We start from the raw sequence: 144,179 nt of genomic DNA, 5'->3' as shown, positions 1-144,179 counted from the left end.
CAGAAGTGAACCAAACTTCACCCAATAGTGTATTGTGTCACATTCTAGTAGTTACATTTGGAAATTTGGTTCTAGGACATTTGGTTGGAGCGCAATCCTCAAATTGAGTTCAAAAAAGCCATTCACACCTTTTGACAGTGAGATCTATTCACTTCGGCCGAGAAATGTAATTTTGATGATAACTCCCAAACCGCTGCGCAGAAGTGAACCAAACTTCACCCAATAGTGTATTGTACCACATTCTAGTAGTTACATTGTGAAATTTGGTTCTAGGACATTTGGTTTGAGCGCAATAGTCAAACTGAGTTCAAAACAGCCATTTACACCTTTTTACAGTGAGATCTACGCAATTCGGCCGAGAAATGTAATTTTGATGATAACTCCCAAACCGCTGCGCAGAAGTGAACCAAACTTCACCCAATAGTGTATTGTATCACAATCTAGTAGTTACATTTAGAAATTTGGTTCTTGGACATTTGGTTTGAGCGTAATACTCAAACTGAGTTCAAAAAAGCCGTTCTCACCTTTTGACAGTGAGATCTATTCAATTCGGCCGAGAAATGTAATATTGATGATAACTCCCACACCGCTGCGCAGAAGTGAACCAAATTTCACCCAATCGTGTATTGTATCACAATCTAGTAGTTACATTTGGAAATTTGTTTCTAGGACATTTGGTTTGAGCACAATCCTCAAACTGAGTTCAAAAAAGCCATTCTCACCTTTTGAAAGCCTGATCTATTCACTTCGGCCGAGAAATGTATTATTGATGATAACTCCCAAACCGCTGCGCAGAAGTGAACCAAACTTCACCCAATAGTGTATTGTGTCACAATCTAGTAGTTAAATTTGAAAATTTGGTTCGAGGACATTTGGTTTGAGCGCAATCCTAAAACTGAGTTCAAAAAAGCCATTTTTACCTTTTGAAAGCCTGATCTATTCACTTCGGCCTAGAAATGTAATATTGATGATAACTCCCAAACCACTGCGCAGAAGTGGACCAAACTTCACCCAATACTATATTGTGTCACATTCTAGTAGTTACATTTGGAAATTTGGTTCTAGGACATTTGGTTGGAGCGCAATCCTCAAATTGAGTTCAAAAAAGCCATTCACACCTTTTGACAGTGAGATCTATTCACTTCGGCCGAGAAATGTAATTTTGATGATAACTCCCAAACCGCTGCGCAGAAGTGAACCAAACTTCACCCAATAGTGTATTGTACCACATTCTAGTAGTTACATTGTGAAATTTGGTTCTAGGACATTTGGTTTGAGCGCAATAGTCAAACTGAGTTCAAAACAGCCATTTACACCTTTTTACAGTGAGATCTACGCAATTCGGCCGAGAAATGTAATTTTGATGATAACTCCCAAACCGCTGCGCAGAAGTGAGCCAAACTTCACCCCATAGTGTATTGTATCACAATCTGGTAGTCACATTTGGAAATTTGGTTCTTGGACATTTGGTTTGAGCGCAATCCTTAAACTGAATTCAAAAATGCCGTTCTCACCTTTTGACAGTGAGATCTATTCACTTCGGCCGAGAAATGTAATTTTGATTATAACTCCCAAACCGCTGTGCAGAAGTGAACCAAACTTCACCCAATAGTGTCTTGTATCACAATCTAGTAGTTACATTTAGAAATTTGGTTCTAGGACTTTTGGTTTGAGCGCAATCCTCAAACTGAGTTCAAAAATGCCATTCTCACTCTTTGACAGAGAGATCTATTCACTTCGGCCGAGAAATGTACATTTGATTATAACTCCCAAACCGCTGCGCAGAAGTGAACCAAACTTCACCCAATACTGTATTGTATCACAATCTAGTAGTTACATTTGGAAATTGGGTATTAGGACATTTGGTTTGAGCGCAATCCTCATACTGAGTTCAAAAAAGCCGTTCTCACCTTTTGACAGTGAGATTTACTCACTTCGGCCGAGAAATGTAATTTTTATTTTAACTCCCAAACCGCTGCGCAGAAGTAAACCAAACTTCACCCAATAGTGTATTGTATCACAATCTAGTAGTTACATTTGGAAATTTGGTTCTAGGACACTTGGTTTGAGCGCAATCCTCAATCTGAGTTCAAAAAAGCCATTCACACCTTTTGACAGTGAGATCTATTCACTTCGGCCGAGAAATGTAATTTTGATTATAACTCCCAAACCGCTGCGCAGAAGTGAACCAAACTTCACCCAACAGTGTATTGTATCACAATCTAGTCGTTACATTTAGAAATTTGGTTCTAGGACATTTGGTTTGAGCGCAATACTCAAACTGAGTTCAAAAAAGAAATTCTCACCTTTTGACAGTGAGATCTATTCACTTCGGCCGAGAAATGTAATTTTGATGATAACTCCCAAACCGCTTCGCAGAAGTGGACCAAACTTCACCCAATAGTGTATTGTATCACAATCTAGTAGTTACATTTGGAAATGTGGTTCTAGGACACTTGGTTTGAGCGCAATCCTCAAACTTAGTTCAAAAAAGCCATTTAAATCTTTTGACAGTGAGATCTTATCATTTCGGCCGAGAAATTTAATTTCGATGATAACTCCGTAACCGCTGCGCAGAAGTGAACTAAACTTCACCCAATCGTGTATTGTATCACAATCTAGTAGTTACATTTGGAAATTTGTTTCTAGGATATTTGGTTTGAGCACAATCCTCAAACGGAGTTCAAAAAAGCCATTCTCACCTTTTGAAAGCCTGATCTATTCACTTCGGCCGAGAAATGTAATATCGATGATAACTCCCAAACCGCTACGCAGAAGTGAACCAAACTTCACCCAATAGTATATTGTGTCACATTCTAGTAGTTACATTTGGAAATTTGGTTCAAACCAATCCTCAAACTGAGTTAAAAAAACCATTCTCACCTTTTGAAAGCCTGATCTATTCACTTCGGCCGAGAAATGTAATATTGATGATAACTCCCAAACCGCTGCGCAGAAGTGAACCAAACTTCACCCAATGGTGAATTGTGTCACAATCTAGGCGTTACATTTGGAAATTTAGTTCTAAGACATTTGGTTTGAGCCCATTCCTCAAACTGAGTTCAAAAAGCCATTCTCACCTTTTGAAAGCCTGATCTATTCACTTCGGCCGAGAAATTTAATATTGATGATAACTCCCGAACCGAAGCGCAGAAGTGAACCAAACTTCACGCAATAGTGTATTGTGTCACAATCTAGTAGTTAAATTTGAAAATTTGGTTCGAGGACATTTGGTTTGAGCGCAATCCTCATACTGAGATGAAAAAAGCCATTCTCACCTTTTGAAAGCCTGATCTATTCACTTCGGCCGAGAAATGTAATATTGATGATAACTCCCAAACCGTTGCGCAGAAGTGAAACAAACTTCACCCAATAGTGTATTGTGTCACAATCTAGTAGTTAAATTTGAAAATTTGGTTCGAGGACATTTGGTTTGAGCGCAATCCTAAAACTGAGTTCAAAAAAGCCATTCTCACCTTTTGAAAGCCTGATCTATTCACTTCGGCCTAGAAATGTAATATTGATGATAACTCCAAAACCACTGCGCAGAAGTGGACCAAACTTCACCCAATAGTGTATTGTGTCACATTCTAGTAGTTACATTTTGAAATTTGGTTTTAGGACATTTGGTTTGAGCGCAATCCTCAAACTGAGATGAAAAAAGCCATTCTCACCTTTTGAAAGCCTGATCTATTCACTTCGGCCGAGAAATGTAATATTGATGATAACTCCCAAACCGCTGCGCAGAAGTGAACCAAACTTCACCCAATCGTGTATTGTATCACAATCTAGTAGTTACATTTGGAAATTTGTTTCTAGGACATTTGGTTTGAGCACAATCCTCAAACGGAGTTCAAAAAAGCCATTCTCACCTTTTGAAAGCCTGATCTATTCACTTCGGCCGAGAAATGTAATATCGATGATAACTCCCAAACCGGTACGCAGAAGTGAACCAAACTTCACCCAATAGTATATTGTGTCACATTCTAGTAGTTACATTTGGAAATTTGGTTCAAACCAATCCTCAAACTGAGTTAAAAAAAACCATTCTCACCTTTTGAAAGCCTGATCTATTCACTTCGGCCGAGAAATGTAGTAGTGATGATAACTCCCAATCCGCTGCGCAGAAATGAACCAAACGTCACCCAATGGTGTATTGTGTCACATTCTAGTCATTACATTTGGAAATTTGGGTCTCGGACATTTGGTTTGTGCGCAATCCTCAAAATGAATTCAAACGGCCAACATCACCTTTTGAGCCTGAGATCTATGTACTTCGGCCGTGAAATGTAATATTGATGATAACTCTTAAACTGCTGTGCAGAAGTGAACCAAACTTCACCCAATGGTGTATTGTGTCACATTCTAGTCATTACATTTGGAAATTTGGTTCTAGGACATTTGGTTTGAGCGCAATCCTCAAACTGAGTTCAAAAAGCAATTCTCACCTTTTGAGCGTGAGATCTATGCACTTCGGCCTTGAAATGTAATATTGATGATAACTCCCAAACCACTGCGCAGAAGTGAACCAAACTTTACCCAATGGTGTATTGTGTCACAATCTAGTAGTTAAATTTGAAAATTTGGTTCGAGGACATTTGGTTTGAGCGCAATCCTAAAACTGAGTTCAAAAAAGCCATTCTCACCTTTTGAAAGCCTGATCTATTCACTTCGGCCTAGAAATGTAATATTGATGATAACTCCCAAACCACTGCGCAGAAGTGAACCAAACTTTACCCAATCGTGTATTGTATCACAATCTAGTAGTTACATTTGGAAATTTGTTTCTACGACATTTGGTTTGAGCACAATCCTCAAACGGAGTTCAAAAAAGCCATTCTCACCTTTTGAAAGCCTGATCTATTCACTTCGGCCGAGAAATGTAATATCGATGATAACTCCCAAACCGCTACGCAGAAGTGAACCAAACTTCACCCAATAGTATATTGTGTCACATTCTAGTAGTTACATTTGGAAATTTGGTTCAAACCAATCCTCAAACTGAGTTCAAAAAGCCATTCTCACCTTTTGAAAGCCTGATCTATTCACTTCGGCCGAGAAATGTAATATTGATGATAACTCCCGAACCGAAGCGCAGAAGTGAACCAAACTTCACCCAATAGTGTATTGTGTCACAATCTAGTAGTTAAATTTGAAAATTTGGTTCAAGGACATTTGGTTTGAGCGCAATCCTAAAACTGAGTTCAAAAAAGCCATTCTCACCTTTTGAAAGCCTGATCTATTCACTTCGGCCTAGAAATGTAATATTGATGATAATTCCCAAACCACTGCGCAGAAGTGGACCAAACTTCACCCAATAGTGTATTGTGTCACTTTCTAGTAGTTACATTTGGAAATTTGGTTTTAGGACATTTGGTTTGAGCGCAATCCTCAAACTGAGATGAAAAAAGCCATTCTCACCTTTTGAAAGCCTGATCTATTCACTTCGGCCGAGAAATGTAATATTGATGATAACTCCCAAACCGTTGCGCAGAAGTGAACCAAACTTCACCCAATAGTGTATTGTGTCACAATCTAGTAGTTAAATTTGAAAATTTGGTTCGAGGACATTTGGTTTGAGCGCAATCCTAAAACTGAGTTCAAAAAAGCCATTCTCACCTTTTGAAAGCCTGATCTATCCACTTCGGCCTAGAAATGTAATATTGATGATAACTCCAAAACCACTGCGCAGAAGTGGACCAAACATCACCCAATAGTGTATTGTGTCACATTCTAGTAGTTACATTTGGAAATTTGGTTTTAGGACATTTGGTTTGAGCGCAATCCTCAAACTGAGATGAAAAAAGCCATTCTCACCTTTTGAAAGCCTGATCTATTCACTTCGGCCGAGAAATGTAGTAGTGATGATAACTCCCAATCCGCTGCGCAGAAATGAACCAAACGTCACCCAATGGTGTATTGTGTCACATTCAAGTCATTACATTTGGAAATTTGGGTCTCGGACATTTGGTTTGTGCGCAATCCTCAAACTGAGATGAAAAAAGCCATTCTCACCTTTTGGGCGGAGAAATGTAATATTAATGATAACTCCCAAACCGCTGCGCAGAAGTGAACCAAACTTCACCCAATAGTGTATTGTGTCACAATCTAGTAGTTAAATTTGAAAATTTGGTTCGAGGACATTTGGTTTGAGCGCAATCCTAAAACTGAGTTCAAAAAAGCCATTCTCACCTTTTGAAAGCCTGATCTATTCACTTCGGCCTAGAAATGTAATATTGATGATAACTCCCAAACCACTGCGCAGAAGTGGACCAAACTTCACCCAATAGTGTATTGTGTCACATTCTAGTAGTTACATTTGGAAATTTGGTTTTAGGACATTTGGTTTGAGCGCAATCCTCAAACTGAGATGAAAAAAGCCATTCTCACCTTTTGAAAGCCTGATCTATTCACTTCGGCCGAGAAATGTAATATTGATGATAACTCCCAAACCACTTCGCAGAAGTTAACCAAACTTCACCCAATGGTGTATTGTGTCACAATCTAGTAGTTACATTTGGAAATTTTGTTCTAGGACATTTGGTTTGAGCGCAATCCTCAAACTGAGTTCAAAAAACAATTCTCACCTTTTGAGCGTGAGATCTATGCACTTCGGCCTAGAAATGTAATATTGATGATAACTCCCAAACCACTGCGCAGAAGTGAACCAAACTTTACCCAATCGTGTATTGTATCACAATCTAGTAGTTACATTTGGAAATTTGTTTCTAGGACATTTGGTTTGAGCACAATCCTCAAACGGAGTTCAAAAAAGCCATTCTCACCTTTTGAAAGCCTGATCTATTCACTTCGGCCGAGAAATGTAATATCGATGATAACTCCCAAACCGCTACGCAGAAGTGAACCAAACTTCACCCAATAGTATATTGTGTCACATTCTAGTAGTTACATTTGGAAATTTGGTTCAAACCAATCCTCAAACTGAGTTCAAAAAGCCATTCTCACCTTTTGAAAGTCTGATCTATTCACTTCGGCTGAGAAATGTAATATTGATGATAACTCCTGAACCGAAGCGCAGAAGTGAACCAAACTTCACCCAATAGTGTATTGTGTCACAATCTAGTAGTTAAATTTGAAAATTTGGTTCGAGGACATTTGGTTTGAGCGCAATCCTAAAACTGAGTTCCAAAAAGCCATTCTCACCTTTTGAAAGCCTGATCTATTCACTTCGGCCTAGAAATGTAATATTGATGATAATTCCCAAACCACTGCGCAGAAGTGGACCAAACTTCACCCAATAGTTTATTGTGTCACATTCTAGTAGTTACATTTGGAAATTTGGTTTTAGGACATTTGGTTTGAGCGCAATCCTCAAACTGAGATGAAAAAAGCCATTCTCACCTTTTGAAAGCCTGATCTATTCACTTCGGCCGAGAAATGTAATATTGATGATAACTCCCAAACCGTTGCGCAGAAGTGAACCAAACTTCACCCAATAGTGTATTGTGTCACAATCTAGTAGTTAAATTTGAAAATTTGGTTCGAGGACATTTGGTTTGAGCGCAATCCTAAAACTGAGTTCAAAAAAGCCATTCTCACCTTTTGAAAGCCTGATCTATTCACTTCGGCCTAGAAATGTAATATTGATGATAACTCCAAAACCACTGCGCAGAAGTGGACCAAACTTCACCCAATAGTGTATTGTGTCACATTCTAGTAGTTACATTTGGAAATTTGGTTTTAGGACATTTGGTTTGAGCGCAATCCTCAAACTGAGATGAAAAAAGCCATTCTCACCTTTTGAAAGCCTGATCTATTCACTTCGGCCGAGAAATGTAGTAGTGATGATAACTCCCAAACCGCTGCGCAGAAGTGAACCAAACTACACCCAATGGTGTATTGTTTCACAATCTAGTGGTTACATTTGGAAATTTTGTTCTAGGACATTTGGTTTGAGCGCAATCCTCAAACTGAGTTCAAAAAGCCATTCTCACCTTTTGAAAGCCTGATCTATTCACTTCGGCCTAGAAAAGTAATATTGATGATAACTCCCAATCCGCTGCGCAGAAATGAACCAAACGTCACCCAATGGTGTATTGTGTCACATTCTAGTCATTACATTTGGAAATTTGGGTCTCGGACATTTGGTTTGTGCGCAATCCTCAAACTGAGATGAAAAAAGCCATTCTCACCTTTTGGGCGGAGAAATGTAATATTAATGATAACTCCCAAACCGCTGCGCAGAAGTGAACCAAACTTCACCCAATAGTGTATTGTGTCACAATCTAGTAGTTAAATTTGAAAATTTGGTTCGAGGACATTTGGTTTGAGCGCAATCCTAAAACTGAGTTCAAAAAAGCCATTCTCACCTTTTGAAAGCCTGATCTATTCACTTCGGCCTAGAAATGTAATATTGATGATAACTCCCAAACCACTGCGCAGAAGTGGACCAAACTTCACCCAATAGTGTATTGTGTCACATTCTAGTAGTTACATTTGGAAATTTGGTTTTAGGACATTTGGTTTGAGCGCAATCCTCAAACTGAGATGAAAAAAGCCATTCTCACCTTTTGAAAGCCTGATCTATTCACTTCGGCCGAGAAATGTAATATTGATGATAACTCCCAAACCACTTCGCAGAAGTTAACCAAACTTCACCCAATGGTGTATTGTGTCACAATCTAGTAGTTACATTTGGAAATTTTGTTCTAGGAAATTTGGTTTGAGCGCAATCCTCAAACTGAGTTCAAAAAACAATTCTCACCTTTTGAGCGTGAGATCTATGCACTTCGGCCTAGAAATGTAATATTGATGATAACTCCCAAACCACTGCGCAGAAGTGAACCAAACTTTACCCAATCGTGTATTGTATCACAATCTAGTAGTTACATTTGGAAATTTGTTTCTAGGACATTTGGTTTGAGCACAATCCTCAAACGGAGTTCAAAAAAGCCATTCTCACCTTTTGAAAGCCTGATCTATTCACTTCGGCCAAGAAATGTAATATCGATGATAACTCCCAAACCGCTACGCAGAAGTGAACCAAACTTCACCCAATAGTATATTGTGTCACATTCTAGTAGTTACATTTGGAAATTTGGTTCAAACCAATCCTCAAACTGAGTTCAAAAAGCCATTCTCACCTTTTGAAAGTCTGATCTATTCACTTCGGCTGAGAAATGTAATATTGATGATAACTCCTGAACCGAAGCGCAGAAGTGAACCAAACTTCACCCAATAGTGTATTGTGTCACAATCTAGTAGTTAAATTTGAAAATTTGGTTCGAGGACATTTGGTTTGAGCGCAATCCTAAAACTGAGTTCCAAAAAGCCATTCTCACCTTTTGAAAGCCTGATCTATTCACTTCGGCCTAGAAATGTAATATTGATGATAATTCCCAAACCACTGCGCAGAAGTGGACCAAACTTCACCCAATAGTTTATTGTGTCACATTCTAGTAGTTACATTTGGAAATTTGGTTTTAGGACATTTGGTTTGAGCGCAATCCTCAAACTGAGATGAAAAAAGCCATTCTCACCTTTTGAAAGCCTGATCTATTCACTTCGGCCGAGAAATGTAATATTGATGATAACTCCCAAACCGTTGCGCAGAAGTGAACCAAACTTCACCCAATAGTGTATTGTGTCACAATCTAGTAGTTAAATTTGAAAATTTGGTTCGAGGACATTTGGTTTGAGCGCAATCCTAAAACTGAGTTCAAAAAAGCCATTCTCACCTTTTGAAAGCCTGATCTATTCACTTCGGCCTAGAAATGTAATATTGATGATAACTCCAAAACCACTGCGCAGAAGTGGACCAAACTTCACCCAATAGTGTATTGTGTCACATTCTAGTAGTTACATTTGGAAATTTGGTTTTAGGACATTTGGTTTGAGCGCAATCCTCAAACTGAGATGAAAAAAGCCATTCTCACCTTTTGAAAGCCTGATCTATTCACTTCGGCCGAGAAATGTAGTAGTGATGATAACTCCCAAACCGCTGCGCAGAAGTGAACCAAACTACACCCAATGGTGTATTGTTTCACAATCTAGTGGTTACATTTGGAAATTTTGTTCTAGGACATTTGGTTTGAGCGCAATCCTCAAACTGAGTTCAAAAAGCCATTCTCACCTTTTGAAAGCCTGATCTATTCACTTCGGCCTAGAAAAGTAATATTGATGATAACTCCCAATCCGCTGCGCAGAAATGAACCAAACGTCACCCAATGGTGTATTGTGTCACATTCTAGTCATTACATTTGGAAATTTGGGTCTCGGACATTTGGTTTGTGCGCAATCCTCAAACTGAGATGAAAAAAGCCATTCTCACCTTTTGGGCGGAGAAATATAATATTGATGATAACTCCCAAACCGCTGCGCAGAAGTGAACCAAACTTCACCCAATAGTGTATTGTGTCACAATCTAGTAGTTAAATTTGAAAATTTGGTTCGAGGACATTTGGTTTGAGCGCAATCCTAAAACTGAGTTCAAAAAAGCCATTCTCACCTTTTGAAAGCCTGATCTATTCACTTCGGCCTAGAAATGTAATATTGATGATAACTCCCAAACCACTGCGCAGAAGTGGACCAAACTTCACCCAATAGTGTATTGTGTCACATTCTAGTAGTTACATTTGGAAATTTGGTTTTAGGACATTTGGTTTGAGCGCAATCCTCAAACTGAGATGAAAAAAGCCATTCTCACCTTTTGAAAGCCTGATCTATTCACTTCGGCCGAGAAATGTAATATTGATGATAACTCCCAAACCACTGCGCAGAAGTGAACCAAACTTCACCCAATGGTGTATTGTGTCACAATCTAGTAGTTACATTTGAAAATTTTGTTCTAGGACATTTGGTTTGAGCGCAATCCTCAAACTGAGTTCAAAAAGCCATTCTCACCTTTTGAAAGCCTGATCTATTCACTTCGGCCTAGAAAAGTAATATTGATGATAACTCCCAATCCGCTGCGCAGAAGTGAACCAAACGTCACCCAATGGTGTATTGTGTCACATTCTAGTCATTACATTTGGAAATTTGGGTCTCGGACATTTGTTTTGTGCGCAATCCTCAAAATGAATTCAAACGGCCAACATCACCTTTTGAGCCTGAGATCTATGTACTTCGGCCGTGAAATGTAATATTGATGATAACTCTTAAACTGCTGTGCAGAAGTGAACCAAACTTCCCCCAATGGTGTATTGTGTCACATTCTAGTCATTACATTTGGAAATTTGGTTCAAGGACATTTGGTTTGTGCGCAATCCTCAAAATGAGTTCAAACGGCCAACATCACCTTTTGAGCCTGAGATCTATGCACTTGGGCCGAGAAATGTAATATTGATGGTAACTCCCAAAACGCAGCGCAGAAGTGAACCAAACTTCACCCAATGGTGTATTGTGTCACATTCTAGTCATTACATTTGGAAATTTGGTTCTAGGACATTTGGTTTGTGCGCAATCCTCAAAATGAGTTCAAAAAAGCCATTCTCACCTTTTAAGCCCAAGATCTATGCACTTTGGCAGAGAAATGTCCAGTAATATTGATGATAACTCCCAAACCGCTGCGCAGTAGCGAACCAAACTTTACCCAATGGTGAATTGTGTCATATTCTACTAATTACAATCTGATATTTGGTTCTAGGACTTTTGGTTTGTGTGCAATCCTCAAAATGATTTAAAAAAAGCCATTCTCACCTTTTGAGCGCGAGATCAATGCACTTTGGCAGAGAAATGTAATATTGATGATAACTCCCAAACCGCTGCGCAGAAGTCAACCAAACTTCACTCAATGGTAAATTATGTAATATCCTAGTAATTACATTGGGAAATTTGGTTCAAAAGGAAGCGCGTCTGTCAACGCGATGGAGCTGCTGAAACAATCCACATCTCACGGTTACTTCCTCGTTGTCAACATGCTGTGGAAATGGACGTAACACAGGGACAACGCACTTGTCATCTTCCATTCAAAATACAATTAATTTTAAGGTAACTCTTAGTTTGTTCATGTGACGGGTACACGCGGGTTTGTTGTTTGCGGTGCGCGGAAATACGTATCCCATTTGATGCGTTTAAGAAGAAGCGTTGGCACTCAACCTATTTTAGTGGTCAGCGTACTTGGCTTTCGTACTTGATGCGTTGTATGTGTGGGTACAAGTCTTGGTCCGAACGTGATGAACCAATGGAATCGGTTAAATTATTAACGTTATTTTTTTGCATGTGAAATGTCGCATCAGTTCAGTTTATGTTAATTGTCCCCTAAGAAGGGGAAACTTGTCTTCCAGCAGGTAAGCATACAGATAACAGATAACACAACAACTCATACACATACAATAAAATAACACAGACTACAAATTTAAAACGCCATAGACAATTTTGCATCTAAGTGCAAGAATTGTTCAAATTTAGCAACCGAATTGCACTGGGTAGGAAGGAGTTCTTTGTCCTATTTAACTTAAAACAAGGGACTCGGAATCTCCTGCCTGAAGGGAGGACCTCAAACGAACAATGAAGGGGATGTTGTACACAATTCAGTATGCGTTTTGCCTTTGTCATGACCTGCCTCTCATAAATATCTGTTAAGGAGACCTGTGGACAGCCTATTATCTTACTAGCGACCTTAACAATATGGTTGAGGTTATTTTTCTCCTTCAGGCTCGCATTTGTACTTTCAACCTGTCATATACAAACAGTAGCCACCTCCTCAATGCTGAAGCATTATTGGGCCAAGCATGAGAATGAAGTTTCTGATAATCCCAAAATAAACACAGGTATAGAGCCATTCCTTTACTTTCCCACAGTAGTTTTTTTTTTGGTAATCTATTAGAAATCAGTAATTAAGCTATAATTTATTGTCCACTTCAATTTTTTTCTGATGGGCTATGGTACCACTTAGATGACGAAGTGGGGAGTCAAGGAGGCAATGCAACTGTAGATGAAATTGCAAAAGTGCAACGATGCATGGCTGAGGCGAACATGGCACGCCAATGCAGATTTTTTACATACTGGAGGAGCCGATGGACATCTTATCCAAACCTCTTTCAACTGGCTCAGAAATTCTTGTGCATGTTGGCGTCTTTGGTTCCATGCGAGTGTGTGTTGTCCACAGCAGGTGAAATTGCTTGTTTAAAAAATAAATAAAAAGGAACCAACTAAATTTTAAACATAAAAAAAAACTGTTTTTGAATAAAATTTTATCAGAACAAAAAGTTCATAAACATCCTCATTCACCCGTTCATTATTACTTATATTTTCACATTATAATATATGTTCACATAATTTAAAGATATGGAGTAATGCAATATGAATGCAAAGACTTAAATGATTTGATTTGACATGCTATGTCATCAATTCAGTGGGTTGCCTGTAAGGATTTTTTATGTCCAGCAGGTGTCACTATTCAATGACACAGTATCCACACTGTGTCAACACAGTGTGTCACTGTGTCGACACGCTTCATGAGGTCTCACGGACCCATCACTAGTTTCCACTGTTAGAAAATCACACAATTAGGGAGCTTAACATTATTTTTAATTCAGAAAAGAATGTTTGAAAAAAAAAAAAGATGTTTTGAGCTAACAGCAGTAATAAACAGGTTAAAAAAAAGTTTCAACTCAATTCGTTAAAATGATCCAAACCAGGATTTGATGATCATTGATAAAACATTTTGGCCAGACAGGAAGGGGGTTATCCTGCGGTGTCTCCTCACGACCCGTGGCGTCCCTTGCCGCTGCTGCAGCTCCTCATGATTGTGGCTGCGCCCTAGGGAGGAAGAACGCCCTTAGCCACGTGATCGTCACAACAATAGTATAGACCCTACTCACCAACGTCACAGAATGACGTGTCGCTGTATCCGGCAGCCATATTGTCCGTCAGTGTTTATCCGTATTCTCAGTGGTTTCAATTTGTCGTGCAATTTATAGTGCAATTCATGGAAGCCCCGGTGCTTTCAGACGCTGTAAACTCATTGGATGCGTTGCATAAAAGGCGTTATGTGGAAAAGCTTCAGTCTATCCATTCGCCAGATCCATATTTGATGACTAAATCAATATTTTTCGACCCGCTGTCTTCGCCGTCTCTGCCTGACATCTGCTACCCTGATATCTACAGATATCTTGTCCACAGAAACTCAGCCTATTCTCATGAAACTTTGAAAAACTTTAAGAGCAGCACTCTAAGCAACATTACCCCGTGTGACACTTTACTTCCAATTTTCTAAAATGGCGACAATCAATAAAAAAAAAAAAGTTGACTGCGATGGCCGACGCTTCAAGGATAGGTGGATATTGGACTATTTCTTCAATAAAATACTCAACAACTGTGTCTGCCTCATTTGCAAAGAGACAGTCGCTGTTTTCAAAGAGTTCGATGTGACGCGATTTTACCAAACAAGACAAGCTGACATGTACAAAATTACAGGGAAGATACGCAGCGAGAAATTATAGCAACTTGAAGCTAGCTTAATTTCACAGCAGCAGTATTTCGCAAGAGCCCGAGTGTCGAAAGAGAACGCCACAAAGGCGAGATTGTTGAAATTATGAATTTAAAAAATTATAATAAAGCGAATGTGACACACAGAAGGGCTTGCTAAAATTTGCTTAGATATATTGTTCTACGTAAATCAGCCAAGGTAGCCCCCCACATTTTTACCACACCAAATCTTTGCAAAAAGTTTGGACACCCCTGTTTAACTGATGATCCGGAGACGAGGCCAGCTTCTTTCATTTTGTACCAGCTAAATATTATTCAAAAAATAATGATGGCGGAAGAAATAAACATCTTGAATTTGAAACTGTATGTTGTCAGCGATTAGCCTCGCAATGATCTTAATTGTGGTTGTCAGCCCAAAACCCTCTAAATATATATTAAATGCATTTTACCAGATATAAAATGACTACTACATAATCTGTGGTGATCGTTTGGTGCCCAGTTTTCTCGTCGAATTGCAGCAGTCCATCTCGCTCTCCTCTCCGGGTCTCTCGGAATACAGTAGAACTTCAAGTCTCTCCGTCTATCTTCTCTGTTACTGCAACCAACCGCCACACACGCCTTCACCATTTTGATTATTAATGTTAACGAGCAGAAAAACACGCCATAATAGGAGGAATTTACGTAGCGGTAATGCGTAAACACGACGAGCTGACGGACAATTTGGCGCGGAGGCGTGGTTGTAACGTCATTTGAGTGGGGTCTATTGACAATGCGCTGCTGCGCTTAGCGTTGTGACGTCCCTTTACTTAGCTTGGTAGACACGTTGACCAAGTCTCTATTTGCACGTCTCTGCCACCTCCTCTTGATGGTGGCTGCGTCCTAGGGGGACGCCTTTAGCCACGCGATCGCTACGATAATGATACGATTTAGGCGCCCATGCGCTTCGCTAGATCACTATTATTTGCACGATTATTATGACAAAACAGCGAACAGGAAGGGGTTATGGGGGAACATAAGAAAAGAAACACAAGAGAAGAAAGAGAAGAAACACAAACAACAACAAGTACATTGAACGCCTAACTACACTAACTACCAATATGTTGGTGCTATCGTCAGCTAAATGTATTTCCGGTTGACACCATGTGGGGCCCTGTTGACCAGGGAAAGAGGGGGAGGAAGGTAGGGGAGTCTATAAGCTAAGTGATAGAAAGGTGTGGAGTGTACACAAATCATCTCTGTGATCTAGAACCCAGTAATCGTGTGAATCCCTCGTGAGTGTAAGCCCGTTGGCGACAGACCCTACACTGCCCCATCGCCAATCCCCCCCCCCCGCCCGAGCGCGCCCAATAACATCCAGCCGCACGCGAGCCCCGCCGGGCACGCAGCGGCCACGCAGACGAGCGGAAACGCCATGCGGACGCCGACACAGGCCCACGGCCCCCACCCGGCCCGGGGAAGGAGTGCGGGCCCGGCGGGGGGTGGGGGTTTGGGTGGCAGCGCTAGGTTCACTATAGGGCAGCAGCTTCGCATAACGATTGTTCACTTTTTGAGAAAAGCATGAAATTTCTACCATAGCTAGTACACACCATAAGATTTATTTTCAGATGTGGAGGTATTTCTGATTTGACCCCTGAGGCCCAGGAGAGGTCAAATTCAAAATGGCTGCCTGTCCAGCGTGTCTAATGTTCAAACACACATCATTTTGGAACCAAACAGAGGAGGAAGACACTTAAGGTGTCATTTCCAACAAAGCTAGGGATTTGGAGATACTTTTGAGATTGTAAGAATTCAAGAAAATGCATTCAAGGTCAGGGTCAGATTATGTTGAAATTCTGTGAGAAATCATAGCTGACTTCAGGCAGGTCTACAGCTAAAAATATAACCTGCCCAGAATAACAGAACACATTGTAGGATTCAGCAGAGTCATCTGAACATTTTAAGATATACAGATGTGTATGAACTGTTAAAATTGTAGGCAGGACGTTAGTTTAAAAACTTGTTGAAACGAGAAAATTAACTGAGCGCAGTTTGAAAGTTGCATTGGTTTGAATGTGAGGCACAGTGTTCAAACAAAATGCTACAGCACAAAAACTATAAATCACACAGAAAGTTTAAGAAGCAGCAGAATTGTGTTAACAGTTTGGTGTATATCATGTGTATGTCCTGTTAAAATTGTAAGTTTGACAGCGGGTTTTAAATTTGTGGTTGCATGGTGTTTAGTCACTGCTTGGGACCTGAAACGCTGGGAAAAAAACCTGCCATTTTTGTATATAAAGTCAGCAAAACAGATTTTCCTATATCAAGTCATATTTTTCCTTTAACAATATTAATTTGGGTGTCTTTTGGGTTTCACATTGGCTATGTTGATAACTCCAGGCAGTCATTTCTGTTCATATTAACTAACCATTTATTGCTCCATTCGCTTCCCGTACACATCCGTGGTATGATGACTCTTGCTGAAAACCCCCCAGGTGTTCTGGCAGAGTTCAAGTCTGGCAAGTTTGTGGTGCACAAAACCAGCAATAGGTTTTTCTGCTATTGCACTTGATCAGTCCCATGAGCAGAACAATGCAATGGTGAAAGGTTCTGGTGGGGCTATTGGAATGACCGGCAATCCAGGAGCACTCAAACGCTGGATGATAGAAGGACCAGAAATTTCCAGGATCACTAAAGAGTTTGAGGAACAGGCAATAAAGCAACAACCTGTAGCTACCGACACTGGACACCATCACCAGGACCAGCAACCTGGAGAGCAAAATGCATTTTTGAAGGATGTTAAGGCACTTGTGACAGTGCTGGAAGAGATGGGGAATCCATTTCTAGAACAAAGCCAAGACCTACTAGACATTGACACAAGGGACATCATGGACACCCAGGTGGCTGAAACTGTGAGAAGGATTGAGAGGCTTGGTGAAGAGCAGTACAGCAAGTTTGTGACAGAAAGGCTACAAACAGTGTACAACACCTGTCACACAAACACTTCCAAAGAACAAGTTGCCATTGTTCAGTAAGCCACCTGTCAAGATAAAATCAAAAGACAAGGCACATCTTGCTGCGCTGAAGAGTGACTGTGGTCTCTTTTCAAAGCTGTACATCTCCTGCCAAACTCGAGATGGAGACATCGACAATTTCTTCTCCCATGAAAACCAGGCAGCCCCACCATCTCAGTCAACTGGAGGAAAGATTCACATTGGGATTAAAGCAGAACTACTTCGCTGCATGGAGTCAGATATGCCTGAAAACATGAGTGTTCCTGTGGCTGATGCAGTAATTCTTGATGGTGCAGCTCTGGTTCAAATGCTAAATCCTAGCACATCAAGAACATTTCAAGAGTATGGAGAAACAGTGTTTGCACCGTACATCTCTGCTCAACTTGAGAAAAGTGACCGTGTCGATCTTGTCTGGGATGTATACCTACTTGGCGGCCTGAAAGCCTCAACCAGACAGAAGAGGGGAAAGGGCACCAGGAAAAGGGCAGCTCCTGCTACTGGGATGCCCAAGAACTGGAAGGACTTCCTTCGATGCGATGAGAACAAAACTGAGCTGTTTTCTTTCCTGTCATGTGAAGCTGTTCGTCTACCTCTCGCACAGTGAAAGGAACTGTATGCAACAGATGGAACTGGAGTACTCTGCTCTCCTGCTGAGTCAAGCTGGGCCTGCCTTGCCCCATGTTCGCAAGAGGAGGCTGACACTTGCCTGCTTCTGCATGTGGCAGATGCTGTGCAGAAGGGTTGTAAGAAGGTGACCATACGTATTGTTGATACTGATGTGGTCGTACTGGCTGTGGCTTCATTCAACAAAATAGCTCCTGATGAATTGTGGGTTTCCTTTGGTGCTAGGTCAAGCTTCCGGTACATAGCTTTTCACCAAATTGTTGCCAAAATGAATCACACACAGTGCCTAGCTCTTCCAGTCCTTCACGCTTTCATTGGGTGTGACACTGCCTCTGCATCCGCTGGCCAAGGAAAGAGGACTGCCTGGGAGACTTGGGTTAAGTCTTTCCCAGAGATCAATGATGCTTTCCTTGAACTCCTGTCTATGCCAAGTGAGGTCAGTGAAGAATCAAGGTTACTGCTCGAACGATTTGTAGTGCTGATGTACTGTATGACCGAACCAACGAGAACACAGAGGTGAATGATGCCAGGAAACGGCTATTTACACAGAAGTCCAGAACTTTAGAGAATATTCCTCCAACCCAGGAAGCCCTCAAAGAGCACATCAAGCGCACTTGCTACCACGCCAACTGTTGGAACCAGGCACTGGTCCTGGATCCAGTGATGTCAGACCCATCTGACTGAGGCTGGACAAAGGAAAGAATTGAGTGGCAGCCACTCTGGACCACTCTCCCTGAAGCATCAAAATCATGCAATGAATTGATCCGCTGTTGCTGTGTTAAAGGGTGCACTGGATGATGTAAATGTGCTAAAGCAGCACTTAAGTGCACGGATCTTTGCTTTTGTTCCGGAGACTGTTAAGCTTTCTAAGTTGTTAGTTGATAGTTTGATAGTTATTAGCTTCTCCCAGTCCCTGTGCCAGTCACTTCTCTGTGTTTCTGTGTGATGTAAAAAAAAAAAAAAAAAAAAAAAAAAACATATATCATTAAAAAAAATTAAATCAAATAAAACAAAAACAAACAAAACAAAAAAATCACCTCCCCGATGGATCAGCACCTTACCGTGGTGGGGCAGTTTCTGTGTCTCCATGACCCCTAGAGCCATATCGGTGGGAGGCTAGTACTCCTGGCACATCCTACGAAGCTGAACAGGTCAAAGGATAGAGTCCAGACAAAGAATGATCCACCTGTAGCAACTTGGGCCAATCACCCACCCTGCTGAAATTCAGCTTTCAATTTGCAGTAGTTCATTTCACCGTTTGAACACGTTTTTTTAAACTGCTGTCATGCCTACAATTTTAACAGTTCATACACATCTTTATATCTTAAAATGTTCAGATGACTCAGCTGAGTCCTACAATGTGTACTGTTAATCTGGGCAAGTTATATTTTTAGCTGTAGACCTGCCTGAAGTCAGCTACAGTGCCTTGCAAAAGTATTCGGCCCCCTTGAATCTTGCAACCTTTCGCCACATTTCAGGCTTCAAACATAAAGATATGAAATTTAATTTTTTTGTCAAGAATCAACAACAAGTGGGACACAATCGTGAAGTGGAACAACATTTATTGGATAATTTAAACTTTTTTAACAAATAAAAAACTGAAAAGTGGGGCGTGCAATATTATTCGGCCCCTTTACTTTCAGTGCAGCAAACTCACTCCAGAAGTTCAGTGAGGATCTCTGAATGATCCAATGTTGTCCTAAATGACCGATGATGATAAATAGAATCCACCTGTGTGTAATCAAGTCTCCGTATAAATGCACCTGCTCTGTGATAGTCTCAGGGTTCTGTTTAAAGTGCAGAGAGCATTATGAAAACCAAGGAACACACCAGGCAGGTCCGAGATACTGTTGTGGAGAAGTTTAAAGCCGGATTTGGATACAAAAAGATTTCCCAAGCTTTAAACATCTCAAGGAGCACTGTGCAAGCCATCATATTGAAATGGAAGGAGCATCAGACCACTGCAAATCTGTAGATTAGGGCGGCATGATAACTATTTTGTCTGTACCTTCGAAACACTTCCAGTTCATATATAATGCTGAATCAAGTTGTTTTTTGTTTGAGCAAGGCACATGTGTAGATTAGGATTGCATGATAATCACTTTGTCTGTATTTCCTAAACACTTCCAATATGTACACAATGCCGTATTAAGTAGATTTGATTTCAACAATGCACACGTACAGATCAGGGTTGCATGATAATCACTTAGTCTAGAAGAGTCACGCATGTCTCACACTACACATTTCTATACTGGCGCTCATATCTTTTCTTCTTTTTCTGGGTTATTTGTCTCACCTTTTCCACACCGCTGTTTTCAAACACACACTAAGTACACGCTTTAAAATTGTAATGTTTTGTGTTGATGCTACCCATGTATTTAATCCTCCTAACAACGTCTTAATGTTGTGTGAATTATGCCAAGAGGTTTACAAAAAATTGCATTCAGTTTTATTAGAACTTGATTTATTACATACTCGTATGGCTTCTAATGAATGTGAATGGTCGTTGACATTCAGGACCGAATATTATAACTCACATCCTGAGATCATTACTTTCCTTAAGATAGTTATAAATATGACGTATATAAATTTTGTTTCATTTAATGTGAATGGCTTCCGATCGCAGGCAAAGAGAACTAAAATTATGGAATACATCACCAAATTAAAGGCAGACCTCTTCTTTATGCATGAGTCACATCTAGCCAAATCCGAAGAGAAATATTTTAAACACTCAAATTTTAACTTGATGTATTCAGCCAGCTATAACAGCAGACAAAGAGGAGTATCAATATTAATAAATAAAAGAATCTCGTTCACATTAAATAGTGCAATTGCAGACCCGGAAGGTAGATTCATAATAGTACAAGCCACCATAAGTAATAAACTGTTCACATTAGTGAACATATATGCCCCAAACAACGAGGACACACAGTTCTTCCACAATATATTTGGTAAACTGAGTGACATGTCAGTGAACTCAACAATTATTATAGGAGGGGACTTTAACACAACACTTGATCCAAGTATAGATAGCTCCAATTTTAAACTCACTAAACAGTCACAAACTGCAAGAACCATTAGGAAATATATGGACGATTTCGGCTTAAGTGACGTCTGGAGAGCAAAACATTTAACAAAAAGGGAATATACCTTTCAATCCCTAGCCCATGGTTCGTGTTCAAGAATCGATTTTTTTCTAGCGAATAATTCCGCTATTAATAATATTTCGCCAAGAATACATCCAATAATCATCAGTGATCATGCACCAATTTCTTTAGCCCTTAAAATTGACTCCCGCACGATACCCCCTGCAACCTGGCGCTGTAATGATTCCTTATTAGATGACCCAGCATTTGATACATTCGTTAAGAAAGAATGGAAAGACTTCATGGAACTTAACGATTCCCCAAACATCTCACCATCGCTGCTTTGGGAAACAGGAAAATGCGTAATTCGAGGCAAGATTATCTCATATTCATCATATAAAAAAAAACAAGAACAGAAGGTGGAAAACGAGTTAGAAATAAAAATCAAACAACTGACAGAGGAATTCGCCAATAATCCCACGGACAATACCACAAAAGAACTTTTCAGCGCCAAAGAACAACTCAATAGTATTCTGTCTAAAAAAACTCAGTTTCTGTTACAACAACTACGATATACCAACTTTGAGCATAATAACAAATCCGGGAAATATTTAGCAAACCAACTCGAACGTAACAAAGAAAAAACATTAATTACAACAATACAAGATTCAGCCGGCATAATAACACAATCACCAGAAAAAATTAACGAAACTTTCTACAGCTACTACAAAAACTTATACTCGGTGACAAACGATCATAATGAAGACATTGACCTATTCATTAATAATCTTGACATCCCCCAAATAACTTTAGAAAGCCAACAATTGCTAGATACCCCACTTACCTTGCTGAATTATGGAATGCCGTAAAGGACATGCCAACAGGTCACGCACCGGGGCCCGACGGGTTCTCGACATCATATTTTAAACACTTTTGGAATATGCTGGCACCACTTTTCTATAGAATGGTTCAAGAAATCAGTGCCAAGGGTCAAATTAGAGACAATATGAACACTGCAGTAATCAAACTACTGCCAAAAGAAGGGAAAGACCTAACCCAACCAGCAAACTATAGACCAATATCCTTAATGAATACAGATATTAAAATTATTGCAAAGGCTTTAGCTACTAGATTAGAACAAACTCTTCCCACTATAATTCATAAAGACCAGACCGGCTTTATTAAAGGACGTAACTCTACAAACAATATAAGACGCTTGTTAAATCTTATTAATATTGCACAGAATTATAAACAGAAAGCAATTATCCTCTCTTTGGACGCAGAAAAAGCATTTGACAAAGTCAACTGGATTTTTCTCTTCAAAGTTTTGGAAAAATTTGGCTTCGGTGAGCCATTTATCCGCTGGATAAAAATATTCTACAACGCCCCAAAAGCCACTGTAAACACAAACGGGGTAATTTCACAAAGTTTCTGTCTTCAAAGGGGAACTCGACAAGGCTGTCCACTCTCACCCCTATTATTCGCTCTATTTATTGAACCATTAGCAATTGCAAGAAGACAAAACGCTAATATCAAAGGGATTTGCTCGCACACATCAGAACACAAAATTAACTTATACGCAGACGATATACTATATCTAGAAAAACCAGAATCCTCACTACATGAGACTTTTGAACTAATAAAGACATTCTCACAAATATCAGATTATGCTATAAATTGGTCAAAATCAATTATAATGCCCTTATCAACAAACTCATGGAATCCTGCAAATCAAAATTACAATATTCCAATAGGGAATATAAAGTATCTTGGAATCAACATTTCACCAAATTTACAGAATTAACTAAACTAAACCATACACCTCTCTTAGCAAAAATATGTGAAGATTTGACACACTGGAATAATCTACCCATCTCACTTTTGGGCCGGATAGCAACAATCAAAATGAAAGTATTACCACAAATAAACTATTTGTTCTCAATGATCCCCTTTAAACCCACTCAAAAATGGTTTCAAGACCTAGACTCAGCCGTTACAAAATTCTACTTTAAAAACAAGAAAAACAGAATTAGCCTTGCCAAATTGCAAAGAAATAAACCAGAGGGGGGTCTAGAGGCCCCTAATTTCCAACACTATTATATAGCAAATCAAATACAATATCTTATTAGGTGGTTATATCTTAACACTGAACAACAGTCATGTCTAGAATTAGAGCAAACAGACTGCAACCAAATACAATTGGCAAACCTCCCCTTTATTAGCTCTAGTATTAAGCACCATAGCTGCTTCAAAAACCCAATGATAGCATGTACCTTGAAAGCCTGGTGGAGAGGTATGGAAATTACGCAATCACAACAAGCCCCGTGTAAATTCTCACCAATCTGGCACAACCCAGACTTTGGAGTTAATAAAATTCCTATTTATTTCAGCGCATGGGATGATACGGGAATAAACCAGTTACAGCATTTGTTTAAAGATAGTACATTCATGTCATATGAAAAAATAATGCAAGATTTCCAGATCAAAGGGGTCAATTTCCTGCAATACAATAAAATCAGGGCAGCCATCAGAAGCAAATTTCCATCACTAATGGGTACGTTAGACCCACCACCTTTCGTAAATAAAATAATAAATATGCATCCTCAACAACAAAAAAATGCTTTCAAAAGTATATAAAGCCCTCTCATGTAACAACTCTACTTGCCTACCAATCGAAAAATGGAATAACGAACTTTCGGTAACATTAGATAATAACTATTGGTCCAACATCTGTAAAAATACATTTATAATGACAAAGAATAAGAACCTTCAGCTTATACAGTTCAAAATCCTGCACAGATGGCATATTACTCAATCTAAAATGCACAAAATGGGGTTCTCCCAATCCGATAAATGTACAAACTGCAACGAAGATACTTCAGATACATACTTTCATGCTCTTTGGCAATGTAAACCAATACAAGATTTCTGGGCACAGGTAACGAAGAAACTCTCTTTCCTATTGAACTGCAGGATTCCATTGTCTCCAACTCTTTGTCTGCTTGGCGATCTGAATACAGTGAATATCTCTATCCATCAAACCCGTCCACTACTAGCAAGTCTAACGATAGCCAAAAAAACAATATTGTTGAATTGGAAAAACAAACAAAACATTAACTGTTACGTGCCAAAGATGGCTCGCGAAAGGCGTAACATAAAACAATCCACACAAATGGACAAGTGGACACAAATTTATTTACACAATAATCAAACTCGCAATGAATATGTACAAAATGCCGAGGAAGCGTGGCTTCAGGGTAAGCCCAGGCCAAAACAACAAACAAAAGCAACTACACTTAAACCCCACCCGCTAACTAAGCCCTGATCATGTAAAAGGAACAAAGAAAAGACAGCTTCTAACCTAACTTCCTACTCTATACAAAACAGGAGAAAACGGGTGGAACAGAAATGGCGACTTACCCTTACTTGCTTCAGTGCTCTTATTTACAGTGGTGAACAAAAACGATCCAATAACGAATAAACACAAAAGACCTCACCGAAAAAGCGGGAGTGTATCAAACTAGCGATCAAAATGCAAACGAGCGTGAATGGCGAGCAAATAGCTAGCGGGGAGGAACGCGACAGAATGCTGCCAAATTGCGACCTCATAGAACGTTGACAGCGGCAGGTTTATGAAGCTTGGCGCCTTTTTCTTGGCCAATCAGCTGCGGCGACGTCGTTGGTCCGTCCTGCGTCGATCAGCTTCCGTCACAGTGGGAGGGGAAGCAGCCAGCTGGTGGAGGCGACGATCAGCTGACTGGCAGAACCTCAGAAAATTAACCATTAAACGGCCAGGGCCGTCACATTAACATTAACATTAACCAATGGCTAAATCTAATCATTGAATATATAACATTAGAGAAAATATCTGCCAAACAGACAAATAAAATGGACAAATACGAACAACAGTGGGAAACGGTCGCAAGAATGATGAACATAGAATAAGGATTCTCTCTCACCTGCGAAGGAATGCCACAAAAATAATAAAAATGTACACATAAATTGATGTATGCGGGGTGTCCAGGGAAGTTGTATGCATCCTTCTGCAGCTGGAAACAGGACATGTTTAAATCCAAACTGTTTTGTACACTCCCAACAGCATGTAATAAATACACTTTCTTCCTTCACAGTTTAGTCGGTCAATGGGCTTATTTTACAAGGATACTCATAGACAATTTGGTTTCCAGCTGCTGGGGAACATATGCAACTTTTTTTTTGGAACACCCTATATATTATCAGACTTGGAACAATTAAGGAACTATGCGTAAATAATACACTTCACCGGTCCTTGGCATACATCTAATGGTGTTTGATAAACCTCTTCTTCTGTCAGCTTTACAGGTGGAGTTTGTTGGCGTCCTGCCCTGGGCCGTCCCGTCGCCGGTCTTGGCCCCCGGGATTTTCGGCCGGGGCTTGTCTGGTTGCGTCTGGCTGTGCGGGGGTCCTGTCGGGCGCGCGCTGGTGTCGTGGGCGGGTGGGGGGGCCGCGCGGGTGCCGGTCCGGGGCCGCGGCCCTTCCCCGGCCGGCCGGGGTGGGGTGGAGTTGGGGTGGGGGCCGGGGGGTGCATGCGGCAGCCATGGTTCCCTCCCAGGTCCGCTCGGCCGGAGCCGCGTCTCCCTGTACCGGGTGCCGGGGAGGTGCCCTCTGGTGTCATGCCGCGCGCCCCTCCTGGCCCGGGGGTGGGTTGTGGGGGGCGCGCTTCCGTCCCCTTGGTCTGCTTCCGGCCCTGTCCGCCTCCCTGGGCCGCGGCGGCCGCTGCTGCCCCCCGGCCGGCGGGGTCGTTGGCGGGGCCTCTTGGGGCCCGCGGGGCCTTGGGTGAGGCTTGCTGTCCCTTGCCGGTGGGGTGGACGTCCCCTGGTCGCCGGCGCTTGGTGTGGCGCCTGCTCGGAGTGCAGGGTGGGTGCTCGGTGGGTGGGGGGGGGGCGGTCGCGGAGGCGCCGTGGGTGGTCTGGGGCGGAGACTGATCGGGGCCCTGACGCCTCTTCTGCCCTGCGGCCGGTGGTTCTGGTGGACGGGGCCACGCCCGCGGCAGCCTGCCTCTTAACTCACGCACTTCCCACTTCGGCACTGTAAATATTTTTCACCTTGGCACTTACATGCTCATACATTTCTCCGGGGAGAGTTGGGACGGGACTTTACAGTCCCGGCCCGGCTCCCCCCTGTTTTTAATGCACCACACACCAAGGTTGTGGGATGGTTGGGACCTGTTGGGGGTGGGGGTACCTCACGGCTGCCTACTCAAAACAGGCCCCACCATCTCTGCACCTTTTTTAAATGCACCACACATCATACTCCACAGGAGAGCTCTGGCAAGGGGCGGTGGGACGGGCGGCTGGGCAGAAGCTCCATGCTGCGGTCCCACTGCCCCAAGCCAAGCTCTCCTATTTTAATGCATACATTGCACTACCCTCCCCTCACACCCCCATCACGGTGCTGGGTGATGGCTGCCAGTCGGGAACCTGGCAGCCACAGTAATAGGGTGGTAGGTGGGTCCCACACTTTTTTATATGGCGTGGCTCCTGGGGTGTGGCCTCCCCTCTGCCTCGGCTGCCGGCCGCGGGAGTAGGTTGGGGGGTCAGGTCTCCGATCTTGCATCGCCCTGTGGCAGTTCCTGGGCGTTCTCCTGCCTCCGCCTTCCCCTCTCTTCTCTGGCTGGGCATCCGCCCTGCGCTCCGTCGCGGGCCGCTGACTGGGCGCCGGTGTATCAGCGGGGTGTCGCCTGCACCGGCGGGGGACCCTGCCTTGCCTGGGGCTTGGTGGGTCGCTGGGGGTCCCGTGGCGTGCCGTGCCGGTTGGGGGGCTGCGGCTGTGGCTCGTGGCCCGGGTGGGCGGGCGGGGGTGGGTGTAGGCGTGGGGTTGGTGATGCGTCCCCTCCTGCCATCCCTGAGGGCCGGTTGATGGGTGCGCGGGTGGCCCGGGGGACCACTCTGGGTCCCGGGGGGGGGGGCGATGGCTCCTTTGCTGGGCTGCGGGAGGAGGGATGGGCTGCGCATGGCCCCCCGCCCCCGCGCCCGCCCTCCCTCCCTCCCTCCCCGGGCTGGCTGGGTGGGGGCTGTGGCCCTGGGTTGGCGCCTGCGCGGCTTCTCCGCCCGTCTGCGTGGCTGTCGCGCGCCCGGTGGGGCCTGCGTGCTGCTGGATGTGGTAGGGCATTCTCGGGTCGGGGGTCCCGGGATTGGCGATGCGGCGGCGTAGGGTTGGTCGCCAACGGGCTTACTCATAAGAGATTCACACGATTACTGGGTTCTAGATCACAGAACTGATTTGTGTACACTCTACCCCTTTCAATCACTTAGCTTATAGGCTTATAGACACCCACACCCCCATTCTCCTCTTTCACTGGCCAATAGGCCCCCACATGGTGTAAACCGGAAATACATCTTGCTGACGATAGCACCAGCATATTAGTAACTAGTTTAGATGTTCAATGTATTTCTAGTTGTTGTTTGTGTATGTGTTTCTTTTCCTTCTTCTCTTGTATTTCTTTTCTTCTGTCCCCCCATAATCCCTTCCTGTTCGCTGCTTTGTCATAATAAAAAGGTATTTTGAATGATCACAATGGGAGTATGTCAGACTCTCAATGTGAAACATTAAAACTGTTCAGAATCTGGGCACTTAGACTTCCATTCTCTGTGTCAAACAGCTGAACAGGACAGGTTTAAAAAAAAAAAAAAAAGAATCCACCTGTGTGTAATCAAGTCTCCGTATAAATGCACCTGCTCTGTGATAGTCTCAGGGTTCTGTTTAAAGTGCAGAGAGCATTATGAAAACCAAGGAACACACCAGGCAGGTCCGAGATACTGTTGTGGAGAAGTTTAAAGCCGGATTTGGATACAAAAAGATTTCCCAAGCTTTAAACATCTCAAGGAGCACTGTGCAAGCCATCATATTGAAATGGAAGGAGCATCAGACCACTGCAAATCTACCAAGACCCGGCCGTCCTTCCAAACTTTCTTCTCAAACAAGGAGAAAACTGATCAGAGATGCAGCCAAGAGGCCCATGATCACTCTGGATCAACTGCAGAGATCTACAGCTGAGGTGGGAGAGTCTGTCCATAGGACAACAATCAGTCGTACCCTGCACAAATCTGGCCTTTATGGAAGAGTGGCAAGAAGAAAGCCATTTCTTAAAGATATCCATAAAAAGTCTTGTTTACAGTTTGCCACAAGCCACCTGGGAGACACACCAAACATGTGGAAGAAGGTGCTCTGGTCAGATGAAACCAAAATGGAACTTTTTGGCCACAATGCAAAACGATATGTTTGGCGTAAAAGCAACACAGCTCTTCACCCTGAACACACCATCCCCACTGTCAAACATGGTGGTGGCAGCATCATGGTTTGGGCCTGCTTTTCTTCAGCAGAGACAGGGAAGATGGTTAAAATTGACGGGAAGATGGATGCAGCCAAATACAGGAACATTCTGGAAGAAAACCTGTTGGTATCTGCACAAGACCTGAGACTGGGACGGAGATTTATCTTCCAACAGGACAATGATCCAAAACATAAAGCCAAATCTACAATGGAATGGTTCAAAAATAAACGTATCCAGGTGTTAGAATGGCCAAGTCAAAGTCCAGACCTGAATCCAATCGAGAATCTGTGGAAAGAGCTGAAGACTGCTGTTCACAAGCACTCTCCATCCAACCTCACTGAGCTCGAGCTGTTTTGCAAGGAAGAATGGGCAAGAATGTCAGTCTCTCGATGTGATAGAAACATACCCCGAGCGACTTGCAGCTGTAATTGGAGCAAAAGGTGGCGCTACAAAGTATTAACGCAAGGGGGCCGAATATTATTGCACGCCCCACTTTTCAGTTTTTTATTTGTTAAAAAAGTTTAAATTATCCAATAAATTTTGTTCCACTTCACGATTGTGTCTCACTTGTTGTTGATTCTTGACAAAAAATTAAAATTTTATATCTTTATGTTTGAAGCCTGAAATGTGGCGAAAAGTTGCAAGGTTCAAGGGGGCCGAATACTTTTGCAAGGCACTGTATGATTTCTCACAGAATTTCAACATAATCTGACCCTGACCTTGACCTAAATGCATTTTCTTGAATTCTTACAATCTCAAAAGTATCCCCCAAATGAATGGGCATCCCTAACTTTGTTGGAAATGACACCTTAAGTGTCTTCCTACTCTGTTTGGTTCCAAAATGATGTGTGTTTGAACATTAGACACGCTGGACTGGCATTCATTTTGAATTTGACCTCTCCTGGGCCTCAGGGGTCAAATCAGAAATACCTCCACATCTGAAATTAAATCTTATGGTGTGTACTAGCTATGGTAGAAATTTCATGCTTTTCTCAAAAAGTGCACAATCTCTCATAATATGAGAGCGTGGCCGCTGTACTAGGTCCGTGTGGTTCTGGGATTTTTGCTCACCGTTCTTGTTATCATTTTGATGCCACGGGGTGAGATCTTGCATGGAGCCCCAGATCAAGGGAGATTATCAGTGGTCTTATATGTCTTCCATTTTCTAATAATTGCTCCCACAGTTGATTTCTTTACACCACGCGAAGAGAGAAGAATTACAGAAAACATTTGGCCTCCGTTATTGCCAACAAAGGGTACATAACAAAGTATTGAGAGGAACTTTTGGTATTGAACAAATACTTCTTTTCCACCATGATTTGCAAATAAATTATATAAAAATCAATCAATGGGATTTTCTTTTTTTTTTTTTTTTTTCCCCCCATTCTCTCTCATGGTTGAGGTTTACCCATGTTGACAATTACAGGCCTCTCTAATATTTTCAAGTAGGAGAACTTGCACAATTGGTGGTTGACTAAATACTCCCCCACTGTATGTTCATAATATGAATACCACCAAGGACGTAGGTTTGCATAGGGACGGTAGGGACATAACACTACCAACATTTCAGGATGCTAAAATTGACCCCACAGACTTTTAAGCAACCTTATTTGTGTAGCATCCCAATTGGAAAGATGGTCTCTTGAACTGATGGTTTACAACTTTTATTCCTTCCTTGATGTAAACACACTGTAAGAGCTACGGTGCAAACAAATAAAACAACACAATTACAAACACGTAAAATTATGAACAAGGTCATTTACAATTTGCATTATATAATGAGTTCAGTTATATTGTGAATTTAGATTGTCTTCCCATATGTTGTAAGGATAAAACTGACACTACCATTATTAATTGAATTCTTTTCATTATGTTTATGTTTTATGTCTTCACTTACATCCGGTGTAGTCCCTCCATCCCTCAAAACTGCTTCCATCACACCCATTCTAAAGAAACCTAACCTGGATCCAACCAACTTCAATAACCTCCGCCCAATCTCCAACCTACCTTTCATTTCCAAAATTCTTGAAAAAACTGTTGCATCCCAACTTCATAACCACCTAATTACCAATGACATTTACGAGCACTTTCAATCGGGTTTCCGCCCCCTCCATAGCACCGAAACAGCCCTACTTAGAATTACAAACGACCTCCTCACAGCATCCGACTCCGGTTTATTATCAATTCTCGTCTTCCTCGACCTCACTGCCGCCTTCGACACAATTTCCCATACAATCCTTCTCGACCGACTCTCCTCCATTGGTATCGCCCACAAACCCCTTTCCTGGTTCACTTCCTACCTGTCCAACCGCACACAATTCGTCAAACTTGGCCCCCATCAATCCAGTTCCCTCCCTGTCTCCTCTGGCGTGCCCCAGGGCTCGGTCCTGGGGCCGCTTCTCTTCATCATCTACATTCTACCCCTCGGTTCCATTTTCCGCAAACACAAGATTCACTTTCACTGTTACGCGGATGACACCCAGCTCTACATAACCTCAAAACCAACCGCCTCCCTCCCACCTTCCTCCCTCACCCTATGCTTAGATGACATTAACTCCTGGTTCTCCTCCAACTTCCTCCTACTTAACAGCTCCAAAACAGAAGTCCTCTTGGTTGGTACCACCGCAACACTCTCTAATGTCCATAAGTTCTCTATTACAATCAACAATTTACCGATCTCTCCTTCATCTCAGGTTAAGAGTCTGGGTGTCATCCTCGACAGCACACTTTCCTTCCGGTCACATATCAACAGCATCACCAGATCAGCCTATCTCCACTTTCGCAACATTTCTCGCCTCCTCCCTTCTCTCACCCGCCATACCGCTTCCACCCTGGTCTGTAATCTAATAACCACCCGGCTCGATTATTGTAACTCACTGCTCTTCGGTCTCCCTAATAAGTCCCTCCAGAAACTGCAGCTCCTGCAGAACTCAGCAGCACGCCTCATCACACGAACCCCCGCAACACACCACATTACCCCCATCCTCCGTCAACTTCACTGGCTTCCCGTCAAACAAAGAATCAATTACAAAATCCTCATCATCACCTTAAAAATACTCCATGCCTTGGCCCCTCCCTACCTTTGCGATCTTCTCCATCCAAACAATCCAACCCGTTCACTTCGCCCTACCACTTTTCCCCCCCTCTCCGTCCCCCGTGTCCGCCTCTCCACCTTTGGTTCCAGAGCTTTTAGTCATTGCGCCCCCCAGCTCTGGAACTCCCTACCCCCTGATCTCCGCAACATATCTACTCTATCACTTTTCAAATCTCGACTGAAAACACACCTGTTCACTCTATCTTACCCATCATAACCCCTAGCTGTCATATTTTTTACCTCTTTTTATTGTGCTTTTAAGTTTTTAATCCTTTTAATACCTTTTTATCGTACTGTAATTCCATGCCTCTTGTGAAGCGTCTTTGTGTATCTGAAAAGCGCTCTAGAAATAAAATGTATTATTATTATTATTATTATGTTTGCTAATAAAAACTAGACATTTATTCTGTTTTCAAAATGTTTTAGTAGGTTTTGAAAACAAAGGTTTGAATCACCTCAGGCATGAAAATGGGTCAGGTGTTAAAAAGGTGAGAAGGGTGTGGAGGAAATATATTCCGGTAGGGCTGTCCCAAACGACCAGTTTTCTCCAGATTAGTCAGTCGAATATTTTTACAATTAGTCGACTAATTATTTTTATATATTTTTAAACTAATTTGGCAATAAAATTTTTGTTGGCACTTATTAATTCACAAAAACATTTTGGAACATTTAATTTTTTATTAAAGTACAGATAAACATGTAAATAACAATAATTAATCACACATAAACAATGAGGTCAAATGCTGATAGTAGGCCTGAACGATATTAGAAAAAAATATTATTGCCATGAGGAGTTGGCGATATTAAAACGAGAAAATTTTTCACCAAATACTGTAACTTGAATAGCTCCGTTTGGGATAGCTGCACTGTTGACCAAGAAAAACAGTTTGGTCGCTCTGCCTAGCAGGAGGGAGAGTGAAGACGCTGTGGTGCCATCGGCCCTAATTTATATAACTCAGTTTAATCCAGGATTAAAAACAAGGAAAGAAAAACAATTGTACGTCCTGCGATATGACTATTGCGCATGCGCACATTGCGATGGCGTTGTTTCAATGATATCTTGTGCTGGCTTAGCTGATAGGATTTACTGGTGTGAAAGAATGGAATGTAAACAGATTCAGAGCACTGACTTCGCCTTTCCAACATGATTCAAAACAATTCTTAAAAAAATATCTAGCATTATTATCATTACAGTATACTATGTCTATATACAATAGTATTATAATATTGATTGCAAATAATTTTTTAACACTAGAAAACCCAGCAAAGGCCGACTCAGCCCTTCCCCAAGACAAATATTCCTAATATTCCCAAGCGATGGCCGATTTGGCCTCTCTTCCTAAAAAACCCAGAGGTGGCCCAAATGACCCAAGTGCTTTTGAATTAGCAAGTCGTTGTCCGACAGACCGCAACCATTCATATGTAAATGCAACCACTAGACATACATTGTGTTAGAATGCGGCCCAACGGAGGGGAACACACCACGGTTGCACACTTCACGTGATAGTTTTTGTCAGTTCGAGTCAAGCTACATTTATTAATTTACATTTATTTATGGAGTTTTACGCTTTTTACAAACTTTTAACTTACTTCTCCTATACTCCACACAGAAAAACAGAAAAAAATGGCCTAAATGTGTACATTGTTTTTGCAAAAAAAAAAAAAAAAAAACGTTTTAGAACTGCAATTTGAGTTTAAAACAAGATCATGTATATAGTTTAGAATGACTGGATCTAATGGAGCATGAATTGTGGCCATTTTGTCTGAAGTTAGTACGAGAAAACGTGTGAAAACCTTTGAGAAAAACAGAAACAGAATTTGTGTCATGAGAAGGTGGAAGGGAGCGGCCCTGAACAGTTTCTTTGAACACACTGAAATAATGACTGAATGTCCTAATAGTCCTAATTATTATGAAGGGAATATGTACTGCACAGTGTTGTCAATCTTACTTCAAAAAGTAATTACTTACAAGTTACTAACTAAATTACTTTTTGGGAGAAGTAACTCAGTTACCTCATTGTAAGAGTAATTTGTTACTCAGCAAAGTAACACGTTACTTTTCATGTTCTACATGTTATTACAAATATACAATATAAAACATTTCACATCAAAAATGTTTATGTTAACTGATTTAATTGATTTTTTCATTCCTCCCCCAAAAAACGTAGGTCAGATTTTTTACTTTTTTTTTTTTTTTTTAATTCACCTATATGAGAGTTAGCGGTATACAATCTCATTGGGCTGTCATGATAAATGGTAAAAAAATCACAGGGACCTTGATTACTTGCCATTGAAAATAAATGGGAAATTTCTTTTTATATGTATTTGTTTAAATTCCGATACAGGACATACCATCTTCATAAGTAGGACTCAAGACTGTAAAAAGGCTCAAGTCAGGCTACTTTAGCTGAGGAGGGGGTTGGGCGAAACCTTGCTGAGTGAGGCTGCTTTCTCTTTCGCCCAACCCCCTCCTCAGCTAAAGTAGCCTGACAGGCTACTTTAGCTGAGGAGGGGGTTGGGCGAATAAGGCTCAAGTCAGGCTACTTTAGCTGAGGAGGGAGTTGGGCGAAAGAGAAAGCAGCCTCACTCAGCAAGGTTTCGCGCCTGCCATGTAGTTCTAGGCTGAGCCCTCACTTTTCCCATCATGAGTGATGCCCCACGATGAGATTTTACATGGAGCCCCAGTCCAAGGTAGATTATCAGTCATGTTTAGCCTTTTCGATTTTCTAACAATTGCTGCAACTGTTGATTTATTCTCACCAAGCTGCTTTCCAATTGTCCCGTAGCCTTTTCCAGCTTTGTGGAGCTAATCAATTTTTTATCTGGTGCCTTTCGAAATCTCTCTGGTATTGCCCATGGTAGCGGGTGGATTATAACTGGCTGTGGGGTGCACAGGTGACAATGATGAGCTCAAACGGGTGGGGTAAAGGTGGACTTTTTTTTAAGGTAGAATGACAACTCTTTGAGTGTCATAATTATTGCTGATTCTCAGGTGCACAAATACTTGAACTGAACCCCAGTAGATAAAAATATATAACAAATAAATTTTTAAAATCATACAATGCGATTTCTGGATTTTTTTAGATTGTCTCTATGAGTGGAAATGCATCTATGATTGAAATTTCAGACCTCCACCTCTTTTCAAAGTGAGTGAACTTGCAAAATCTCAAGGAGTGCAAATAATTGCTCCTCATCGTATACCAAGTAGTCCCAGGAAACCAAAACAATCTTGATAACCTTTCAACAAGTCCAGTATAGAGGATAGAGGGTGTATAAGAGGTACATTTATGTGTGTTTTGTATAGTATTTCATCGTTTTGACTTGATAGTGTTGATTTGCTGTGATTACTCTTGTTTGAATCATGTGCATCAATAAATACCAGGAAGAAAAGACAAAAATTAACTTCGTCAGACTTGTTATTTCAGTTTTACATTTGATACTGATTCAATGTTCTATTTTCTGCAGGCATCACAAATATACTGTTATAACAAATATTGCTAGCATATAAAGGCCCCACAAATACACTGTCAGAGATATTTTTCTGACAGTAAAATCGTAAAACAATACACATTATCAAAATGTGCAAAACCCCATAAATGTAGCTTGACTTGAACTGACACATAATATTACATGAATAGTACTACTGTTGTGTGTTCCCCTCCATTTGGGCCGCATACCAACACAAGTGGTTGCATTTCCATATGAACGGCTGTTGTCTGTCGGACAACGACTTGCTAATTCAAAAGCACTTGAGTCATTTAGGCCACCTCTGGGTTTTTTCGGAGGAGAGGCCAAATTGACCATTGCTTGGGACTGTTAGGAGTAGCAGGATTCTCTGGGACTTCTAGTGTTAAAAAGGGTGTTATTCTTTGTGTAGAATCTGAATTCTGTAGTATTATTTACATATTATAGTATTAATTCTGAAGTATGTGGGATTAACTCCAGAAATCGTTATTTATATGACAAACTACTGCTTTTATTTTGAAATGTTCACCAGAAGTGCGTTCGCTAAACCGATAACAACTTTACACGCCCAAAAAGCACTTTTCGTCATTGCTTGTGGTGTCGCTAACAGATTTTTTTCATGTTTTCGTTTGCAAATGCTGTTAACCAGCGATTTTTCATTTTTGAAGTGTCACCTTTTAACCGCAAGTTCGCATTTTGGAAAAGACTGCCAATGTTTTATTGCAGGCTAAAGTAGGTAGTCTTTCCCCCCCATTAATTTCAATGTAGCAATGCTAACGTTTACAGTGTTAAATATAGATGTTTCCTTATTTTGTATGTGTGAACTGTAACTCAGCGGCGTTTTCATGACCAATAAACATCTGGACACTACAACTGGAGTCTCATATGTCATCTACACGCACGCTGAAATGTATGCACGCACGCACGCGGTGATAAAACGCAGCCGTGAAAATTACCGCCCTCATTTTTATTTATCCTGCGATAAATGGAGTCATTGCATATCTCGACAGGCTTTGCAATTTCAATAAAACAAGTCGTTAGATGGAATTACGACCCCCCCCCCCAAAAAAAGTTTTCTCCTCAGATCTACACAATTCACGTAGGTCACCCTTTTTTACTTCAAAACGGCTAATTTCGCTGAAAAGTGAGTGATTTTCATGCCTGTCAGAGATTCAAAGAGGATGTTCAGGATTTATTTTTGGTTTACTTCAGAGAATGATGAGGATGTGTGTGTGTGTGTGTGTTTGGTGTTCTGCAATACAGTATAACTATATGCAACATGTCAGTTATATAATACACACACGCATATGCTGTATAAAGGGCGTAGGTTTGGTCTCAACATTGGTAGGGACGATGAAACTGTATAACCTGCATCTACACTTTTTTGGGGGGACGGGACATTAATAAGACCAAACAGGTTGGGTAAGCAGGGCAAAGGGCCACATTTCTCATGAATATGAACCTAATTAATTGATAGGCTAAATACGTATTGACTGATAATAGCTTACGTGCATTGGTTCAGGAACAACATCATAGTGCCGCTGGCTTTATTCCACACACCCATAGAGGGATCCCAATCCGAATGAGCTTTTTCAACCGAGACCGTTTTACGCTCTAAAAAAAATTCAGGGATTTACGCATTTATTCACAAGATTTTTCAATTTAAAAAGCTCTTTGTTTTGCTACTTTGAAATATTTAAGTAAAATGAATTATAACCCCAGCGCCTGCACTTGCTAAAGCTTGTCAAGTTCGTCCCCAGGGATGTGCAGGCCGACCTTGACCGCGCCAAGTTAGAGGAGAAAGAGGATGAGATCTTGCCCGAGCTTTCCAAGGAACTAGCTGGGCCCGCCGACGAATGACGGCTACCTGGCCAGAAAGGTCCAGGCCAAGCAGGAGCTTGCCCAGCAGGAGAACATGGAGATCGCCGTGGAGCTCGAGAGGTGTGACGCGGCCTCCATGATGTTCGACGTCCTGGTTGAGCTGGTGGACAGGGGAGAGCTGGAGACTGGAGATCTGGGCTTTCCTCAAGCAGCCATCTCTTTATCATTTATCATTGATTCTGCATATTTTCCTCAAGAAATAAGTTTCTGATGTTAAATTGAGTGATTTATTAGCTTTTAAAAACTTGCAGTAAATTAAAAAAAAAAAAAAAAAAGTTGCTATTTTGGTCAAAAAAACTATATATGTTCAACATTGCTATTGATCCTGAAAATATAGGTGATTATCTCTGCATTTGGTGATTTTTGTACATCTAGTGTAAAATCTGATTATTTTATAGCCATTTCAAGTTTTGTTATACTTACACAAAAAAATAATTAACCGGGATTTTATAAGGGAACGACTTTGAATTTTTTGATGCCGCTGCTCATGGAAACTCATATAAGGCAAAGGTAGGTGCCTGTTTAGGTTTTAGGTCGGTAGCGGCGTTGGTTTTGAAAATATTTGAAGTTTTTCAAAATAGGCCCCCTACGGATTGACTCAGTTTCCTGTGTCCTATCAAGTATCATGAAGTCTATGCCTGCAACGAAGATATGTCAGATACATACTTTCATGCTCTTTGGCAATGTAAACCAATACAAGATTTCTGGGCACAGGTAACGAAGAAACTCTCTTTCCTATTGAACTGCAGGATTCCATTGTCTCCAACTCTTTGTCTGCTTGGCGATCTGAATACAGTGAATATCTCTATCCATCAAACCCGTCCACTACTAGCAAGTCTAACGATAGCCAAAAAAACAATATTGTTGAATTGGAAAAACAAACAAAACATTAGCATCAACCAATGGCTAAATCTAATCATTGAATATATCACATTAGAGAAAATATCTGCCAAACAGACAAATAAAATGGACAAATACGAACAACAGTGGGAAACGGTCGCAAGAATGATGAACATAGACTAAGGATTCTCTCTCACCTGCGAAGGAATGCCACAAAAATAATAAAAATGTATACATAAATGGATGTATGCGGGGTGTCCAGGGAAGTTGTATGCATCCTTCTGCAGCTGGAAACTGGACATGTTTAAATCCGAACTGTTTTATACACTCCCAACAGCATGTAATAAATAATTTTTCTTCCTTCACAGTTTAGTCGGTCAATGGGCTTATTTTACAAGGATACTCATAGACAATTTGGTTTCCAGCTACTGGGGATCATATGCAACTTTTTTTGGAACACCCTATATATTACTTATCAGACTTGGAACAATTAAGGAACTATGCATAAATAATACACTTCACTGGTCCTTGGCATACATCTAATGGTGTTTGATAAACCTCTTCTTCTATCAGCTTCACAGGTGGAGTTTGTTGGCGTCCTGCCCTGGGCCGTCCCGCCGCCGGTCTTGGCCCCCGGGATTTTCGGCCGGGGCTTGTCTGGGTGCGTCTGGCTGTGCGGGGGGTCCCGTCGGGCGCGCGCTGGTGTCGTGGGCGGGTGGGGGGGCCGCGTGGGTGCCGGTCCGGGGCCGCGGCCCTTCCCCGGCCGGCCGGGGTGGGGTGGGGGGCCGGGGGGTGTATGCGGCAGCCATGGTTTCCTCCCAGGTCCGCCCGGCCGGAGCCACGTCTCCCTGTACCGGGTGCCGGGGAGGTGCCCTCTGGTGCCATACCGCGCGCCCCTCTTGGCTCGGGGGTGGGTTGTGGGGGGTGCGCTTCCCTCCCCTTGGTCTGTTTCCGGCCCTGTCCGCCTCCCTGGGCCGCGGCGGCCGCGGCTGCCCCCCGGCCAGCGGGGTCGTTAGCGGGGCCTCTTGGGGCCCGCGGGGCCTAGAGTGAGGCTTGCTGTCCCTTGCCGGTGGGGTGGACGCCCCCTGGTCGCCGGCGCTTGGTGTGGCGCCTGCTCGGGGTGCGGGGTGGGTGCTCGGTGGGTGGGAGGGGGGTGGGCGGTCGCGGAGGCGCCGTGGGTGGTCTGGGGCGGGGATTGATCGGGGCCCTGACGCTTCTTCCGCCCTGGGGCCGGTGGTTCTGGTGGACTGGGCCACGCCCGCGGGAGCCTGCCTCTTAACCCACGCACTTCTCACTTCGGCACTGTAAATATTTTTCACCCTGGCTTTTACATGCTCATACATTTCTCCGGGGAGAGTTGGGACGGGGCTTTACAGTCCCAGCCCGACTCCCCCCTGTTTTTAATGCACCACACACCAAGGTTGTGGGATGGTTGGGACCTGTTGGTGGGGGGGGAGGGGGGGGCCTCACGGCTGCCTCCTCACCACAGGCCCCGCCATCCCTGCACCTTTTTTAAATGCACCACACACATCATACTCCACAGGAGAGCTCCGGCAAAGGGCGGTGGGACGGGCGGCTGGACAGGAACTCCATGCTGCGGTCCCACTGCCCCAAGCCAAGCTCTCCTATTTTAATGCATACATTGCACTACCCTCCCCTCACACCCCCATCACGGTGCTGGGTGATGGCTGCCAGTCGGGAACCTGGCAGCCACAGTAATAGGGTGGTAGGTGAGTCCCACACTTTTTCTATATGGCGTGGCTCCCGGGGTGTGGCCTCCCCTCTGCCTCGGCTGTCGGCCGCGGGAGTGGGTTGGGGGGTCGGGTCTCCGATCTTGCATCGCCCCGTGGCAGTTCCTGGGCGTTCTCCTGCCTCCGCCTTCCCCTCTCTTCTCTGGCTGGGCATCCGCCCTGCGCTCCGTCGCGGGTCGCTGGCTGGGCGCCGGTGTATCAGCGGCGTGTCGCCTGCACCTGCGGGGGACCCTGCCTTGCCTGGGGCTTGGTGGGCCGCTGGGGGTCCCGTGGCGTGCCGTGCCGGTTGGGGGGCTGTGGCTGTGGCTTGTGGCCCGGGTGGGCGGGCGGGGGTGGGTGTAGACATGGGGTTGGTGATGCGTCCCCTCCTGCCATCCCTGAAGGCCAGTTGATGGGTGCGCGGGTGGCCCGGGGGGGGGACGGTGGCTCCTTTGCTGGACGGCGGGAGGAGGGATGGGCTGCTGTCCCCCCATAATCCCTTCCTGTTCGCTGCTTTGTCATAATAAAAAGGTATTTTGAATGATCACAATGGGAGTATGTCAGACTCTCAATGTGAAACATTAAAACTGTTCAGAATCCGGGCACTTAGACTTCCATTCTCTGTGTCAAACAGCTGAACAGGACAGGTTTAAAAAAAAAAAAAAAAAAAAAAAAAAAAAAAAAAAAAAAAAATGAAGTCTATGCCTGTAGCCACAGTTTACCAATTTGTAAATACAATTCCATAATCTCTACCCACAGATGTTTAAACCGTAGGTAAAGAACTCTGAAGTTTTTTTTTCTATCCTGACTAGGCATATGCCGGTATGAGATTTTGACGGTAGGATAACCGTGGGCAAAAATACCGCAGTTTCACGGTATTGCAATTATAGCTCCAAAATGTGTTATTTTGAGATGTATAGTTATTTTTTCTTTTTTCTTTTTCCATTGAACAGGTTTTTTTTTCAGAACATAGTTGCAAAATGGAACATGAATATATTAAAATAAATTATCAATAAAAAAACAAATATTTTAAATAAAATTAAAATAAGTATAATTTATAGATTACAGCCACAGCTCAAGTTGCTCAAGATTAGAGCAAGAACAAAATCATTTATATAAAAAAGTAAAAACACTTCTGAATAAAATTTTTAAAAAATTCTACTGCATGACTTTTTTTTTGAGGGTGGAAAAGCTCAAGTGAAGTTTCGCCATTTTCAGTGTCAGCTCTAGTCTACATGATGTCATTCCTATGTGTTAAAAAACAAAGAATTCATAAGGTAATACGTTAGTTAAAAATCTATAAGTTAGTTTAAAGCGTAAATATTGTTGTTGAAAGGTTTCATCTAAACAAACAAACAAAAAAAAAAACATTGGGAGTGAGACCTCGCCTTGATCCAGCGCACGTGGATTTGTGCTTAGGGCAAGAGCATCTTTCGCAATTAGCGATCTTTGATGCTATTCCCCCATTCCCCTTCATTCAAGCGAATCGAGCTTGTTTTCTCACTCTGCGGCTGTAACACTTGATAAGTTGCTCTCCCAGCTAAGCCTAGGCTAAACGTTCGTCTTTGTAAGCTTTTAGTTTGTATATTGAATTTGAAAGGAAAATGTGTGTTTTGTTTTTGGCGAACTTTTCATGGTGCAAATGTATTCATTTTGTGTATTCCACTTACCACGATTTGAGAGCTTAATAAATTGAAGAAAAGTATGCCTTATGTTTGGAGTATTTGTTTCTGGGTTCACTGGCTGTCTAGCCGATAGCGTCACTTTCACACACAGCAACAAACGGGAGGGGGTGAGCACTGCCGCGCCAAGCCACTTCTGGCTGCATTTTTGACACATGAAAAACAGCAAATACCGTACTACGGTCTGACGGAAAATTTTTGTGGTTTTGAAACTGCGACGTTTTCACACCATGGTAAACCGAGAAACCGGTACCATGTCTAATCCTGACCCAGGGGGTATTTTCCTTTAAATTATGTTAACATATAGGGTGTTGTATGACCTGCCTAACTGCAGATAATTTCGTCAGAGCAAATGTTTTTCACATCCTAACAAATTAAGTACATATAATACAAGGTTCCAATTCTTTCGTTGCGATACATTCAATCGTTAACATGATTTAACTACAGTTAGTGTTATGTAATTGACTTTAAACGTAGCACAACTCATCCTTAACCTGATGCTCAACTCTTTTCAGCAAACTTAAAAAAGTGGAGGTCAGAAATTCCATTGAGCAAAGTCACCACAATGGAGAACACTAAAGGCTTAAAGAATCATGAACCTGTTCACACTACAACAACTTCACAAAAATCAGAGTAAACAAGGGCAGTGTTCATACTGCAGGTCTTAAAGCACGCCTCCGATTTTTTTGTGTTTTTCCGACTCCAGTGGGGCATTAACTTTACGGTCTGAACGGGACAGGTCGCATAGAAGTGGACCATTTCAAATCCGATCTGGGTCACTTTCGTATTTGGTTTATATCAGATCTGGGCCACATTTTCCCAGAATGTCACTCGCGGTCTGAACTGTCAAGTCTCCCAAATTAGAATTCATGCAGCAATTACGTCATTAAAGAGCAAGAGAGATGGCACTGTCCGTAGCGGTTCAGTTTTGCGTTAGCGCCTAGCTTGCCTTGACCACAGCTTTTTGGGAAGGGTCGAGCTTGACAACAGTCATAAAAAAAAGAAAAAAAAGCCAACATGTGTAGTAATTTGTTTTTATGCTTCTGCGCATGCGGGTCTTCTTGCTTAGCACGTGTCCTAATGTGCGAATCAGTGCACATGCGTAATACTTGAACGGTCTCAATGGGCACACACAAAAAAAAAAAAAAACATATGACAAAAAAATCGGATTTGTGCATTAAAACCCGCGGTATGAACCTGCCTTTTGTCCGGCGAAAATACTGTGTGTGCACAACTGATGCTCGAATAGTAAGCTATGACTTTGGTAAGGTATGACTTTCTTACTGAATCATGTACTGTAACTCGCGGGCATAAGACATAAACATGACACAAATCTTAAAGGAATTTCAGAGGTTTGGATTGTGAGGGGAAATACTTAATGAATTCAATTCTTTATCAACAGTATTCAACAGGATTAAATACAACACCTGCAAAAAGTTCAAGCCACGTACAGTGAAAATACTTTGTGTCTCCAGGGCACGGTTTTAGTGTTTTAACATTGTTCATGGTAAAGTGCATTCCAAAAATCCTGTTTAACAAATTGAAAAAAAATAAAAGCCAATATTAAAAAAAAAAAAAAAAAAAAAAAAGCCAATATTTCCAAGAAGTACACAAAAGTGCTGTTCGCAGACAGTTTAAAAAAACTTACTGTAGATATTTTAACCAATCAAACGCGTATTTCAGATCGTCTGCCATTCCTCATGTCAGTTATACCCACAATTTCCTTGGCGATTGCGATGGTTTAAATGTGAAATTGTCAAAATGTCAAACTATACACAGGGATTTGTATGAAAAAGCAACGATCCGGTACACGCCGGCAAGTCCATCCACCTTCGAGGAAATTCTGGTCCACCATCCGGCGTCTGAGGAGAGGAAACCAGTGCACCATTAACACTGTGTATAGTGAGGATGGGGCGCTGCTGACCTCGACTCGGGACGTCGTGAGTCGGTGGGGAGAATGCCTCAAAGACCTCCTCAATTCTACCGACACGCCTTCCTTTGAGGTAGCTGATTCTGGGGACTCCGAGGTGGGCTCTCCGATCTCTGGGGTTGAAGTCACCGAGGTCGTTGGAAAGATCCTCGGTGGCAAGGCCCCGGGGGTCGATGAGATCCGCCCGGAGTTCCTAAAGGCTCTGGATGTTGTGGCGTTGTTGTGGATGACACGCCTCTACAACATCGCGTGGACATCGGTGACAGTGCCTCTGGATTTGGCAGACCAGGGTGGTGGTCCCTCTTTTTAAGAAGGGGGACCAGAGGGTGCGTTTGTTCGTTTATTTAGTGTCATTATCATCGGTATCATTACAGTTACAAGATGGCATTGTGATAAGATTAACCCGAAGAAAAGACAAGGGCTGACGGTAGAAGCCTCGGCTTATTAAATCCAGTCGCCAATTATAGGGGGATCACACACTCCCCGGTAAAGTCTATTCAGGGATACCGGAAAGGAGGGTCCGTCGGGAAGTCGAATCTCGGATTGAGGAGGAGCAAGTGTGGTTTTCGTCTCGCCCATGGAACAGTGGACCAGCTCTACACCCTCGGCGGGGTCCTCGAGGGTGCATGGGAGTTTGCTTAACCAGTCTACATGTGCTTTGTGGATCTGGAGAAGGCGTTCGACCGTGTGCCTTGGGGAGTCCTGTGGGGGGTGCTCTGGGAGTAAGGGGTACCGAGCCCCTTGGCAAGGGCTGTTCGGTCCCTTACAAACGGTGTCAGAGTTTGGTCCGCATTGCCGGCAGTAAGTCGAATTCGTTCCCAGTGAGGGTTGGACTCCGCCAAGGCTGCCCTTTGTCACCGATTCTGTTCATAATTTTTATGGACAGAATTTATAGGTGCAGCCGAAGCGTTGAGGGGTTCCGGTTTGGTGACCTCAGCATTGCATCTCTGCTTTTTGCAGATGATGTGGTGCGTTTGGCTTCATCAGGCCATGACCTCAAACTCTCACTGGAGCGGTTCGCAGCTGAGTGTGTGAGGCGGTCGGTGTGTTGCCATAGTGTGCACTTCCTGTGGGTGTGGTATTACACTATAAAAGGAATCTCTGTGATGTGTCGGTGACACATATGCTGAAAAGAACGCTGAATAAAGAAGTGTTGTTCCATTCAAGTCTCGGCCTCACATGTACTTAGATTAATTAAGTACATAACAAAAGTGGCGACGATGACGTCTGGACCTGCGTCAGCTCGGACGTGCTGCTTTTGGAGTTTGCTGCGGGTCGCGGGGCTCCAGGGGACAGACGGCGCCGACCTCAGCTTCCACATCGCGACTTCGGGGAGGACGACGAGCGGAGATTTCAAAAGGAGCGTGAAAGTGCTGTATAACCAGGCGCTATGGCGGAAGTTATCGGCTTTGTTGGTCCTTTTGATGAGCTTGTGGAACAGTGGAGCTCGTACACGGAGCGTTTTGGCTATTTCATGGAAGCTAACGAAATAGCGGAAGAGAAAGTGGTGCCCACGTTTTTGAGCGTTATTGGGCCAAAGACTTTCAATTTACTGAGAAACTTGCTTCTTTACTAACTGGCAGTAAAACGTACAGGGAAATCGTGGAAACTCTTAATGGACATTTTTCACCCAAGCCCCTTGTGATTGCAGAGAGATTCCGATTTCACAGGAGAAATCAGGAAGAGATTCTGTCTCTGTTCGTAGCGGCGCTGCAGAAGCTGGCTGAACATTGTGAAATTGGTGATGTTTTAGAAGACACATTAAGAGAGATTGGTATGTGTACTGAGAAATGAAGCAACACAAAAGACGTTAATCTCAGAAAGTGGACTGACATTAAAGAAAGCGTTTGATGTAAGTGTGGCTACGGAAATGGCTTCAAAGAAGGCTCAACAACTGAACATGACGAGCAGAATACACCAAGTGGCAAGTACCCAACGCGATGTTGCTGGTCCCCGTTTTAGGTGCGGTAAAACAGGGCACCTTTCCTCCACCTCCTGGTGCAAAGAAATGAACTGTCGTAATTGTGGGAAGAAGGGTCATGTTGAGCGTGCCTGTCCAAAAAAAAACAAGCACAGACAAAGATTAGGAAATGAATGACAAAAAGAAAATAAAGAAATATGCCAAAGCAGTAGAGAGGGCCTCTACTTCCGAAGATGATAGTGACGTGCATGTAATGAGCGTGGACGGGAACTCAGGGTGTTACCGGGTCACACCAAAGTTAGAGGGTCACCCAGTCAAAATGCAAATAGACACTGGATCACAGGCATCGCTTGTGTCTTACCAAGTCTATAAACAGTGTTTGAGACACCCTCCATTAAGACCGTCAGACACTGTGTTCAAAGCGTACACTGGACACAAAGTGCACATGAAATGAATGAATGACATTACTGCGCAATGCAATGATCAAACTGCCCAACTTCCAGTGTATGTCACAAAAGGGAATTTTGATTCCATCATGGGATGACTGTGGATTAATACACTGCGTGTAAATTAACAAGAAGTTCAGCGGCTGTCAGACTATTCTTCACAACTACAAGACATCCTGGAAAAGAATGAAGAGGTTTTTCGTGAGGAATTGGGCAGCATGAAGTACATTAGTGAAATTGCACATTAAACCAGGAAGCAAACCTGTGTTTCTGAAGGTTAGGACAGTGCAATATGCAATTCGTGACAAATTCAAGGTTGACCTGGATGCGTTGGTCAAATGTGGTGTTTTGGAACCAGTCACCACCAGCGAATGGGTGACACCAATTGTGCCGGTTCCGAAAAAGAATGGCGGAATTCGCACATGTGGCGATTTTAAAGTGACTTTGAATCCGGTGGTTTGTGTGGAGCAGTACCCACTTCCATCGATCGATTATTTGTTTGCAGGTCTGAGCGGGGGTCAAAAATTCAGCCAAATTGACCTCAACCAAGCTTATCTGCACATGCATGTGGACAAAGATTCAGAGGAGTGATTGACAATTAACACGCACAATGGACTTTTCTGATATTGCAGATAACCTTTTGGCATCACATCTCGCGATACTTTGGTAGTTGCATGCACAGATCTTCAGTATTTGAGGAGAAATTCGTGTGTCATTGAGGAGAAATTCGTGTAGTCTCTGATGGAGTGTACTTTGCCCTTGTGATGCTTTGAGAGCATGTTTGAGAGTCAGCACAAACCTCTCTGTCAAGCCGTTGGTTGCCGGGTGATAGGGAGCCAATTTGATGTGTTGAACCCCATTGGGGAGGAGATGTGACATATTTATGCCACACTGCTGTTGCCAAAGTGTGCACTTCCTGTGGGTGTGGTATTACAGTATAAAAGGAATTTTTGTGATGTGTCTGTGACACATATGCTGAGAAGCACGCTGAATAAAGAAGTGTTGTTCCATTCAAGTCTCGGCTTTACATGTACTTAAATTAAGGAAGTACATAACAGTTGGGATGAAGATTAGCACCTCCAAATCCAAGACCATGGTCCTCAGTCCGAAAAGGGTGGTGTGCCCTCTCCGGGTCGGGGATAAGATCCTGCCCCAAGTGGAGGAGTTCAAGTACCTTGGGGTCTTGCTCACGAGTGAGGGTAGGAGGGAGCGGGAGATTGACAAGCGGATCGGTGCAGCGTCTGCAGTAATGCGGACTCTGCACTGGTCTGTAGTGGTAAAGGAGCTGAGCCGAAAGGGGAAGCTCTCAATTGTACCAGTCGATCTACCTTCCTACCCTCACCTATGGTCATGAGCTGTGGGTCGTGATTGAAAGAACAGGATCCCGGATACAAGCAGCCAAAATGAGTTTTCTCCACAGGGTGTCAAGGCTCTCCCTTAGAAATAGGGTGAGAAGCGCAGTCATCCGGGAGGGACTCAGCGTCAAGCCATTACTCCTCCGCGTTGAGAGGAGCCAGCCGAGATGGCTCGGGCATCTGGTTGGGATGCCTCCTGGACGTCTCCCTGGAGAGGTATTCCGGGCATGTCCCACCAACGGGAGGCCCCGTGGAAGACCCAGGACACGCTGGAGAGACTATGTCTCTTGGCTGGCCTGGGAACGCCTTGGGATCCCGCCGGAGGAGCTGGTTGAAGTGGCTGGGGAGAGGGAAGTCTGGACTTCCCTGCTAAAACTGCTGCCCCCGTGACCTGACCTTGTAGCAAGCGGAAGACGATGGTATGGTATGGTATGTAGACTAAAACTGGACGAAATTTGAGTATTTGTTGACCAGATCTAGATGAAGGCGAACCGATTTTGAAATGACAAAAATAGGACTAAGACCAGTGGTTCCCACACCGGTCCTCAAGGACCCCTGTGGGTCCTGGTTTTTGTTTCTACCGATCAAGCACAGACCGTTTAACCAATGAGGTTTCTGCTAAAACAAGCAGCACCTGATGACAATCAACTGATTGCACTTGTAAAACACCAGATTGGTATACATGTCGTCCTGTTTTGTTGGAAAGAAATCCAGCACCCACAGCGGCCCGATGTGGAATAGTTTGGGAACCCCTGGACAAAGACCATAAAGTATTTTCGTCCAAAAGACTACGACGAAAATTAAAAGGACTGCCAAAAACAACACTGGTGGGTATAATTGAGGTCGCGTTCATTCCAAAATGGCAGCACCTTAGAGCGGTCTCATTTTCTGTGATTTAGCATTTTCTCATGTTGACATAGTTCTAGGAAATTTGTGATTTGCATAATTAGATTCTATGTGCTCCCGTATTTTACATAAAGGTCACTTATGCTAAGTCTGTTCCACCACTGATTATTTGGTCTGCCCGCCCGCCCGCCCGCCCGCCCACCCGAATACAGATACACTTTTAAATCCTGAAATTAAAATTACTATTGACCATACTTTTTTGTTGTCGTTTTAAATTAAAAAAATTTAATTTTTTCAATTTGATCTCTGAGGTGGACGGAATTAATGAGCGTCTATATCTAAAACTGTGTCAAAGAAGTAAACATGAAGGTTTCCAGGACACAATTATATTGTTGACAAAAATAAAGCCTTTTTCTCAGAAAATGTTCGGTACGTGGTCACTGATTTCTGTATTTTGAACAACTGGTGTGGATTATCCTTGTTACTATCAAACGCTATGTACAGTATACATCAGTCCCTCACCAATTCACCACTACTTAATCACATGTGAGATTTCAGAAGAATCAAAATTGTTCATCATGTGCAATCATACAGTAAGTACTCACAGCGGGATAAAGCCTCAGTAATTTGTCTGGAACCTCAAAGCATATGGCGGAAAACACTCAGGTGACTTGAAGTTCCGCTCTGAGACCCCTAATTTGGCCACCTTTCAAAATTGTCCGATATGCATGTGTTAACCATCACTGGAAAGCTTAAAATCTCAATTTTCTGGGGGAAGAAAAATTTTAAACAGGAGGGATTTAAAAAAAATACAAATAAAATAAACAGTAAAATCCTATCTGGAGGTACAGTGCTGCTCAAAAGTTTGTGAACCCCCTCAACATTTTGGAATTTTCTATTATTTCAACCTGATTTCCTAATCAATCAATTCAGTAGTTTTTTTTGGTTTTTTTAACAGTTGTGTTGTCGAGACTAAATTAAAAAGAGTTTTCATCAACTGATGTAGGTGCAAAATTGAACTGTTTGGTCACAACCAAAACCGCCATGTCTGGCGAAAAGTCAACACTGCATACCACCAAAAGAACCTTCTCCCAACAATGAAGCATGGAGGTGGGAATGTCAAGATCTGGGCTTGCTTTTCATCCTCAGGACCTGGACAACTCCATATAGTCCAGGGAATCATGAATTCTGAGGAATATTGTCAAATCCTAGAACATAACCTGACGCCATCTGTTTTGAAGTTAAAGCTTGGCAGAAGGTGGATCATGCAACATGATAATGATCCAAAGCATTCCAGCAATACAACCAAGGAATGGCTGAAAAAGAAGAAGATTCGTGTTCTGGACTGGCCCAGTCAAAGTCCTGACCTAAATCCCATTGAAATGCTGTGGCGGGACCTGAAGCGAGCAGTTCATGCCAGACGCCCATCAAACCTCTCTCAACTGACTGCGTTCTGCAAGGAAGAATGGGCAAAAATCCCCCAAAGTAGATGTGAGAGGCTGATTAGTCACTACAGAAACCGTTTGGTTGAGGTAATCTCTGCAAAAGGAGGCGCAATATCCTATTAACTGAAGGGGTTCACATACTTTTGCACACATGATATCTGAGTTTTTCTTAAATCAACCACTTTTGTTAAATAAAGAATGACAATATAACTATTTCTTTTGTTTCAGTCCATTATTTGGAATGTCAGTATTGTGGATTTGGGTATAACTTAACATTTAATAAGGTTTAGTTTTTTTTTACAAAAAATCTGACCATCGCTGTGGGGTTCACAAACTTTCGAGCAGCACTGTAAGAGCATGAAAGAGCAGAATTAAAGACGCCATAACTTTAACGAGATATTATCGTGTACTTACCTCGTTTCGATCCAAAACCTTTATGGAGCATGTATCACTGAGTGTCAAGACACAGCTGTTTATTTTTATTTGCAAATCATGGTGGAAAATAAGTATTTGGTCAATACCAAAAGTTCATCTCAATACTTTGCTATGTACCTTTTGTTGGCAATAACGGAGGCGAAATGTTTTCTGTAACTCTTCACAAGCTTTTCACACACTGTTGCTGGTATTTTGGCCCATTCCTCCATGCAGATCTCCTCTAGAGCAGTGATGTTTTGGTGCTGTCGTTGGGCAACACGGACTTGCAACTCCCTCCCCAGATTTTCTATGGGGTTGAGATCTGGAGACTGGCTAGGCCACTCCAGGACCTTGAAATGCTTCTTACAAAGCCAGTCCTTTGTTGCCCTGGCTGTGTGTTTGGGATCATTGCCATGCTGAAAGACCCAGCCACGTCTCATCTTCAATGCCCTTGCTGATGGAAGGAGATTTTCACTCAAAATCTCTCGATACATGGCCCCATTCATTCTTTCCTTTACACAGATCAGTTGTCCTGGTCCCTCTAGAGAAAAACAGCCCCAAAGCTTGTTTCCACCCCCATGCTTCACAGTGGGTATGATGTTCTTCGGATGCAATTCAGTATTCTTTCTCCTCCAAACACGAGAATCTGTGTTTCTACCAAAAAGTTCTATTTTGGTTTCATCTGACCATAACACATTCTCCCAGTCCCTTTCTGGATCATCCAAATGCTCTCTAGCGAACAGCAGACGGGCCTGGACATGTACTGGCTTCAGCAGGGGGACACGTCCGGCAGTGCAGGATTTGAGTCCCCGGCGGCGCATTGTGTCACTGATAGGAGCCTTTGTTACTGTGATCCCAGCTCTCTGTAGGCCATTCACTAGGTCCCCCCGTGCGGTTCTGGGATTTTTGCTCACCATTGTTGTTATCATTTTGACGCCGTGGGGTGACATCTTGCATGGAGCTCCAGATCGAGATTCACAGAACCAGAAAATGTTTTCCATTTTCTAAAAATTGCTTCCACAGTTGATTTCTTTACACCAAGCGAAGAGTGAAGAGTTACAGAAAACATTTGGCCTCCGTTATTGCCAAATAGGGTACATAACAAAGTATTGAGATGAAATTTTGGTATTGACCAAATACTTATTTTCCACCATGATTTCAAATAAATTCTTTAAAAATCAAACTGTGATTTTCTGTCTTTTTTTCCACATTCTGTCTCTCATAGTTGAGGTTTACCCATGTTGACAATTACAGGCTTCTCTAATCTTTTCAAGTAGGAGAACTTGCACAAATGGTGGTTGACTTAAATACTTACAGTGGGAAGAACAAGTATTTGATACACTGCCAATGGGAAAACCCATTGGCAGTGTATCAAATACTTGTTCTCCCCACTGTATTTGCCCCATTGTATTCTATCAAACACAACGGTTGTTTGGCCTAAAATATAGTAGTTTCTTTTAAAGAGGAGTGCAAGAGCAGAAACTGCTTTTTCAGTCTTGTCTGTATTTTCCGCCATATACCACTTCTATACTTGTAATGACCCTAAAGTCTGTGTCCTTCTTTTACATAAGGACTTCTTTAGAGCTTCTGCTTCTGAGATGATTGGATTTTGTTGTCCACAGTGCCCAACGTTGACTCTGCGTGCTGAAATAATGTCTTTGTTGTTTCAGTTGGTCGCAGTTGGCTGAGGGAACACCAAACCTGAGAAAGAATCGATGAGTGAAAAGAAACATGAGGTGTCATCTCTCACTTTGTAAAATGTTAGTTCAGTGGTACCTCTACTTACGAACGTCTCTATAAAACATTCTCAGGTTACGACACGGTTAAACAGGAAAATATTGCCTCTTGTCAAGATAAAAATATTAGGTTAGGTTACGAGAGGCAAAAACACTATACAATACTGTAAGAGATACTTGAGTACTTCCTGCTTTCTTCTTTTAAATGTTGTGCCATAAGATCCTGCTGGTCATAATATTTCCTATCATGCTCTACTATTGGCCTACTGTTAGTGACGTTCTAATTTGAATGTCGCAGTACGAGGATGTGCACAGGCCCGACAATGTTATTGTTCATATAGCGGGTCGACGTCTGAGCCAAATCAGCACAAGGCTCCTCGTGTTTTTGTCTCAGTTTTTTTTTAAGCCCACAGACGGTTCATTACATTAGTAGTAGTGATGCACGATAATACATTTTTCAGCCGATACCGAAAACCGATAATTTCCTCCTCATTCCAACCGATAATGTCAAGCCGATAATTCTATTAAAAGATTTATGTAAAATTTTAAAGTATACACAAGAGAAAATATTACTGTGCAAAAATATAATTTATTGCTGTTTTTTCAACATAAAATGTGAACAAGTAGTCAATTCCAACATCTAAATAATGAGATATTGTCTGACATTGTGTAATGGTAAACTTTTGGCAACAATTACTTATAGAGTAAATACCTAAGTTGCACAAAAATGCTTTTGAAAGTAAGCCATTCCCATCATATATAACATTACTAGACTGCAAAAACACACCTCCTCAAAACTAGTCAGTTTTAAGTGTAAATCTATCTATTCTAAGTGAAATTATCTGCCAGCGCTTCAAGTGTATTTCTCTCAGATTTCTTGGAAGAAAAATAGCTAGCTGAAAATAATCTTAACAGCCTTATTTTAAGCAATACATTATTATCCTTAATCCTAAAAAAAAAAAAAAAAAGAAGAAAAAAAACACTTGGAAGAAGGACAGGTTTTGAATAATATTTGTGGCTACAGAATATTATTATTTCATTACAACAGGAATGTGAATACTTAAATCGATAAGTGTTAATAAGTGCCAATAAATTTAGATTATCTACTGTGACTGTAATTGAGCAGAGAAATAAGTTAAATAATTTGAAAAGTGATTGCTTATGTTATATGCTTTGTTGCATACTGTGAAAATGATTAACTCAAAAGAACGAGATGTCATGTATCCATTCTGCGGCACTTTGTTTACATTTGCAGCACTCACGACACTTGCTTTACAGCAGCTAAACTGATACACGGTAGTACTATTTAGATGGAGTTGGAGCTCGCATCCCAGTGCGTGCTGTTTTGTGCCTGATTTTTGTTAAACTGAAAATAAAGGCGGCGTTACAAAGTCATCTGACCGCTCGTCATTTTACATACTGAATGCATTACTGACCTTTTTTCTGCATGTTTAAATTAACATCTAACCACTGTACTGGCATGATAAGCTTGCTGACTGGACATCACTTGTCCAAATGTCCGTGGTGAAAATGATGTGATTGGCATGTTTTTCATAAAGAATGGTGGCCGTATTAACTGCATTATTTTTTTATCCGGGGCTTTGGCTCTCGGGTCATTTCGGTAAAAAAAAAAAAAAAAAAATCGTGTCGTCTCGGTGGCAGCAGCTGCGTTCATACTGGATAATCTGGCCGGTTTGCCGCGGCGTATTCGGGGCCTGGCTCTGCTCCGGACGGAGGCGCACGCCTCGAGTCTTGCATGCCGTAGGGGAACCCTCGGGAAGTTCGCCGAAGGTCCCACTGCCGAGGAACCGGGCTCGGCCCACCCCACCTATGGTGAGGCGGCGTCGGCCTGCCGGACTGGCCAGAGCTGCGGGCTCCGTCGGAAGACGGCTACTTGTCGACTATCGGTCTCCAGTCGTGTTTAGCCTTTTATGCGAGTTTACCACTTGCCTTGGGCTGCATTCCCAAACAACCCGACTCTGTATCGTCACAAGCCGCGTAGTTTAGCTTAGTTGGTGTTTACAATAGCTTTAGCATTCCCGCTAGCAGCAGCCTCGTATTCGTTCAAAAAATCTTTGTGATGCAGTTTTAGATGGCTGCTGGGTTAGTGGTGTTGAATGAGGACGCTTTCTTTCCGCCTCGTGGAACTTCTTCGATGCATGTTTCGCAGATGGCGAGAGCTCTTTTTTTACTAACAGCCGCACTAATATACAACTGTTTCTTGTCGTGTAACTCCGCCTCCTAGTTCCGAGAGGAGTTGAGGAGGCGGCGTGCTGAATTCTTTGGTTGCGCACATTTGGAGGCTAAATCAAGTATATAATTATCGGATTGCATTATCGGTTGAATTTTTTTATTATCTGTATTTATCTGTGTGACGTCACAATTGCCGTTATCGGTCGATAATTATCGGTGACCGATACTATCGTGCATCTTTAATTAGTAGCACAGAACATAGGTCTCCTCGCGTTTTTGTGTCACAAGAATGAGATCGGGACCATCGAATTTGTGAAAGAGGACACTGCCTCACTCGAAAGGCAATTTTTTTCTTTGCAATTTCTTCTATTATCTACTTCATTACAGGTATAAACAGTTAGGTTAGGTACAGTACATCGAATGATTCAAATGGGTTTGGCTGTTATTTTATTCCGGTTTTACCCCGATTCTAAAATTTAATGTGGCATGTCAGTAGTGCTTGGAACGGATTAAGGCATTTACATGTAAAACGTGTAACTATTGATAAAATTTTCGGGTTGAGACTACTTCCTGAACTTATTAATGTCGTAAGTAGAGGTACCACTTTACAGGGATACCATTTGAAAAAGAAATGCATGGTTGTGCTACCATGTGTCTAATCAGACATATTAGAATTAATATGGGATACATTTTATATTTTACCAAAGGAAAATTGGCCGTTACATCATTACTGTATTTGCATACCTTTGTTCTAGAGGGGAGTAGGAAACTGTTCATGTGTGTGGATGGACTGTTGCAATTTTTCCTCTTTGGCCCTTCTGCTGTGGCAAAGCTGTGACATAACAAGGGCAATCAATCACAGGCACTTGTTCTCCTTTCATGGAATAAAATTTCAACTGCATCTCAATTCATTTGCAAAGCCTTTCCACAAAAGTCAAAGTGTCTCAAGGCAAAGTGCAACAAGACAGAAAAAGGAAGGAGTCCACATAGTACGATATCGGACAAAACGGACATTGCCACTTTTTTGGGGTTTCCGATATTAAAACGAGAAGAATTTTCACCAGATGACTTGAATAGTTCTGTTTGGGAAGACTAGTTGACTCACCATGACCACATTGTATTTATATACTACCGTTCAGGGTTTCCCCTAGAATTTTTTGAAGCTGTGGTGGTGGACTGCATCGGAGTCGGACAGCCTCACCATGTCGTGCCACAGCGACGAAATTGCATCACAGGGTTTCCCGTACATATTAATTATTGTGGCGCACCGCCACACCAAAATAAAAGCCGCCACACCGTGCAAAAGAGATGTTAAAAAAAAATAATAATAATACTGCCGTTTCAAACTAGCGGCAGCCTAGTGTGAAGGAGCGGCAACCTATTCATTGTGTATTGTGATGTCCTTAATTCTGCGAGGCCCCCTTAAGAGACGATCGGAGGAGCAGCTGTGACGTAGAGGGAAGCGAGATAGCGGTCGCATGTCACGGAAGCCCGCTGTTATTTTGTTATTGTTTTTCTTTATTATTGTTGCCACAATAGAGTGGGTAAGCCAATACAGACTCTCCTTCTTCCCCCCCTCCAGGGCATTACAGTATTTCAGATCGGACTTTTCGGCGAAAGTAAGCAGTGGATGGCCGTCTTGGACGGAATGGCAAGTTTGAATGAAACTGCGCCAAGAGGCGGGGAGAGCGCTGCCGCGCTAATATCAACAACGCGTTCAATAGACCCTACCCACCGACGTCACAAAATCACGTGCTCGTTGTATGGTTCCGCCCCCTTGTCCGTCATTTTGTGTCTGTATTATCAATGGTCTAAATTGATCGAGCAATTTATAATGCATTTCATGGAACACCCGGTGCTTTCAGATGCCGTAAACTCACTTGATGCGTTGCATAAAAGGCGTTATGTGGAAAAGCTTCAGTTTATCCATTCGCCAGATCCATATTTGATGCCTAAATCGATGTTTTTCGACCCGCTGTCTCCGCCGTATTTGCCTGACATCTGCTAGCTACCCTGAACTGTACAACTATCTTGTCCACACAAAATCAGCCTATTCTCACGAAAGTTTGAAAAACTTTAAGAGCTTGGAGGCTTATAAATACTTCGTTGCTGGTAGGGTGAAACAGGCCCTCGTCCACGAAAATTCCGCAGGAATCTATCTTGTGCTTGGAAAGGTGAGTTACGAAATTTTCAATTCATAATCTGTTGTTATTGCTAACATCCACTGTCAAGTCTAATGTATTTCATGTCGTTTGTCAATGGAGTTAGGGCTTTTAATGTTTATATGGTTTAGCGATAGCACTCTCACTACATACATACGTGTATGTTGTCGGCGATTAGCCTAGCAATGATCTTAATTGTGGTTGTCAGCCCAAAACCCTCTAAATATATATTAAATGCATCTTACCAGATATAAAATGACTACTACATAATCTGTGGTAATCGTTTGGAGCCCAGTTTTCTCGTCGAATTGCAGCAGCCCATCTCGCTCTCTTCTCTCCGGGTCTCTCGGAATCCGGTAGAACTTCAAGTCTCTCCGTCTTCTCCGTCTATCTTCTCTGTTATTGCAACCGACCGCCACACACGCCTTCACCATTTTGATTATTAATGTTAACGAGCAGAAAAACACGTCGTAAATAGGAGGAATGTACGTAGCCGTAACAGGTAAACATGATGTGTTGACGGACAAATGGGCGGCACCAGTCAGGAGGAAGGAGTTGTGACGTCACGTGGGTAGGGTCTATAGCAGAAGGGGCAGGCGTACTTGTTATATCTGCTACTAGGCTGTTTCGGCGGATGGATATATGCAATCACGGCTGACGAAACCTTGATAAATGCGCTCTTTTTATCCAAGTTTCGCAAGCTCTGGGACACTCGAAAAATGACTCTCATACTTCTCCTTGCTGAGCTAATTGGTACATCAATGAACGTATGTGTGGAAATGGAGTTCACGAAAAACAACAACAACAAAAATATTCACGTTCTGACCGAAACTAGTAAATCTCTTTACACGCCAATAGAAGAAGTCAGGCATCCGAGCATTAATGACATCACCAGCCACAACAAAGCGTTGCCATATTGAAAACTGGGCAAAAGACGAGTCACAAGTAGTTGCTTTTCGTGCATTGTAATACAAACGCGTTGAACTGTCGTCTCATTTGCGGTCTTTTTTTCTCGTTGGAATGACCAAAAGTTGCTGTGTTGCGGGTTGTCACACAAGGAAGAGTGCGGAGCCGCATTTGAAGTTCTTCATTCTTCCTCGTGAGAAGAAAATGAGAAACAAATGGCTGAAAGCAATTAATCGACGAACAGTAAAAGAAGACGGTTCCGTGGACTATTCTCGCCTGTGGGAACCTAAATCTAAAAAATTCTACTAGCCGTGTAAAGAGCTTTAAAGTTTCCAGTGAGAAGGTGAATGTTTTTTTGTTGTTCTTTGTGAACTACATTTCAACATAAATAAACATCGAGGTACCATTTATCTTGGCAAGGAGAGGTATGATAGTCATTTTTCGAGTGTCCCAGAGCCCACGAAACCTGTTAAAAAGGGCATTTATCAAGGTTTCGTCAGCCGTGACTGCGTATATCTGGCCACCGAAACAGCCTGATGGCACAGATATAAATATCTGCCCCTCTGCTATTGGGTGCGTTGTTGACTGAAACTAGAGCAAGGCTCCATTTTGGGCCCCGACTCTTGGCGCAAATTTATTCAAACTTGCCATTCTGTTCTAGACGGCAGTCCACCGCTCACTTCGCCAAAAAGTCTGATCCAAAATACTGTAATGCCCCAGATGGGGGGAAGACGGAGAGGAGTCGGTATTGGCTTACCCACTTTATTGTGGCAATAATAATAATGAAAAACAATTACACTATAATATAATACTAATATATTATATTATATGTAGGGGAAACCCTGTCAAAGTTATAGTGACAGCGATCAAATATTATTTCTGACTAGGATCTCGTCACTATCACGTCTAAGTACAGCTGTTACTTTAGCCTGAGGCTACGTCTACACACTAGGACAGATAATGGCCTTAAACGTGTAAATTAGTTGTACTATACGGCATGTCGGCTACAATAGTATGCCTATTATCCGGAATAGTTATTAAAGGGGGACATGACGGCATCGTAAACAATAGTAAATGGAGAGTACTTATATAGCCAGGGGTGCACCAAATTTTTTTGCCCAGGTTCTCAGAGGAGGACCTGGAGATGTGACTTGGTCCTCATTGAGCTTGAGATGCAATAAATGCTGATGCAATAAATTTATGACAAGCTTTACTTAGAGCCAATTAACTTTAATTAATTGTATTAACAATTAATGCTTGATTAACATCAACTGGCTGGCACAACAAAATTGCCATTACTTTGAAGTGAAATGTAAAGAAATAAAAAGCACCAATTCAAAATAAAGGGCATTATGCGGCTCCCACATTAACTCCAAGCCTTTTTAAAAGTGGGCTGTCCTCCTAATGAGACCTCATTGAACGTGCATGTTTAGCTTTGTAAAATGCGAGCAAAAACACGTTTGTCAGTGCATGTCGCTGTTCATTACCTTTATTCCGCCCTGTTCCGCCGCCACTTGTCCATAGGGCGAGTGGGGTCCTGTTTGACATCGATAGTTTGCTTAATTGCCACATGCTCTGTTTATTTCGTGCTTTTCAAAGTTTGGATGGCTGAAATTCTTTGACCCTACATAAAATGCGCTGCTCTTATCGGCGACATTGGGATTCTCACAGCACATTTTGTACCGCATTTCCGTGCGAGCATCATTTGCTTCTAGCCATGGTACCTCTTGTAGCCACTTTTCAGCAAAAGTCCTTTTTTTCGGTAGCTCCGGTGACGTCTCTGTCGTCTGTCTGTCTTTTGACGGGGGTTGGAGAACACGGAAGTAATTACTCAGTGTGGCCTGCCTCTTCGACATTTTGAGAAGTTATTTTCTCGTGTCCGCCGCAAATACAGTGGTCAGCCATCGGTACGCAAAAGCGTATGGAAGCCGTTGAGGGCCAGCGCGTTTGTCAATGTCCAGTCCGCATGCACGCATGCGGACCACTTATGTGCACCCCTGTATATAGCACTTTATCTACATTGTTACAATGCCCAAAGCACTTTACATTAGCACACATTTACCCTTTCACGCACACATTCACACACCAATGGTGCTGCTGCCATGCAAGGCGCTGCCAACCCATTGGGGGCAAGTTAGGGTTCAGTGCCCGCCCAAGGGCACTTCGACAGTGGGCAGTCATAGCCAGGAATCGAACCGCTGACCCTTCAGTCCCAGGACAACTCAAGCTACCAACTGCGCCACAGCCACAATGGAAGTGGACGATCGTCTTTTCTTTTCCACATATTTTTCTTTAACCTTCAAACTACGTCGCAATAATATACTTCAATCCAGCGTCCATTTGTGGTCCTCCCATATTGCATAGTCAGAAATAATTTACAAACAGAGACCAGATTTGCAGGAAACACCTTTAACAAAAGGCGAAACAATATTTGTTGACGGTTCAGCGAGCATAAACAACCAAGGACAGAACCGAGTCAGGTTCGCGATCACAACACAAACCAAGGTCTTACTGACAGGACAGTTGCCATCTAATATGTCAGCCCAAGCAGCTGAATTGGTTTACCGTGGTGTGAAAACCTCGCGGTTTCAAAACCACTAAAATTTTCCGTCAGACCGTAGTACGGTATTCGCTATTTTTCTTGTGTCAAAAATGCAGCCAGAAGCGGCTTGACGCAGCAGCGCTCACCCCCTCCCGTTTGTTGCTGTGTGTGAAAGTGACGCTATCGGCTAGCCAGCCAGCTAACTCAAAAACAAATACTCCAAACATAAGGCGTACTGTTCTTCAATTTATTGAGCTCTCAAATCGTGGTAAGTGTAATATACAAAATGAATACATTTAAAATGTTGTACAATTAGATTTTTCCATGTGAGTAGCTTCAACAGATTAGCACCATGGAAAAAGTTCACCAAAAAAACAAAACACACATTTTCCTTTCAAATTCAACATACAAACTAACTAAAAGCTTACAAAGATGAATGTTAGCCTAGGCTTAGCTGGGAGAGCAACTTCGTTGAGTGTGACAGCCGCAGAGTGAGAAAGCAAGCTAGATTTGCTTGAATGAAGGGGAAAAAGTGATAGCGTCAAAGATCGCTAATTGCGAAAGATGATCTTGCCGTAAGCACAAATCCACGTTCGCTGGATCAAGGAGAGGTCTCACTCCCAATGTTTTTTTTTTTTTTTTTTTTTTTTTTTTTTTAGATGAAACCTTTCCACAACAATATTGAAATTTTAACCAACTTAAACATTTTTAACTAACTTATGAATTCTTTATGTTCTTTTTAACACAAAGGCATGACATCATGTAGACTAGAGTTGACACAGTGGCTGAAAATGGCGAAACTTCACTTAAGCTCCCCCCCCCCCCCCCCCAAAAAAAAAAGTCATGCAGTATAAATTAAAAAAATATATATTCAGAAGTGTTTTTACTTTTTTATCGAAATTATTTTGATCTTGCTCTAATCTTGAGCAACTTGAGCTGTGGCTGTTGAGTATAGTCTATAAGTTATATTTTAAGTTATAGTTTAATTTTATTTAAAATATATATTTTTTATTGATAATTCATTTATTTTAACAATATATTCATGTTCCAATTTGCAACTATGGTCTGAAAAAAAAAAAATCCTGTTCAATGGAAAAAAGTAATTTTTTTTAACCCATACATTTCAAAAAAATTTTGAGCTATAACTGCAATACCGTGATACAGTGAAACCGCGGTATTTTTGCTCAAGGTTATCGTACCGTCAAAATATCATACCGGCACATGACTAGCCCCGACCAAAAAATATTGTTACCAAAATCATTGATCAAATGGGCAGCTGAATTGAGCCACACAGATTGTCATGTGTCTACAGAGGGAGGACTGAGTTGGTTATTAGTTGGTTAATAGACACTATGATAATTCATACTTGCAAAATATTTCAAAATATCAAACAGTGTTTACTTTGCATAAACAAGGTTATTTGAGACTAAAAAGAGGAAGGTTCCCAGAACCACCCGAACTATTTCATACATTGCACATGGATTATATTGAGTTAACCCTTTGATGCACAACATGGGTCAAAATTGACCCAACCAAGTTTTTATGATCTGTATCTTTGTAATAACTTAATGTTATCTTACAGCATTCTAGGTATTCCTCAATTAACTTGTTTTTGGTCAATAAATATTGTTATTCAATTATTTATCTTCATACTTTTTGAATAAAAACATTTTTCTATTGCTACCCTTCCAATGCACAACATGGGTCAAAAGTGACCCACATCTATTTTCTATGTTATCTCATGTAAGCCCGAGTGTTGCTTAGCTATACATTTGAAATAAATGTATTTTATTGTTTGCTATCACAATATTCAGTAAATATCATGTTTTTGCTCAGCACTAATCATCATTTTTATGTTTCCTTTCTTACTCTATGAACAAACACAACTTTTGTATTCGCACATCCACTTCACACACATGGGTCAGAAATGACCCACCTGCCTTCACTGTGGTACTTGGTAGGAACCTTTTGAATTTTAGCATGTTTGTAATTAGGAATGTATTTGATAAATGGGAAATAGACAGTACTTATATAGCGCATTTATTTACATGGTTACCATGCCCAAAGCGCTTCACATTAGCATACATTTACCCTTTCACGCACACATTCACACATCAATGGCATCACACGCCAATGGTGCTGCTGCCATCAATGCAAGGCGCTGCCAACCCATTTGGGGCAAATTAGGGTTCAGTTGCTAGCCCAATGGCACTTCGACAGTGGGCAGTCGTAGCCGGGAATCAAACCGCTGACCCTTCAGTCCCAGGACAACTCAAGCTACCAACTGCGCAGCGGCTGCCCTTTTGAATTCCCCCACTTCCAGCAGAACAAGAAGTTACAACATTTTCAGGAGTTGCTCAGGACCTACACCTGGATCAACAACTGTTTCACCAAAAGATGCATGCGATATGTTCATCACTGAAAACATCATTGAGGAGGTTCTAAAATGCACCAACTTAGAGGGACACAGAGCAACTGCAGCTAAAGGGAAAGTGTGGAGAAATATAGAAAAAGAGGAATTCATTGCCTTTATTGTTTTTGACCCCCCTTTCAGGGAGGGAGAAGAACTGGGATTGGCCTTGCAAAAGCAGTTTCGAGATCAGCTGCAAAATCCAATGTATAAGGCCAACATGGGGCTCAGGAGATATGAGGATGTCCTTCGCTTCATACGGTTTGACGACAAGAGGACCAGGGCGTTGCGCTTGGAAACAGACCAAATGGCAGCTTTTAGATATGTGTGGAACCGTTTCCTTGACAATTGCAGAATACAATTCATGTCCAGTGACTGTGTCACCATAGATGAACAGCTGGTGCCATTCCGTAGCAATGTGCAGGTTCTTGCAGTATATGCCAAGCAAGCCTGCAAAGTATGGAATAAAAATCTTCTGGATGTGTAATGCAAGGATCCCCTATGCAATAGATGGAATTGTATATACAGGGAGACAGCCAGGAGAGGAGGTGCAGAGGAACCTTGGGGAGAACATCGTCCTAAAATTGGGCAGTGGAATCATACAGACAGGTGAATATAGAAAAATATACAGTATAAGTTCTACAACACTGTAAGAATTAAAATTCAATTTTGAATTTATTGTTGAACATTTTTTTTGCTCATTTCCTCTCATAGGTCGCAACACCACAATTGACAACTTCTTCACCAGTGTCCCTCTGGCTGAGAAGCTCCTTGAGAAGAACCTGACTATTGTAGGGATTCTTCGGCAGAACAAGCCAGACATACCTCCAATCATGAAGCCATCCAAATCACTGCTGATTCATAGTTAAGAATTCGGGTTCAATGGTAACATGACCATGGTGAGCTATGTGCAGAAGAAAGGAAAAGCTGTTGTCCTTCTGAACACAATTCACGATGACAAAGCAGTGGATGACACTGCAAAGAAGAAACGTGACGTGATTCACTACTACAATAGAACAAAAGGAGGAGTGGACACAACAGATCAGATGGTTGGCACTTACACATGCAAGCAGAGAATACGAAGATGGCCCATGGTTCTGTGGTACAAAATGCTGGATATTGCCACTCGAAATGCTTACACCAGCTTCACTGCAGAACACCCTGGTTACATGGCTGGTGTCACTAATGCACGCCGACTGTTCATCAAGGAGCTGGGCAAAGAGCTGGTCATGCCACATATGAAGAGCCACTTGGAGGGCACACTCACACTCCAAAAGCATATTATAGAAGCAATGGGAAGATGCAGGATAGAAAAACAAAGCAGCACTGGACTACAAGGGGACAAGGGCACAGCAAAGAGGAAGAAGTGTGCTATCTGCCCATCTGCTAAAGACCGAAAAGCCAGCAGCTGCTGTTCCCAGTGCAAGAAGCCTGTGTGCAAGGAGCACAAACGTACAGTGGTCATTTGTGATACTTGTGAGGAATTGTAAGAACTGAATTTACAGTTTGTGCTTTGATGATGTGATCAGTTCTGTTCTATTTTACATTGATCAAATTCACCTTTATTGTTAGTTATCTGTCAGATGTTTGGCAAAATGACAAATAAACCAGTTTCTTATAACAAATATATGGATTTTTTGGCCTGGATGACATCAAAAATAACTATTTGAAGAAAAACATTCTAAAATATGCCTTCGTTCGTTTTCAAATTGCACTTGGATAAATGGGTCATTTTTGACCCATGTGCGTAAACTTGATGTAGTGTCACAAAAATAACTTTTGTTCATAAAATATGGCAGAAAAAACATAAATAACGATTTGTGGCAATAAAAAACAAGATTTTTAAAAAACACTTGAATTAATAAATTATGAAATACATAGATTTGAAAAAATGCAGCAAAGAAAAACTCCGGCGACAGGAAATAACATGAGAACTAGATGGGGGGTCATTTTTTACCCATGTGGTGCATTAATAGGGGTGCGAATATGTTGTGCATCAGAGGGTTGAATAGAGTATTGGGGAAAAGATATTGCCTGGTGATAATAGATGTATTTTCCAGATGAGTAAAGATTTTTCCTAGCGCACATGCGGACGCAAAACCAGTGATTAATGCAATGTGTTATAGAATTATTCCAACATTTAGCATACCTGCCATTGTCCAGAGTGACAATTAGAGATGTCCCGATCCGATATTTGGATCGGATCGGACGCCGATATCGGCAAAAAAATGCGCATCGGTATCGGATCGGAACACGGAAAAATTAGAATCCAGACTTCCGATCCATTTTTTTAAAGACAAAACAAAAAAGTCAAGCGTAGTGGTAAAGCTGTAAGAAGTTTTAATACAACCAACCTAATCAAGCATTTAGTGAAATACCACCACAAAAAATATGAGAAGTATGTTAAGAAAACCGAAGACAAAAAGAAAGGTCCTACGCAGCTAACACTGGCAGAAACTTTTGCTATGCGTGACAAACTGGCACTCGACAGTCCCAAAGCCCAGGGAATAACAAGAGTCATTGCCGAAGAATTCATTCTGGATGACGAGCCATTATCTCTCGTAAGTAAAGACGCACCAACCAACACTTAGAACCACGGTACAACATGGCCAGCCGTCATTACATCCTTGAGCGATTCGGCCGTGGAAGATTCGAGAACGATTCACAAACATCCAAATTCCGATTATTGAAATATGTCAAGTAAAGCAGAACTAATACACAGCGGGGTCTTCGGGACGCAATGAGAAACTGACCGCATTGCGTCCCGAAAGTAAACATAATACTTGTCATAGACCCGGGTAATGCCAATGCTCAACTCACGGCTTTAGCTCAACTCATGCCGCCGGATAAAAAACACAAGACCTAACTGCTGCTGACAGCCGCTACAAACTACATCAACGTCATTTTACTGGAGATAATAGATATTATATGTATATAGAACTAGATGCAATACGACAGACTCGACTGCGCTAGCAACACTGAAGTATTGAAAACCAGATGCGTTAGTAAACAGCCGCTATCTTAAAGCAGAAGACTTCCCTAGTAGGCTGTTGTGAACCTTCCAGGCGAACCTAATTAACTTTTTATCTAAAATACTCCTAAATCGGCAGAATCTTGACTTGAATCTATCTTCAAAACAGTTTTAAAACTTTCACACATCGAAAGTAGACAGGAGGGAAATTATGGAATAACGGGAGCAATTTTAACAACTTTAACAGTTGATTCGCAAAATTAAATGAAGAATGTAGAATGTAGTTTAAAGCTGCTGATACAGAATGGGGGCTTGAGTATTTTATTTACTGTTTTAAAATGTTAACTTGATACTGAAATAGTCGTTTATTTAAACCTGAGAGGCTTTTTATACAATTTTTGTAACTAATGCACGAAACATTAAAAGCATCTAATGGCTTGGGGGATTCGTGGGATTTTCCACTGCGGTTGTTGGTGTATTTTTCTTTTTTAAGACAGTTCACAATATTATTTGCACGTTTTACTGACTGACTATGCCATTTCTGTTTGTTATTTATAATGTTTTGTGTTTGTCACTGAATAAACAGGTCAGTTTCTTGTAACCAACCGTTGTGTGTTATTCAAACTCACCTAATTCAGCTGGCTAGTTGTTATCAAGAGTACTGAAACCTTTTTCAACATGAGTCTGACAACTAAGTAAGGAGGCTAAATAACTTTAAACTTTAACACATGCTCAGATAGGTCGGTATCGGCCAGTATCGGATCGGAAGTGCAAAACAATATCAGTATCTGATCGGAAGCGCAAAAACCTGGATCGGGACATCCCTACTGACAATGGACCCCACTTCAGAGCTGAGGCTCTAATGGAAGTGGGCAGACTGTTAAACATTGACTTGAAAAAAAAACAAGAAAAAAAAAACATTGCGTGTACAGACCCCAGTCTGTCGGACGAGTGGAAAGAACATCCATCCATCCATCCATCCATCCATCCATCCATCCATCCATCCATCCATTATCTTCCGCTTAGTCCGGGGTCGGGTCGCGGGGGCAGCAGCTTTAGCAGGGAAGCCCAGACTTCCCTCTCCCCAGCCACTTCAGCCAGCTCCTCCGGCGGGATTCTAAGGCGTTCCCAGGCCAGCCGAGCGACATAGTCTCTCCAGCGTGTCCTGGGTCGACCCCGGGGCTAATGCGACATGCCTGGAACACCTCTCCAGGGAGGCGTCCAGGAGGCATCCGAACCAGATGCCCGAGCCACCTCAACTGGCTCCTCTCAACGCGGAGGAGTAACGGCTCGACACCAAGCCCCTCCCGGATGACCGGGCTTCTCACCCTATCTCTAAGGGAGAGCCCGGACACCCTGCGGAGGAAACTCATTTCGGCCGCATGTATCCGGGATCTTGTTCTTTCGGTCACGACCCTCAGCTCGTGACCATAGGTGAGGGTAGGAACGTAGATCGACTGGTAAATCGAGAGCTTCGCCTTTTGGCTCAGCTCCTTCTTCACCACAACGGACCGGTGCAGAGTCCGCATCACTGCAGACGCTGCTCCGATCCGCCTGTCAATCTCCCGCTCCCTCCTACCCTCACTCGTGAACAAGACCCCAAGATACTTGAACTCCTCCACTTGGGGCAGGATCTCATCCCCGACCCGGAGAGGGCATGCCACCCTTTTCCGGCTGAGGACCATGGTCTCGGATTTGGAGGTGCTGATCTTCATCCCAACCGCTTCACACTCGGCTGAGAGCCGCCCCAGTGAGAGTTGGAGGTCGCGGCTTGATGAAGCCAACAGCACCACATCATCTGTGAGAAGCAGAGATGCAAAGCTGAGGCCACCAAACCGGATACCCTCAACGCTTCAGCTGCGCCTAGAAATTCTGTCCATAAAAATTATGAACAGAGTCGGTGACAAAGGGCAGCCTTGGCGGAGTCCAATCCTCACTGGGAACGAATTCGACTTACTGCCGGCTATGCGGATCAGACTCTGACACCGGTCGTACAGGGACCAAACAGCCCTTACCAAGGGGCTCGGTACTGCCGGAGCACCCTCCACAGGACTCCCCTAGGCACACGCCTTCTCCAAATCCACAAAACACATGTAGACTGGTTGGGCGAACTCCCATGCACCCTAGAGGACCCTGCTGAGGGTGTAGAGCTGGTCCACTGTTCCACGGCCGGGACGAAAACCACACTGGTCCTCCTGAATCCGAGATTCGACTTCCCGACGGACCCTCCTCTCCAGCACCCCTGAATAGACTTTACCGGGGAGGCTGAGGAGTGTGATCCCAATATAATTGGAACACACCCTCTGGTCCCCCTTTTTAAAAAGGGGGACCACCACCCCGGTCTGCCAATCCAGAGACACTGTCCCCAATGTCCACGCGATGTTGTAGAGGCATGTCATCCATGACAGCCCCACAACATCCAGAGCCTTTAGGAACTCCGGGCGGATCTCATCGACCCCCGGGGCCTTGCCACCGAGGAGCTTTCTAACAACCTCAGTGACTTCAACCCCAGAGATTGGAGAGCCCACCTCGGAGTCCCGAGACTCTGCTCCCTCCAAGGGAGGCGTGTCAGTGGAATTGAGGAGGTCTTCGAAGTATTCTCCCGACCGACTCACGACGTCCCGAGTCGAGGTCAGCAGTACCCCATCTTCACTATACACAGTTTTAATAGTGCACTGCTTTCCTCTCCTCAGACGCCGGATGGTGGACCAGAATTTTCTCGAAGCTGTCCGAAAGTTGTTTTCCATGGCCTCGCCAAACTCCTCCCATGTCCGAGTTTTTGCCTCGGCGACCGCTGAAGCTGCAGTCCGCTTGGCCAGCCAGTACATGTCAGCTGCCTCCGGAGTCCCACAGGCCAAGAAGGCCCGGTAGGCCTCCTTCTTCAGATTGACGGCATCCCTTACCGCTGGTGTCCACCAGCGGGTTTTGGGATTGCCGCCACGACAGGCACCAACTACCTTACAGCCACAACTCCGATCGGCCGCCTCAACAATGGAGGTGCGGAACATGGCCCACTCGGATTCAATGTCCCCCACCTCCCCCGGGACAAGGGAGAAGTTCTGCCGGAGGTGGGTGTTAAAGCTCTTTCTGCAAGGGGATTCTGCCAGACGTTCCCAGCAGACCCTCACAATACGTTTGAGCCTGCCAGGTCTGGCCAGCATCTTCCCCCACCATCGGAGCCAACACACCACCAGGTGGTGATCAGTTGACAGCTCCGCCCCTCTCCTCACCCGAGTGTCCAAAACATGCGGCCACAAGTCCGATGATACGATTGCAAAGTCGATCATCGAACTGCGGCCTAGGGTGTCCTGGTGCCAAGTACACAAATGGACACCCTTATGTTTGAACATGGTGTTTGTTATGGACAAACCGTGACGAGCACAGAAGTCCAATAACAGAACACCACTCGGGTTCTGATCGGGGGGGCCGTTCCTCCCAATCACGCCCCTCCAGGTCTCACTGTCGTTGCCCACGTTGAAGTCCCCCAGAAGAACGAGGGAGTCCCCAGAGGGGGCGCTCTCCAGCACACCCTCCAAGGACTCCAAAAAGGGTGGGTACTCTGAACTGCTGTTAGGTGCATAAGCACAAACCACAAGTCAGAACCCGTCCCCCACCCGAAGGCGGAGGGAAGCTACCCTCTCGTCTACCAGGGTAAACCCCAACGTACAGGCGACAAGCCGGGGGGCAATAAGTATGCCCACACCTGCTCGGCGCCTCTCACCGTGGGCAACTCCAGAGTGGAAGAGAGTCCAACCCCTCTCGAGAGAACCCAAGCTGTGTGTGGAGGAGAGTCCGACTATATCTAGTCGGAACTTCTCTGCCTCGCACACCAGCTCGGGCTCCTTCCTTGCCAGAGAGGTTACATTCCATGTCCCAAGAATTAGCTTCTGCAGTTGGGGGTCGGACCGCCAAGGCCCCCGCCTTTGGCTGCCGCCCAACTCCCTACGCACCCGACCCCTTTGGCTCATCCCACAGGTGGTGAGCCCATGGGAAGTGGAAAAAACAAATGGGACAAATTAAAAACAGACTGATGCAGAAGGAAAGACTTTGCCACCTTTTGAAATTATCCATGGTCGGCCCTTTCATACTTCCAGATTTAACCCCAGAACCTGTTAAAGGTTCTGGCAGCATTCCAGCTCACATAAAGAAACAGTTTGATCCAAGACAAGTTCCAGACAACAATGATCTGCCAGAATGTTCTGATCCACAGACTTGGTGTTCCTGAAAGTGTTGCGCCATGCCAGGTGGGACAGTGAACGCTGGGACGGTCCTTATGAGGTGGTTGGCGTCAGCCCGACTGCAGTGAAAGTTGACGGACACACAGGGTGGCCTCTTCAATCCCAGTGCAAGCTCTGCCTGTTCCCAGAAGGACCTAGCGACGCCAGTCCCCAAGGCCCTGATTCCTAATGTCCCGACCTCACCTAAAGTCATCTAGAGCGGTGGAAGGGTTTTCCAGCCCGTCCGCTCCTACGAAAGACCACAGTGGGAGAGGAAGCTTTCTGAGGTAAACTGTAAACTCACTCTCCTCAAGAAGATGGTGCCCCTGGCAGAAGTACAATACCCCTCAGGACAAAAGAGGATCAAGTACTGTTGTGTTGATGTTCTGATGATGTAACTAACTGTGCTCATTTTCGTATGAACACTTCATCTTTTAGACTGGACTCCATTTTCAGCTGTTGGCCCCGCCAGCGCGAAGAACGGGTCGTTTCGGCGTCACGCGGGAAGTTCCGCGGGTCTTAAAGCTCAACCTTTGAAGGTTCTGTTAGTGATGAAACTACTTGCGTGTCCGTGATAAATCTGCTGCTATGTACATACGTTTATATTACCAAAACCAGCATATAATGCGAGTTTTCTTTTGTTTTTACCTTTTGCTCCTTGCTGGGTGTCATTTACTGTGTTTTAATTATGATAAACAGGAGGAAATTGTAACAGAATTTTATTCATGCTTGAAACACAACCATTATACATCATATTTTGTATGCATTTGTTATGCTTGTATGAGAACATTATAGCATAAAGTATCATTGTTATATTAATCTGTTGTAATCTTTTTGAGTGTGCTTCTCATGGCCTTGACTGTATCACCATATGCCCAAATATGGGCTGTTATGTTCCTGTTTTTCAATATGCCCTGATTGAATACAAGAGAGGACTCTGTTTACTTATCTTCGTTCCAGCCGGCACTGGTGCTCAAGGTCTCAGCTCAAAGATGTTTTTGTATGGAAAAATACCCATGCTTGTGAGAAGATGAGTTTCGTTTCTTGGTAAAGTTTCGTTTCACGGTGGGCTTCGGCACAGCCCTTTTCAACAGTATAAATGTCCAGCTTCTATTGTACAGCTTCGTACTTTCTGGGTGATCACAGCTTCTGGCTGGGTCACATCATTTTGTACCCAAGAGCTCTTGTTTCAAAAGTCTTCGAAGAAAATCAATCCATGGTTGGGGTCGTATTTATTTCTCTTATCGAGCTATCGAGGTAACACTTGTCTTGGAGTTCAAAGTTGGATTTCCTTGACATTTCAACGATTTGCAATATCAATGCTGAGCGCACGCGTGGCATCTTAAGAGGATGGAAAAGCACCACCTCCGCTGAGGCCTGCACAGCCAAAGCTGCTGCAAGAACAGCTTGGACACAGGGAGGTGTGGCTCTAACCACCGGATCAAGTTGAGTTGAGTAAAATGCTATGGGTCTCAGTTTTGAATCATGTTGTTGTAATAGCACGGATGTCATAAACCCTTCTTTTAAATCGCAGGTCTGTATGAACAGTTTTGTGTAGTCTGGATGTGCTAAGACAGAGGAGCCTGCCAAGTCTGTTTTTAGTTTCCTGAAAGCTTCTTCGGCTTCAGGTGTCCAATTCAATTTATCATTCATTGACATTGAGGTAGATTAAATTTTGCAATGGTAGTGTGATGACAGCAAAATCTAACAGCCAGACTCGGCAGTAATTGCACAATCCTAAAAATGACATAATTTGTTTTTGGTGCGTTCAAGATCGTTTGTTTTTGCATTACTGCAGATTGTTCTTCCCTCACTAGTGAATGTGTGCCCTAAGTATTTGACTTCTTTCCAAAGTTGGAGTTTATCCTTACTCACTTTTGCTTCTGGTCTCCTCCAAATATTTTAACAAAGTCTGTGTCTGTTCTGCAATTGTCTTATGTTGTTCCCGCCACCATGATGTCATCCACGCATACATGTACTCGGCTGCCACATGGTGGGGTAAAATTACTTCTTAACACATCAGGCACATCATCAGGGTCATTTGGAGGGGGATCTCGTTGGCAACTGGGCTGCATTTAGCAGGCCGGCCAATAGTCTTGCATGTTTATAATCGGAATACTCAGTCAACAAATTATTCCAAATCGCATATCGAAAAGACATAACCTAATTTAACAGCACGATCTAAACAATTGACTCATTATTCAAAACAGGACACCAAATTAAAGAAGCTTTTATAAAGATATCCACAAAATAAATCAAAGGTTAAGTCAATAAAAGTGCAAAAATAAAAATATCCCCAAAAAAAGTAATGTATTCATAGTCTAAAATCAAAAATTAAGTTTATCTTGGGATAATTGTAATAATATATTGCAAATTCAAAAATAACGAAAAACCCATCTCTAAAACCCAATACTATTACTGTTATCGTTACTATTACCGCATCAAAAAAATGTTATGTTTCGCAATTAACCCAAAGTTGTAGAATTACAATCCTCCCAGTATAATTATTTCCACTTGGCGAAGTGCCAATATTCGCTTCCCTTCCCAAATTTGTCAGTTCCGTCTTCTGTAATTTACTGTAATTACATCCCATCACCTATGTATATAACATACATTATAAATTTTGCTGTGGTCATTCATTACAAAATTGGCCACTAATCCACTCCATAATTACGTAACAACAAAATCCAGAATTGTCTGTTAACTATTTGGGTCACAGCTGAACAAAGACAGCCAAATTCTATCAACATGTGATCCAAAAGCAATAAGCCTAAGCAATAGTTGGCATTTTCAATTCCCTAAAAAATTTAGGTCAAAATTTTTACGTCAAAAGCAACTCATGACAGTGATTGTACATTAGTAGCCCAACAATTTTCTTTGAAGTTGCTATCACCACACCTCAATGTTCACAGATGCATCAAGATGAATTATCACTTTATCACTGTTCCCATTAACATAATTTGTCAACACTATCAATCATTATAATTTATTCATAAACAATAATTAATTTTTTGGGTTAAAACCCACAAAAAAAATAAATGTTTGGATCCTTTTTGTTTTGAGTTTCTGGGCGGGAACTGGAACACAAACGTCTGTTGATTAGGCAGACACACTTGTATACTCCTCTTCCCCCCCAGCGATATCTCGTATAAACCTTCTTCTATAGCTATAATTCTTCTCGACAACAATTAATTAATTAATCAGTAAATCAAATGTTTAAACATAGTTTAATCCATGAGCTCGTTGATGATTAAATCCATTATCCTTACTGCTGACCAAACCATTATTATCATTATGGTATAATGAAAAAAACTTTTTTTTTTCTTCCCCAAAAATGTTTCTCTCTTAAATGGTATTACAACACCTGGGGAAATGCTAATATTCCAGCATTTATCCATAAACGCATGCCTTTTGGATTCATATCATGCCACTTCGTGGAATTACACACATCGCAACACCAAGAAAATGATAGAAATTTGGATCGATTGTTAAGCTAAAACGACCGGCGCCCGAGATCCCGGAAATCTAGCAAATTGTGTGTGTGTGACGTCACAACAAGGAAACACTTGTGCTTAGTACTGATGGCCACGATGATGGCAGACAATTTTGTTTCGAGTTGGAGCGACGAATCCGACGTATCGAACGTTCTTCTAATGGTGACTAGGAGTTATAAACCTTTCTTTGGTGTTTTGGGTTCTCAATTTGAGCCCAAACGAAAGCCAATGCAGCCTAATGAAACGATGATTGAGGGGAGCAATCACACTAATGAAACACCGGCAACAGATCGTGTGGGAAACACCGAATGGTTTGTTTTGCATTTCTTTTTTTGAAGCCGATACACCGTGACCGCAAAATAAAGTAATGGTTAGAATAATTATCATTTATTATTATAGTATAGTATAGTATAGTATAGTATAGTATAGTATAGTATAGTATAGTATAGTATAGTATAGTATAGTATAGTATAGTATAGTATAGTATAGTATAGTCAGGGGTGCACATAATTTTTTTGCCCAGGTTCTCAGAGGAGGACCTGGAGATGTGACTTGGTCCTCATTGAGCTTGAGAGCCGACCCGCCGTTTACTAACGCCCGCATCTAGCTTTTTGTAGATGTGCTGCTCACGCTACCGAATCAATGGTGCATCTAGTCCTATATAAATGATATCTACCATTACATTATGTGGATGACGTGCTTTTCGGCAGCAGTCAGGTATGTTGTTGTGTTTTTTTATCTCGTGGCATGAGTTGAGCTAGAGCCGTGAGTTGAGCATTGGCATTACCCGAGGGGCCGGGTAATGAGAAGCATGATGTTTAGCTACTCTCGCTGCGTTCTTCCTTGTTGCGCCCCAAAGACCGCGCGGCGCACTGAGTGTGTTGTACTTCCGCTTTACTTGGCATATTTCAATAATCGGTATTTGGATGTTTGTGAATCGTTCTCGAATCTTCCACGGCCGAATCGCGAATAATCTAAGAATCGGAAATTTTGCACACCTCTATTAACAATTAATGCTTGATTAACATCAACTGGCACAACAAAATTGCCATTACTTTTAAGTGAAATGTAAAGAAATAAAAAGCACCAATTCAAAATAAAGGGCATTATGCGGCTCCCACATTAACTCCAACCCTTTTCAAAAGTGGGATGTCCTCCTCATAAGACCTTATTGAACGTGCATGTTTAGCTTTGTGAAATGCGAGCAAAAACACGTTTGTCAGTGCATGTCGCTGTTCATTACCTTGATTCCGCCACTTGTCCATAGGGCGAGCGGGGTCCTGTTTGACATCGATAGTTTGCTTAATTGCCACATACTCTCTGTTTTTTTCGTGCTTTTCAAAGTTTGGATGGCTGAAATTCTTTGACCCTACATAAAATGCGCTGCTCTTATCGGCGACATTGGGATTCTCACAGCACATTTTGTACCGCATTTCCGTGCGAGCATCATTTGCTTCTACCCATGGTACCTCCTACTTTTCAGCAAAAGTCCTTTTTTTCAGTAGCTCCGGTGACGTCTCTGTCGTCTGTCTTTTGACGGGGGTGGGGGAACACGGAAGTAATTACTCAGTGTGGCCTCTTTGACATTTTGAGAGGTGATTTTCTCGTGTCCGCCGCAAATACGGTGGTCAGCCATCGGTACGCAAAAGCGTATGGAAGTCGTTGAGGGCCAGCGCGTTTGTCTACGTCCGGTACGCATGCGCGCATGCGGACCACTTATGTGCACCCCTGAGTATAGTTATATATTGTATAGGTTTTCGCTCTGCCAACAGACACCAATATGAATGGGATTAGAGGATTTGTTGTATATATATTACGAGCGATAATTTATACACGTGTCCAGTCCTATATTCAATGCGTGATATGTTTTTTACTATAAAAGAGTACTCACTCTGGCCATTTCCCTCCTTTGCTTAGCCTGGGGTGGTGGGGTGGTCTCATCAGAGCCAGTCATCGTCCTCTTTCTTGATATCTCAGGAAATTTAGGTGGCTGCGCGTGTATGGTGGGCACCGCATCTGCTTTCAGCAGCAATTTCTTAGCAAAACCAGATTTCATTTGTCCATAGTTTGAATAGCTTTCAGGTGTAAAATGCGCACCACACAAAACCGTGCCGGAGGCTGGGTCAGCAAAATTAGCCCTCTTAGCACGGACGAACTTTACTCATTGTCTGCGTAGTCCGGGTCTTTTTCTCGCGTTCGGGAACTCATGGGTACTGCATTGTGACAAATGGTTATTTGTACACAATAGCATGACAGGTTTGCACCATTTTAGCGATTTTTTGATAAAACACGAACGCAACTCTCTCGTCGATAAACAACGATGGCATCTGCCTCGACCTTTTGTTTCCTTACTCTAACGTCAAAGCCACATTCGGCTGTGTCCGGAATACTTTCGGAAATGTTTATAAATATTTGTTATCTTGCCACATGACAGTTCTATTGATATCTCACAGCCCCTTAGTATTATAATACCCTTTAAGAGCATTCTATAAGTTTCAATTAGGCTCAATAGTCTTCTTTTTATCTCTAATGATATTCCATTTCAAAAATCATTTTTGTTTTCCCTGTTTTCCCAATTTGTTTCTCAATTTTATCCCAAATAGTATAAGGGAAAGGCTGGAATATTCCCAGCTGCAATTACAACCTTCCCTTATATTTAACCCTTTAATGCCAGCAATATGAAGCAATCATCAGAGAATCCCAAAATTTGAAAAATAAGGTCGTAATGAAACCTTTTTTTCAAATTTGTAAAAAGAAAAGTCAAAATGAATATGTGTAATAAGCGCTCAGATATATATAACCTTTGCTAAATCCTGTTTGTTTTTTTCATGGAACCTGCAGATGCATATGTTGACTTGCATCCATATTTTTTTTTTTTAAAAAGAAATGTCAAAATTCTGAATTAGTCTCAAAATCATGAAATTTTAGGTGTATCAAATGTGATACATTTGGCAATATAGGGTTAATTTGGGCAAAAAACCAGCGGATGCCATCGAGGACCCTATGTTGCAAATTGGGGCCACCGAAGGGCCGCACTCCTCATGTTGAAAAACATCTTCTAATTTTGCGCAATAAACGGTCAGCTATTTACAAACAATTCCCTCGCTTATCGAAGCTCCTCTCACACACCCAAAACTCTCTCAGCCCTACTTTCTCAGCTTCTTTTTTCCCCACTTCAGACGTCCACCAAACAACCACATTCGCAAACCATCTTTAGCTAGGCTTTTGGTTACCTCTGTCCTCAATACAACTTACTCAAACTTTAAACAGCACAATTCACCAATTATCACTATAAACACGAAAAATCATGAAAGAAAGACAACGCAGCCTCATAATCAGTCACATAACAACAAGCATAATTATCCTCAATGACTTACATACAAGACAGTACAATTTCAAATACAAATCAAAGTCGCCGTACATTCTACCAGTGGCTCACACCAGACCAAAAATAAAAACATACAAACAATTTGAGCTCAATGACAAACTAACTGTCAACACAGATCCACAGAAATTCCTATTCACGACCGAATTCACCTTTCATTTTTCCCGTTGTTTTACGTTTCATCATTTTCCAGTCTATTTTATTTTCAACGACTTTTTTACTCCTAGACTCCGCCATTATACTTAGTTTCGTTTCCAAACGTATCTTAAAATACAATTAGACTGTGGTGTTGACGACCAGTCTCCGCCATTATACTTAGTTTCGTTTCCAAATGTATCTTAAAATACAATTAGACTGTGGTGTCGACGACCAAGTCTATCCTGACGAAGAAACTCGCCTTACGTGGGGACGTACGTTCCCAACGCATCCAATTACACAGGACATACAAATCCCAGTGTATCCTGTTGTATACAACTTAACCTGACAAAATAAATGTGTCTCACGTGGGACCTACGTTTCCCAAACGTGCTGGGAGCTGTGACGTAGAGGTAAGCGAGAAGGAGAACGGGCGAGATAACGGAAGCCCACTGTTATTTTGTTATAGTTTTTCTTTATTATTGATGCCACAATAAAGTGGGTAAGCCCCAATACGGACTCCTCTCCTTCTTACCCCCATCCATTACATTATTTTGGACCGGAGATTTCGGCGAAAGTGAGCAGTGAACGGCCGTCTTGAACGGAACAGCAAGTTTGAATGAAATTGCGCCGAGAGGTGGGCAGAGTGCCGCCGCGCTAATGTCAACAACGAATTCAATAGCAGAGGGGTAGGGGCTTACATCTGTGCTATCAGGCTGTTTCGGCAGACGGATATTTGCAAACACGGCTGACGAAACCTTGATAAATGTGCTTTTTTTTTTTAAATCCAAGTTTCGCGATCTCTGGGACACTTGAAACATGACTCTCATACTTCTTCTTGCTGAGCTAATTGGTACCTCGATGTGCGTTTGTTGTGTGGAAATGGTAGTTCCCGAACAAACAATGAAAAAAAAGACTTCACCTTCTCACTGAAACTAGTAAAACTCTTTACACGACAATTAGAATTTCCCCCTACTCCTTGACATGGGTCCATTACAAGGGCATAGGTTTGGTAGGGACGATATAATAACATAACCTACATGTACACTTTGTGCTGGGGACGAGACATTAATAGGACTAAACAGATTAGGTGAACAGTGTTCAGGGCTACATTTCTCACCAATATGAACCTAATTAGTTGATGGGCTAAATGATCAATGCAAAAATAAATATGTATTGCCTTGTACTAACTTTCACACTGCAAATTTATAAAGTTTTAATCTAAAGACTTCTTAAGACTTCTTCGAAAGACTTCTAAAATCTTAGTTGAATAATTTGCTCCATCTTGTTTTGAGTGTGGAAGACAAATTAACAGATTAATGGGTCAGATTATTCAATTTACTTTAAGTAAATATTACCATTTGTTCTTATTAAACCCATCCATCTAAAGGTTAGTCATTTTACAACAAAATCAATGGGGAAAATGCTTTCAAATAATGTTTTGAACAATACCACTTCTTGAATTAAGAAAATTTCTGATGAAAAAGCTTTTTTTTTAAGATTAAATGCCCACCACCACAGCTTCAAAAAATTCTAGGGGAAACCCTGTGATATCCAGTTTTGTGAATGTTTTTGCCTGTCACTGGTGTAGATGACGTAGGGTTGATGATTTTTGTAAACTCTTGTTGCAAAACTTGTCTTTTTAGTTTTTAATGTCTCGTTGCCTTGGTTCACCCTCGCAGCGGGAAGTTATGTCAGACTGGGTCACTGTATTGTGTTTGGGAGGGGACTGATCCATGTGACTACGGAATGTGATTGGCTTAGCTTCTCAGACGGCGACTTTTTTTTTTTTTTTTTACAAGCTGACAAGCCTACAACTATAGTATAAAGCACAAATACAAAACTGAGACTTTTCTTATTTCAAAGAGTATGAGGGATAAAAGTCGTGTAAAGTGCAAGAATGTGAATTGTTTTTTTGTTGTTCGTGCACTACAGTTCCACACAAACGCGCATTGAGATATCATTTAGCTTAGTAAACAGAGGCATGAGTGTCACTTTTCAAGTGTCCCAAAGCACTCGAAACGTCACCACAGGTTAGGGTTCAAATGTGAATTGTTGTATTGTATTTACCTGTCCACCAAAACAGTGTGATATTATTACGCCAGCACCTCTTTCACTGTTGGACATGTTAAGTCTTTGCCACTAAACAGATATATTCGCCAACAGATCTATTTTGGGACCACCTCTTCCGCAGCAAATTCAGTCACGCTTTGTTGCTACGTCTGAAATGGTGACTAATGTTTATTGCTGCTGGGAATGCCCTCTTCCAAATACACAATGAATGGGTTTACGCTGCCACAGCTAGTGTGAGAAGGCCTTTTAAGTGGATGGGGAAAAAAAAAAAAAACTATCTAGAATTTTTATAATAGTATTTAGCTTACCGTTCTCTTTTCCATGAAGCTGGTAAGAAATTCGTCTATGTCAGTGCGTCCCTCCAAAAAGTTTTCAGCTGTCTCTTCAGAGTCCTCCTCTGCTTGGTGTGCAGCAACCTTTAACCGAGCCTGGAGAGTGCTCAGACTACAGCTCTACAGTGCAAGAGAGGAATGAAATTAGTTTCCTTCCTTTGCTAAGGTAATGGGGGAAAAACTTACTAAGTATAATCATGTATGAAATCATCCTTTCCTTATGCCACAATGAGGTTTACCTCACTAAGATCATGTTGTCTCTGCATCTTTGTCTCAAAGGCAGACTTCAGTTGAGTCAACTGTTCAAACTACAGAAAGAATGCATTTGAGCTGCTGGAAATCAGAAGCAATTGGTGCAATATAATTTTGACTGAATACGTTTAAATGATATCAAACCTTATTAACAACATCTTGTCTTTTTCCTTCCAGTTGTGGCTCCATCATAAGGTTTCTCTCTGCAAAAAAATAATAATAATCACAGCGTCTTAAGTTTGTCAAATTATTCAAGCTTCCCTTTCATGACTAGGCAAGTAGTCCATGGTTCTAGGAGGAACGTACTTGCCATTTCCACAATGTTAGTGACCAAGTCCTCTTTATCACTTGCGATTATTTTGAGCTGTGGCAGCATCACAAAGAATCTCAGTAAAACATCCTCATTTTCTGACATGTCGGACAGTTGAGTCAGACTGTGCAGCAAAAGAGGCAGAATACAGAGAAGCAAAAATTAACTTATTTTTTTTTTTAATTTGGAACACAAATATTTTTGAATGATATTGTGATACTTGAAAAATGATTACTTCAAGTCAGACAGTTCAGAAAAAGACTCAGGAATCTCAGGCATCTTATACATGTGTCCATTTAGCCCAGCCTGCAAAAAAAAGTGACAATGTGTTATTATCACACAATCAAGTGAAAAGTAGCCTCTTAACAGCGTCATTCAAAAACGATTACCAATGCACCATCTCTCCTAATCGTTTGTATAGAGTAGACATAATCAATGACTCGTCTAAGGAAAAGCAACACAATTTGGCTTCGTATTCTCACAGTGATGCTGAAAATGGAAAGCAAAGAGGCGAGCTTTGGATCGTGGGGTCTAAATTGGAACATTTCTATCGCGGAGCTCTGCGGACCCTCTTCTGAAGACGGTACACAAGAAAGCCCGCAAACAGTTTGCTGAAGACATGTCAACAAAGCACATGGATTACTGGAACCATGTCCTATGGTCTGATGAGACGGGCGAGCTTTCTTGTGTACCGTCTTCAGAAGAGGCTTCCTCCTGGGGTAACAGCCATGCACACCAATTTGATGTAGACTGCAGCGTATGGTCTGCGCATACGCTTACGCAACAGGCTGACCCCCCACCTCTTCAATCTCTGCAGCATTCCTGTAACGAGACAATTCACATTTTGGAGGGAAAATGACAAGCAGTACTCAATTTGGACATTTAGGGATGTAAGTTTTTTCAAATGGATGTACTCACTTTTGTTGCCAAGGGTTTAGGTATTAATGGCTATATTTTGAGTTATTTTGAGGGGAAAATTAATTAACTGTATTATATAAGCTGCACACAGACTAATTTTCATTGTGTCAAAGTGTCATTTTGTCAGTGTTGTCCCATGAAAAGACATAAATATCTGCAGAAATGTGAGGGGTGTACTCACACTGTATCTCACATGTCCTACCGATTTAAAAAATATATATATTAAATGTATTTCGTTTGTTGAAAAAAATCACGTATATGCCTGTACCTCCCGTAATCCCTCAGGAGAAAATTGGGTCGATTTGCAGGTGTGCAGCAGCAATCCGTTGCGATGGGGGAGCCCGTCACGATCAGGCAGTGACAAGCATAAAGCAGATCGATGCGCATGGAGTGCACTTTCGGTTTTAAAGTTATCCTGTCATGTTGGCATTGGAAGTGAACAGCGCCATTTGCTTTTATGGAAGGGAATTGATGGCACCGGCTCGGGATTTTTGGCAGTCATTTTCCGTGGTGCCAAGTTACACGAGAATGCACTTTGATCTGCAGGAAAATGCACTTTAATTTCTAAGCAAAGGTAAATCAATCTGTTCAATCATAACCGTAAGAGTGCGCTCGTAATGTATTTGCAAAAAAAAAATGCATTCTTCTATCATAACAAAATAAGTTTTATCATTGCCCCGTTCCAAGCTCTAATGCTGACACCTCAGCACTGTTAAAGATTCATCTCTGGTTCAAAAATATTAAGGGTGCCATTCGTCATGATCTCCCCAAGAGATATCAGTGTTTGGTGTTCTCTCTTTATGTGCTGGTAAAAACTTCATCATAGATATATTTTACAGCAATGTTGCACAGAAAAGGTGTCACTGTCTGTTCAGTAAATAGTATTTTATTTGTATTTTGAAATGTTTTTATTTATTTATTTTATTAGTTGTATTGTAGAATATCGGATATGGATTTTCTGACCAATCTATCGCTAATCGATGTATCGCGATTTCGTGAGATAATGGTTATCGTGAGCCTTGTATAGTGTATCATATTGTGAGGTGCTCTGAGGTTCCCATCCCTTGTCTGGATGCATTCTGATCTGAGGAGGATGTTGTCAATGAAGTGTTTGCATTAGCTGTTGCCTTTGTAAAACTCCACAGTCACCTACTGCATGGCAAGAATATGACTTCATTTGAAGAAGGAATTTTTGGCATTGTTCAAACAGAGGACGTTGACGTGTGAACGAACTCCGTAATAGAGCGTTTTCTGTCAATTCGGTCGGAGCGTCTGCGTGTAAATGTGCCCGAAGTAAACATCTTGAGGTGTGTTATGTACCTGTAGGTCTCCAACAGGAACAGGCAACTGCAGGTCAGTAATGAGACCATAAGGTACTGGATGTCGAGGGGACCCATGGACAGCTTCAATCCCAGGATGAAGCGCTGGTCCGACTCCAGATGGAAGTGGTGCGAGAGGAGGCGTTTTACTTTGACCAACATGGCGAGGACCATAGTGGTAACCTGGAGTCGGGTAAGGAGGGATGCCCGATGGCTTGTACATACTGCTGTTGATTGAGGTGAATACCATTGCTTGTTATTCATATTTTCAACATGAGAAATAACAATAATTAAAAAAAAAAAAATCCCAATTTGTATTGCCAGATTTTTAAATAAGGGCAAAATAACCCAATTTTTCTAAGCCAAAAATGTCAAATGTATCGCCATTGACCAAGTTAATCACATGACTTGAATTTGATTGAGCATGCATTTTTACCTGCTGAAGCCAAAAGTGAACTCAAAAAGTAAAATGCCACCAAAAAAGAAGGCACTACAGACATTTTAAATACTGCAGGGATGCCCATACTTTGTCCTCCAAGCATAAAGTGGCATTTCCTACTTGTCAAATACAACAATATAACACTAAAATGTATGAATATGTAAAGCTGGCCAAATCTTTCATTGTTACTCTGAACCATTATAAAAGGTCCATATTTTTGTCGCTTTCTCAAGGGCAAATTTAACTATTTTCAACCAAAAATGCCTCTTACTGTACTTTGTTCCATTTCTGTGTGTATTTTACACATGGAGTTCTCAACTTCTAATCAGTTAATTTAACTAAACAATTTGGAAATCATTACAGTGATAGCAACTTTCTGAAATTTTAATAAAGATTAAGAAAGTTAGGATAGCTTACGCGAAAAATCAACCATTATATATACTTGTGGTAAAGTTCATTATTTTCTGTAATGTGTTGATAAACATTAGACTTTCATATATTTTAGATTCATTACACACAACTCATGTAGTTCAAGCCTTTTATTGTTTTAATATTGATGATTTTGGCAAAAAAGTCAAGAAAAAACAAAAATCCCTATCTCATCTGATCTTAGCATATTTCATCCGACCAATACAAAAAAAGTGTTTTTTTAATACAAAAAAAGTCAACTTTCAATTAATTTGATCAGCTATGCACACAATTCTTGGTCGGGAATCCTTTTGCAGAAATGACTGCTTCAATGCAGCGTGGCGTGGAGGCAATCAGCCTATGGCACTGCTAAGGTGTTAAGGTGACCCAGGATGCTCCGATAGCGGCCTTAAGCTCATCCACAGTGTTGGGTCTGGTGTCTCTCAACTTCCTCTCCCCAATATCCCACAGGTTCTCTATGGGGTTAAGGTCAGGAGAGTTGGCAGGCCAATTGAGCACGGTAATGCCATGGTCAGTAAACCATTTACCAGTAGTTTTGGCAGTGAGAGCAGGGGCCAGGTCGTGGTGAAAAATGAAAACTTCATCTTCATAAAGCTTTTCAGCAGATGGAAGCATGAAGTGCTCCAAAATCTCCTCATAGCTAGCTGCATTGACCCTGCCCTTGATAAAACGCAGTAGACCAACACCAGCAGCTGACATGGCACCCCAGAAAATCACTGACTGTGGGTACTTGACACTGGACTTCAGGCATTTTGGCATTTCCTTCTCCCCAGTCTTCCTCCAAACTCCGGCAACTCTATTTCCGAATGACGTGCAAAAATTGCTTTCATCTGAAAAAAGCACTTTGGACCACTGAGCAACAGTCTAGTGCTGCTTCTCTGTAGCCCAGGTCAGGCGCTTCTGCCGCTGTTTCAGGTTCAAAAGTGGCTTGACCTGGGGAATGCGGCACCTGTAGTCCATTTCCAGCACACGCCTGTGCACGGTGGATCTGAATGTTTCTACTCCAGACCCAGTCCACCGTTTCTGCAGGTCCCCCAAGGTGTGGAATCGGCCCTTCTACACAATCTTTCTCAGGGTGGGGTCACCTTTTCTGGTTGTACAGCGTTTCCTGCCACACTTTTTCCTTCCCACCGACTTCCCACTGAGGTGCCTTGATACAGCACTCTGGTAACAGCCTATTCGTTCAAAAATGTATTTCTGTGTCTTAGCATCTTGCTTGAGGGTGTCAATGATGGCCTTCTGGACAGCAATCAGGTCAGCTGTCTTGCCCATGATTGCGGTTTTGAGTAATAACCCAGGCTGGGAGTTTTTAAAAGCCTCAGGAATCTTTTGCAAGGGTTAAGAGTTAATTCGTTGATTCAGATGATTAGGTTAGTAGCTTCTTTAGAGTACCTTTTTATGATATGCTAATTTTTTTTAGATCGGGATTTTTGTTTTTTCTTGATTTTTTTGCCAAAATCATCAATACTAAAACAATACAAGGCTTGAACTACTTCATTTGTGTGTAATGAATCTAAAATATATTAAATCCCCATTCCTTGATGAAATTGATCTGACTAGAGATATCCCCAATCCGATCAAGTGATCGGAAATTGGGCCGATAGGGCCATTTGTCAGAATCGGGCGAAAATGATCTGATTTTTAATTATAGGGCTCACACTCTGTCCTGCTGCTTTCTTGGCCCGCAGTACGCTGGATTGCTTGTTAAAGTTAACGATCAGTGACCGCTGTTGTGGCTTTGACGTTACCAGAGAAGCCTGGGAGCGCTATAGTTGAAAAATGCTGCATCTCTGAGCGTTTTAAACACTTGTGGTAGTGTGAGTGGCAATTCATTGTGTGTGTCTAAGTTGAGCAGCGTGAGCGGATTTGAGTTGACTGACTCAATTAACCATATGATACACATATTTTTTTAGGGCTGTCAAACGATTAAAATTTTTAATCGAGTTAATCTCAGCTTAAAAATGAATTAATCGTAATTAATCGCAATTCAAACCATCTCTAAAATATGCCGTATTTTTCTGTATATTATTGTTGGAATGGAAAGACAAGACAAGACGGACATATACATTCCACATACTGTATATTAGTACTGTATTTGTTTATTTTAACAATAAATCCACAAGATGGCATTAACATTATTAATATTCTTTGTGAAAGGGATCCACGGATACAAAGACTTGTAATTCTTAAAAGATAAATTTGAGTACAAGTTATAGTAATTTTATATAAAACCCTTTTTGTTCCAATAAAATTTGTAAAATTAAAAAAAAAAAAAAAAAAAACTAATAGCTCGCCATTGTGGGAGGTAGTGATTAAAACTGTGTCAAGGGCGAGTTTTAAATTAATTAGAGATCTAGCCAAGTTTTTCTAGTGCGTTTTGCCTTCAAAATGGCTGACGCCGTAGTTTCCGGGTTCATTTGATCTTACGTTCATTTGAGTGTTGACTTGACAACGTATGAGACCTCTGTTAGTTTGTATATTGTGACTAAATATTGCCATCTAGTGTATTTGTTGAGGTAAATGAAATGTTTGAATAGAGTTTGACCAAAGTCTGAGTATTATTTTGCATAGCTATTTTGATTGGGAATGCCCGTTCTCTTTGCATTGAGCGCTTTCCTTTTTGCGAACATTTTTTTTGAGAGATAGGAATATTATTTTTGTTGTGCTTTCAGTAAATGATACTGTAGCAACTTAACTGTTCCGCCCAAATGCATGATGGGAAGTTGGGCAAACATGACTGTCAGTAAGGCTGCAAATGGTATTCTCTGCGTTGAGTAGAATACAGGGTGTTAAGAAAAAGATCATCTCCTGTCATCCTTCCCCACGTCGCTCACCACAATAGTTATAATTGTTGTGGAAGAGATGCCAAAGCTTATGCCACTAAATAGCGCGGCCCCAATGAATGCCTGTGTCCACTCCACTCACTTGTCTCTGCCTCTTAGCTCTCAATTTACATAAAACAGCACCACTGTGGTCCCTTTGCGGCAATTCATGAGTGGGTCGTTCCCCGCATGCATTAAATATTTTAACGTGATGAATTAAAAAATTAATTAACGCCCGTTAACGCGATAAATTTGACAGCCCTATTTTTTAAACGTTATTCTTATCTAAAAAGAATTTGGTGGATCAGTAACATGTTTAAATTTTTTTGTTTGTTTGTTTTGTTACATTTTTTTCTCGGTATCAGATGGGGACTCGGTATAAAATGAGAAGTGTAATAGTTTTTTTTCTATTTTGCACAGAAACAGTTGCTGCATCAGTGAATGCACTTTTCCAAGTAAAAAAAAAAGAATAAATGTCAAATGGCATCTAGTTTAAACGGAGATACATGCCTCTGTGTTTTTATAAATTCTAAAAGGCAATATGTTTCCATAGGTGAAGTATCGCAGTACATACCGGATCACCACACAGGTGATCAAGACAAAAGTCCCAACCCTAACATATAAATATACATATACATACATATATATATATATATATATATATATATATATATATATATTTATATACAGTGGGGAGAACAAGTATTTGATACACTGCCAATGGGTTTTCCCCATTGACTGTGTATCAAATACTTGTTCTCCCCACTGTACACTGCTGGCTAAAAGTTTTGGCGCCCCTGCAATTCTGTCAGATAATGCTCAATTTCTCCCAGAAAATGATTGCAATTCCAAATGCTTTGGTACTAATATCTTCATTTATTTTGCTTGTAATGAAAAAACACAAAAGAGAATGGAAAACAAATTAAATCATTATCATTTTCCACAAAACTCCAAAAATGTTCACACTAGACAAAAGTATTGGCACCCTTCGAAAAATCATGTGATGCTTCTCTAATTTGTAATTAACAGCACCTTTTACTTACCTGTGGCACATAACCGGTGTGGCAATAACTTAATCACACTTGCAGCCAATTAAAATGGATTAAAGGTGACTCAACCTTTGTCCTGTGCTCTTATGTGTAAAACATTGAGCATGGAGAAAAGAAAGAAGACCAAAAACTGAGCACTTGAGAAGCAAAACTGTGAGGAAGCATGGGCAATTACAAGGCTACAAGTCCACCTCCACAGACCTGAATGTTCCTGTGTCTACCGCAGTGCTTCTCAATTATTTTCTATTACGCCCCCCCAAGGAAGACGTATATGTTTCGCGCCCCCCCAAACTCTCTGCCGCCACTGTAAATAGTATCATTTGTCCATAAAATTACTATTATAAATACGCATCTGCCTAAGAATGTGTCCTTTTTTTTCTAATAAAGAAAAAAAGTAACATAGATCACCTTATAATAAAGTATAACTTTATTAACATTGTTTTGTTTGTAACAGAGAAGACTTGACGCACCTCAATTTGCCTGAATGAAAAAAAGAAAAGTCACATCCAAACTGTAAAAAATACACTCAAGGTACATTTTTGACCATTTGATACAGAAAAATATAATGTAATAAAATCAGTAAATAATAACAAATTAAAATTGATTAGAAAAATTCACTCATGAGGACAATATGCCAAAAAATTTGACCGAAAAAACAACTTTTTGTTTACTGATATAACACTGACAAAGCAGGACGATTGTTGGCAATATTCGGCACGTTTTCGCTGAAAAACAATCAAGCGGCTTATCAATGAGATTGGGGTCTAATGTCTTTAAGTGGCGTCTTAATTGATTTGGCTTCTGGCTGTCCGCTATAATTATTTTTAGACACAGTAAACAGTGGTCTTTCCTCATCGTATTAAAAGTCAAAGCTAAAAGGCAAACGGCAAGAAAAAAGTGCATTCTCGGCGGCCGAGGTAGAACCGTAGGTGAGGGCGGTCGTCGTGATGATCCCAAGCCAAAAATGGCACTTCTCGGGCGGCGACGTGAGAACCAGACGAGACAGTGGGTTGCTGCGTGAGTGAGTCCGATCGGAAAACGGCTTTCGAAAACGGCAGCGGCACACTGCTCTTCATATCTGTTTTCTCTTCCTTAGTTCAAAAATACTGCGCGCACTCTGAAAATGAGAGCGCCACTGCCACCCACTGAGTGGATGTGCAAAAAAACTTTATTCTAGTACTGCAAAAAAAAAAAAAAGCATGTTCCCCGAGGTCACATGCGCCCAGGGGTCGCGTTAACCGAATATTTTCCGCCGTTGACCAGTTTTTTAAAACGGTGACGGAAAAAACTGAAGTCCAGCCGTCATTTTGACAGGTTGCAATTCACACCCCAGACCACAGGGTGGCAAGTGAGCATATTAATTAGCTATTATCTCTCTTGATGCATGACGTCATTGGCCTTACTCGGAAAAATGTCAAGGCAACTGAGTGTTTGCCTGGCACGGCCAGACTGTACTCCCTGTATTTTTCAAACACTGAGAGAAAAGTCTGGGACACAGCCTCTCGAGTAGGTACAAAATCAATCGACAAATCAGATTTGTTTATTTGCGTGACGTGTTCTTCACGAGCAACGTCACTCTTGCGCGCCGAAAGTCGTCTCTACAACAACACGGATGGCGGGAGAGCCGAGAATATGTTCCAATCCGCGGTAAATTCAGTTTTAAATGAGCTAAAACACATCGACACGAGACACTGGCAACGGTCTGTCTCGCGCTAGCCATGTTGAATAAACTCCGTTCTCCTCGTATGTTTACTTCCGCGCGCAAGTCCCTCGTCCTGCCCTCGTCGCTTTGCTAACGGCACGTCTGCCCGTCGCTGATTGGTGCACTTCGCTGTCCGTTTGCCTCTTGTTAAGCTTGTTCGGACAGAATATTAATTAAAAATGAGTGAAAACTAAATACTATTGAATGTCATTATTATCATTTTAAAAATGTAAGTGACGGGTAAAAATAGATTATGACCGGATTTTTATGACACTGTCAGTCAAAATGACAGACAACGAAAATGTCTAGCGCAACCGCTGCATGCGCCCCCCCTGGAATCGCTCTGCGCCCCACTATTTGAGAAGTACTGGTCTACCGTGTGCAGTGTCATCAATAAGTGTAATAAAGCCCATGGCACTGTGGCTAATCTCTCTAGATGTGGACGGAAAAGAAAAACTGACAAGAGATTTCAACGAAAGAGTGTGCGGATGGTGGATAAAGAACCTCGACTAACATCCAAACAAGTTCAAGCTGTTCTGCAGTCCGAGCGTACAACAGTGTCAAACCGTACAATCCGTCGGCGTCTGAATGAAAAGGGACTCTATAGTAGGATACCCAGGAAGACCCCACTTCTGACCCAGAGACACAGAAAGGCCAGGCTGAAGTTTGTCAAAACTTACCTGAGAAAGCCAAAAACGTTTTGGAAGAATGTTCTCTGGTCAGTTGAGACAAAAGTAGAGCTTTTTGGGGAAAGGGATCAACAGAGTTTACAGGAGAAAAAAAAACCGAGGCCTTACAGGAAAAGAACACGGTCCCTACAGTCAAACATGGCAGAGGTTCCCTGGTGTTTTGGGGTTGCTTTGCTACCTCTGGCCCTGGACTGCTTGACCGCGTGGGTGGCATTATGAAGTCTGAAGACAACAAACAAATTTTGCTGCATATTGTAGGGCCCAGAGTGAAAAAGTTGGGTCTCCCTCAGAGGTCATGGGTCTTCCAATAGGACAATGACCCAGACACACTTCAAAAAGCACTAGAAAATGGTTTGAGAGAAAGCACTTGAGACTTCTAAAGTGGCCAGCAATGAGTTCAGACCTGAATCCCATAGAGCACCTGTGGTGAAATCTGAAAATAGCAGTTTGGAGAAGGCACCCTTCAAAACCTCAGAGACCTGGAGCAGTTAGCCAAAGAAGAATGGTCTAAAATTCCAGCAGAGCATTATAAGAATCTCACTGAAGGATACTGGAAGCAGTTGTTCGCAGTTATTTTGTCTCAAAGTTGTTCTCCCAAGTATCAAGCTGAGGGTGCAAATACTTTTGCCCGGCCCATTTTTGGAGTTTTGTGTAAAATGATAATGATTTTTTTCCCCATTCTCTTTTGTGTTTTTTCATTGCAAACGAAATGAATGAAGATGTTACAAACAAAGCATTTGTATCGCTATCATTTTCGGGGAAAAAAATTGGGCATTATCTGACAGAATTGCAGGGGCGCCAATACATTTGGCCAGCAGGGTAGATATAGTTATACATAAGGCAATAGGGCAAAAAAAGACTTTAGGTATCGGATCGGGACTCTGTATCAGCAGATTCTCAAAATCAGGTGACAAAAATATGCTATCGGGACATCCCTAGATCTGAGTATTTAGGAAATTTATGTCAAGGGATTATCCTTACTGATGCTTGTCATTCTTTATCCGTTTCTGGGATATTTTGGGGATATGTAAACGGTGAGGGGGCAAAAAAAAAAAAAAAAATCAAACTAATTCAGTCACTAAAAGTAAACGGGCAACACAACGAAACAAATTAGGAAAGACTGAAAACCCTGTTATCCATTGTTTCTATATCAAGGCTACTGATAGTACTTTGTACAATACATATGAGTAGTACAATACATATAAGTAGAGCAAACTCACTATGAAAAGCCAGATTGACCAGTGGACATCAGTGCAGGGGGACTCTTCCAAAACTCATCTAGCAGACTCTGAATGACCTTGCCTAGGTCTGAATGCATCCCAAACTACAACAAAAAAGGAAAGTAGAAAGTTCAGCATGAACTAGGCCTGCACAATATATCATTTGAAAATGGCCATCGCAATGTACACATGCACAGTTGTCACATCACAGGACGTGCAATTGTTCTTTTTCTTTAACATGTAAACTTTTGTTTTACTTCATAAAAGCGGCACTTGTGCAAATCCTCAATCCTTTCTGTATACAGCATGACTGGATTAAATGGCATTATATAAATGAGGGATGTCCCCGATCCGATCACCTGATCAGAAATCATTTCACTCAAATCAGAAATCAGATTGCTCCATTGCTCAGAGGATCGGGCTTTGCAATTTAAAAAAAATATATTTTTGTTTTTCTTCTTTATACTCGTACAGCCTCTCACCCTCCCTCCTGCTAAGCAGTGCGACCAAACGGCTTTTCTTGGTCACCAGTGGAGCTGGCGTTTGGTACTTAAAAAGTGCCTGTGACACGATTAAAACCTAAAAAGCCTGTTATTGGAAATAAAATCATATCAATTCGACTATATACAGTGCCCTCCATAATTATTGGCACCCCTGGTTATGATGTGTTTTTTAGCTTCTAATAATTACAGCATCACTGACCCACCCCCATGCTTCCTGTGGGTATGAGGTGCTTTTCAGCGTGCGCATCTTTCGTGGCACGCCAGACCCACTTAGAGTGTTTGTTGCCAAAAATCTCAATCTTGCTCTCATCTGACCAAAGCACACGGTCCCAGTTGAAGCCCCAATACCGCTTGGCCAACTCCAGACGTTTGCATTTATGATTGTGAGTGAGGAAAGGTTTTCTCCGTGCATGCCTCCCAAACAGCTTGTTGGCGTGTAGACAGCACCTCATACCCACTGTGAAGTATGGGGGTGGGTCAGTGATGCTATGGGGCAGTTTCGGTTCCAAAGGCCCTGGGAACCTTGTTAGGGTGCATGGCATCATGAATGCTTTGAAATACCAGGACATTTTAAATCAAAATCTGTTGCCCTCTGCCCGAAAGCTGAAGATGGGTCGTCACTGGGTCTTTCAGCAAGACAATGACCCTAAACATATGGCCAAATCTACACATAAATGGTTCACCAGACACAAAATCAAGCTCCTCCCATGGCCATCTCAGTCCCCAGACCTCAACCCCATTGAAAACCTGTGGGGTGAGCTGAAGAGGAGAGGACCCAGGTCTCTGGATTATTTAGAGATTCTGTAAAGAGGAATGGCTGAAGATCCCTATTTCTGTCTTTTCCCATCTTGTGAAACATTAGGAGAAGCTTAGGTGCTGTTTTGTTGGCAAAAGGGGGTTGTACAAAGTATTAACACCAGGGTTGCTAATAATTGTGACACACATTATTTGATCTCAAATAATTATTTATGTGGGATTTTTTCCCCACTGAATAAATGCACTTGTATTGAAGGTTGGATTTTTCTTTTTTTTTCCATTAAGGTCCCACATTATTTAGAAAAAAAAAAAAAAACTATTAGAAGCTAAAAAAACGCATCTTAACCAGGGGTGCCAATAATTATGGAGGGCACTGTACTATGGTGAGAGAGTTGTCTAAAAAATATTTTCACAAATACATACGTGATTCACACATAACTTTTGTAGATCCACAAATACTAGTCCTTCTAAAAAAAATAGCATATTGTGATAAAGTTCATTATTTTCTCTAAAGTACTGATAAACATTAGACTTTCACATATTTTGAATTCATTACACACAACTGAAGTAGTTCAAGCCTTATATTGTTTTAATATTAATGATTTTGGTAAAAAAAAAAAAAAAAAAGTCAAGAAAACCCAAAAATCCCTATCTCAAAAAATGTGCATATTTCATCCGAATTGGCAGGCCAATTGAGCACTGTAATGCCATGGTCAGTAAACCATTTACCAGTGGTTTTGGCAGTGTGAGCAGGTGCCAGGTCAAGCTGAAAAAATGAAATCTTCATCTCCATAAAGCTTTTCAGCAGATGGAAGCATGAAGTGCTCCAAAATCTCCTGATAGCTAGCTGCATTGACCCTGCCCTTGATAAAACACAGTAGACCAACACCAGTAGCAGACATGGCACCCCAGACCATCACTGACTGTGGGTACTTGACACTGGACATCAGGCATTTTGGCATTTCCTTCGCCCCAGTCTTCCTCCAAACTCTGGCATCTTGACTTCCAAATGACATGCAAAATTTGCTTTAATCTGAAAAAAGTACTTTGGACCACTGAGCAACAGTCCAGTGCTGCTTCTCTGTCGCCCAGGTCAGGCGCTTCTGCAGCTGTTTCAGGTTCAAAAGTGGCTTGACCAGGGGAATGCGGGACCTGTAGCCCATTTCCAGGTTTCTGCAGGTTCCCGGAGGTCTGGAATCGGCCCTTCTCCAAAATCTTTCTCAGGGTGCGGTCATCTTTTCTGGTTGTGCAGCGTTTCCTGCCACATTTTTTCCTTTCCACAGACTTCCCACTGAGGTGCCTTGATTCAGCACTCTGGGAACAGATATTCGCTCAGAAATTTCTTTCTGTGTCGTAGCCTTTTGCTTGAGGGTGTCAATGATGGCTTTCTGGACAGCAGTCAGGTCGGCAGTCTTGCCCATGATTGCGGTTTTGAGTAATGAACCAGGCTGGGAGTTTTTAAAAGCCTCAGGAATCTTTCGCAGGGGTTTTGAGGTAATTCGTTGATTCAGATAATTAGGTTAGAAGCTTCTTTAGAGTACCTTTTCATGATATGCTAATTTTTTTTGAGATCGGGAAAATAATGAACTTTTGAATTTTTTTGAGAATGACTTGTATATGCAAGATTTTCACATTTATTTTCGAGATCCACAAATATATCCGTGATTTTCATGTGTTTTTGTAATCCACAAATATTTGCAAACAATAATTCATGATGAGTGCATGCACAAAATAAAAAAAAAAACATTTGAATTTCGAGGATATATTTGTGGATATACAAAAAATATGTGTTAATCGCGGATGTATTTGTGATATACAACAATTTGGCAACGCGCAGATGACAAGAAATGAGTCTTTAAATCTGCCGTTTAGCTCCTCCTGTCATTATAGCGCTCTGGCTCCTCCATCTGTGTGATGACGTCAGCGAAAGAGTGATTTCAGCGAATTTAGCATTCAGCCCAAAGGAGTAGGATGCGTTTTTCAGCGATTCTGGTTCAACTGCGGATCTTTCAAATGATATTGTCGATCCAGAGGAAGCCTGTGGCATACAGCCATATATGTTTGAGTCGTATTTGGAGGAGGAGGAAGATTCAGAAAGACAAAAAGGCGACAGACAACAAACACGAGGCTTATGACTACAGCAACTGTAAAATGTCATCGTTTTTATCTCTCGACTCAATTATTTTTACAGGATATTATTTGTATCTATGAATTTTTCCCCGATTGCTAAATAAATTGTATGATCATGACAAAAGTCTTGTGCTAAATTTAATATAAAATATTGAAATAGAATTAAAAATGCATTTATTCAGTGCGACAGGGCAAAGGTCAAAACTGCTATTTCTTAGTTAAATTTGGCTGCATAGTGAAGATGATGTCACTCGTAAGATCACATCTGCCTTCTTTAATCAGAGACTGCGGCCGGAAGTCTCTCATTTTCGTATGACGGGATTCAAAAAATTGAATTAATATTTCGATCGCTTCTGCACACATCCAAGTGGTCCATTTCATTCAGGATAAAATACCACATGTAATATGAAATAAACATGCTTTTTTTTGAGCTACAGGCACTTTAACGACGATTGACAGGTTTATACCTTTGATCTGGCCAGGGAAGCCTCGATAGCTCTCCGAACAAAGGCCTAAATGTGTTAATAGTCATTAAACCAGTCTGAAGTGTGCTGTGCCAACTCATTCATTGTGTAAGTGAGAGGCTGTTCTCGGCAGCGTGTGTAAATTTGAGTGGACTCACTCAATGAAGCATTTAATCAAGACAAGCATTTTTCTACGTTATTCTTGCTTAAAAATAATTCACATTATGAAGGTGGCATGCTGAGACAGTGGTTAGCATGTCCACCTCACAATTCTGGGATTGTGGGTGCAATCCTGGCTCTTGCCTACCTGGGTAGAGTTTGCACGTTCTTCTCATGCCTACATGGGATTTTCCCGGGGATCCTTCCACATTCCAAAAAAAACATGCACGGTATGCTGATCGAACACTCCAAATTGTCCATTGGTGTGAAGCCTAAGTTATGCTTCTGCGTCGCAGTGACGGAGTAGCGACGGCGTAGACCCTACATCGTCAACGAGCATTTGAAGTTCTGCGTCAAGGGAACTTAATTCATCGCCAAGCCACTAGAGAGGTGTTGCGTTGTGTTAGTGCGGTTTCAGGGGACTTGTCGAATTCCTGAGTTTTCTTCCGGTTAGACTACAATGGCAACGGAGATGGAATGCTTGAATGTGGATCTTCAGCTGATCAACATTGAACAGCAAAGCCCTTGATCATCCAAATGTTGAGGCGCAGGCGAAGCATAAGACCGTTGCGGAGGTGGTCTGTCCAACTGTTGGTGCTGCACAGAGACTGGTAGTCACATTATGAATTCTAGCATCGCATGGAAGCCAGCAAGCAGGTTTGTCCAGCGTCTTGTCCGATTTCTTTGCCGTGTCCTGACAGGGTCCCCTAGGATTGATAAATCTAAATTCAAGACTTTTAAGACCTTTTTTAACGCCATTTCAACTGAAAATTAATACTTTTCTCGCACCCATTATTTAGATCATATTGAATCATATTAAATAAAGCATTGAACATAAAATTTAACCTCAATTACTCAGTGTATTTGACAAAAGGATGCACATACATTGAAGATACATTTAAAACACATTTTAAGTAACATTATAAAGTCTGTCAGAATTTTTTTTAAACACGCACACAATAATTATGGACAAAAAGAGGAGGAGGACAGGACTCAGACCAGCCATCTGGATTTAAAAAACTAAATAAATAAAAACACTTTGTCACTGAAATAATTTAGGTTGCACTGAGATGTTCTTGAAAATTAAGACCACGGTGAAAAAATTCCAGACTTACAACAGCTAATTTAATACTTTTAATACCTTTAATAATAGAAAACTAAATTCAATGCTTTTTTAATACTTTTAATAACCCGCAGGTACCATGTACAAGCAGCCATTGGGAAGCCATAGCAGATTTCTGGCGGCTATTAAACTTCCCAAACTGCGTTGGAAGTAGAAGTGGGAATCTTTGGGCACCTAACGATTCGATTACGATTCAGAGGCTACGATTCGATTATAAATGGATTATTGATGCACAAACCCCTCCTCTCACACCACCACCAGCTATTCGCTGCTATTAATGTTTCATACCTAAGTTACAAAAATTGTACGAAAATCCCCTCAGGCTTAAATAAACGACTTTAAGGATCAAGTTAACAGTTCAAAACAGTAAATAAAATACTCAAGTCCCCATTCTGTATCAGCAGCTTTAAACTACATTCAATTCATTTAATGTTGTGAATCAACCGCTAAAGTTGGTAAAATTGCTCCCATTATTCCATAATTTCCCTTCTGTCTACATTCGACATGTATAAGTTTTAAAACCGTTTTAAGATAGATTTAAGTCAAGATTTTGCCGATTTAGGAGTATTTTAGATAAAAAATTAATTCGCTTCACTTGGAAGGTTTGCTACAACAGCCCTCAAGGGAAGTCTACTGCTTTAAGATAGTGGCTTACTAACGCCAGCGGGTGTCATTTCGCATCTAGTTATCTATACATGTGCTACTAACGCCGTTGAGTCTGTCATTTCGCATGTAGTTTATACATGTGATATCTACCGTAGGATTATGTGGGTGCTCTTGGTCCGTTCCTAATTGCGTGCCGCACACTTGTCTCGGAGGTTCTTCCATTTTTTTATGCATTCGCTGACCTCTGGCCCTGTATTTTCAGAACTGCTTGCCATTTGGCAATCAGATAACCTTGATGAAACGTACAGGTGGTTGTACTTGCGGGCCTCTTCGATGATCCTCTCGTCGGCTTGGTCCTTTTTTGAGTGTCGTGTTAGAATGTTTGTAAATGGCGGTGATTTCGTGCTGAACCGGAAACAACAGTCTGAGCGGACCAATCACAGTGACCACGCGTTGGCGTGACGCGCAGTCAGGGTTGTGTGGAGGTGCATGTCAGGCTACGGCAGAGGGTCGTAAATCGGGTATGCCTTGACGGCGTAGGTCCGCCACAAAAGCATAAACCAGCCTTGGGTGTGTGCATGAATGGTTGAGTGTCTCCTTATGCCCTGCAACTGGCTGGCAACCTGTTCTGGTGTACCCAGCCTTCTACCTGGAGTTAGACGTAATAAGCTCCAGCACCCCTCATGTGAATATGTGGTTTATAAGTTGAATGAATGAAGAAATTAAATGTTATGGAGAGTGATTAAATGTATGGCGTTATAGGCGATGCAATAAATGTGCCTCCATTTTGTGCTGGTGCACCTTAAGAAAAAAGTTAGGCGCACCAGTGCAACCAATGCAAAAAGTGCGGAGCCTTGGCAATATACATTGCGATGCTCATTTTTTCGAATATTGTTCAGACCTATCCAAAACAGAGCTATTCAAGTTATCTGGTGAAAATTCTTCTAGTTTTAATATCACAACATATCGCAAACCTGCCATAGGCTTTATTGGCTGAGCGAAATTGTGTTGGTTCGTTCCACTGAGGTGGATCTACATGACCTCTGCTTTATAATATACATACGTTGCTAATTAGTACCAAAAAAAAAGTTCTACTCACGGTTTCCAGTCATTTTTTTGCTAAGTAGCGTTTTCGTGTCGGTCTTTTTTTTCCCCGTGGCGCAGTGATATTGATACGGCGGAGTCGTATCATCAGTGTGTGAAGCCATTTTATGTCACGTGCACCAATAGGAGACGAGGATTGTTGCTATGGGTTTGTAAAACAAACAACATGGCGGCGACCGTGTCAAGCTACGACACGAGCGAAGATGAACAAAAGATAAGAAAACCGCATTCGAAATTTTGTCAAAAGGCATCGAAACGATGCTTTATGCACCTTTCATCTGTCCAAAGGCGAAAAGGGGCAGGGAATTTGGAGAAAAAAACTGCATCAGAGAATGGCTTTCTCCCCAGGCTCCGTCGAAGAATCTTGCTGAAAATGCGTCGAATGGGATTTTTAACGACATTCACTACAGGTAAGCCACACGCACGCCTTTACTGCAAGGTTAACTGTTATTAACTTATGCTCACAAAATTCTTATTTAAACTAGTGTTGTAACGATACCATTTTTTTTTAGCCCAGATATCAATACCACTGTGTTTTAAAAATGTACAGTAATGTAATGTACTGTAAGTACAGTGTATAGAAAGTGAATCCAGTAGAACTTTTTATTGCATACCTGTTATGGGTGACAATGGTTAAATAAACTTTGTGGCTCAAGAACGTCAAGCTGTAGTCAATTACCGTAATTTCCCGAATATAAGGCGCACCCGTGTATAATGCACACCCCAAATTTACTTGTAAAATCTAGGGAAAAATATTGTACCCGTTTATAGCGCGCACCCTAATTTTAGCACCAATAAATAGAAGAATACAAGAAAACAGAGCTCGTGTACAGATACAGAAATGTCATTTTACTGACTGGTGAAACACAGCACAAGCATAGCATATTGGTAGTTCAAAACATTACCATAAACTGACAATATTTACGGTAATAATACGATTTGACAACTTCTCCAGTTTACCAGAATCTAGGAGAAAACAAAACAGATGTGACTTTTCTTTTAAAGGCTGCTGTATAACTTGCTCGTTTCATCATGATGAATAAATGTTTCTTCCATGGATTGATACGGTAAAATGAAAGTGAGAACGTAAGTCGGAAATCCGTGAGAGCTCATCGCTATGACCACGACAGTAATAGGAACTATTGTTATTTGGGATTGAGTTTCCTGAGGGACAGTTATAGTTGACGGACACAGGAAGTGTGTGCTTACATTATGGTCAGAGTTGCGGAGCTGCAATAAACGTTGACTCAAATGAGTTCAAGAAACTAAATTCAGTGCTTTATGAAGAGTAAAAAAAGCAGAATTTAACACAGACGAAATAATTCGGCCGATTAGAGTGAAGTATTACCGAAACAAAATGGTGACGTCACGTACCGTAATGGTCGGCAACGGGTCGCCGCATACGTTTCTTCAACACAACATGGTCGTGTCAATAAAAAAAAAATCGGTTTATATAATTAGCAAGGTATGTATATTATAAAGCAGAGGTCATGTAGATCCACTTCAGTGGAACGAAACCCATTTTCTAAGCCCTTTTTACATGGTGCCAATACAACCTACCAAAAATTGCAATAATAGTCCTCCCCTCCCAATATCGTTCAGGCCTAGCGTGAACTAATATACGTACAGAGGTACCTCGACATACTATTCTTTCGATATACAAAGTGAAATTTGTTTCTTCATCTACATGCTTGAATACGACAGCGTCGCAGTTTCAATGTTTTCCCGCAAGACGGCAGCACGTCAGATTTTCTTGTGAAAGAAACCATCATAGGTCCCAAGTAAGTTTGTGCAGGTGGTGAAAAGAGGAAGGTTAAGCTTACCAATGAAATGAAGAAAGAAACCATAGAAAAACATGAGCGTGGTGTGCGAGTGACTCTACTGGGTCGAGAATACGGCTCACCACCTCCTCCTCTACCGACACACCCGCTGTCTCCTCCCTCCGTTGGTAAGTTAAGGTGACACTAAAAATTATTTTTTATATCTGTTATTTATTCATTATCTATGCGTTTTATATGTTTAGAATTTAATGCATTTGTTAAATTAGACAGAACACAGCTCATCGTATCCTCCTCTACCGCCACACCTGCAGTCTCCTGCGACCTCCGTTTGCCAGTCTCCAAGTTAAGGTGACATTAAAAGCACTTTTTTATTTCCGATATATTTATCATGTATTACCTGGGTCTTTCCTTTGGAACTTTATTATTATCTGGTCTTTGCCTTTATGGCAAAGCCAGATAGTGTTGTTCTGCGACAATTATCTGTTCTTTGCCTTTTTGGCAAAGCCAGATAATGTTATTCTGCAACTTTATTACCTGGGTCTTTACTTTGGAAAGGCCAGGTATATGTCGTTCCTCAACTTTAGCCTATATATTATCTGGCCTTTGCTTTTTGGCAAAGCCAAATGTCATGCCGTGCCATGGACGTCCAAATTCTATCCCATTCATTTTCAATGGCAAAAAAAATAAATGTCCCCAAATCAACAGAAAATGAACAGATATCAATAGGACGTGTCCCCCAAACTTCCCCAATTCCAATTGACGCTGATGGAGGGTGCTGCCATTGACGGCCTGGACTGCCAAATTTCCCATTCAACTCTAATGGCATTTATTTTGTTTAATACCATTCACGGGCATGTTTGTCAATTCTGTTGATGCCAATGTAGTTGGATGCGAATGACGGCCATGGACGTCCAAATTTTTTCCCCATTCATTTTCAATGGCAAAAAAAACAATAAATGCCCCCAAATCAACAAGAAATGAACAGGTATCAATAGGACGTGTCCCCCAAACTTCCCCGATTCCACTGACGCTAATGGAGGGTGCTGCCATTGACGGCCATGGACGTCCAAATTTCCCAATCATTTCGAATGGCATTTACTTCATTTAATGACATTGACGGGCATGTTTGTCTATTCTGTTGATGCCAATGTACTTGGATGCCATTGACGGCCATGGACGTCCAAAAATTTTCCCCCATTCATTTTCAATGGCAAAAAACAATAAATGTCCCCAAATCAACAGTAAATGAACAGATATCAATAGGACGTGTACCCCAAATGTCCCCAATTGCTTTGACGCTTATGGAGGGTGATGCCATTGACGTCCATGGACTTCCAAACTTCCCAATCATTTCATCATGTTTTTTCATTCTATTGATGCCTAAGTACTTAGATTCCATTGACCCCTATGTAAGTTGATACCATTGACGTCCATGGACATCCAAATTTTTTCCCATTCATTTTCAATGGCAAAAAAACAATCTCCCCAAATCAACAGGAAATGACCAAATATCAATAGGACGTACCCAAATGTCCCCGATTGCATTGACGCTTATGGAGGGTGATGTCATTGAGGTCCATGGACGTCCAAACTTCTCATTCATTTCCAATGGCATTTAATCATGTTTTTTTCATTTCATTGATGCCAATGTACTTGGATTCCATTGACACCTATGTAAGTCCATGGACGTCTAATTTTTTCCCCATTCATTTTCAATGGCAAAAAAAACAATGTCCCTAAATCAACAGGAAATAACCAGATATCAATAGGACACGCCCCCAAATGACCTGATCTGATCAGGCCACGCCCCAAAATGTTCCCAAATGACCTTATATGATCAGGCCACGCCCCCAAATGTTCCCAAATGACCTGATATGAATAGGTCACGCCCCAAAACGTCCCTAAATGCCCTGAAATGACCAGGCAACACCTCCCAAATGTTTCCAAATGACCTCTAATGATCAGCCCACGTCCCAAAAATGTCCCCAAATCAACAGAAAGTGACCTGATATTGTCCCAGAATTGTCCCCAAACCAACCTAGGTGAGGCTAAGATCTGTATCTCCACACGGCAAAGACCTGAATTTCTCCTGAAATTGCAGTTTCTAGTTACCTGGGTCTTTCCCAAAGGGAAAGCCAAGGTAATGTTGTTCTGCAACTTTGTTGTACTTTTTATTATTCAATAATTGTCAACATTTTTTCGGCGCGCCGCACAGCCCAAACCGTAGCACCGATCGGCACCTTTCAAGTATCGAAACGTCCGGAATTTTCGCGCGACGATGGCTTTTTTTCAAACGGCCCAGAAAAATTTTCTGTTTGCCCGTAAACAGCAATTTTCCGGAAAAAAAAAAAAAAAATTCAAAATGTATCTAGTCCTACAATTTTTGACCAAATCACATAATTTGGGCATCAAAAACTCCGGGACGGTGACGGGCATAAAAGTTGTATACAGAATTCGGAAAAAATTTACCGATCCCCGGAAATTTGCCAAAAACTTTCCCATTCATTTCTAATGGGAGAATTTCCCATTCACTTCCAATGGGATTTCCAATGGAATTTACATTGCATTGATGCCAGTGACGGCCATGCATGTCAAATCTGTTGATGCCAATGTACTTGGATTCAATTGACTATATGGATGTCGATGCCATTGACGGCCATGGACGTCCAAAATGTTTCCCATTCATTTTCAATGGGGAAAAACAACACTTCCCCAAATCAATAGAAAATGACCAGGTATCAATAGGATGTGTCTCCCAAACTTCCCCGCTTCCATTGACACTTATAGAGGATTCTGCCATTGACGGCCATGGACGTACAAATTTCCCATTTATTTCTAATGGCATTTACCTTGTTTAATGCCATTTACGGGCATGTTTCTCCTTTCTATTGATGCCAATGTACTTGGATTCCATTGACGCCTATGTAAGTCGATGCCACTGACAGCCATGGACACCAAAATTTTACACATTCATTTTCAATGGGGAAAAACAAATGTTCCCCAAATCATAAGAAAATGATCAGATATCAATAGGATGTGTTCCCCAAACTTCCCCACTTCCGTTGACACTTATAGAGGGTGCTGCCATTGACGACCATGGACGTCCAAATTTTCCCATTTATTTCCAATGGCATTTCCTCTGTTTAATGCCACTGACTGGCATGTTAGTCTATTCTGTTGATTGCAATGTACTTGGATGCCATTGACGGCCATGGATGTTCCCAAATGACCTGATATGACTAGGCCACGCCCACCAACTGTCCCCAAATGACCTGATATGACTAGGCCACGCCCCCAAGTGTTCCCAAATGACCTGATATGACTAGGCCACGCCCCAAATGTTCCCAAATGACCTGATATGACTAGGCTACGCCCCCCAAATGTTCCCAAATGTCCAGAAACCAACCTGAGCAGGGCTAAGATCTGTATCTCCACACAGGAAAGACCCAGGTGAAATTTCTCCAGAAATTGCAGTTTCTAGTTTTTTCGCGTTTTTTCGTCCCGCTGCGCAGCCCGAACCGTTGCACCGATCGGCACCGTTCAAGTATCTGCACGACCGGAATTTTCGCGTGACGATAGGTATTCTCCAAACGGCTCCGAAAAATTTTCCGTTCGCCCGTAAACGGCAATTTTCCGAAAAAAAAATAAAAATTTCAAAAGTTTCAAAATGTATCTAGTCCTATAATTTTTGACCAAATCACATAATTTGGGCATCAATAATATAATAATAATAATAATTTGGGCACGGTGAGGTGCATAAAAGTTGTATACAGAATTTGGCAAAAATTTACGGTTCCCCGAAAATTTTCCAATTCATTTTTAATGAAAAAAAAAATGGCGCGCTGCACAGCCTGAACCGTTGGACCGATCAGCACCGTTCAAGTATCGGCACTACCGGAATTTTTCGCGCGCCACAGGGAATTTTTCAAACGGCCGCGAAAAATTTTCCATTCGCCCACGTCCAAACTTCCCATTCATTTACAATGGCATTTCATCATGTTTTTTTCATTTTATTGATGCCAATGTACATAGATTCCATTGACACCTATGTAAGTTGATACCATTGACGTCCAAATTTTTTCCCATTCATTTTCAATGGCAAAAAAAACAATGTCCCCAAATCAACAGGAAATGACCAGATATCAATAGGATATGTACTCCAAATGTCCCTGATTGCATTGACGCTTATGGAGGGTGATGCCTTTGACGTCCAAACTTCCCATTCATGGTGGTCTTTGCCTTTTTGGCAAAGCCAGATAATGTTATTCTGCGACTTCATTATTATTATTATTATTATTATTTATTAATCAACTTATTCTATGCGTTTTTTCAAAAATGTTCCCATTCATTTTCAATGGGGAAATAACAAAATTTCCCTAAATCAACAAAAAATGACCAGATATCAATAAGACGTGTCCCCCAAACGTCCCCGATTCGATTGACGCTGATAGTGGGTGCTGCCATTGACGGCCATGGACGTCCAAATTTCCCATTCATTTCTCATGGCATTTACTTTGTTTAATACCATTGACGGGCACGTTTCTCCATTGTATTGATGCCAATGTACTTGCTTTCCATTGACGGCTACGTAAGTCGATGCCATTGACAGCCATGGACGTCCAACATTTTTCCCATTCATTTTCAATGGGGAAAAAACAAAATTTCCCCAAATCAACAGAAAATGACCAGATATCAATAGGACCCGCCCCCAAATGGTCCCAAATGACCTTATATGATCAGGCGACGCCCCCTACATGTTCCCAAATCACCTGGTATGATCAGGCCACGCCCCTAAATGTTCCCAAATCACCTCATATGACTAGGCCCCGCCCCAAATGCTCCCAAATCACCTGATATGAATAGGCCACGCCTCCCAAATGTTCCCAAATGACCTGATATCATTATCCAAGGCCCCATAAATGTCCCCAAATAGACAGAAAGTGACCTGATATTGTCCCTGAATTGTCCCCAAACCAACCTAGGATGGGGCTAAGATCTCTATCTCCACATGGAAAGACCAGAATTAATTTCTCCCTAAATTGCAGTTTCTAGTATATTTTAGCAATTTATTCTCCGTGTTTTTTCGGCACGCCGCAAAGCCCAAACCGTTTGACCGATCGGCACCGTTCGGGTATCGGCACGACCAGAATTTTCGTGTGACGCGGGGACTTTTTCAAACGGCACCGAAAAATTTGCCGTTTGCCCGTAAACTGTGATTTTTTGATTAATAAAACATTTTTTAAAACGCTACTTGTCCTACAATGTTTGACCAAATCACACAATTTGGACATCAAAAATTCCGGGACGATGAGGGGCATAAAGAATGTATACAGAATTTTGAAAAAAATTTACAGTTCCCGGGAAATTTGCCAAAAACTATCCTATTCATTTCTAAAGGGAAAATTTCCCATTCACTTCCAATGGGATTTCCAATGGAATTTACATTGCAATGATGCCATTGACGGCCATGCATGTCAAATCTATTGATGCTAATGGACTTCCATTAACGCCTATGTATCTCGATGCCATTGACGGCCATGGCCGTCCAAATTTTTTCCCATTCATTTCCAATGGAAAAAAAAAACAATGTCCCAAAATCAAAAGGAAATGACCAGATATTAATAGGACGTGTCCCCCAAAGTTCCCCGATTCCATTGACGCTTACGGAGGGTGCTGCCATTGACGGCCATGGACGTCCAAATTTTCCATTCAACTCTAATGGCATTTACTTTGTTTAATGCTACTGATGGGAATGTTTGTCCATTCTATTGTTCCCTATGTACTTGAATTCCATTGACGCCTATTTAAGTCGCTGACATTGACGGCCATGGACGTCCAAATTTCCCATTCATTTCTAATGGCATTTATTTTGCTTAACGTCAGTGACGGGCATGTTTGTCCATTCTGTTGAATGAATGTGGGAGGAAACTGGAGTACCCAAAAATAACATGCAGGCAGAGGGAGGACATGCAAACTCCACACAGGACGGCTGGAGCCCGGGATTGAACCTCTTGATCCAAGAATTGTGTTGCAGACGTGCAAATCGGTCAGCCGCCATATCATTTCAAAACATCTGGACCACTTTAAAATGTCAGCTAGACTTACGCTAGTGATGAGGGGGCTTGTGATCGAAGTGCCATTATTGCTGTCGATGAGGTGGTGACCAACAGGAGGATATACGCTAACCACTGGCTTCTCCTGAGGGAACTGAGGAGGCAGAAGACTGGAAAAGGAACCAAGAATTATAGACATACAGTTTCAAGTAAAAGTATGTGAACCATTTGGATTACTTCTGTTGAAATTAGTCGTGAATTACAGTGGGGCAAATAATTATTTAGTCAACCACTAATTGTGCAGGTTCTGCCACTTGAAAATATTAGAGAAGCCTGTAATTGTCAACATGGGTAAACCTGAACCATGAGAGATAGAATGTGGGGGAAAAAAAAGAGAAAATCTCGTTTTTATTTTTAAATAATTTATTTGCAAATCATGGGGAAAATAAGTATTTGCTCAATACCAAAAGTTCATCTCAATACTTTGTTATGTACCCTTTGTTGGCAATAACAGAGGCCAAACATTTTCTGTAACTCTTCACAAGCTTTTCACACACTGTTGCTGGTATTTTGGCCCATTCCTCCATTCAGATCTCCTCTAGAGCAGTGATGTCTTGGGGCTGTCGTTGAGCAACACGAACTTTCAACTCCCTCCTCACCCCGTGGCATCAAAACGATAACAAGAACGGTGAGCAAAAATACCAGAACCACACGGGGGACCTAGTGAATAACCTACAGAGAGCTGAGACCACAATAACAAAGGCTACTATCAGTAACACAATGCGCCACCAGAAACTCAAATCCTGCACTGCCAGACGTGTCCCCCTGCTGAAGAAAGTACACGTCCAGGCCCGCCTTCGGTTCGCTAGAGAGCATTTGGATGATCCAGAAGAGGACTGGGAGAATGTGTTATGGTCAGATGAAACCAAAATAGAACTTTCTGGTAGAAACACAGGTTCCCGTATTTGGAGTAAAAAAAATACTGAATTGCACCATACCCATTGTGAAGCATGGGGATGGAAACATCAAGCTTTGGGGCTGTTTTTCTGCAAAGGGACCAGGACGACTGATCTGTGTAGAGGAAAGAAGGAAATGGGGCCATGTATCGAGAGATTTTGAGTGAAAATCTCCTTCCATCAGCAAGGGCATTGAAGATAAGACGTGGCTGATTTTTCAGCATGACTATGCTCCCAAACACACAGCCAGGGCAACAAAGGAGTGGCTTCATAAGAAGCATTTCAAGGTCCTGGAGTGGCCTAGCCAGTCTCCAGATCTCAACCCCATAAAAAAAATCTGTGGAGGGAGTTGAAGGTCCGTGTTGCTCAACGACAGCCCCAAAACATTACTGCTCTAGAGGAGATCTGCATGGAGGAATGGGCCAAAATACCAGCAACAGTGTGTGAAAAGCTTGTGAGGAGTTACAGAAAACGTTTGGCCTCCGTTATTGCCTACAAAGGGTACATAACAAAGTATTGAGATGAACTTTTGGTATTGAGCAAATACTTATTTTCCACCATGTTATGCAAATAAATTCTTTAAATATCAAAGTATGTGATTTTTGGGTTTTTTTTTTTCCCACATTCTCTCTCTCATGGTTGAGGTTTACCCATGTTGACAATTACAGGCCTCTCTAATATTTACAGTCGGAGAACTTGCACAATTAGTGGTTGACTAAAGTCTTATTTGCCCCACTGTATGTTATGATCTTCATCTACGTCACATCACTAGACAAATACAGTCTGCTTTAACAAATCAAGTACAAACATGATGACTTTTCATGTTTTTACTGAACACAACATTCAAAGTGCAAGGTTGAAAAGGTATGTTACGCGCATGTGATGTGTGTGAGTGTCAACCAAATGTTTCCCGTAGTTGCAGATCAGAGCTGCACAACGATGTCGTAGAATTTTGGACCACTTTTCTGTCAAAAACTGTTTCGGTGCAGCAACATTCTTAGGATGTCTGGTGAGAATTGCTCTTTTGAGATAATGCCACACCATCTTGGAGGTTGAGGTCAAGTCTCTGACCGGGCCACTCCAGAAGGCAAATTTTCAACTGCTGAAGCTGTATTTCTTTCTACTCGGGCCATTGCAATGTTAACTTACTTCTTTGCTTTGGTTCCTTGTCCTGCTGCAGTCATCTTTCCTTTGTTGAGCTTCATTTAGCGCACAGGTCTTCTGCAAAATGCCTTGATAAACTTGTGAATTCATTTTCTCTTGGATGAAAGGAATCTATCCAGGGCTTGAGGCAGGTGTCTTTTTTCTCCACACAAAGCATTGTGTGTCTCTTCCCAATAGGGCTGCAACTAATGATTATTTTTTATAATAAATTAAGCAGACAATTAAACGATTAAACAGATAGATGTGACTTTTTTCAATTACCTTCAAAGTTTAACTTCAAGTTGTTTTGGGCATGTTGTAAGCAACAATGGAGACATAATTTAACGTGAAGAAGGTCCTAAAATATTACTTGGTTCTCAAAATAGTTGTCGATTAATCGATTAATTATTGCACCTCTACTTCCAAACAACTGCATTTTGGTTTCATCGTCCCACAGACCTCTTAGGCTAGGTTCATACCGCAGGTCTTAATGCACAATTCCGATTTTTGTCATATTCGTTTTTTTTATGTGCCCGTTCAGACTGCCTTTGTCCATTGAGTCCGTTCAAGTACCACGCATGCGCGAGACTAGCAGTGCAAACTGACCCACATCTGCAGGAGCATCAAAACGAATGCTGGCTTAACCTCATTCTAGGGTGATCATCTCTCTCGGCAGTGTAAGCAATCTTGAAATATTGCTCATTTGGAGCACAGAAAGAAACCCATTCTCAGGCTTATTACCCCCCCCCCCCATTTTAGTTTTTAATGATTTGTCAAGCTCGTCTCTTCCCGAAAAGCCCACCGCGTTCAAGCTAGGCGCTAACGCTAATGCAGAGCTAAATAGCGCCCTGTCTCTACCGTAATTGCTTCATGAATTCCGATTTAAGGGACTTGACAGTTCAGACGGCCGCCACATTCTGGAAAAATGTGGCCCAGATCGGATTTTAACCACATACGAAAGTGACCTAGATCAGATTTGAAATGGTCCACATTTATGCGACCCTTCCCATTCAGACCATCAAGTTAAGGCCGTACTCGACTAGGAAAAATACGAAAAAATCTGATTTGTGCATTAAGACCTGCGGTATGAACCGAGCCACTCTCCCTGGCGTAAAAACAAAAGCCCTGTTATACGCGGACAAGGCCTTAGATGAAGATAAGAACATATTTCCTGACCAATTTAAGCAGAAATCCAAGTAATCCTACATACATTTTCTTGCTACTGTGAAAGATACAATTCTACAATGACATATCAACAATATGACAACAGCGTTGAAGCACCATTTCTCAAGCATTCAAGCTTCACTAAAATTGTGAACTCACATGTTAATAGTGATGGTGGAGTTGTTGACTGTAAATGGGATCCTGTATTCCACATCTTTCTGGATTTCTGCTATGCTGTGTTTGGAGACAGAAATCGAATCAATTTGTGAGCTATCAATGCTGTGATGGCTACTAATGCTCTACAGATGTCATTTTAAGATCTTGAAAAATAACTTTTATCCAGTTCAGGGTCAGGAGAGGAACATAGAGATGTATTCTGAGTTACAAATACTTGAAGTAACAAGAATTTGTAAAACACTGCAATTTATGTTCAAAAATTAAAATCATAATTTAACGTGAATTATGCATGGTGACCCCTTGTAATGTTCTGAACCCGAGGCCATGAACCACTTATTTTTCCTAATAAACCAAAAGGTTTACAGCACAACAATACATTGAGATGTCCCAGAATCCGATCACGTGATCAGATCTGGCCAGTCACCTCCTTTTCACAGGATGAGAATCAGGTGAAAAATGTAATCAAAATTACATATCCATCCATCCATCCATTATCTTCCGCTTATTCCGGGGTCGGGTCGCAGGGGCAGCAGCTTCAGCAGGGAAGCCCAGACTTCCCTCTCCCCAGCCACTTCAGCCAGCTCCTCTGGGGGGATTCCAAGGCTTTCCCAGGCCAGCCGAGCGACATAGTCTCTCCAGCGTGTCCTGGGTCGACCCTGGGGCCTCCCGCCGGTGGGACATGCCCGGAACACCTCTCCAGGGAGGCGTCCAGAAGGCATCCGAACCAGATGCCTGAGCCACCTCAACTGGCTCCTCTCAACGCGGAGGAGTAGCAGCTCGACAACATGCCACTCCCGGATGACCGAGCTTCTCACCCTATCTCTAAGGGAGAGCCTGGACACCCTGCGGAGGAAACTCATTTCAGCCGCTTGTATCCGGGATCTTGTTCTTTCGGTCACGACCCACAGCTCGTGACCATAGGTGAGGGTAGGAACGTAGATCGACCGGTAAATCGAGAGCTTCGCCTTTTGGCTCAGCTCCTTCTTCACCACAACGGACCGGTGCAGAGTCCGCATCACTGCAGACGCTGCTCCGATCCGCCTATCGATCTCCCGCTCCCTACTACAGTCACTCGTGAACAAGACCCCAAGATACCTGAACTCCTCCACTTGGGCAGGATCTCATCCCCCGACCCGGAGAGGGCATGCCACCCTTTTCCGGCTGAGGACCATGGTCTCGGAATTGGAGGTGCTGATCTTCATCCCAACCGCTTCACACTCGGCTGCAAACCGCCCCAGTGAGAGTTGGAGGTCACGGCTTGATGAAGCCAACAGCACCACATCATCTGCAAAAAGTAGAGATGCAATGCTGAGGCCACCAAACCGGACACCCTCAACGCTTCGACTGCGCCTAGAAATTCTGTCCATAAAAATCATGAACAGAATCGGTGACAAAGGGCAACCTTGGCGGAGTCCAGTCCTCACTGGGAACAATTTCGACTTACTGCCGGCAATGCGGACCAGACTCTGACACCGGTTGTACAGGGACTGAACAGCCCTTACCAAGGGGCTCGGTACCCCGTACTCCCGGAGCACCCTCCACAGGACTCCCCTAGACACACAGTCGAACGCCTTCTCTAAATCCACAAAACACATGTAGACTGGTTGGGCGAACTCCCATGCACCCTCGAGGACCCTGCCGAGGGTGTAGAGCTGGTCCACTGTTCCACGGCCGGGACGAAAACCACACTGCTCCTCCTGAATCCGAGATTCGACTTCCCGACGGACCCTCCTCTCCAGCACCCCTGAATAGACTTTACCGGAGAGGCTGAGGAGTGTGATCCCTCTATAATTGGGACACACCCTCCGGTCCCCCTTTTTGAAAAGGGGGACCACCACCCCGGTCTGCCAATCCAGAGACACTGTCCATGTCCATGCGATGTTGTAGAGGCGGGTCAGCCATGACAGCCCTACAACATCCAGAGCCTTTAGGAACTCCGGGCGGATCTCATCTACCCCCGGGGCCTTGCCACCGAGGAGCTTACCAACCGCCTCGGTGACTTCAACCCCAGAGAGTGAAGAGCCCTCCTCAGAGTCCCCAGACTCTGCTTCCTCAAAGGAAGGCGTGTCGGTGGAATTGAGGAGGGCTTCGAAGGATTCTCCCCACCTACTCACGACGTCCCGAGTCGAGGTCAGCAGTACACCATCTTCACTATACACAGTGTTAATGGTGCACTGCTTTCCTCTCCTCAGACGCCAGATGGTGGACCAGAATTTCCTCGAAGCTGTCCGGAAGTCGTTTTCCATGGCCTCGCCGAACTCCTCCCATGTCCGAGTTTTTACCTCGGCGACCGCCGAAGCCGCAGTCCGCTTGGCCAGCCGGTACCTGTCAGCTGCCTCCGGAGTCCCCCAAGCCAAAAAGGCCCGATAGGCCTCCTTCTTCAGCTTGACAGCATCCCTTACCGCTGGTGTCCACCAGGGGATTCGGGGATTGCCGCCACGACAGGCACCAACCACAAGGGAGAAGTTCTGCCGGAGGTGGGTGTTGAAGCCCTTTCTGACAGGGGATTCTGCCAGACGTTCTCAGCAGACCCTCACAATACGTTTGGGCCTGCCAGGTCTGACCAGCATCTTCCCCCACCATCGGAGCCAACACATCACCAGGTGGTGATCAGTTGACAGCTCCGCCCTTCTCTTCACCTGAGTGTCCAAAACATGCGGCCGCAAGTCCGATGACACGATCACAAAGTCGATCATCGAACTGCGGCCTAGGGTGTCCTGGTGCCAAGTGCACATATGGACACCCTTATGTTTGAACATGGTGTTCATTATGGACAATCCGTGACGAGCACAGAAGTCCAATAACAGAACACCGCTCGGGTTCTGATCGGGGGGGGCCGTTCCTCCCAATCACGCCCCTCCAGGTCTCACTGTCATTGCCCACATGAGCGTTGAAGTCCCCCAGCAGAACGAGGGAGTCCCCAGAGGGGGCTCTCTCCAGCACACCCTCCAAGGACTCCAAAAAGGGTGGGTACTCTGAACTGCTGTTTGGTGCATAAGCACAAACAACAGTCAGGACCCGTCCCCCCACCCGAAGGTGGAGGGAGGCTACCCTCTCGTCTACTGGGGTAAACCCCAGCGTACAGGCACCAAGCCTGGGGGCAATTAGTATGCCCACACCTGCTCGGCGCCTCTCACCGTGGGCAACTCCAGACTGGAAGAGGGTCCAACCCCTCTCGAGAGGACTAGTATCAGAACCCAAACTGTGTGTGGAGTCCAACTATATCTAGTTGGAACTTCTCTGCCTCACACACCAGCTCGGGCTCCTTCCCCGCCAGAGAGGTGACATTCCATGTCCCAAGAGTTAGCTTCTGTAGTCGGGGGTCGGACCGCCAAGGTCCCCGCCTTTGGCTGCCGCCCAAATTGCTACGCACCCGACCCCTTTGGCCCTTCCCACAGGTGGTGAGCCCATGGGAAGGCGGACCCACGTTGCCTTTTCGGGCTGTGCCCAGCCGGACCTCATGGGAAAAGGCTCGGCCACCAGACGCTCGCCTTCGAGCCCCACCCCCAGGCCTGGCTCCAGAGTGGGGCCCCGGTACCCCGCGTCCGGGTAAGGGAAACTTGGATCCTGTAATTTTCTCCATCATAAGGGGTTTTGTGAGCAATTCTTTGTCTGGCCCCTCACCTAGGACCTGTTTGCCATGGGTGACCCTGCCAGGGGCTTAAAGCCCCCAGACAACATAGCTCCTAGGATCATTGGGACACGCAAACCCCTCCACCACGATAAGGTGATGGAGGCGCAAAATTTGGATTTTTCAGGACAGATACCGATTCTTGGTTGTTAAAGGAGCCAATGACCAATTATTGGAGCCGATATTCATTTGCTGGAAAAGTAAACATCGGTGTGAAAAATTTGAATAATACAAATACTCAACTTCATTAAAATGCCTAAAGCATGTTTATTGAATCAGACAAATAGAAAATTAGAAGTCAACCGATATATCGGTATATATTTGAAAATAATGTACTGTTCTTGCTGAGTGTATATAATTATCAAAAGAAGTGCTGCATGTGTTTGATTTCGTAGCACTAGACCATATTAATCCTTTAATCTCAGGTCAACATTGTAAATTTGAAACTGTTGAAGCATTTTTTTTTTAAAAATGCTTTCCATACTCTACGTGCTTCAAAAACAATATCAGTTGACTAAATTGGCTTTGGATATTAGCAATCGGATGACTTTTTTTTTTTAGATATCAGTATTGGCATCGGCTTTTGAAAATCCCATATCAGTCGACCTCTATAGAAAATAATAGCTCCAGAAGTGTCTGAACTTCCTAGACTCCAAACATATCTTATAAAGTTGAATTAAAGCTTAAAAAATAGCTTTCTGAATATTTTCCAAAGAAAAGAAGACGCCTTGATGACCTCACAATTGAGCAAGCAGGCATGAAAATGGGTCAGGGGTTAAAAAGGGGAGAAGGATGTGGAGGAAATATGTTCCGGTACACTGAGCTCTGTCGACCCACACTGTGTTTCAGTGATCTGCAGGAGGCACCACACAGTGTGTGGCCATCTTAGGCACCCCACGATTCGATTCCATTACAATTCAGGGTGCTACGATTCAAATATTGAACAATAATCACGGTATTGACGATGATCACGTTTATCGATGCATCATACATTACTGATTAATAAAGTAGCCAAACAAATTCATGTCAATTATTTATTTAAAATATTTTAATGATTCAACAGGAACGATTGAAACATGCCCATATAACAAAAAGCTGCCCTTAAAGTACATGAGACTCGAAAAAGCATGTTTATTTCATAATACACACGGTATTTTATGCTCCTGAATGAAATGGACCACTTGGATGTGTGAAGTAGCTATCGATATATTTATTCAATTTTCTGAATCCCGTGCTACGAAAATGACAGACTTCCGGCTTCGGTCTTGCATTGAGGAAGAGGGCGCTGTGACGTGTACAGGAAGGAGTCTTCTTCACTATACCGCCGTACTGTTGTATGAGAAGGACTAAGGATTCAGCTGATTTTGCGGATTATTTCGTTTATTTTTCGCATCACGCCAGCCAAACGGCTGCAGAAAAATATTGCTGTACGAGGGAGAGGCGTTGTGAGCCTTTTTGGGGTTTCAAAAGGTTCCCATTCACCGGTGGATATTGGCCAAAACAAGCCCTACTCCTGTGGGACCATTGGACTTACGAGGAAGTGAGTAAACATCGTGTTTTGTATTATGTCATTTACTGGGATCATTTTAATATGTAGGTGGTTTGCATTTTGTGGCTGACATGCTCCTTGTCCCCTCGGCGGCTTGTTGCACATCTGCCCGCATGGAGAGCAGTATACTTGGCTTATTGCCCTCTTCATGTGCCCGGTGTTCTGTCAAATTTTCCGACCGATCAGAAATTGCAACTTTGTGTTAAAAATAGCCGCGAGTACAGCGATTACGAAGTAAACACTAGAAACTTTCTTTAAATAAAGGACTACATTTGTTTGATCATGGATGGGCTTGTAAAAAGCTCTCCTCATACACATATTGTTACGTTAGCTGCATAACAACTGCAGCAGCCCTCCAACGAGTCTCTCGCTGTTTAAGACTTTGCCGTATAGTAAAGCATTATTGTGCCATATTCGTGTTAATTATTTGGCAGCTACACGCTCCTCCGACGTTGGCCGGTTTGTCCGGCAGTCACTGTCCAGCTGCTTCCCCGCAAACCAGCCCTCTGCCCTCAGCAGGAGAACGACGAGCTCCAACTTGTTCGCCGCCAGCCGGGTGCCATTTGGCGAAGACAATCAACAACCCAGTCGTCATGTGAAATGATCTGGGCTAGTTATGTGCAATTTTCCGCTTCGAAGACTTTGAAACATCACTCGGTTTGGGTTAGCATGTCGGCAAGCTGTCACGCCTCTTGGTTTGGTCACGCCTCTTGGTTTGTTTACTTTCTCAGAAGCGGGGAAGGGAAATGACATAAGCCCGACTTAGGTGGCTTAAAATATCGTTCGGGAGGTGCAAAAGTATAGGTGAAGTCGACAGTTTTGACCATTTTGGGGTAATTTTGCCATGTCGTCCTGAATAAATCGACTTTTTATTATTTCATACTCCATTTAGCACAAGACTTATTTGCCATGACCATGCCATTTATTTAGCTATTGGAGAAAAATACTTGGATAAAAAGAATATCCTGTAAAAATATTGGAGTAGAGAAACTGAAACAATGACATTTTGCAGCTCTCTTTGTCGCGTTTTCCTCGTTCTGAATAAATCCTCCTCAATGGGCTGAATAGTAAAATCGATGAGCCCATTCTCCCGCTGACGTCATCCAACTGTTGGGGACGCTAGAGCCCTACAATGGTAGGCGTGGCTAACGGGCAGATTAAAAGACTCTTTTTCTCATCATTTGCACTTCGCTAAATTGTTGTATATAGTCAGGGGTGCATTTAAGTGGTCCGTAGACAAACGCGCTGGCCCTCAACGGGTTCCATACGCTTTTGCGTACCGATGGCTGACCACTGTATTTGCGGCGGACACGAGAAAATAACTTCTCAAAATGTCGAAGAGGCAGGCCACACTGAGTAATTACTTAAGGGGTGTTCCCCCACCCCCGTCAAAAGACAGACAGACGACAAAGACGTCAACCGGAGCTACCGAAAAAAAAGGATTTTTGCTGAAAAGTGGCTACAAGAGGTATCATGGCTAGAAGCAAATGATGCTCGCACAGAAATGTGGTGTAAAATTCGCCGTGAGAATCCCAATGTCGCTGATAAGAGCAGTGCATTTTATGTAGGGTCAAAGAATTTCAGCCATCCAAACTTTGAAAAGCACGAAAAAAACAGAGCATGTGGCAATTAAGCAAACTATCGATGTCAAACAGGACCCCACTCGCCCTATGGACAGGTGGCGGAATAAAGGTAATGAACAGCGACATGCACTGACAAACGTGTTTTTGCTCGAATTTTACAAAGCTAAACATGCACCTTCAATGAGGTCTTATGAGGAGGACATCCCACTTTTAAAAAGGCTTGGAGTTAATGTGGGAGCCGCATAATGCCCTTTATTTGGAATTGGTGCTTTTTATTTCTTTACATTTCACTTCAAAGTAATGGCAATTATGTTGTGCCAGTTGATGTTAATCCAGCATTAATTGTTAATATAATTAATTGAAGTTAATTGGCTCTAAGTAAAGCTTGTCATAAATTTATCGCATCAGGCGGGTCGGCTCTCAAGCTCAATGAGGACCAAGTCACATCTCCAGGTCCTCCTCTGAGTACCTGGGCAAAAAAATTATGTGCACCCCTGTATATAGTCCAATCGTCTCAAAATAGGATTGTAATTTACATAATAATGCTATTTAAGACTTATGCCGCTATTTAAAAAAACAATAATACCTGACTGCTGCCGACAGCTGCCACAAACTACGTCCACTTAATGCTACGGTAGATATCTCATGTATATAGAACTAGATGCTAAATTACGGATTTGCCAGCGTTAGTAAACACCTGCCATCTTTAAAGCAGTAGACTTCTCTGAAAGGCTGTTGCAGCGAACCTTCCGAGCAAATCTAACTTTTTATCTAAAATACTTCTAAATGGTAAAATCTTGACTTAAATCTACCTTTAAAACAGTTTTAAAACTTTCACATGTCGAAAGTAAACAGAAGGCAAATTATGAAATAACGGCAATTTTAACAACTTCAACGGTTGATTCACAACATTAAATTAATTGAATGTAGTTTAAAGCTGGTGATACAAAATGGGGACTTGAGTATTTTATTTACTGTTTTGAACCGTTAACTTGTTACTGAAATAGTCGTTTATTTAAGCTTGAGATGATTTTTGTACACTTTTTGTAACTAATGTACGAAACATTAAACCAGCTAATAGCTGGGGGGTTGCATCAATAATCCATTTATAATCTAATCATAGCCTCTGAATCATAATCAAATCGTTAGGTGCCCAAAGATTCCCACCTCTACTAGCGACTTTTTCCCAATCAACATGACTTGAGCCTACAGCTGGACAATTGAAAGGCAAGAAGCAACGAACTATCTGTCTTCCATTCTCGCTCTAAAATATAACTTGCGCACAGAAGTACAACCAACGGGTTCCTGGCTGTCTTATACCCAAATTTATTTTTGAAAAGGAGAAAATAGTTATATATATATTTTATATATATAATAGTTAAAATTAGTTATGGTGTGCCGCAAGGATCGGTCCTCGGGCCAATCTTGTTTACGCTGTATATGCGTCCTCTAGGTCAGGGGTTTTCAACCCAGTCCTCAAGGCACACTGTGGGTCCTGGTTTTTGTTCCAGCCGATCCAGCAGAGACAGTTGAACCAATGAGGCTTCTGCTAAAACAAGCCACACCTGACTGCAATCAACTGATTGCACTTGTAAAACACCAGATTGGGGAAAAAGTGTTGTCATCTTGTTTGGTAAGAATGAAATCCTGCACCCACAGTGTGCCTTAGTGGAATAGGTTGGGAACCCCTGCTCTAGGTAATATCATCAGAAAACATAGCATTAACTTTCATTGTTACGCTGACGACACACAACTGTATTTATCAATTAAACCTGAGCAGGTCAGGCAAGTGGAAAAACTAAGCACCTGCGTCCGAGATATAAATACCTGGATGAGCACTAACTATCTTCTACTCAACCCTGAAAAGACAGAAGTCCTTATAATAGGCCCAAAAAGTGTGAGAGACTCTTTAGCTGCCCAGATAGTCACTCTGGACAATGTAAGTGTAGCCTGCAGCACCACAGTCAAAAACCTAGGAGTTTTATTTGACCCTGACTTATCATTTAGAGCACACATTAAACAAACCTGTAGAAAGGCTTTCTTTCACCTGCGCAACATAGCCAAAATTAGAAATATTTTATCTAAAAGCGATGCAGTAAAATTAATTCACGCGTTCGTTACATCGAGATTGGATTACTGTAACTCCCTACTTGCAGCTTGTCCTAAAAGTTCTCTAAAAGGTCTTCAGCTAGTCCAAAACGCAGCAGCAAGACTTTTCACAGGAACCAGAAGAAGAGAGCACATCACCCCTGTGCTCCAGGCACTTCACTGGTTTCCAGTCGAGTTTAGAATTAAATTTAAAATACTCCTTCTTACATTTAAGACCATTAATGGGTTGGGGCCATCTTATCTCACCGATGCTCTGGTTCCATACCGCCCCAACAGAACACTCCGATCTCAGAATGCAGGTCTACTGGTAGTTCCCAGGGTTTCTAAAAGTACTGTCGGAGCTAGAGCCTTTAGCCACCAAGCCCGTTTTATGGAATCAGCTTCCAGCTAGTATTAAAGAAGCCGAGACAGTCTGCACATTTAAGATTAGATTAAAAACGTTCCTATTCGATAAAGCTTATGGTTAGGCTAGTTGAAGTCGGAGTAGACTCACAGTTTAGTCTAAGCTGCACTAGAAGTTATAATGCTGGGGGAATTACAGCCGCTGAGTTCTATCTCCTTTTCTTACTCTACCTACCACTTGTCTTACTTTATTTCTATTTTCCAATCTTAATATCTAGTTGTCTAGTCTCTTCATCACTAGTCACCTGGTGTCACCTTTCCCCCCTCCCCTCTGGGGAGGGGCTATTTTTCAGCTGCAGCCTCCTGACTGTCCGGACCCCTGGCTGGATAGACGTCCTCGCTGCTTCCCCCGTCTCATCTGGCTAGATGGACCTCTTCTTGCTCCTTTACTCCACTGCATTTTTACGGACTGTAACTTCGCCTGCTAATTCCCACTAGCAGTTCTGGGGTTCCTGTCTATCCGTCCTGGGAGTGGATCTCTCCTGACTGTGGTACTCCCCAAGGTTTCTCATTTTTCTCCCAATTGACTCTGGAGTTTTTGGAGTTTTTCCTTGCCGGCATGGAGGGTCTTATGGATAGGGGATACCCAGGACTTGAACTGTATCTATTCATTTTTGTTGCTTCATTTCTGTAAAGCCCTTTGAGACATTGTTGTTGTGATTTAGGGCTATACACATAAAATTGAATTGAACTGAATTGAATAGAAAATCTCACTTGGTAACCAGCTGCATCTATCATATGATTGTGCGTCCGGGCGAGCGTGCGTCCGGTAAAGGTGTCTGGGCGGCACCCCCCCCCCCCCCCCAAAAAAATAATTTCTCCTCGGCTCTACACAATTCACGTAGGTCACCCTTTTTGACTTCAAAATGGCGAATTTCGCCAGATGGTGAGAGATTTTCATGCCTGGCAAGGTACTACATCCCACATTGCTCCGGGTACTGCGTCACCAGTAGTTGCGCCTTTCCACCTTTTTAAGGCCCTCAACGTGCTTCACACTATATCCTCATCTACAGTGGTGCGAATAAGTATTTAGTCAACCACTAATTGTGCAAGTTCTCCCACTTGAAAATATCAGAGAAGCCTGTAATTGTCAAAATGGGTAAACCTCAACCATGAGACACAGAATGTGAAAAAAAAAAAAAAAAATCACATTGTTTGATTTTTAGAGAATTTATTTGCAAATCATGGTGGAAAATAAGTATTTGGTCTATACCAAAAGTTCATCTCAATACTTTGTTATGTACCCTTTCTTGGCAATAACGGAGGCCAAACGTTTTCTGTAACTCTTCACAAGCTTTTCACACACTGTTACTGGTATTTTCGCCCATTCCTCCATGCAGATCTCCTCTAGAGCAGTGGTGTTTTGGGGCTGTAGTTGGGCAACATGGACTTTCAACGCCCTCCGCAGATTTTCTATGGGGTTGAGACCTGGAGACTGGCTAGGCCACTCCAGGACCTTGAAATGATTCTTACGAAGCCACTCCTTTGTTGCCAATGGGGCCATGTATCGAGAGATTTTGAGTGAAAATCTCCTTCCATCAGCAAGGGCATTGAAGATGAGACGTGGCTGGGTCTTTCAGCATGACAATGATCCCAAACACACAGCCAGGGCAACAAAGGTGTGGCTTCGTAAGAATCATTTCAAGGTCCTGGAGTGGCCTAGCCAGTCTCCAAGTCTCAACCCCATAGAAAATCTGCGGAGGGCGTTGAAAGTCCATATTGCCACACTACAGCCCCAAAACATCACTGCTCTAGAGGAGATCTGCATGGAGGAATGGACCAAAATACAAGCAACAGTGTGTGAAAAGCTTGTGAAGAGTTACAGAAAACGTTTGGCCTCTGTTATTGCCAACAAAGGGTACATAACAAAGTATTGAGATGAACTTTTGGTATTGACCAAATACGAATTTTCCATCATGATTTGCAAATAAATTCTTTAAAAATCAAACAATGTGATTTTCTGGGGGGTTTTTTCACCTTCTGTCTCTCATGGTTGAGGTTTAACCATGTTGACAATTACAGGCCTCTCTAATATTTTCAAGTGGGAGAACTTGCACAATTAGTGGTTGACTAAATACTTATTTGCCCCACTGCAGATGAGGATATAGTGTGAAGAACCTTGAAGGCCTTAAAAAGGTGGAAAGGCGCAATACAAATCTAACTCCATTTACCATTACCATTTAACCAATCAGAGGACGGGGTGTTTTGCTCTTGCAAAAGACTCCACTTTCAAAGGGCCGCATGCTTCAATCATCTTATAACTTGTTAAACAGTTGCTGTGGCAACTCATTGTGTTTAAGTGAGCAGCTGGAGCCCATTTGAGTGGACACCATATGAAGTACAGTTGTGGTCAAAAGTTTACATACACTTGTGAAGAACATAATGTCATGGCTCTCTTGAGTTTCCAGTTATTTCTACAACTCAGATTTTTCTCCGATAGAGTGATTGGAACAGATACTTCTTTGTCACAAAAAAATTCATGAAGTTTGGTTCTTTTATAACGTTATTATGAGTTAACAGAAAAAGTGACCAAATCTGCTGGGTCAAAAATATACATACATGGATCTGAAAAAGCGAATCATTGACTTGAACAAGTCAGGAAAGTCACTTGGAGCCATTTCAAAGCAGCTGCAGGTCCCAAGAGCAACAGTGCAAACAACTGTTTGTAAGTATAAAGTGCATGGCATTGTTTTGTCACTGCCCCGATCAGGAAGAAATCGCAAGCTATCACTTGCTGCTGAGAGAAAATTGGTCAGGAGGGTGAAGATTCAACCGAGAATCACCAAAAAGCAGATCTGCCAAGAATTAGAAGCTGCTGGAACACAGGTGTCAGTGTCCACAGTCAAGCGTGTTTTGCATCTCCATGGACTGAGAGGCTGCCGTGCAAGAAGGAAGCCCTTGCTCCAAAAGCGGCACCTTAAGGCTGACCTGAAGTTTGCTGCTGATCACATGGACAAAGATAAGACCTTCTGGAGGAATGTTCTGTTGTCAGACGAAACAAAAATCGAGCTGTTTGGCCACAATGCCCAGCAATATGTTTGGAGGAGAAAAGGTGAGGCCTTTAATCCCAAGTACATACACCATGCCTACCGTCAAGCACGGTGGTGGTAGTATTATGCTGTGGGGCTGTTTTGCTACCAATGGAACTGGTGCTTTACAGAGAGTAAATGGGATAATGAAGGAGGAGGATTACCTTCAAATTCTTCAAGATAACCTAACGTCATCAGCCCGAAGATTGGGTCTTGGGCGCAGTTGGGTGTTCCAACATGACAATGACCCCAAACACACATCAAAAGTGGTAATGGAATGGCTAAATCAGGCTAGAATTAAGGTTTTCGAATGGCCTTCCCAAAGTCCTGACTTAAACCCCATTGAGAACTTGTGGACAATGCTGAAGAAACAAGTCCATGTCAGAAAGCCATCAAATTTAACTGAACTGCACCAATTCTGTCAAGAGGAGTGGTCAAAGATTCAACCAGAAGCTTGCCAGAAGCTTGTGGATGGCTACCAAAAGCGCCTAATTGAAGTGAAAATGGCCAAGGGACATGTTACCAAATATTAGCGCTGCTGTATATTTTTGACCCAGCAGATTTGATCACTTTTTTCTGTTCACCCATAATAAAGTCATAAAAGAACCAAACTTCATGATTTTTTTTTTTTTTTTGTGACAAAGAAGTATCTGTTCCAATCACTCTATCAGAGAAAAATCAGAGTTGTAAAACTAACTGGAAACTCAAGAGAGCCATGACATTATGTTCTTCACAAGTGTATGTAAACTTTTGACCACAACTGTATTTAGGGCGTCTTTTTATCTTGTTTAAAAATAATTCTGTGGAACAGTAACATGTTTAAAACTTATCATAAATATTACATTTAGAGTGCTTAAAAAAACCTGTATTAAAATTAGGGTTGGGCATCGAGCATCGATGGGACCCGGTTTTAACACTCCGGTTCTCCCGGAACCGTTCGAATTTTTAAATTTCGATTCCATGTTTAGATGCCCTGACCCCTGAGCGCAAAAAAAAAAATGCTGCCGAAAACCACGAAGAAGAAGCCACAAGAAGCGCGTGTTTGTGCATTGCAACTTGATTACAACCATGGACACGGTGTGGCGGCGCTCAAAAGATTGGCTTAACTTTACAAAAAAAATAAAATAAAAAAAGACCAGTCCGCTCAGTGCAAAATTTGCAACAGAACTATATCAAGCAAAGGTGGCTGCACGATCAATTATCTACGACCGGCTTCATGGAATACAAGTGCCAAGTGCATAGCTAGCTGAGTGCTACGAAGTTGAAACACTGTGCAGTCAGAACCATGTAAGTACAACAACACATTACGTCTTGTCTTCTGCTGTCCCAGGGACCCGACCACGGATTAAGCAGTAGAGGGAGGGAGTATGAGAATAAATCATATTATAACTTCGGGCTATGGTCGATATCACATGTATATAGAACTGGATGCGCAATGACAGATTCGGCGCCGTTAGAATATGCAAAGAACTAGATGCAAAATTACATACTCGCTGGCTTAAGTAAACAGCTGCCATCTTAAAGCAGTATATGACTCCGTTAAAAATCAACAGTATTAAAAGAATTTTTGTTTTGGAATCTGTTGTGTTGCTTATTTAGATAGAAGCAGCCATATGAAGCATTCGATTACTTTTTTAATGAACTCGTAGCAGTGAAAACATAGCATCACATCACATCACAAAGCATCCTAGCCAGACGCTCCCATCTCTTCTTCTCCGCATTATACGTACACACGCCTACAGCGCTACTTCGCAGTTTTTCCACTGATCGCGGTAGGTTCTGGTCCCCATGAAGTGTGAAAAACAAAGGATCACTGTACTACAAAAACCAAGTGACTTGGGTGCAAAAATATGTGATCAGGACATCCCACGGAATACCTTTAATTAGAAAATCCCCAATTTTATAGTTATTCAAGTTATGACACCGTTTTATTCCTTTTGTCTGTATGTTTTATGTTAGAAAATTATAAATTGGGGAACGAAGGTAATGCACATTCATGTCTGGACATTTGGCGGTGGGAAACTGGTAACTCACGACACGATACAATTTGCAATACAAGGCTCACAATAACGATGATTTCACAATTTGGCGGTATAATGATTATCAATACATGGGTCAGTAAATAATTCTGCAATATTTTACCATTGGTATTAAGGTAAGTAATAAGCAATAAACAGAAAAACATGCTTTTTTCATCTTTCTGCTGTGAATTGAATCGAGTTTATCACTAGAAGGCATTCAATTTATTTGAACTGGGAGGGTGGCAGCGAATGACACTTCAAATGGATTATACATCTGTGGAGGTCAATGACAACCAATGAGTTTCGTTTTGGGAATTTCAGGTCATTTTCTGTTGATTTTTTTCACTCACTTCCTGTTGATTTGGGGGTATTTCTGGGTCATTTCCTGTTGATTTTGGATTATAACACCTATAACACCTATTGTCACCTGTAAATGCCCCGAAAATCGCTAAGACTGGCCGCGAATGCTCTGGTTTCCATTGTAGGCTGTATTGGCTGAGCGAAAATTGTGTTGGTTCGTTCCACTAAAGTGGATCTACATAACCTCTGCATTGTAATTTACATACGTTGCTAATTAGTGCCCAAAAAAAAGTTCTACTCACGGTTTCCAGTCATTTTTTTAGTAATTAGCGTTTTTGTGTGCGTCTTTTTTTCCCCCGTGGCGCAGTGATATTGATACGGCGGAGTCGTATCGTCAGTGTGTGAAGCCATTTTAGGTCACGTGGACCAATAGGAGACGAGGATTGTTGCTATGGGTTTGGAAAACAAACAACATGGCGGCGACCGTGTCAAACTACGACACGAGCGAAGATGAACAAAAGATAAGAAAACCGCATTCGAAATTTAGTCAAAAGGCATCGAAACGATGCTATATGCATCTCTCAACTGTCCAAGGGCGAAAAAGGGCAGGAATTTGGAAAAAACGTGCAGAGCCGCGTGGTTGCGTCAGACAATGGCTTTCTCCCCAGGCTCCGTCGAAGGATATTGCTGAAAATGCGTCGACTGGGATTTTTAACGACATTCACTACAGGTAAGCCACACGCACGCCTTTGCTACAAGGTTAATTGTTATTAACCTATGCTCACAAAAATCTTATTTAAACTAGTGTTGTAACGATGCCATTTTTTAGCCCAGATATCAATACAACTTTGTTATAAAATGTATGTACAGTGTATAGAAAGTGAATCCAGTAGAACTTTTTATTGCATACCTGTTATGGGTGACAATGGTTAAATAAACCTTTTGGCTCAAGAACATCAAGCTGTAGTCAATAAAAGCCCTGATACTGACGTGGCAGTGATTGCTGTAAGTCTGCAGATAGATTTACAGTGTAAATTGCATTTTTTCACAGGAGGAGGCAACAGAACGAGGACTGACGTCTCTGAGGTCTCTGCAGCTCCTGGCACTAGTGTGTGTTTAGCACTCATTGGCATCCATACATTCACAGGTTGTGACTCTGCTTGTGCCTTTCATGGCAAGGGGGGGGGATTCTTTTGCACGTCATAAAAAAAAGAGTACCTGACTGGGTTTGCAAAGCTGGGCAGCAGTTTTAAACTTGACCTACAAACATTTAACACGTTGTGGAAATACGTGTGCCACCTGTTTGGCCAGTTATATGCCAAAAATGATGCCAAATGCAGATCTTTCTGTATGGCCTCGTCAATCTTGCCAGAACATTCTATTCCCCCAAAAACTGATGCTCTGTACCAACATTGCAGGACAGCAAACTATCAAGCAGCAATTATGAAACATTGTCTGACAGGTAAAATGTGTGCCCCTTCACCCATTGGGAATGGGTGGGACATTGAGGATGGGCAGTTGGCAGTGACATGGATGACTAAAAATCCTGCCCCTGATACTGTTTTGCAAGTAGTCAACTGTAGTGGAAAGGCAACCAATTGTGACACGGGAAGATGTTCCTATATGTCTGCAAAACTTTCTTGTACTGATTTATATCGGTGCCAAGCATGCGAGAATGTTTCCAAAGAAACAGAAGACACTTGGATGGGCTGATGACTTTGATGAAAGCGATTTTGAGGAGTAATGTTGTCATGTACAGTTTTACTATTTTTTTATTTCTATATATATATATATATATATATATATTAAATTTGTTTTTCAATATTTGTATGTGTATTTTTATAGTATGAGACACTTCCATGTTTAAATAAATGTTGTGTACCAACAGTACCATACTTGAATGATTCCAACGTTTTGTGTATATACAGTGTGATTAAAAAAGGCTGTGCCAAAATCATAATGCCATGTCAAAAACAAAAAACATTTTTAAAAAAAACTACCTTGGACAGATGTAGGAAGTAACTATGTTCAATTTCATGTTTTCATAGTATTCAAATATGGCCATCACCAGCAGAATGGACAACATCCAAGTTGACATGAGAATTCCTCCCTCTCGCATTGATATAGTCTGTTATTCGATCTTTCAGGTCATCAATATTTGCTGGAAGTGGTGGAACATACACTTAGTGCAGGGGTTTTCAACCCAGTCCTCAAGGCACACTGTGGGTCCTGGTTTTTGTTCCAGCCGATCCAGCAGAGACAGTTGAACCAATGAGGCTTCTGCTAAAACAAGCCACACCTGACTGCAATCAACTGATTGCACTTGTAAAACACCAGATTGGGGAAAAAGTGTTGTCATCTTGTTTGGTAAGAATGAAATCCTGCACCCACAGTGTGCCTTAGTGGAATAGGTTGGGGACCCCTGAGTGTATAACATACGTTATGTGCCATAAAGATGGATAATGAACTTTGTCTTTAACATACCAACACGTCCAGCAAGTACTGATGATGTGAAATATCGAACAACAGTTGCAATCAAGACAATAACTGCGACATGCACAAGTTTGAGAGGAATTCTCATCGTGGCTTGATTTTGTCCGTGCTGCTGGGTGTGCTCACATTTGAGCACTTGTGAAACATGAAATAAAACTTGGAAGTTATCTTCAACACGTGTCCATCACTTCTTTTGTGATGTCTTTTATTTTTAAAGTATCACCTTATGATTTTGGCACATTATTTTTTGATCACCCTATAATTTTTTGTCTTATTCCATTTTTGCCATGATTCACATTTAAGAGGGTGTGGTAGCAATTCGGTTGATTTTCAGCCATTTATGATCATGGTGTGCATTTTTTATTTTATATATTTCATTGCATAGTAGGTTGTGATATTTTTAATATATGACACATAAACCTTTAGCTTAATTCAATATATATTTCATTGTGCTGGGTGCAAATCATTAATGTTGAAGTGTTTCCTTCAAGAAATTAGCTACATTTGCATTTGATTTGATTTGATTTCATTTCATTTACATGAATTCACCTATGTGTATACTAAGGCACCAATACTTGTTTCAAATGTTTGGTAGATGTGTTTATGACATTTGATAAAGATTTTGTGTTGCCAGAATTAATATAACACTTAAAACAAGCAAAAACAGCAACACTAGATCTGTATTTTTGTGTATTCACATCAAGATACATTTCTGGCTGGTGACTAAGTTAGAAGGGTATTGGCTTAGAAAAAATGCATTGAACGCATAGATCCAGCGTAGTGGAATGAAATCCATTGTCTAAGCACTTTTTCCATGGTCCCAATAAAGCCATATTTCCACAAGCTTGTCCATTCGCAGCAGATCCTGGTCAAATCTAATCTTTTAATGGACGATGGTCCCACAGAAGAAGTTGTAGCTGTCAGTGAAGGGTGTTTCAGTTCTGAAAAACACGCACACACACATAAACCATGTGTGAACTGTTTCATCCATATCATATTTACATAATCTTCCAATCCAAATTATCTAGGCTTGTCTATTCTGCCATTTTTTCCTGAATAATATTATCAAATTGGTTTTTGGAACTACAGTTAAACTAAATACTATGAAAAACCTATGTTATCTGTCAATCTAAACTTTTTGCTCAAAGTTAACAATCTAACATCATAATAATGACCGCTACAGCCCAGAACTCACATTGCAAGTCTTAATTTCATATGTGATCTGACCAGAAGCCCCCCAACTCCCATAGTTATTCACAACAAAAGGCGTGTGTGTGGCTTACCTGGAGTCAATGTCGTTAAAAATCCCAGTCGACGCATTTTCATCAGGATCCTTTGACGGAGCCTGGAGAGAAAGCCATTGTCTGACGTAGCCACGAAGGCTTAGCAAGTTGCATGCCGTTTCGGCCAAATTCCTGCCCTTTTTCGCCCATGGACAGATGAGGGATGCATATAGCATCGTTTCCATGCCTTTTGACTACATTTCGAATGCGGTTTTCTTATCTTTTGTTCATCTTTGCTCGTGTCGTAGCTTGACACGGTCGCCGCCATGTTGTTTGTTTTCCAAACCCATAGCAACAATCCTCGTCTCCTATTGGTGCACGTGACCTAAAATGGCTTCACACACTGACGATACGACTCCGCCGTATCAATATCACTGCGCCACGGGGGGAAAAAAAGACCGACACAAAAACGCTAATTACTAAAAAATGACTGGAAACCGTGAGTAGAACTTTTTTTTTGGTACTAGTTAGCATTGTATGTATATTATAATGCAGCGGTCATGTAGATCCATTTCAGTGGAACGAAATCTATTTTCTAAGCACTTTTTCCCATGGTGCCAATACAGCCTATTGAAAGAATGCTCATTTCGACCCTCCTGGTCTAAATAGATTGGGCGTCTAGTGCTGTCAATGGCAGCCAGTGAGTTAACAGAAACACTATTCTAGAAGAAGACTTTGGCAGCAACCTGTTGGTTCCTTTTTTTTTTTTTTTTTTTTTTTTTAAATAAACAGGGACATCTTTTTAAAATGATGTATCGATTTTGGGATACAAAGTATCATGCTATATCACTATTTCAATATTTTGTCACACCTCTCCTGGACATCTTACATATGTCAATTAAGACGAGTGTGACAATATCTCCATATTAGTGATGCACGATAATACATTTTTCAACCAATACCGATAACCGATAATTTCCTCCTCATTCCAACCGATAAGGTCAAGCCGATGATGGTACTAAAAGATTTATGTAAAATATTCAAGTATACACAAAAGAAAATATTACTGTGCAAAAATATAATTTATTGCTCTTTTTTTCAACATAAAAAATGAACAGGTAGTCAATTCCAACATCTAAATAATGACAGATTGTCTGACATTGTGTAAAGGTAAACTTTTGGCAACAATTAGTTACAGAGTAAATACCTAAGTTGCACAAAAATGCCTTTAAAAGTTAGCCATTCCTAACATATATATCATTACTACACTGCAAAACACACCTCCTTAAAACAAGTCAGTTTTAAGTGTAAATCTATTGGAAAAAAGTGAAATTATCTGCCAGCCATTTAAGTGTATTTCTCTCAGATTTCTTGAAAGAAAAATAGCTAGCTGAAAATAATCTTAACAGTCTTATTTAAAGCAATAAATTATTATACTTAATCCTTAAAAAGGAAAAAAAATGGAAGAAGGAAAGATTTTGAAAACTATTTGTGGCTACAGAATATTATTGTTATTTCATTAGAACAGGAATGTGCATAAATTGATAAGTGTTTATAAGTGCCAATAAGTTTTGATTAACTACTGCGACTGTAATTGAGCAAACTAATAATTTACATAAGTTGAAAAGTGATTGCTAATGTTATATGCTTTGTTGGGAATTATTAACTCAAAAGAGCGAGATGTCATGTACCCATTCTGCAGCGCTTTGTTTACATTTGCAGCACTCACGACATTTGCTCTACAGCAGCTAAACTGATACACGGCAGTACTATTTGGATGGAGTTGGAGCTCGCATCCCGTGCGTGTGCCTGAGTTTTGTTAAGCCGAAAATAAAGGCAGCGTTACAAAGTAATCTGAACGCTCGTCATTTTACATACTTAATGCGTTATTGACTGGCTGACTTCATTTTCTGCATGTTTAAATTATCATCTAACCACTGTGCCATCATTATAAGCTTGCTTACTGGACATCACTTGTCCAAATGTCTGTGGTGAAAATGGTGTGACTGGCATGTTTTTCATGAAGAATGGTGGTCGTATAAACTGCATTATTTTTTTATCCAGGGCTTTTCTCGTCTCGGCGGTAGCAGCTTTGTTCGTACCGGATAATCCGCCCGCCCCAGCCGGTTTGCCGCGGCGTATTCGGGGCCTGGCTCTGCTCCGGACGGAGGCGCAAGCCTCGCGTCCTGCACGCCATGGGGGAACACTCGAGAAACCGGGGTGTTTATGCCGGAGATCCCGCCGCCAGGGAACCGGGATCGGCCCGCCCCACCGCGGCGGCCTGCCGGACCGGCCAGAGCAGCAGGCTCCGCCGGAAGACGGCTACTTGCAGACTTTCGGTCTCCAGTCGTGCCAGTGTTTAGCCTTAGATGAGAGTTTACCACCCGCCTTGGGCTGCATTCCCAAACAACCCGACTCTGTCAAGCCCCGTAGTTTAACTTAGTTTGTGTTTACAATAGTTTTAGCATTCCCGCTAGCAGCAGCCTCGTATTTGTTCCAAAAATCTTTGTGATGCAGTTTTAAATGGCTGCTGGGTTAGTGGTGTTGAATGAGGACGCTTTCTTTCCGCCTCGTGGAACTTCAGCGGTGCATGTTTCGCAGATGGCGAGAGTGTCGTTTTTCTAGTAACAGCCGCCATAATATCCAACTGTTTCTTGTCGGGTAACTCCGCCTCCTCAACCCCTCCTCTCTCAGGGGCTTCAGAGAGGGGAGGGGTTGAGGAGGCGGCGTGCTGAATTCTTTGGTTGGGCACATTTGGAGGCTAAATCAAGTATATAATTATCGGATTGCATTATCGGGGGAATTTTTTTATTATCTGGATTATCTGTGTGACGTCATAATTGCCATTATCGGACGATAATTATTGGTGACCGATATTATAGTGTATCTTTACTCCATATGGCGATAGATCACAATATTTTGCAACCCGATTACCCATTACCAGGTAACCCGTTATCGATATGCTTCCGCCAAGTATCAATACTTTTATGTGACATACTGACACCTACAGCACTGTTAAAAATTATAAAAGATTTACATTTTTTAGAAAATTAAGGGTGCTATTCATCATGATCTCTCCAAGAGATATCAGTGGTTGTGGTTTGTTCCCTCTATATGTGCAGGTACAAAATTTGCAGTAGATTTATATTTTACAGCAATGTTGCACAGAAAAGGGGTCACTGTTTAATAAATGACTTAAACAGTATTTTTTCTATTTTTAAATATCTTGTTTTTCGTTTCAACAGTTGTAGCGTAGAATATCATATCAATTTTCTGACCAATATATCGAGAATCGCGATATCGTGAGCTAATCGTTGTCGTGAACCTTGTATTGCGTATTGTATTGTATGTGAGGTGCCCTGATGCTCCCACTCCTAATGTCGATGTAATTATTCAGCATTATTCTGCTACATCAATCTTGCTAATAAACCCAGATAAATGTACTTAAGCAAACGAAAACTTTATTTAAAAAATGAGTAGGAAAAAAACACCCTCATATGACACGAGTGCCTTGTAATGATCAGAAGACGTGGCGGGTCAGCGACAACATGTGGTATTATGTCTAAAGATAGCCTTCCGCCGACTGGATTAGCAAACAAAATGAGCTACAAGGAAGTGTGAGCAAATACAAAATGACCCTCCGAGGAAACCATCATACACAAGTGAAACAGAGGACTTGTCATTAGGTCAACGTTTTTAATTGAGCAGCATTTTCGTTCCGCTTCTGTAAAAGCTAACCAACTGCTTTTTCCTACTCACGCGAACTGTGCTAAGCTAAAAAATTTAGCATGCAACTGTGCTCAAGAATTGACTGGTTTGATTGATTAGGCATAATGTAAAGGTGAGCGTTTACACCAAAATACTTTAGCGGCACGGTTGACGTTACCTCGGATGAGCAGCTTTAAGCGACTCAATCTGCCGCTGTCTTTGTTGTTGAAGACTGTTGAGCGGAGTGTGAGGTCCAGCACCCTTTGAAATTGAGAAAAGCCAGTTCATCGTCGCCACACAAATGTTAAGACTGAAATAGAAAATGAAATAGAATCTAAAAAGGTGTTGTAAGATTAAGCTATAGAGTCGAACGCTAAGCGGAGGTTCGTCTGGCTAACCCTATTAGCCAGTAATGACGTTGTCGACTCGGTTTGGTCCTCGCATGCGTTTGCTGAATCAGACAGCAGACTATGTTGTGTTAGATTAAATGTAGTCAGTCGTGTTTCTCCTGTAATCACTTCCTTTCTGTTCCGAAATTGATATTACCGGTAAGTGAGACAAGTGAGCAACAGGAAAACTACATTATACGCAAGTCACTTCTTTACGTAGCCATCAGGGTTGCCAGATCGACAAGACAGTATCAAGCCCAGTCACACTGTAAAACCCGTCCAGTTCAGTAAAATCCAGCCCAAATGACAACCTCTCGTTCAAGATAACATGTTCCCTCTTTAACAATCCTATGTGTATGTTCGTATTATATAATTTTTTTTTTTTTTTTTTTAAACAGTGGTGAACACGTTATAGTGGAATGATTTGGCGATAAGTATCACAGAAGATTTTCTTCTGAGAAAACTATTGTATTCTTATTTCAATTAGAAAAGTAATTCACGATTAACTATATATTTATTCATTATCAAACGTCAAAATTACATGTTTGAAAATATAAGAATACGAAAAAAAAAATCTAACACATTTTTTTTTTTTTTTTTTTGGATATAATGTCATTTTTTGGGGTGGTTGAATTATTTCATTGAATTTGCCTGTGTATGTACATACCAGAAGTGACATGCAGTTTACAGCTCGTGCGTTGTGATGTGTTAAAATGCTAGTTCAGTAACAAAGCCAGAACTTCAAGGTGTTAGGCATAAAAATTAACCTGTTAAAATTAATCAAAACTGTTCCTTCTACAACCGCCAAATCTTGTGAAAAGTAGGTCAAACGTTATCAGCCTGGCCTATGCATCTCTCTCCTGTCCTTAGTCTCTGGCAACACCGGTAGCCGTCACAACAGAGCAAGGCCGGAAGTAACGTTTCCTGAACAGGGTTGCCAGGTCGGAAAACCAGTTTCCAAGTCCAATCTTGATATAAAACCCGCCCAGTGCAAAAAAAAAAAAAAGGCCAAATTACAACCTCTCGTCAAAGATAAAGTGTTTCCCTGATACAAATATTTGTATATTTTGTTATTATAACCAGAATAGAAAAAAAGAATCCACATTTTTTACACTTTCGTTTCATCATTGCTGTTTTGCCGAAAAGCAACATAGGAGTAAGAAAAGGTTAAGACAATGGCGTACCGCAAGCAACACTTAATATTTAATACTTAATATTCATGATATTAGCTACTGTTGCTAAGGAGGGACATACCACCTTTTGTCCCAGATCTGGAAATGAATGGAAATCGTGTACGGAGGAGATGTTTACAGAGCTAAACCTACCAATTCTCTCCGAAAATGATGTCCCCGGTGCCAAATTCACTGGCAAAGATGTGGAAGAACATAAAAATGTTAAGTCAAAGAGATGGCTTGAGTGTCGAAGGCTGAAAAAGACGAAAAAAACGAGCCGACCTTAGCATAGCCTTATTGTCTGGCACCGCCAGACTATTCTCCCTGTAATAGTCTGGGACCCAGCCCATTAACGGCCTCTCGAGCAAGCGCAAAATCAACTCTCCAATCAGATTCGTTTATTTGCGTGACGTGTTCTTAACGAGTAACGTCACTCTTGCAAAGTTCTTCAAACTTCTCTTGAAAGTCGTCTCTACAACAACACAGATGGCGAACGGGAGAGCCGAGAATATGTTCCAATCCACGGTAAAACCAGTTTTAAAATACCAAAAACACATCAACACAAGTCATTGACAACAGTCAACATGGCTCGCGCTAGCCATGTTGAATAAACTTCTCCATTCTCCGCTCACGCTAATTACTTGTCGCATTAACAACGTCACGTCTGCCCGTTGCTGATTGGTCCACTTCGCTGTCTGTTTGCTGTGGCTTGCTCCGCCCTCGTAATTTGATCCGCCAGACGGTCGCCAGACTCAATCGCTGGAACAGCGGTGAGTCTGGTATAGACCCCAATCACTTGACGTCACAACTCCGCCCCCCTGACTGGTGCCGCCATATTGTCCGTCAGCTCATCGTGTTTACGTATTACCGCTACGTACATTCCTCCTATTACTGCGTGTTTTTCTGCTTGTCTAAGGAATCACCGCCAAGTAAACGAACCCAAAAACCTTCCTGACAATAGTTAACATTGATTAATCAAAATGGTGAAGGCATGTGTGGCGGTTGGTTGCAGTAACAGAGAAGATAAATGGTCATTTTAGTACTTGCTGTGTGCCCATTGTTAAAAGGGCAAATCTCGAAAGCAGCACGGTTTGTTTATCTCAGTCCATGATGCGTTTGTGTCGACAGCCGTTAGACAGCGGCGAAAACATCAATTTGATGCCAACACGATCGTAGACATCATCAGATGGATACTACAAAGCTCGTCGCCACGGTCGCGCAGCAAGAAAGTGAGTGCAACAACAGGTGTTGTGCCGAAAAATAGCCCCCCTGCGTGAATTGTCCCCCCTTACGGGAGCGCACACACGGAAACAACTTTCTTGTACCGTGAATATGTAATATTTTACTCTGCTTGAACCAATAAATGTCATACCTGTATGATTGTAATTGGGATATGGTCGTGAAAACCTGTAGACTAATACATTTCTGTTCAAAGATGGTTATGTAGCCGAGTCCACGATTTGTTACTAAAATACAGTGCTAATATTTTGTGTAATTTAATTATTTAAAACTGATCTTACAGTTATAAATCCATTACTCTAATGCGTCCATGAAAACATTTGATGTTTTCACGTCAATAAAGTGTTATAAATAAGCGCTCCCATTGGGGGAGACTACTCATGCGGGGCAGCTGTCGATCAAGTTTCATTTTACAATCGTGACAACGGTGACGCTCAGCTGACCAAATGTCGGTTTATATTCGGGCCGGTGCCGATTTTGGGTACCCGACTCCTCATCGTGACATAAACTGGAGTATGATTGGAAATTTTGTGGTCTCAGGACGAGCTCTGATGCACGGGTCGAGACCGGACGGGAGGAAACATCGGTTTGGGCATCAAATATGGATCTGGCGACTGGATCGACCGAAGCCTTGCCAAATAACGGCTTTTATGCAACTCATCCAATGAGTTTACAGCGTCTGAAAGCACCGGGGCTTCCATAATTTGCAAGTGAATCCACCTTTAGAAACTATGATCAATGACAATACGGACACACAATTACGGACAACATGGCGGCACAATACAGCGATCACGTGATTGTGTGACTTTGGTGATTGGGGTCTACACCAGGCAAATAGCCTTAGCTTTTTTATCGACGCGACTGACAATGACATTCTCCTGTTTCAACAAACTATTCTTTACCATCAGCCCTGTCTTTCTTGTATCCCCTTAATGCCTAAATGTATTGTTTTGTTATGTTTTGGGTGTGTTTATTCCTTCAAATAGATGCTAAATTAAATTGAAAGTGATAATTTGAATATAGCCCATAAAATAGGCATACATTTAGGTATGATGCCGATTAGCGACAACAGACAATTAAGTAAAACAAATGGCAAAAAAGGCACATGTTCCCATCTCAGGTTTGAACACACTTTTATTGATAGATCTTTTGTCACTGCTTGTGAAATTCAGAAAAGCAAGTATTGTTTCTGTTTAAGCACAGACGTACATTGCACTTTTCACATTTGAAAACGCTCTGCCCCTTACAGTTTGGGAGTTTGCAACGTTGCTGCGCATTTTGAGCATTCGGCACAATGTTACCACTGGCTCCTATGTCTGGTTGGCTTGGTATCGGATCTATTTTCCCTGTGAATACATCAAATGAGTGCACCAGACTTCTTGTGTCGCAAAGCACAAAAAATGTGTATCCCCATTTGTATGGCTTTTAGGGGATGTATTGTTTTAGGCTCAATCTGACCTTGAAAGGAACCATTTGCTCATCTACACACGACATTTGGTCCTAAGGGAGAGCTTGAAATTTAGGAGAAGTGTGTCAATTAGTAATCTAATTTTGTAAAGCTTTGTTGGGTGCCATGTTGTCACATAAATGAAGTGTTTTATTTAGAGCTGAAACGAATACTCGAGTTTAAAAACTGATCCGAGTAATTTTATTCACCTCGAGTAATCGTTTATTTTGACAGCTCTAAGCGTCACGTTTTGCTCGGACTACTTTTAATGCGGGACAACGCGCTGATGTCACGTGCGTAGAGGAAGAAGCAAAAAAAAAAAAACTTACTGCAGCCGACAACCGCTAAAAACGACGCCGACGTTGCTAAATACTAGCCCGCACATGCTACATTAGTTGCAGGTAGCGTCCAATGAGTCTCATAGAGATCACATGTATGTTGAACTAGATGCGCAATGACAGACAAGGCCGCGTCTGGGCAGCGTTAGCAAACAGCCGCCATCTTAAAGCAGTAGAGCGCTAAGCGCTAATAAAGAGCGCTAAGCGCTAATATATAAGATTAACGTTACTGTCACTACTAGCTCACCTTACGTTAGCCCTGCGGAGGGCTAGGTTTCAATTAATTAAGACCACTGTCGATGCGTGGCTAACGTGTCTTACATACAAGCTTTAACATAACATAGCGTTGTGGAGTGATGAGGGTGTCAAATAAAAACTCAATAATGCTAACTATCAATTTTAGCTCAGTAGTCATTGCTGGATAAAACACCAAGTAGCACTAGTCCCTAATGTGCTCCAATACAGCCTGTATCATACATTTATTTTGAACAGTGCAAAAACTCAAAATCTTATCAGGACTTACAGTTTAGACTAACTTAAAACTTAACTAGAACTTAAAAATGGCTTGACACAAATAGAAATTCAATTGAAAAACGTGGGGAAAAAATCCTAACTTTTAAGTGATGTGTGTTATCAAGCGTAAAGGCATTTTTAGTTGTGTTTATATATATATATATATATATATATATATATATATATATATATATATATATATATATATATATATATATATACTTTTTTAAAAAAATAAGATCTAAAGGTTTTTTGAGTGAAAGCAGTGAATTAGTTATTTTCTTAAATTCTAGTTACATCTGAGATGCAATTGTTGGCTGTTTTCAACAATATACATCAAAAATAAAGACATTGATTGACTGAAAATGATAAAATGTCTTGTTTTCTCATGTATATCTATAATTGCTCTTCACCTGAAAATATATTTGTTTTATCCGATTACTCGATTAATCGATAGAATTTTCAGTCGATTACTCGATTACTAAAATATTCGATAGCTGCAGCCCTAGTTTTATTTCTTCCCATCTGTCTCGGGTCATGACATCTGCTACTATCGGATTTCGAGTTATACTGGACCAGTACAACATTAACAAGTTTTGCAGAGTTCTGCTGTTTTACAGTTCTCCAAGGTATCCTGTTTGTTTTCGATGTAGTAGCTCTTGCAGGTGCAGCACTGGTGGTTGGAGGTGGATGAGGCGGCCCATCAGCATCTGCCCTCACTTTCACTGAGAGCACTCTCATCACTCTCCACAGGAGGAGTTTTGGTCCGATGTGCTTGCTTAGCGTAAAAAGCCGCTGCGTCCATTTGTATTTCTGCAGAAAAATAAACAGAAATTACGGTTATAATTTCAAAATAAAATGTGTTGAAATCCGTCAACATACATATACTTTTTGATAGTTATCAGCACATGCTGTGTTCATTTTTCATTAGAGAAATAAATAAATTGCAATGACATTGTTTATGCAACACGTTATGTTTGTTATGTCAACAGATGATAAGTGTGGCAATGTCTAAATAAAACGTGTCTAAAAGCGGAACGACAACATGGAGGCACACGTGTGCACCGTTGCATACAAAGGACGCGTTCATTTTTTTGTCCTACAGAAAAATAATCACTACAAATGCCCTTTTTTATGCAACACATTACTTTTGTAATGTTTACAGATGAAGCCTGAGTTATACTCCCGCGTTGCGGTGACGGCGCAGCGACTACGGCGTCATTCGACATTCGATACTTCTGCGGTGAGGGAACGCGTTGCTCTGTAATTCACCGCCAAGCCACTAGAGGGATGTGGCGTTATGTTTGTACGGTTTTGGGGCATGCTTGTTGACTTCCGCTAGTCGGAGAAAAAATAAACAATGCAAGATGGAACTCTTGAAAGTAAATATTCTGCTCATCAACACTGAAGAAATATTGAACATACAAATGTTGAGGGGCAGGCGACGCAGAAGACTGTTTCGAGGCCGTCTGGCCGACTTTTGATGCCACACAGAGAGTTTTAGACTCGGGTGGAGAGAGCTAGCTGTGGCGGCTAGCTTCAAACTGGCGTCGAGCACTGCGTTCAAAGTCTGCAAAGCCCTGCAGCCCGATTTGTTTGCCGTGTCCTACAACCAGCCAGTGGGAAGCCATAGCAGATTTCTGGCATCTATGGAACTTCCCAAACTGCGTTGGGAGCCTTGATTTTAACATTATAATAAAAAGCACCGAGGCACTATCAATCAATGATGTTGTATCGTGTGTGAACTGTCTGTTATTGAAAATTAAAGATCAAAACAACTCTTTTGACACCAAATCTGTGCTTTATTCTTCATAAACTTGAAGTGTGACACGTAAATAAGTCACAGACTCACAGCAAACATATTGTAGCAGACCGTGTGGGTTGCTGTAGGCACACTCTTCGTGGAGAACAAAAACTTAGTAGACTTGTGCTCTTTTGGGCGAAGCCGACCCGACTCTTTATTGAACCGCCAACAACTCAATAACAACCACTTTCTCACTCTTTTTTGCACTCCTCTCCCACGCTTGCGCACGTCATCAAAATGAGACACATTTGAACGTTACAGGAGTCTCCCCTTACAAAAAGAAATGTCCTAATTTCTATGCACATTTTTTTTTTTTGTGTCCACTTTGACAACAAATACAATAAAAGATTTGTACATAAACAATAACAAATCACACACTAAAGAACATGTGAAAACACAGAATAACAGATTTTTTTTTTTTTTTTTTAATAACACAGTCAAAACAAACACAAGGCCCAGCTAAGGCACAATTTGGCCCCACAAATAATCCTTTGACCAGACGGGGGGTCTTAATAGCCTACCGGTTCGCGATTGACTCGGACCTGAGTCTGCCGAAGCAGGAGACACATCGGAAGTCGGGTTTAAAAACGCCATAGGAGTCCCCACCAGATAGGTGCTCACCAGTAGGACTACCTGGTGCAGTAGTACCCGCTGGAGGCACCATCGAAGGGGAAGGGGAGAAACACACTGCCGCCGAAATTCCCGCGAGGAAGGCCACCGGCAGGCTAAAACGCCGCAAACGATCATAATGAATAGTTTGCAACTATTTGTCCTCCCCGAATGGACTGCCAATTACATAAGTGACCCCAACCTCATCATTCTTATCCATACGCCGCTTAACCATGAAAGGTCCCTTCCAATGAGGAGCCAGCTTACGTCGGAATTCTGGAGGGTCATTAAGCCAAACGAGATCCCCAACCTCATAAGGTTCATGTCTCAATTTAGTGTCATAAAAGGCCTTTTGCTTCTCGCTGGCAACAATATTGTTATCTTTAGCTCGGCAAAAAGCAGTCTCTAAACGCAAGAGGAGATGTTCAACAAAGTCTCCATGGGGCCCATCACCTAGTCCGCTATGCCCTGACGCCCCAAGCACCACGTCAACCGGTGTACGGGCCTCCCTGCCATGCGTAAGGAAGTAGGGTGTGAAACCTGTGCTCGAGTGCACACTCGTATTGTAAGCAGTGGCAGGAACGAGTCCCACTCCTCTTCACAGGACAAAAGGATTTTTGCCAATTGATCAATCAGTGTCCTATTGAACCTCTCTACCATGCCGTCTGATTTCGGGTTGTAGGGTGTGGTATGCGTTTTCTTCACCCCGAGCCTACAACACAATTTTCCTCACCACATCCGACTCAAATTGTCTCCCCATATCCGTGTGTAATGTTTCCATCACCCCATGTTCCAAGATATAATTTTGGAAAAGAAAGTCAGCAACTGTGGTGGCCTTTTGATCACACATGGCATAGAGGTTGACAAATTTAGTGAAGTAGTCCTCAACTACCAGAACATATCGATTACCCCTGGATGTTATTGGCAACTCGAGTATATCGGCCGCCACTCGTTGGAAAGGCCGTTCAGCCTGTGAAGATCTCATAGGAGCATGATGTTTGGGAACAGGTGATTTTCTCCGCTGACAAGCATAACACTGCTGACACCACGCTTTGATATCCTTAGACGTGGTGGGCCAATAACAAACACTCCTGGCGTGCGACACGACACGTTCATAGGCAAGGTGAGCAGTTAACGGAGCGCCATGTAAATGCTTGAGGACGCTTGTTGGCGTTGGATCTCGACCTTGTACTTACAACGCCGCGCATTCGTTTTCTGTTCTGGAGGCTTTACTACAAACGGAGTCGACACAAAAAGGCTGAGAGTCTCAGGGTGCAGTCAAACAACAAACACAAGTTTTAATGAATGAGGCACACACATTACAGTATCTGACTCCAATGTATACCTCACATTTTACAATCGAGTGGGCGTTTACTTTACTCATTCAAACCATTGGTCAACATGGAACAGTTCTGGGGGTTTTCTTGCGGCTTCCCCTGATTGGATGAACAAAGACTTGAGTAGACTGAGGGGGGTTCATGTTACACCTTTGTGGTCTTCAAAGGACTAAGATAACTGAGCTTACTCTTATAACACCAAATGCTAGATGTTAAAACTAACCAGAATGTGAATGCATGATTGCTTTGACTAATAATAAAAGGCTACATAATGCATACAAGTGAACATAAGTAAGTACATAACAATCCCCCTGTTTACACAGTGAAGCTGTGTAACAAAAAGATAAATCAGATAAATAAAAATAACACACACAAAAACAACAGAAGATACAACAACAACATTAGAAACACATAATAATTCAATGGTGAACCAAATCCTCGCCCAAATTTTGCACAGGAAAAAACAACACAGCTGAAATATAAATTAGCATGGTGACAAAAGCTAGAAAGAAAAAAATATATAGCAAATCATCTTCAACAAATTTTACCCAACTTAAATCATGTATTAGTGACTTTATTGCTGTCAGCAAAACCCACAAATGTGTATGACCTATCATCTAAACCTGACTAAAAAATATATAACTTTGTCTAAATTCAGTCTACATTTTTATTAAAATCCTCCTGGAAAAACTACTTCATATCTAAATTTAGATGATGTTAGCAAAATTAATATAGATTTAATATCAGTGTACTTCATCTTAAAACTATAAAAATCCCACAAATACTGAACTGGAATAAAACAAAAAACAATCTCTGAGTCGGCACGAGGTAGGGATGTCACGAGGATGATGACGATGTACCATCATCGCAAAAGGGCCTGTAGACACAACCACTCCTTGTATGGTTGTTTATTCATGCAGTTCTTGTCCATCCACGAGCGACACGGTCAGTCTAGCTGGGCTGCAGAAGATGTTGGCTTCCGGTTTGGTGAGTCAATTGCAGTCCCCCCAGTTCACTGGGGCTCCCCACAGACAGACTGCTGCTGCAGTCCTTCAACGGCCTAGATCTCGACTTGGGAGGACCCCTGTGTCCACCAGCACGCAAACGTCCACCTTTATGGAGAAACGGTTGACTGTGTTACCTCTAGACCAAGTCTCTGGACATCTCCACTGGCGTGACTGCCAGCTTTCCATCATAGCAGCACAAGTTGTTTGGCGGCTGTTGTTGTGGTCCTCGCTTTACTGCTGGCATGGTGCCATTCACATTTTCCTCCAAGGCATGGAAGACAGCATTTGGGACGGAGCCTTTCAAGTCCCTCTGGTGGCTGTTGCAATGTCTGTGGGGAAGGGAGCAGCATAGAGACGTCGAGTGTCCATACTGACCAGCCTGAAGCTCGCTTGGTTCTCCGGGGAAGGGCGAACATCTCCTTTGCATCCAAGATATCCAAGAACCCTCCTCCTACCTCGTGTAATCCTTAGTCGCTACACTTCCTATAGACCCTACCCACGTGACGTCACAACTCCTTCCTCCTGACTGGTGCCGCCCAATTGTCTGTCAACACATCATGTTTCCCTGTTACGGCTACGTACATTCCTCCTATTTGCGACGTGTTTTTGTGCTCGTTAACATTAATAATCAAAATGGTGAAGGCGTGTGTGGCGGTCGGTTGCAATAACAGAGAAGATAGACGGAGAAGACGGAGAGACTTGAAGTTCTACCGGATTCAGAGAGACCCGGAGAGAAGAGAGCGAGATGGGCTGCTGCAATTCGACGAGAAAACTGGGCTCCAAACGATTACCACAGATTATGTAGTAGTCATTTTATATCTGGTAAGATGCATTTGATATATATTTAGAGGGTTTTGGGCTGACAACCACAATTAAGATCATTGCTAGGCTAATCGCCGACAACATACATGTATGTATGTAGTGAGAGTGCTATCGCTAAACCATATAAACATTAAAAGCCCTAACTCCATTGACAAACGACATGAAATACATTAGACTTGACAGTGGATGTTAGCAATAACAAAAGATTTTGAATTGAAAATTTCGTAACTCACCTTTCCAAGCACAAGATAGATTCCTGCCGAATTTTCGTGGACGAGGACCTGTTTCACCCAACCAGCAACGAAGTATTTATAAGCCTCCAAGCTCTTAAAGTTTTTCAAACTTTCGTGAGAATAGGCTGATTTTGTGTGGACAAGATAGTTGTACAGTTCAGGGTAGCTAGCAGATGTCAGGCAAATACGGCGGAGATAGCGGGTCGAAAAACATCGATTTAGGCATCAAATATGGATCTGGCGAATGGATAAACTGTAGCTTTTCCACATAACGCCTTTTATGCAATGCATCAAGTGAGTTTACGGCATCCGAAAGCACCGGGTCTTCCATGAAATGCATTATAAATTGCTCGATCAATTGAGACCATTGATAATACAGACACAAAATGACGGACAAGTGGGCGGAACCATACAGCGAGCACGTGATTTTGTGACGTCGGTGGGTAGGGTCTATAAAAGCTTATGCTAGTCGCAAATATTCAAAAAATAAAATTTAAAGTCACATTTGCATGTTTTGCTGAGAACATTTTTACTGCTTGAAAAATGTAACAATCAACACAAACATTATTTCATCATAATTGAAAAAATCTTCAAAAAAAAAAAAAAAAAAAAAAAGCCCACCTGCATAAAAATCAAAATATTATGGTTTTGGAATTTACCCCCAAAAATTCCCATCAAAATGTTTTCTTGCACAGATTAAAATCAAACCAAAACAAAAATGTATGCAGTAAAGTTATCATTAACCATATAACTAACTCCCCCTGTTTAGTCATGTGAATTGACAAAACAAAACACAGAGCTAAAAAATATCTACATTAGCTAACACACAAATAATCTCTCCCATTGTTATCTTAAATCAACCCACACATTTCCTAGTTCATGTATATTGATTATCAAATCCACAGTAACACAGTAACACACTTACTTCCACTTTGCATATCAAACTAAAAAAAATAATTAAAATCAATGTAGCAGCATGAGCTGTACAATTTAGTTTTACACATTCCCCATCAAAAGCGATAGCAGTTAACTAGTTAATGCTATATTCATTTTAAACTATGCCAAAAATTCAAACCCCTCAAGCTGAGACTTCTTTAGTGTTGGGTCTCTATTCGCCAACACAGTCATCTGGAAGATAAAATGGAATTGTTAGTAATCAATCAATAAATCAATCAATTTCATAGTCATTTCAAGAATCTCACAAATAGATAACAATGTCATCTTACATTATATGTACTATAACTATAAACATAAATAGAATGTATCGATCAATCAGTGCCCCAAACACTGTATCAATAACTTAACCATATCTTCCAAAATTTACTGCAATAAACAAGTGACAGACTAATTCCGCATCTGAAAATCATAAGCTCATTATCATAAACTAAAACAAAACCAAAAATGAACAAAATTCAATTCTGTAAATGTGCAAAAAGTATGGAATGGAAGTAGTTTATCTAATCCCCCCAAAAATGGAACAAAAAATAAATAAATAAAAAGTACAAAGGAAAAAGTAAATATAATTTTGAATTATACTCAGAAAATTTTAATCATATACTATTAATTTGGAATTTGTGACAAACATTATAAAAGAAAAACAACCTATTTATCTAAATTCCCAAAAATTAGTTAGAATTTCCGTAAAATTATAAAATATTACATTAAACATCTGTAATACCCCGTAGTAACAATTCAATAAATCTGTACTATTAAGGAGTATTACAAATTAAACTTAATACGAGACTTGTCACATTACAATTTTCACAGTATAATTCTGCTTGGCCAGCGCCAATAATTGCTTATGCTAACAGAAGGTTTTAATTCCTCCTTGTGTACAAAATTTTGTCAGTTCCCATTTTAATCAGTAAATTGAATTTTGCAGTGGCATTAATATATCGCGCAATATTCCACCCAAGATCATAAAATCGGAATTTGTCTTTGTTTTGGAATTTCTTGGGAGCTGACAAAATGTCTTTTCACCTTTTTTGGGTCACATTTGAAGATTTATAAACATGTAATCCAAAAATTACGATTTCATAACGCAATTATAATTTACTTAATTGGTTGATTAAGTCAAATACAGTATCTCAATAGGCCTTGAGTATCTGTTGGGTAAATTTTGTCATCATTTTAAATTTATATTTCAAATGTGGATTTTCCATGTCACAGTGTGTAGTCCATATAAGTCAAAATCTGACTTTTTGACCCAGGCAAGTTTTTCATTTGCATGGAAGGGTATTGTGGGACGACAACACTCTTTTAAGCAATCTTATCTTTTCATTTTTAAAACCCATTCAAGTCTAAATTGTTTCAAGTTACCCTTACATCTTACAGACACACCAGTGTCATACAGTTTTACAATTATGTAGCTTCCTTCCAGATCAACTGTGGTCATAAACTTTTATTACTGTTTACCTTCCTTTTAACTCAATTTTGTTCCCCCATACTGTTTGTAGATAACACCTTGTTTTCCTTTCACACATTGTAAGGGACAGATCCTGTGACCAAATGAACTGATCAGGTTACATTTGACACTTCCACTGTCTCACAAAGTGTGGATGAAATAAGCATTTTAACATTTGGTGTGCTTGCTACAGTACTTTCTTTTAGTAAGAATCTGATTCTTTAGGATCAATTTACTTCACAAAATTTTTTAACTTTCTCTTTTATTCCACAATGGCTTCTCTGCTATTCTTTAACACTTAAAACACTACCTCTTACCATTAATCAATTCCAACTTTAATTCTGATCATGATTTCAACTAGCGCTGTTAATATAAATATACTTTTCCAGTTGACATCCATATAATTTATAATGGAGGATAATTCAACAGTCCAGAGGAAAACATAGAATGTTTTTTCGTGCACTAAAAACATCCATTTGTATCTTACCCCAGGTTGGTAGAATTAACTGCTTTCCGTGTGAATTTTATAATGTTTTTTAATACCAACTTTGATTTGTTATCATTATTCATACACTCCCTGTAACAACTTGTTTCCCTATTTTAGACTAACCCCTTGTTAGTAATATAAACACACAACATCCACAATCAAATTGTTACGTGTTAAACCGTGCTTGTACCAAACATAACTATGTACTTATTCTTTATAACATTTTTAACATTTTGCGATGGTGATGTTTAAACAATATATCGTTCAGGCTTAATCCACAAATATTCTATGTGCAATACATGTTTCCGTGCTATATTAACGCGCAACATTCAATGTCTTCACAGTCAACTGCTGCTACTCACTTCAATTATTTGCACTGCCTTAACATAGGACTACCTTACACACATTTTACATTTATTTAGATTTTATACTTTAATTCTTGCAAGTCACTTTGAGGTTTTTACTTGTTCTACACTGTAAAGGGAGCTGCTCCACAATTTCATTGTAGAACTGTATGATAACAATAAAGGGCTATTCTATTTCTTTCTATTCCTCTGGTCCCTCTAAATCATAAAATTCCCTACCATGATGTCTAGTTAATGTTTGACTTTTCCCATGTGTGTTTGACTTTATCATTGCTGTTACACTTAAATACTGTACATGTCTTTTCCTGGTGAAAATTAACTCATGGTACTTGTTGCAATTTAACATCTGTGGGCACCCCCTGTTTATCTATGTGAAGGAATTTACACAAGGCAAATTACAATTGTGACCAGGCAGCTCCTCAAAAGGTGATGATTAGATCAAACAAAGGGTCGTAAAACCCGGTTCAATGAGGGGGTCAGGGCACTCGAAGAATTTTTCTTATCTTTTTCAATTCAGTATTATCTGCACTGACTGAAGCCACATGTCCCTTCATAAAATGTAACACCAATGATTTCCTTTGCTCCCAATCAGCAGTACACCTGCCTGGCTGATCTTCTATTTTTCTTTATCTATTTAGGGGACTTGGATGGAGGAAATGCATCCATTTCAATATTCTATTGCAAACAAT

At 41.8% G+C, this 144,179-nt stretch overlaps 1 protein-coding gene across 8 annotated transcripts; it reads right to left on the bottom strand.

Moving 5' to 3' along the window:
- Window positions 1-47,772: 47,772 nt before the first annotated feature.
- Window positions 47,773-130,618, bottom strand: vps37a (VPS37A subunit of ESCRT-I). Of its 8 annotated transcripts, none has more exons than XM_057842807.1 (12): window positions 130,381-130,618; window positions 129,503-129,634; window positions 107,259-107,333; window positions 103,889-104,006; window positions 89,158-89,261; window positions 80,809-81,034; window positions 78,806-78,876; window positions 78,567-78,694; window positions 78,405-78,463; window positions 78,248-78,316; window positions 77,985-78,128; window positions 47,773-51,153 (listed from the first exon to the last, which is right to left on the bottom strand). In XM_057842807.1, the coding sequence occupies exons 2-12, from the start codon at window positions 129,610-129,612 to the stop codon at window positions 51,031-51,033; spliced, it is 1,227 nt and encodes a 408-aa protein (XP_057698790.1). In that variant the 5' UTR covers window positions 129,613-129,634; window positions 130,381-130,618; the 3' UTR covers window positions 47,773-51,030. The 8 variants fall into 8 exon arrangements, with proteins under 8 accessions (XP_057698790.1, XP_057698789.1, XP_057698793.1 ...); XM_057842806.1 differs by lacking the exon at window positions 130,381-130,618 and adding an exon at window positions 129,723-130,082; XM_057842810.1 differs by lacking the exon at window positions 130,381-130,618 and adding an exon at window positions 54,126-54,213 and having other exon boundaries at window positions 80,809-81,031; window positions 129,503-130,077.
- Between the last annotated feature and the right edge of the window lie 13,561 nt (window positions 130,619-144,179).

Source organism: Corythoichthys intestinalis, chromosome 8, assembly GCF_030265065.1.
Source record: "Corythoichthys intestinalis isolate RoL2023-P3 chromosome 8, ASM3026506v1, whole genome shotgun sequence".
NCBI classification, from domain to species: Eukaryota; Metazoa; Chordata; class Actinopteri; order Syngnathiformes; family Syngnathidae; genus Corythoichthys; species Corythoichthys intestinalis.
This window is presented reverse-complemented; position numbering and strand designations above follow the sequence as displayed.

Excerpts from the sequence above, each read along its gene's own strand:
- vps37a (XM_057842807.1), bottom strand. The coding sequence starts at position 129,612 with ATGAACTGGCTTTTCTCAATTTCAAAGGGTGCTGGACCTCACACTCCG. Across the intron at positions 89,262-103,888 it reads CAAGCCCCCTCATCACTAGC|TTTGGGATGCATTCAGACCT; the intron begins GTAAGTCTAGCT and ends TTTTTGTTGTAG. Across the intron at positions 78,317-78,404 it reads GACAAGATGTTGTTAATAAG|TTTGAACAGTTGACTCAACT; the intron begins GTTTGATATCAT and ends TTCTTTCTGTAG.